The following is a 105,494-nucleotide window of genomic DNA, read 5'->3' as shown; positions in this document are numbered from 1 at the left end:
GAGGTGTGAGGATCACTTAAACTCAGGAGTTTGAGGCTGGGCTTGGTGGCTCACACCTGTAATTCCAGCACTTTGGGAGGCCAAGGCAGGAGGATCACCTGAGGTCAGGAGTTAGAGACTGGTTAACATAGTGAAACCCCACCTCTGCTAAAACTACAAAAAATAGCCGGGCGTAGTGGCAGGCGCCTGTAGTACCAGCTACTTGGGAGGCTGAGGGAGGACAATTGCTTGTTATCTACAGAATGAAAAAAACAAGACACATGCCCAGCCAGGCAGAGTGGCTCATTCCTGTAATCCCAGTACTTTGGGAAACTGAGGCAGGTGGCTCACCGGAGGTCAGGAGTTCGAGACCAGCCTGGCCAACATGGGGAAACCCTGTCTCTACTAAAGATACAAAAATTAGCCAGGCGTGGTGGCATGTGCCTGTAATCCCAGCTACTTGGGAGGTGGAGGTTACAGTGAGCTGAGATCGTGCCACTGCACTCCAGCCTTGGAGACAGAGACTCCATCTCAAAACAAAAACAAAAACAAAAAACTAATTAAAAAATAAAATAGGCCAGATGTGGCTCACAGGCTCACACCTGTAATCCAAGCACTTTGGGAGCCCAAGGCAGCAAGATCACTTGAACCCAGGAGTTCAAGACCAGCCTGGGCAACATGGTGAAACCCCGTTTCTACCAAAAATACAAAAATTAGCCGGATGTGGTGGCATGCACCTATATTCCCAGCTGCTTGGGAGGCTGAGGTGAGAGGATCACTTGAGTCTGGGAAGTTGAAGCTGCAGTGAGCCACGATCGTGCCACTGCACTGCTGCCTGAGCAACAGAGTGAGACCCTGTCTCCAAAAAAAAAATAAAATAGACATTCCCACTCTCACCCTGTGTCAGCCTCCGGTTCAGCTCGTTGCTGGTCTCCCTCTTAGAACCTATCAGAATTTCCATTGTCTGGAAGCCTTCCTTGACCACTCAGTCTAAAATAGAAAGGAAGGCTTATGGTTACATTATCCACATCCATCTCCCCTACTGCCCCAGGAGTTCTCAAGTCTGAGGTCGCCACATCTATGTCCTTGCCCACGACAGGCCTCTCCAGTGCCAAGTATAGAGAAGCTCTCTGCAAGGACACACCTTGAACACATATCTGCAAGCTCGTGGCTGTCTTTACCCACTTATTCAACATTTATTGAGCAACTGTGTGTGCTAGGACCCAATGAGGACCCTCAGTGGTGAACAGAACAAAGATCCCTGCTCTACTGGGGCTGATGTTCTAGGAGACAGTAAAAAAAAAAAAAAAAAAAAAAAAACTCAGAGGCAGGACGCGGTGCCTCATGCCTGTAATCCCAGCACTTTGGAAGGCTAAGGCAGGCGGATTGCCTGAACTCAGGAGTTTGAGACCAGCCTGGGCAACACGGTGAAACCCTGTCTCTACTAAAAAACAAAAAATCAGCCAGGTGTGGCGGCATGTGTCTGTAGTCCCAGCTACTCGGGAGGCTGAGGCAGGAGAATTGCTTGAACCTGGGAGGCAGAGGTTGCAAGGTTGCAGTGAGCTGAGAGCACACCACTGCATTCCATCCTGGGTGACAGAGAGAGACTCCCTCTCAAAAAAACAAACAAACAAAAAAAAACCTCAGGTATATGTCTAAGAGGATGTTAAGTTGTGAGCTGGGCTACAGAGAAAAAGTGTGCAAGGAAATAAAAGAGTTAAGGAGGTCGGGCGCGGTGGCTCATGCCTGTAATCCCAGCGCTTTGGGAGGCTGAGGTGGGCGAATCCCTTGAGGTCAGGAGTTTGAGACCAGCGTGGCCAAAATGGTGAAACCCCCTCTCTATTAAAAATACAAAAATTAGGCAGGTGTGGTGGCACGTGCCTATAATCTCACCTACTCAGGGGGCTAAGGTGGAAGAATCGCTTTAACCCAGGAGGCAGAGGTTGCAGTGAGATCTTGCCTTTGCACTCCAGCCTGGGTGACAAAGTGAGACTCTGTCTCAAAAAAAAAAAAAAAAGTCGGGCACCATGGCTCATGCCTGCCTGTAATCCCAGCACTTTGGGAAGCTGAGGTGGGTGGATCAGGAGTTCGAGACCAGCCTGGCAAACATGGTGAAACCCCATCTCTGCTAAAGATACAAAAATTAGCCAGGCATAGTGGTGGGTGCCTGTAATCCTATTGGGAGGCTGAGGCAGGAGAGAATCGCTTGAACCTGGGAGGCGGAGGCTGCAGTAAGCCAAGATTGCGCCACTGCACTCCAGCCTGGGTCACACAGTGGACTCCGTCTCAAAAAAAAAACAAAAACAAAAACAGAAAGAAAAAGTAATTGCAGTTTTTGCCATTACTTTTTTTTTTTTTCCCTCTGAGACAGTCTCATTCTGTGGCCCAGGCTGGAGTGCAGTGGTGTGATTTCAGCTCACTGCAGCCTCCGCTTCAGGGTTCAAGCAGTTCTCCTGCCTCAGCCTCCCAAGTAGCTGAGACTACAGGGGTGTGCCACCATGCCCAGCTAATTTTTTTTGTATTGTTAGTAGAGACAGGGTTTCACCATGTTAGCCAGGCTGGTCTTGAACTCCTGACCTCGTGATCTGCCCACCTCGGCCTCCCAAAGTGCTGGGATTACAGGCGTGAGCCACCATGCCCTGCCTGCCATTGCTTTCAATGGCAAAAACAGCAATTACTTTTGCACCAACCTACTAAAATAAATATCTCATCTGAAGGCTCTGAAAGAGACCTTGAGGTCAGTAGGAGTGGAGAGAGATCATTAAGTAGGGAGGGCACAGGCAGAAAAGGTGAGGTGCTGTTAGTGGCAGGGACTGCACCTGGCTGGTGCCTTTTTGGGTGTTATACCTGGCCCCTGGCTCCAGCACCGAGCACTGGCCTGCCCTCTTGTGCCATTTCCCTGTCTCATCTTTGCTCATTACATGTTTGCATGGGACTGGCTTCCTTCTCTAGGGCTCCGTGTTCCTGCTTTTGAGGGAGGAGGGGCAGAGGAGGAGGCTGTGGGGAGGAGGCCCAGCTGCTGTGCCTTATGCTGTTGGGGATGAGGGGGGAAGGTGCCGTGTAGTGGGGGTTGCAGCGGATACCCTGTGTGTGTCTGTTCTGAATCATGATGGGCTGAGTGGAAAGGCAGGGTGGGGGTAAACTGAAGCACTGTGGGTGGACACAGGACAAAGGAGGCATTGAGGGTGGGGCAGGGGTGCACCCTTTAACAGGGGGGACATGCTAAGGGCTGACACCCACAGCATCAGCCAGTGCCTGCCCAGGAAGGTCTCACTGAAGTCTCAGGGCAGAGGCACAATGGAGAGGGCCTCCACCCACCCTGGCAAGGCGGCCTCAGCTCTGCCGGTAACCAGGCCTGGGGGAAGCACCTAGCTCCCACCTCCAAGAGTGACCCGGATCAGAGGGCAGTGCTGGGTGGAAGAGATAAGTAGGAGGAAGGAGTGAGGTCCCCACCCCTGCCCAAGGGTGTGAAGAGAGGGGAAAACAGGCACTGAGAGAGGACGAGCTCTAGGTCACACTGAGAAAAGACAGCCAGCCGGGCCAGGCACAGTGGCTCAGGCTTGTAATTCCAGCACGTTGGGAGACCGAGGCAGGTGAATCACGAGGTCAGGAGCTCGAGACTAGCCTGACCAACATGGTGAAACCCTGTCTCTACTAAAAATACAAAAATTAGCCGGGTGCAGTGGTGGCGCGCGCCTGTAATCCCAGCTACTCAGGAGGCTGAGGCAGGAAAATCGCTTGAACGTGGGAGGCAGAGCTGGCAGTGAGCTGAGATTACACCACTGCACTCCAGCCTGGGCGACAGAGAGACTCCGTCTCAAAAAAAAAAAAAAGAAAAAGAAAAAGACAGCTTAGATTGTGCCTGACGCATAGTAGGTGTTCAAAAAAAGTTTTTGGATTTTTTCATTGTTTGTTTTTAGAGACAGGGTCTTGTTCTGTCACCTGGGCTGGAGCACAATGACGATATCATAGCTGGAAGTGGCTTTGACCTCCTAGGCTCAAAGGATCCTCCTGCCTCAGCCTCCCAAGTAGCTGGGACTACAGGCATGCACCACCATGTCTGGCTAATTTTTGAAAAATACGCCAGGCATGGTGGCTTACAGCTGTAATCCCAGCACTTTGGGAGACCGAGGCAGGTGGATCACCTTAGGTCAGGAGTTCGAGACCAGCCTGGCCAACATGGTGAAACCCTGTCTCTACTAAAAATACAAAAATTAGCTGGGTGTGGTGGTGCATGCCTATAGTCCCAGCTATTTGGGAAGCCAAGGCAGGGGAATTGCTTGAACCCAGGAGGCAGAGGTTGCAGTGAGCCAAGATCACACCACAGCACTCCAGCCTGGGTGACAGAGCAAGACTCCATCTCAAAAAAAAAAATTTTTTTTTTGAGGCCAGGCGCGGTGGCTCACGCCTGTAATCCCAGCACTTTGGGAGGCCGAGGCGGGTGGATCTCGAGGTCAGGAATAGAGACCATCCTGGCGAACACGGTGAAATCCCATCTCTACTAAAAATACAAAAAAAAATTAGCTGGGTGTGATGGCAGGCGCCTGTAATCCCAGCTACTTGGGAGGCTGAGGCAGGAGAATGGCATGAACCCGGGAGACGGAGCTTGCAGTGAGCAGAGATAGTGCCACTGCTGTCCAGCCTGGGCAACAGAGCGAGACTCCATCTCAAAAAAAAAAAATTTTTTTTTGAAACATGTTTTTTGTAGGGTCTCGCTATGTTGCCCAGGCTGGTCTGAAACTCGTGGGCGCAAGGGATTCTCCCACCGGGGCCTCCCAAAAGTCCTGGGATTACAGGCTTGAGCCACCATGCCCAGCCCCCTCAAAAAACACTTTTTTTTTTTTTTTTTTTTTGAGACAGAGTCTAGTTCTGTTGCCCAGGCTGGAGTGCAATGGCAAGATCTCTACCTCCCGGGTTCTAGCAATTCTCCTGCCTCAGCCTCACGAGTAGCTGGGATTACAGGGCGTGTGCCACTACAACCCAGCTAAATTTTTGTATTTTTTTGTTTTTGTTTTTGTTTTTTTTTTGAGACAGAGTCTTGCTCTGTTGCCCAGGCTGGAGTGCAGTGGTGCAATCTCGGCTCACTGCAACCTCTGCCTCCAGGGTTAAAGCGATTCTCCTGCCTCAGCCTCCTGAGTAGCTGGGACTACAGGCATGTGCCACCACGCCTGGCTAATTTTTTGTATTTTTAGTAGAGACGGGGTTTCACCATGTTAACCAGGACAGTCTTGATCTTCTGACCCCATGATCCGCCCGCCTCAGCCTCGCAAAGTGCTGGGATTACAGACGTGAGCCACTTCGCCCGGCCTTAATTTTTTGTATTTTTAGTAGAGAAGGTGTTTCACCACGTTGGCCAGGGTGGTCTCGAACTCCTGACCTCAAGTGACCCCCCCTCCCCCCGCCTTAGTTTCCCAAAGTTCTGGGATTCAAGCGAGAGCACTGTGCTCGGCCCTGGCTAATTTTTTTTTTTTTTTTTTGAGACAGAGTCTTGCTGTCTGCCAGGGTGGAGTGCAGTGGCACGATCTCGGCTCACTGCAAGCTCTGCCCCCCGGGTTCATGCCATTCTCCTGCCTCAGCCTCCTGAGTAGCTGGGACTACAGGCGCCTGCCACCACGCTCGGCTAATTTTTTTTTTTTTTTTTTTTTGTATTTTTAGTAGAGACGGGGTTTCACCGTGTTGGCGAGGATGGTCTCGATCTCCTGACCTCGTGATCCGCCCGCCTCGGCCTCCCAAAGTGCTGGGATTACAGGCGTGAGCCACCACGCCTGTTTTTTTTTTTTAAGACGGAATCTTGCTCTGTCGCCAGGCTGGAGTTCAGTGGCACGATCTCGGCTCACTGCAACCTCTGCCTCCGGGGTTAAAGCGATTCTCCTGCCTCAGCCTCCCGAATAGCTGGGACTACAGGCGCGCACCACCATGCCCAGCTAATTTTTGTATTTTTAGTAGAGACAGGGTTTCACCATATTGGCCAGGATGGTCTCGATCTCATGACCTCGACCTCGTGATCTGCCCGCCTCGGCCTTCCAAAGTCCTGGGATTACACGCGTGAGCCACCGCGACCGGCCTTGGCTAATTTTTGAAAAATATTCTTTGTAGGGTCTCCCTATGTTGCCCAGGCTGGTCTGAAACTCTTGGGTGCAAGGGATCCTCCCACCTGGGCCTCCCACAAGTCCTGGGATTACAGGCCTGAGCCACCACCCCCGGCCCTCTCAAAAATCGCTTTTTGAATGAATAACTTGGGAGGTCACGACTGGAACCCTGGGCTTGTTCCACCTTGCAGAAACAGAAGCGGAGACAGGGAGTTCCTTTATAAAAACTTTATTGAGGGGATGGGTAGAAAATGGGGGTGACGCCCTTGGAGTTGAATACATAAATAAATGAATAAGTAAATAAATAAAGCAATAAATAAGCCCCCGTGTGCGTCTGGGGGGCGTCCCCCGGCCCGCGGGGAGAGGGGAGCGGGCTCACGCCGATGTCAGCTGTATGGCGAAGACCTCGCCCTCCGCCGGCGACTCGGCCGCGCCCCCCGCCGCCTCGGGTCCGCCCTCCGCGCCTGCCGCCCCGCCAGCGCCGCCGCCCGCTCCGTTGAGACACACGGCCTCGCCTGAGCTCTCGGCCTCCTGCACGTTGTACTCGCCCTTCTTGCAGGCGGTGGACTGCACGTAGAAGGCCAGGCCGGCCCCCGCGGCCAGCAGCGCCGCGCCCCCCGCCGCGCCGCCCACGGCGACCCATAGCCACGGACCTGCGGGGTGGAGACCCTCGCGGAGGGTGGCCAAGCTCCGGGGGGCTTCTCCCACCGCCCCCCGCACTCCTACAGGCACGAAGTCAGTCCTCATGCCCCGGGGAGCTCACTGTCTGGCCTTGGGAGAAGGGAGACAACCCATGCAATAAGGCCACTCCCAGTGCCAGGGCGACCCGAGACCCGATTTATATCGCACTTCAGCCCATGGGGATATAAACCCGTGACCACACTTAGCCCCCTGGCGACAAGTCAACTCTCCCCATCCCCCAAAAAATGAGGATCGGCAGGACCAGGTCAGGTTCCCCCGACCCCAGAGAGAACCCAGCCCCAGGAGCTTCAGGAAGTGAGAGAAGGCGATCTTGACCCCTCTCTCCCTCCATCATCCAATGACTTTGGTCCCTCCCCAATCTTCCCCACAGTGGATTGTGAATTGGGTCAAGTATCCACCACGCAGAATCCATCCCAAGTTTTAAAGTCCTTTCCTGCAGCAGTGACGGCCCCGGAGGGTCCCTCCCCTTGAATTCAGTCCCCCTGCCACCTCCATCTCCCATCCCTCAAAGTGCGATCAACAGCCCCACCCGCTCAGGCACCTTTGACTTCTACTCTGTCCCACTTCCGTCTAGTCTACCGGGACCGAGACGGAGGCAGGCGGGGCCGGCCGCACCAAGACCCAGGTCACGCCCCCTCTCAGATACCTCGCCCCGCCTCTCCCCAGCTGCCACTTACCGGCCACGCGCACCGTGATGCGCCGCGCGTGGCGCCCGTGCGCGTTGGTGGCTGCGCACTCGTACTCGCCGCCGTGGCTTCCCATGGCGCCTGCCACGCTCAGGGTGCTGTTGTTGCTCGACAGGCCGATGTTGAGGGCCCCCGGGGGCGCGCGCCAGCTGATCTGGGCTGGAGGCCAGGCCTCCGCGCGGCAGGTCAACGTGAAGTTTCCGCCTGGGCGCACGCCTCCAGGGGGCGAGGCAGCAAGTTCCGCCACCACTGGCCGGTCTGAAGGGCACAGAAGGTGAAGTGGGGCTTAGCGCCGGCCCAGCCACTGATCAAATGCCCTGCTCCGGCCCACAACGATCGATGGGAGACCACCGCGCCTCTGATGGGCAGAAGAGGATCCTGCCTCCTATCAGAGCCTCCTTCCCCGACAATCAGGCTGCTGTTGCGGCTAAAATTCCTCGCCCTTCTTCACCGAATGGAAGGAGGTGAAGCCCAGGTCAGTGTTCTAATCCAGGATTTGAGGAGGGCCGTGCTCCTATTCCCTAGAATTTTCTTTTTTTTTTTTCCTAAGAAAGAGTCTCACTCTGTTGCCCAGGCTGGAGTGCAGTGGCGGGATCTCGGCTCCCTGCAACCTCTGCCTCCCAGGCTCAAGCGATTCTCCTGCCTCAGCCTCCCAAGTAGCTGGGACCACAGGCGCCCACCACCACGACCGGCTAATTTTTGTAGAGACGGGTTTTCGCCATGTTGGCCGGGCTGGTCTCGAACTCCTGGCCTCAAGTGATTCATCCGCCTCAACCTTCCAAAGTGTTGGGATTACAGACCTGAGCCACTGCGCCTGGCTAGAATTTTCATTACCCCCTGGTTTAGGCTGGAATTCCCTGTCCCCGAGAATGGGATTGGGAGAGGTGCCCTTGAATGCTCCCACCGCTGCGAGTCATTCTTCCGAGGACCGTGTCCCCTCCATCCGGTGCTGCCCCCACTCACATTCCACGCCCACAGTGACGGTCCGGGAGTCCGTGCCATGCGCATTGGTGGCCACACAGTGGTAAGTGCCCGCGTCCTCTCGGGACACGCGCTGCTGCTCAGGCCATGGGATGCCTTCCCGAGAGCAGCGCACTCCTGGGGAAGGGCGACCCCGGGCGGCGCAGGCCAGCGCGGAAGCCTCAGCCCCTTCCAGCCACGTCTGGTGACTTGGGCAGGTAGATTCATCCATCTCCGGTGGCGCTGCAAAGCAGCCATGGGGGATGTCAGGGAGTGCCTGGACCGTGGGGCACCCCTGCTCCCTACCCGCCTGGGCCTCGCTCACACTCCGCGCTCACGACGACTGTTTTGGCCACGGAGCCGTGGCGGTTGGTGGCGTTGCAGACGTAGATACCGGGTGCCAGGACTCTAGGGATTCTGGGAGCTCTGGGACTAGGGTCTGGGGGTGCCAGCGGCAGCAGCACCCCCTCAGTGGCGCCCCCGGAGCCCACGCACTTCACGCTTGGCTGTGGCTTCCCATCGACCTCACAGGAAAACAGGCGCCCAGATCCTTCCACCCATGTCCAATTGCTGGGGCAGCTCGGCTCCTCAAACCTGGGGCCATCTGGGAAACAGGATTGCAAGGGCTCACACGGGGGCCAGGAAGTCCAGCCGGGGTTGTCCCACAGATCCTGCCTAACTCCGCGGTGCCCCTACTCACATTCCACCGTGACGGCCACATTTTTGGCCGCAGAGCCCCGAGGGTTGGTGGCTTCGCAGCGGTAAGTGCCCGCATGCTCCCGGGCCACACGCAACAGCCCCTCGATGACGGCCCCGAGCTCTCCAGAGCGCACGCAGATCACATCAGGCGGCGGTACCCCGTGCGCCACACAGCTCAGCGAGGCTTCTGTTCCCTCCAGCCAAGTAATGCGTTCTGGGCAGCCCACGCTGTCCAGCGCTGGTGCGTCTGGAGGAGGGAGTGTATTGTTGGCTTTGGGGTTTGGGGGCAAATCTGACGTCCCTAGACCCTCCTTGGCGCGGCAAGGCTTCCACGAAGTGTTGTCCCTGCATAACCCTTGGACGCCGATCCAAGGAGGTGTCACGCTAGTCGAGCCATGCACTCTGTCTGGGAGCTTCCTGAGCCACCAGTGGCGCCTTTTTCGGTCTAAAAACTTAAACACTCCGGACTGCCCGCCTTTCCACGACTCCGCCCAAATACCACGCCCTAGGCTAGGGGCACGCCCACCCGGTCCCTTCCATCCTCCAAGATCTTTCTCCAACCCCACTAACCAGCCTCTTCCCTTTCCCAAAACCTCACCCAAAGGGACACCTCATACCCTACTCCTACTCTTCCCTGGAGGCTGGCCACCCTCCAGACCCTGAACCAGATAGAAATGCACCCTGCGCACCCCCACTCACACTCCACAGTTAGTGTTACGTCCTTGACTGCCTCGCCTTGATCATTGGCCGCCTTGCAGCGGTAAGTGCCTGACAGCGCCCGAGTGACTGGACCCAGCAGGCCCAGAGCCAGCACGGCCCCGCCGTCGGAGCGCGCACAGTGCACTGAGGGTTCTGGGTTCCCGCGGGCCTCGCAGCGCAGCGTCTGCTCTGGGCCCTCGGGCCACGTCCAACTCCTGGGGCAGTCCGAATCGTCTAGCCGGGGAGCGTCTGCGGGCAGGGCGTGGGGTTACAGAGGCTTAGACGTAAGAAATGGCTCCGCCTCCACGACACGGCGAGGGAGCAGGCGGGTCCTTGGAAGTCACCAGGAGGTGGGGGGCGAGGGGTTATCACCAACTCACATAGGACACGAAGCTCTGTGCTCCTGTTCTTGATCAGGGTCTCCCCGTCCACGTCGAGGGTGGCGTCGCAGAAGAAGCTGCGTCTGTCGTCGTTCTCGGTGGCATTTAGCTGAAGCTGGGCGGGCTGCCCCGGGACCGCGGCTGGAACTCCCTCCAGTGTGACCAGAGCTTGGGCCCCAGCTGAGCAGGTTACTGTCACCATCTGCCCCTCGGAGACGCTGGGTTCGCTCAGGGTCAGGAGTGGTGCCGGGAAGCCTGGGGGCAGAGCATTTGGTCGGAGTATACTGATCATACCCCTCCCTCCGGTCAAGGCCCGCCCTTTATCTGCCTGAATCCTCGGGGTGCTGAGACCGAACTAGGGTACCGCGCCCCGCCTCTCAGGCTGTACAGGCTCCTCCTCCCCAGCGATTACGTCTCCGCCCCCACCGGCCCCGCCCCCTCGGGACACTCGGGCCACGCCTGTTCCGGTACTGAGGTCCCGCCCACTCTTCGCCCCGCCTTCTCATTCCTCTGGTCCCACCTCGGAGCCGCGGAGACCCCGCCTCCTTCCTTACTGTAGATGGTCACGTTCTCCCGGGTCTCCCGGTTTTCGCCCCCCAGGGTGACGTTGCAGACCAGCTGCCTGGCACCCTCCTGCTCTGCGCTAGCTGTGGCTGTGGCAGTGGCCACGAATGCGTCCCCTTCGAGGGTGACATCAGGACTCAGATTCTGGTCCCCCAGTGCGAGGTAGACCCTGGCCTCTGAGGCTGGAAACAGTCCGTCCAGAGTGCAGCTCACGGGCCTTTCCGAGCCAACTTCCAAGAGCCGGGGAGCAGCGAGGCGCGGGGGATCCGGAGACAGGGCTAGGGGTCGAAGAACCAAGTTTGAACGAACTCCGAGCGCTCAATATGTCCTAAGCACTTGACATGCACTATCTTATCGTATTATCATCCTCAAGGCACGGAGGGGGAAACAGCTCAGCCGGCGAGGGTTGAAGTCGGGATCAGCATTCAGATGTATCTACCTCTAAACCTCCTAAACACCGACCGACCCCACTGGGTCCCCATCTCCTCCCCACACCCACTCACAGAAGGTTCGGAGCTCTCTGGGGGCCGAGCTGTTTTCAAACAGTCCCAGTCCGTGCGGCCGCAGGTCCAGCTCCGCGCGACACGAGAAATTGGCTCCATGGTCCTCCCTCCGAGCCAGTACCGTGGCTGTGAGCACCGCGCCCCGCGCTCGGGGTGGTTCACCGGCGAAGCTGCGGCGGATCAGCTCCTGGGCGCCCCGCAGCAGGGTCAGCGTGAGGCTCGCACGGGGCCCGGCGCCGGGGACCCTACAGCTCAGGGTGAAGTTCTCGCCCACCGGCTGCCAGGGAGGCAGCGGCATCAGCTCTACGCGATCTGGTCGCTCTGCAAGGGGGAAGAGTCCGCAGCTCTTTGAACGCCGGGACTTGGAACAGAAGGTGGGGCCTGAAGGGGAGGACCCTGGGACCCAGGGGGCGGGGCCTGGGAGGGAGGGAGAGTAGTGGAGTACGCGCGTGGCCACCCAGAACTCACGGAAAGTGCGAATGAGCCCACGCGCCTGTAGTGTGCGCCGCGCGCAGCGGAAGAAGCAGACGGGCTGAGTCTCCGGCTCGCGAATGTCCACCAGCTGCCGCGCCAACCAACGCAAACCCCTCTGGGTCCCGTTTCGGCGCAGCGAGGTCTCCAGGCCACCGCGCTCCGGCCGAGGGCAGTTGGTGCTGCAATTCAGCCACAGCGAGCCCCCGCGCTCCACGAACGCCACGCGAGGCTGCAGGTCCGCCCAGAAGGGCTCCTGCGAGACCGCTGCCCAGGGAAACGCGGGCTGAGCCTGGGGAGCCAACTCCCTGACATCTTAGCGCCCCTATGTCGAGTCAAGGGTTCTCAGAGGGCGGGGAGGAGGAGGAGAGGCTGCAGCCAGGGAAAGAACCCAGGCGTCCCGCGTCCTGCCCAGGCCTCCGGTTTAAAGGCGCGCTCCCAGAGTCTAAACCTCGAGGGTGTCTCTGGGACGTGGTAGCAGAGAGCCATGGTCTCCAAAGCGCCGATGGAGCGGCGGGAAAGCATGGGGGGAGGGCGTAGAGGAGAGGAAAGGTGGGTTCTTGGATGAACACAGCAAGGCTGAGAGAAGGGGACCCGGGATGGGGGATGGGGGATGAACCAGTTCTCAGGGTCCTGGCAGAATGCCGGGATACGAGGAGAGTGCGTTTGCGGCAAGGGCAAAGGAGAGACGAGGCTGGGTCAAGGATCAGGAAGGACCCTACACCCGGTGAAGAACACGGAGCCGGGACTCAAGGCTGGGCTCATGGAAGGAACCGCGGGAACAGCTGAGGGACCCGGTTGCCAGGGCTCTGGGTGGAGCGGGAACAGCGCCTCTGAGTCAGGGTAGTTGGAGAGATGGAGTCTTCGCGGACCGCGAGTGGGGAAGATGCCAGTCCGTGGACCATGGTGCACAGCAGAGCGTAAGGAGGTACCCGGGGAGCGGACAGGAGAGACACTGGGTCTCCAGGGCGAAGGGTTGGGTGCGGAAGAACACCTAGGATCTCGAAGCGGGTAGGGGCTATCGAGGAGTCAGGAAGCTGGGGCTCGGGTGTGTGTTGGGGAGGAGGGGGAAGGGGAGAAGACTCAGGCTCGAGGTGGGGGCAGAGGCGTGGGAGCGAGGCGAGGGCGGAGCTGGGAGGGACAGGAGGCCGTTTCTCAGGTCCAGGGACTCCGCCCCCGCCCTGTCCACCCCGAACCAGAGCGGGGCTCTTACCTGAGAGGCCGAAGAGCCCCAGGCCCAGAGCAGCCCAGAGGCCGAGTAGCGCCCGGCGCAGCCCTGGCGAAGGCCCTGGCATCGCCGCGGCGGGGAAAGCACAGGAGGCGAGGAGAGCGCGAGCCGAGGAGCTGGGCTAGAGGACGGCTCCGCGCGGCGCGGCGGGTGGGGTGTGGGGGAGGCAGAGTTGCGCTCGGGGATTGGTTTAACGTTGGTAACTTGGTTTCCAAGGAGGGGGCGGCGGCAGAGGCGGCGGGGGGGCGGGAGGCGAGCGTGCGCTAAGCTCCTGGCCTTGGTGAAGGCGAGCTGGCAGGAGTGAGCGACCCCTGGGGTCTACGTGGAGGCCGGCATGATGGCCCGGGGCCTTCTGGGGGCGACCACGCTCTCTCGCGTCATCCCCGGCCGCGACTCTGGGATCGGGGGATGCTGGGTTGCCCTTCCCAAACCCCTACCCCAGCCCTGGCTGAGATGCCATGATAATAAGCTGGACTCCGAGCTCCGCCCCCACATTTAGCTCCTCCCACCAGCGCCCCTTAGGGCGGGGATACGTTTGGGGACTAAGAGAGATTTGGGAGGCACTGGATGGGGAAAGGACAGTTCTAGGGGAGGGTGTGGGGATGCCGCTCTCACTGATCCTTCTCCTTTTGACCCCGCGGAGCCATACCTCTAAGCACCCCTCCGGGTCAGCTCCGGCACGCGACGGAGGGGGCGGGACGAAAGTGCCAGCGAGCCGAGGACACGTGTGCGTGCGCGCAGCGTTCGCGGGCGTCTAAATTAGAATCCGCTCGGCTCCGGGTCTGTATTTACCCAGGGTGCAGCGGGCACGTGTCTACTCAGCGTGTGTGAGCTCGAGCCACCCTGGAGCGCCCCTGAGTCCGCCTTCTGCTCGGTGGGCGGGGGCCCTGACATCCACGCGAGAACGAGGGACCGAGGGTGATGCTTTTGACTCCGCTTCCGGGCCCCAAGCTTTGACACCCCCCCACCCCCAACTCCATGCGCTCATCTGGCTGGGTGACTACCAGGACATCGTCAGAATTCGAGTTTGTGATATTCCCTGTGGACCATCTGATCACCCCTTCCCGGCTGCCACCACATGGATACCTCTTCTGCGTATCCATGTCCCTCAATATGTCCGTGGGACCCTCCCCTCCCCACCATTCGTGGTCTCACTCCAGCGTGGTAAGTTATTTTGGAGATGAGTTCTCGCTCCACAGTTGTTTGGCCTCCAGGAAAGCACAGGGTCTGAAGGTGGGGCTGGGATAGGAAACTTAACATCCAATCAGAGCTGCCGCGTGGTGGCGGCGGCGCCAATCAGGAAAGCTATACCATGAACCCCACCCCGCCCCTGCCCGTGGCTCTCCCCGGCCCGCGCTGATCCCACTCGATAAGGCCAGCAGAAGGAGAGGTTTCTGTGACACCCGCTGGGGATACACAGAGTCTGGGGCTTCGGGACCCCAGGTGGGCCCTGAGTGAGGAAACCTCAGGTGCCCTCAGGGAGACAAGGAACTTGGAGAAAGTGATCGCAAAAACAACAACAACAACAACAACAAAAACAAACCAGTTCCTCCGAAGAAGGGCAGTAATGGGGACCCTTAGGTCACAGGACAGAGGCTGGTTAAGGGAGCCTTTATTGATTCCAGAGGGTTCCCCCGCCAATATTTATTTTTATTTTATTTTTGGAGACAGGGTCGTGCTCTGTCCCCCAGGCTGGAGTGCAGTGGCACGATCAAGGCTCACTGCAACCTCGACTTTCAGGGCTCAAAGGATCCTCCCAACTCAGCCTCCCGGGTAGCTGGGACCACAGGTGCGGGCCACCACACCCGGCTCATTTTTGTATTTTTTGCATAGACGGGGTCTCACTATGTTGTCCAGGCTGGTCTCGAACTCCTGGGCTCAAGCGATTCTCCTGCCTCGGCCTCCCAAAGTGCTGGGATTACAGGCGTCAGCCACCATGTATGGCCATTTCCCCAGATTGTTTCATATTCCTCTTTTGTCTCGCTCAGCCGGCATAGAACATCCCCCTTTACGCCTGGGACTTCATAGCTAGGCACTTGCATAGGTACGCAGCGCCCACAGTGAGGAGGATCCCTACAAGGGCAGCGATGGAAACGGAGGCCAAAGCTGTGGGCGCGGAGCTCCAAGCTGGGAGCAGAAGGCGAGAATTAGGAATGGAACACAGGGAGGTCTGTCGACCCGCGTGGAGCTCACGCTTGGTCTGTGCGCCCTCTCGGGGTCATAACTCTCTCTGCCCCCTTCCTCCTAGTCCCCAGGGTTACAGGGGTGCCTCACCGAGCATCAGTGTAATGGGTGCCGAGCTGTTGCGGACCACCAGGCCGTCGAGATTGAGGCGCGCGTGGCAGATCACGGGCTGCCAGAAGTCGCGGGGTCCAGCAGCAAACTCGTAGGTCAAGGTCACGTTGGCCAGATCCAGGCCGGTGAAGCGCTCCAGGCTTTCGGAATAGATGACCCGGCTTCCATGCCTCAGGGTCACCACCAAGTAGCCCACCGGGAACACCTGCGTCACGTGGCAGCGCAAAGTGTATTTCCTGCCCTTTAAGACCGGAGGCTCCAAAATCACGCTGTGGGGCGGTTCTAAGGCAAGGGGGAGCCTCTGAGTGAGGTCTGCGGGCGCTCCCTATAGAGCGACTGTCAACTACCCTTCCCCCACCTCTTCCAGCCCCCTCCCCTCACCCCAGCCGGGACCGAGCCCCTGTCCCTCACTGTAGGCGGTGATCCTGGAGGTGGCCCAGCGTGTTTTTCCTGCGCAGGTCACGAAGCAGTGCGCGAGGGAGCTCCAGGCCCTCACGTCGAGCAGCTGGTAAGACACCCAACCCGGCCCTGTGAGCGTCTTGCCCTGCCGCAGCGGGGTGCGGAGGCTGGAATTCTGCGGCTGGGGACAGCTGTTGCTGCAATTGAGCTGCACTGACTTCCCCGGCTGCACAGCCACGAACTCCGGGCTCATGCGCACCCAGAAGGGCACTGAGGTCCCGGAGGGCGCGAGAGGGCTACCCTTGGGGCCTTGCGCCCGCTTAGTCCGGCGTCCCAGCGCGCTCCCAACTCCCGGGTAGGCGGCCGCCAAAAAAAACAGCAGCGACAGAGGGAACAGAGACCCCATGGCAAAAAGCCCGGACTAAGGGGCCCCGCGCCAGAGAGCCAGGGCCGGCTCTAGAGATAAGGAGGCCCGCAGCCCCGCCTCCTCGACTCCACCCTGGAGAGGAAGGGGAGGCCCCAACAGAGGGCCCGGGAGTACTGCAAAAAGGGATTCCGCTCCCCAGGTCAAGAATGAGATTCCAGGCCTCATTAGAAACCAAATGTTTTTTTCTGGAGAGGAGTCTTTAGTTTTCACTAGAGACCCAGAAGGTCATAGAAAGTCCCAGATTTGGACCAGAACCTCAGGGTATGGCCATCAACCCACAATGTTTTCTTGGGGGAGGAAGTGGGAGGATCAGGCTGTGGCTGCTTAGAAAGGACTCCAGCTGGATGTGACACCTCCCCTCAACTCACACAAGGCTGAGGCAGTTGAGAAAGCTTTATTAACACAAAGGAAGTCTGGGCAATGTTGCGAGACCCCGTCTCTCAAAAAAAAAAAAAAAAATCAAATTTGCCAGGTGTGGTGTTGTGAGCCTATGGTCCCAGCTACTCAGGAGGCTGATGTGGGAGGATCACTTGAGCCCAAAAGGTCAAGACTGCAGTGAACTATGATTGCACCACTGCACTCCAGCCTGGGTGACAGAGCAAGAGCTTGTCTACACATACACACACACACACGGATGAGGCTTCCAAAGCTGGGAGGGACTCCTCCAATACCTTGGCCCCCTTCCCCACTGCTTGCAGGACCCTGATCACTGCAGGAAACTGGAGCTGCATAGTGCAAGCTCCCAGTGAAATGCAAACAGGACAAGAGGACAAGGCATAGCTTGGGCATATTCCCTGGGCACTCATGTCCAGACATGACCGCTGAGTGTCATTGTGAACACTGGCAGAAATGTATGTGGGTGGGGAGGTGGCTAACAAAGGTGTCAGTTTTGGGGGGAAGGGAGGAATAAGGCCTCACTGGGTAATCTCTGAACCTGTAACCATTACTAGTCCATATAGTGCTTTTGTGCCGATAGAAAAATCACTCCTTCTGGGGAAAGGCAGGTTGGCCAATGAGAAGTCCCAGCCCCATTTGATCTTTTTGCCAGGCACTCTCCTGCAGTGTACAACCTGTACAACTGTACCTGGTGACCTTGAATGTGATTAGGTCTGGGAGCTCCGTGAGGCCAGAGACCTATGTTCATTTAGCCTACATAAAAGACACTCAATAAATAGCTGGTAAAATAACAAATGAATAAATACATATCATCAAGGGTTGGGGTCAGTAGACAGCAGTGCCCAAGCTGGCATCCGTCAGGAAGTGTGGGCCTTTGTGTTTTGATGCTACACATGTCTATGGAGGGCCACTTCTTCTGTAAGTCTGTGGGGCCTCAGCATACCCAATAGGCAGCAAGTTTCAGTATTTCCCAGTTGTATGTCCTCATGGTGGGGCTATGTCTCCCCCACCACTTCCCCTCTCGTCAGGCTAGACTTTAACATCCATCAATCATGTCTTGAGTCTTGCTCCTTCCTCTTGGCTTAGTCATGTGACTACACATCAGATGCGTGGCCTAGTGTTTTAGGTGTGCAGGTACCATGGCCCCAAATGCTGTTGTATCTGACTGAGGACAATGCCCTGTCCTCCGGTGTCCCAGGGCCGGTAGGTGTAGCTGCATGGCATATGTCTTCCATTCTGTTCAGTGTGGCACCACTGCCACCAATATGGGAAGGCCGAGGAAGAGGCCCTGTCCCGGGATAGGTTCAGGGAGGCGTGGCTTGTGTGTTCGGTTTCATGGGGGTCCCTTTTTGAGCCTGTTGTAGTCTGTATTTCCTGATCTTCCGCTGGCGGTTATAGAGGTACGTGCTGAGGCCTGCAGTGCCCATTATGACTGCGGCTGCTACCACAGTGATGATGACAATCTCATACCGGGGGGCTGTGGGGAGGATACAACAGGCGGTGAGGATTGCATTAGGTCCATGGCCCCTGCCCCCACCCAGCTCTGCCCGCCGGCTCACTCACAGAGCACATTCACGGTCACCTTGCGGGTGACCTCCCCTTGAGTGCTCCTGGCCCGACAGAGGTAGGTGCCCTCAAGATCTCGAGTGACAGTCACTGATTCCCCGACAGGCAGTGGGAAAGTGCCATCCTTTAGACACTTGAGCTCGGGCAATGGGTTCCCCGAAGCCTGGCACATTGGAGTCTGCTGGGAATTTTCTGGCCACGTCCAGTTTCCCGGACAATCCCTCTCGTCCAGTCGGGGGCCATCTGGAAAAACACGACGAGATGACATGGAGGTGGGTGGGGGCAGGACTTGGAGGCAAGACCTTATGGGACCTTCAGGGAGATTGGGCCTTGGGGGATAGGGGCCATTGACCAGCAGCCCCACTCACACAGGACACGAAGCTCCCGGGTCTGGTTCTTGTGTATAAGCTGGCCGGCCACCTCCAGGGTTGCAGAGCAGGAGAAGCTGCGCCCGTTGTCCTCTGGGGTGGCCTTCAGCAGGAGCTGGACCCTCGGGCCCACTGGCTGGGCTGGAACCCCATTCAGCGTCACCTTGGCTCTAGGGTGGGCCTCACACTTCACTGTCACCTCGGTCCCTTCTGAGACCTCTGGCTTCGTCAGAATCACGTTGGGCGCCGGAAAGCCTGGAATAGGCACACAGTGAGCCCCGCCCCGGGTTCAGGTCACATCCCCAAGAAGCCCCACTCCGCCCCTGCCCCTTCTTACTGTAGATGGTCACTGTCTGCAGTGTCTCCCGGCTCTGGTTCCCCAGTATTACTGCACACATCAGCCGCTGGGTGCCCTCGTCCTCTGCGGTCACACTGACTGAGGCCTTGGCCGAGAAGGAGTCATTGCCATAGGTGACTGTGGGGTTCAACCTCTGGTCCCCCAGTGCCAGGTGGACCTGGGCCTCCAAGACTGGGAACAGCCCATCCAGGGAACAGACCACGGTCCCCTGCGTGTCCACCTCTAGGACCCGGGGGCTGACAAGTTGTGGGGGAGTCGCTGGCAGGACTAGGGAGAGAGGAAAGGTGTGAGCAGACAGGGATGGACGTCCCGAAGCCCTTCTCTGGGGCATTTCATTCCCCCTCCTGCGAGATCCTCTTCCAGGGCCACTCAGCAGCCTAGGTCACATACGCCTAGAACACATGCGCCCCTTAGCCGGGGCCACACCCATCTCAAAAGATCCTGTGGCCACAGGCACCGCATTGCAGGATACCCCACCCCCACCGTCTCCCTGCTGGCTTCTTCAATCCTCACCAAAGGTTTGGAGCTGGTGGGGGGCCGAGGTGTTCTCAAACAGCTGCAGCCCTTGGGGCCGCAGGTCCAGTTCAGTGCGGCACGAGAAATTGGCTCCATGGTGATCTCTCTCCACCAGCACCGTGGTCGTGACCTCAGCGGGCTCCCCCACAGCTGGCTCCCGTTTCAGCTCCTTCTCCCCACGGAGCAGCACCACGGTGAGGTTGGCCCGGGGTGCCCCACCCTCCACCTGGCAGCGTAGGGTAAGGTCCTTGCCCACTGGCTGCCAAGAGGGGAGGGGTGCCAGTTCCACCCGTTCTGGAGTCCCTGCAGGAAAACAGAGGTGGGGGTGTTTGGTGAAGTGGACCTTGCTGCCTGCCTAACAGACGAACTGCACCTGCCTGGGAGCCCTACCTCTTCAGTATCTCCCCCAAACACACCCAGACACCTAAGCAGATAGGAATGTCAAGATCTTCAGTGAAAACTGGTAAGAGGGCCCCGAGTGTTTGTGAAGGGGATCAAAAAATTCCTTATTCATGACAGCAGCATCTTAGAGTGAAAAGTGGAAAAGAACTTCAAAGTCTATTGCTAGGTGTCTGGTCAAATAAATTCAGCAGCCCAGTGCACTAGACTGGGCAAACAGTGGCTCGATCTCGGCTCACTGCAACCTCTGCCTCTGGGATTCAGGGGATTCTCCTGCCTCAGCCTCCTGAGTAGCTTAGATTACAGGCACACACTACCACACCCGGTTAATTTTTGTATTTGTATTTTTAATTAATTAATTAAGTTTTTAGACTGAGTCTCCTTCTGTCGCCCAGGCTGGAGGGTGATGGCACGATCTTGGCTCACTGCAACCTCTGCCTCCTGGGTTCAAGCAATTCTCCTGCCTCAACCTCCTGAGTAGCTGGGATTACAGGCACGCGTCACCACACCCAGCTAATTTTTGTATTTTTAGTAGAAACGGGGTTTCAGCATGTTGCCCAAGCTGGTCTCGAATTCCTGACCTCAAGTGATCTGCCCACCCCGGCCTCCCAAAGTGCTGGGATTACAGGTGAAAGTAAATGAGCCTGGCCTAGACATTCTTTAAAAAAAAACAAAAAACAAAAAAACCTGTTGGCCAGGTGTCATGGCTCAGGCTGTAACCCTAGCACTTTGGGAGGCCAAGGCAAGAGGGTCACTTGAGGCCAGGAGTTCAAGACAAGCCTGGGCAACATAGGGAGACCCCTATCTCTAAGAAAAATAAAAAAAAGGTTGGCAGGGCGCGGTGTCTCACGCCTCTAATCCCAGCACTTTGGGAGGCCAAGGAGGGTGGATCACGAGGTCAGGAGTTCGAGATAAGCCTGACCAACAGAGTGAAACCCCGTCTCTATTAAAAATACAAAAATTAGTCCGGCATGGTGGTTCACACTTGTAGTCTCAGCTACTCTGGAGGCTGAGGCAGGAGCATCTCTTGAACCTGGGAGGTGGAGGTTGCAGTGAGCCAAGATCGTGCCACTGCGCTCCAGCCTAGGTGACAGAGCAAGACTCCATCTCAAAATAAATGAATGAATGAATGAATGAATGGTTAACTGGGTGTGGTGCTGCACACCTGTAGTCCCTGCTACTTGGGAGGCTGAGGCAGAAGGATCACTTGAGCCCAGGAGTTTAAGGCTATAGTGAGCTGTGATCATGCCACTGTACTTTAGCCTGGGAAAGAAAGACCCCGTTTCTATTAAAAAAAAAAAAAAAGTCAGTAATGACAGAGTCTAATAACAACAAAAAGCCTGCGTGTGGTGGCTCACGCCTGTAATCCCAACACTTTGGGAGGCTGAGGCAGGCGGATCACCTGAGGTCAGGAGTTCAAGACCAGCCTGGCCAACATGGTGAAACCCCGTCTCTACTAAAAATACAAAAATTAGCCAGGCGTGGTGTTGTGTGCCTGTAGTCCCAGCTACTTGAGAGGCTGAGGTTTACTTGAGAGGAAAGGATTACTTCAGCCCAGGAGGCAGAGATTGCAGTGAACTGAGATCGCGCCACTGTACTCTAGACTGAGTGACAGAGTGAGAGTCTCTCTCAGAGGAAAAAAAAAAAAAAAGCATCAGGACCTGGGGGGTCCTGCATTTGATACCCAGCCTTGCTTCTTTGCTGTGGGTAAGTGACTTTGTCTCTCTGAACCTCAGTTTCCTGAACTGTAAAATAGGGCTATTAAAGGTAGGAGAATTCACTTAAGAGGTAGACAGAGTCGCTGTATATAAGCAGGAGGTTTCTTTTTTAGAGTGATTGAAATATTTTAAAATTAGATTGTAGTCATGGTTGTTTGTACAAAAGTCATTGAATTATGTGCTTAAAAGGGATGAATTTTATGGTATTCTAAATCATATCTCAAGAAAGCAAGGCTGGGGCATGGTGGCTCACACCTGTAATCCCAGTACTTTGGGACGCCAAGGCGGGGTCATTTGAGGCCAGGAGTTCAAGGCTAGCTTGGGCAACATTGCAAGACCTCATTTCTAAAAAAAAAAAAAAAAAAAAATTAAAAACAAGCTGGGCTTCGGCACGGCATGGTGGCTGATGCCTGTAATCCCAGCACTTTGGGAGGCCAGAACAGATGGATCACCGGAAGTCGGGAGTTCAAGACCAGCCTGGCCAGGCCGGACACGGTGGCTCATGCCTGTAATCCCAGCACTTTGGGAGGCCGAGGCGGGCGGATCACGAGGTCAGGAGATCGAGACCATCCTGGCTAACACGGTGAAACCCCGTCTCTACTAAAAATACAAAAAATTAGCCGGGTGTGGTGGCGGGCGCCTGTAGTCCCAGCTACTCGGGAGGCTGAGGCAGGAGAATGGCGTGAACCCGGGAGGCGGAGCTTGCAGTGAGCCCAGATCGCACCACTGCACTCCTGCCTGGGCGACAGAGTGAGACTCTGTCTCAAAAAAAAAAAAAAGGCCGGGCACGGTGGCTCATGCCTGTAATCTCAGCACTTTGGGAGGCCGAGGCAGGTGGATCATCTGAGGTTGGGAGTTCGAGACCAGCCTGACCAACACGGAGAAACCCCGTCTTTACTAAAAATACAAAATTAGCCTTGTGTGGTGGAGCATGCCTGTAATCCCAGCTACTCAGGTGGCTGAGGCAAGAGAATAGCTTGATCCTGGGGGGGCGGAGGTTGTGGTGAGCTAAGATCGCGCCATTGCACTTCAGCCTGGGCAATAAGAGCGAAACTCCGTCTCAAACAAACAAACAAAAAACACCAAAAAAAAAAAACAAACAAAAAAAACCAGCTGGGCTTCCTGCTGGCTTACACCTGTAGTCCCTGCTACTCAGGAGGCTAAGGGTGGGAGGAGGATTTCTTGAGCCTGGGAGTTTGAGGCTGCAGTCAGCTATGATTGTACCACTGCACTCCAGCCTGGGTGACAAAGTGAGACCCTGAGACCCTATCTCTAAAAATAAAACAGAAAGCTGTTAAGCTGTTAAAAAAAAAAAAAAAAAATATATATATATATATATATAGTCAAGAAAACTCTGACCTCCAGCTCTTCTCTCTTACCACCTCCTACAGACTCTTGCAGAACTTGAGGTACCCTCAAACCTCAGCCCCTAGAGGAAACCCAGCTCAGCTGCCTGGTGCAGCGGGGAGGAAGTCTGTCCTGCTCTCACCTCTTCTTGACCCTGACCTGCAGTCCTTTACCAAATCCTGGTCACTGAAGTATTCAAATACTGGTCTGTCCTTCCCTTCTTGAATACGGTCACTGCCCACAACATGGGCCGCGTGGACAAGGACCATAGCCAACTGCTCATTGGCTTCCAGTAAATCCAGCCTTCAGCTATCTAATCCCTGGCCTGCTCACAAACCCTCCATGACTCCCTATCACCCCAAAAAGGAAAGTCCCAGCTCCTCCACCTGGCATTCAAGGCTCTGCCAACCTCACCCTTCCTCCCATCAATCAAATTTTTTTTTTTTTTTAGCGGCAGTGTCTCTGTCACCTGGGCTGGAATGCAGTGGTGCAATCATAGCTGACTGTAACCTCAAATTCCTGGGCTTGACCAGGCTCAGTGGCTCACACCTATAATCCCAGCACTTTGGGAAACTGAGGCAGGAGGATCTCTTGAGGTCAGGCGTTCAAGACCAGCTTGGCTAACATGGTAAACCCTATCTCTACTAAAAATACAAAAAAATTAGCTGGGCATGATGGTGGGCACCTTAATCCCAGCAACTCGGGAGGCTCAGGCAGCAGAATCACTTGAACCCAGGAGGCAGAGGAGGCTGCAGTGAGCCAAGATGGCACCACTGCACTCCAGCCTGGGCCACAGAGCGAGACTCCATCTCAAAAAAACAAAAACAAAAATTCCTGGGTTCAAGTGATCCTCCCACTTGAGCCTCCAGAGTAGTTGAGAATACAAGCATATGCCACTGTACCCTAATTTTTTTATTTTTTCTTAGAGACAGGGTCTCGCTATGTTGCCCAGGCTGGTCTCGAACTCCTGGGCTCAAACAATCCTCTTGCTTCGGCCTCCCAAAGCACTGGGATTACAGGTGTGAGCCACTGCACCTGGCCCACACCAACCTACCTCCTCCTCCTCCTGCCTCCATCAAGATTTCTCCCTGATCCCAACTTTTGCCCAGGCTGTTCCTCCTGCCCAGAATGCCTGTCCTTATGAACTCCTACACATCCTTCAAAGCCCAGCTAGTGGTCACCTCCTCTAGGAATTACACCTCTAACCTTTTTGGCGAAGATTGAGCCATCCAGGGAGGCTTCTTTATGTTTACACCAGGGGTGGGGCAAGACCAAGCTAGAGTCTCTCTCAGGTAACACCCTCCCACATAACTTTTACTCCTTTGCTACCTGTACCAGCCATCTGCTCCATTTCACAGAGGTAAAAACTAAGGCAAAGTGGGGCACCCACAGTCATAGAGGGAGAAAGGTGGCAGAGCCAGGTCTAAAACCTGGAGTTCTACGCTCTCAGCTATCAGGCAGAGCCGGGCGTGGTGGCTCAAGCCTGTAATCCCAGCACTTCGGGAGGCTGAGGCGGGTGGATCACCAGAGGTCTAGAGTTCGAGACCAGCCTGGCCAACTTGGCGAAACCCTGTCTCTACTAAAAATACAAAAATTAGCCAGGCGTGGTGCCAGGTGCCTGTAATCCCAGCTACTGGAGAGGATGAGGCAGGAGAACTGCTTGAACCCGGGAGATGGATGTTGCAGTGATCCAGCCTGGGTGACAGAGCAAGACTGTGTCTCAAAAAAAAAAAAAAAAAAAAAGACCTATCAGGCAGAGATGCAGAAAAGACCTTCAAAGAGGTTTCCCTGGGGTTTCCAGAAGCTGCTGGGAATGTTCGGGGACTTCCCTCACCTGGGAAGGTCAGCATCTGCTCACCCACCCTCCAAATCAGAAGCAAAGCTGATCATTTGATCGTTTACCCAGAGGCTTCCTTGCCCTGACACAATGATAGGAGAACATCCTTTGTCGCTCACCGTGTCATTTTCCCCATCAGAGGAGGTCTCACCTGATTGCAAAGTAAATGTAGAAGCCATGTCCCCCAAGCTATTAAAGGCCTTGCTGGGACTGGAACCCAAGGCTAATCCCAAAGCTACTAGGCCAGTTTTTATTTTTTAGAGCCAGGGTCTTTCTCTGTCACCCAGGCTGGAGTGCAGTGGTGTCATCACGGCTCACTGCAACCTGGACCTCCCAGGCTCAGGTGATCCTCCCACCTCAGCCTCCTGAGTAGCTGGGACTACTAGTATGCCACCATGCTTGGTTAGGTTTTTTATGTTTTGTAGATATGGGGTCTTGCTATGTTGCCCAGGCTGGTGTCCAACTCCTGGCCTCCAAGCGATCCTTCTACTTCGGCCTTCTAAATCACTGGGATTATAGGCATGAGCCACGTGCCTAGCCTGCCCAGTGCTCTTCTGCTTTTTCTTCTTTGATTTTGTTTTGTTTTCATTTGAATTCCTTATTTTGGCCTTGATAACTCTTTCCCACCATTCGAAGTCCCCAAAGTAGGAAGGACGCAAAGAGAAATTCTTGGCTGGGGGCAGTGGCTCACGCCTGTAATCCCAGCACTTTGGGAGGCCGAGGCGGGCAGATCACAAGGTCAGGAGATCAAGACCAGCCTGGCCAACATGATGAAATCCCGTCTCTACTAAAAATACAAAAATTAGCCGGGCGTGGTGCTGGGCGCCTGTAATTCCAGCTACTTGGGAGGCTGAGGCAGGAGAATCGCTTGAACCCGGGAGGGAGAGGTTGCAGTGAGCTGAGATTACACCATTGCACTCCAGGCTGGGGACACAGCAAAACTCCATCTCAAAAAGACAACAACAAAAAAAGAATTCTCAGCCAGGCAAAGTGGCTCACGTTGTAATCCCAGCACTTTGGGAGGCCGAGGCGGGCGGATCACCTGAGGTCAGAGTTCGAGACCAGCCTGACCAACATGGAGAAACCCTGTCTCTACTAAAAATACAAAATTTGCCAGGCGTAGTGGCCCATGCCTGTAATCCCAGCTAGTCGGGAGGCTGAGGCCGGAGAATCACTTAAACTCAGGAGGTGGAGGTTGCGGTGAGCTGAGATCGTGCCATTGCACTCCAGCCTGGGCAACAAGAGTGAAACTCTGTCTCAAAAAAAGGAAAAAAAAAAAAGAATTCTCCACACCCAAGCCCTCTCCCACAGCCTCCCAGCCTCTCTTCTCATAGCCAACTAATATTGTCATTTCTCCCACTTCCTTTTAGGGCTATTTTATACATAAATACAGCCTCCCCGAAACTGCCCTTCCCTAATGTGAGGGTGGCATACCACTCATATTCAACATACCTTCTTTCATTTCATTTCTTTTTTTTTTTTTTTGAGATGGAGTTTTGCTCTTGTTGCCCAAGCTGGAGTGCAGTGGCGCAATCTCAGCTCACCACAACCTCTGCCTCCCAGGTTCAAGAGATTCTCCTGCCTTGGCCTCCCGAGTAGCTGGGATTACAGGTATGCGCCACTATGCCTGGCTAGTTTTTTTTGTATTTTTAATAGAGACGGGGTTTCTCCATGGTGGTCAGGCTGGTCTCGAACTCCTGACCTCAAGTGATCCGCCTCCCTCAGCCTCCCAAAGTGCTGGGATTACAGGCGTGAGCCACCGTGCCCAGCCCATGACATTTTGAGAACTGATGCCCAATTTCCCGCCACAGGGTTGGGCTTATTTATGCTCCCAACAGCACTGTCCTAGGACCGCCTACGTTCCAATAGCCATGGCAGCACAGCTGTTATCAATTCTTTTTTTTTTTTTTTTTTTTTTTGAGATGCAGTCTTGCTCTGTCACCCAGGCTGGAGTGCAGTGGCACGATCTTGGCTCACTGCAAGCTCTGCCTCCTGGGTTCATGCCATTCTCCTGCCTCAGCCTCCTGAGTAGCTGGGACCACAGGCACCCGCCACCATGCCCGGCTAATTTTTTGTAGTTTTAGTAGAGACGGGGTTTCACCATGTTAGCCAGGATGGTCTCGATCTCCTGACCTTGTGATCCGCCCGCCTCGGCCTCCCAAAGTGCTGGGATTACAGGCGTGAGCCACCGCGCCCGGCCATCAATTCTTTTGTTTGTTACCAATATGTGAAAAATGCCATCCCAGGGCTAGTTTTAACTCATATCTTTTTTTTTAAATAAAAATGGGGTTTTCCTATGTTGCCTAGGATGGATTCGAACTCCTAGGATTCGAACCCCTGGGTTAAAGCAATCCTCCCATCACAGCCTCAGGAGCAGCTGGGATTACAGGTGCACATCACGATGCCCAGCTAAATTATTTACTTTTTTTTTTCCCAGTAGAAACAGGGTCTTGGATGGGCACAGTGGCTCACGCCTGTAATCCCAGCACTTTGGGAGGCCGAGGCGGGCGGATCACTAGGTCAGGAGATTGAGACCATCCTGGCTAACACGGTGAAACCCCGTCTCTACTAAAAATACAAAAAAATTAGCCGGGCATGGTGGCAGGCACCTGTAGTCCCAGCTACTCGGGAGGCTGAGGCAGGAGAATGGGGTGAACTCGGGAGGCGGAGCTTGCAGTGAGCCGAGATCACACCACTGCACTCCAGCCTGGGTGACAGAGTGAGACTCCGTCTCAAAAAAAAAAGAAAAAGAAAGAAACAGGGTCTCACTCTGTTGCCCAGGCTGGTCTCAAACTCCTGGGCTCAAACCATCCTTCTGCCTCAGCCTCTGGAGTAGTTGGGATTATAGGTACAAGCCACCACACTTGGCTTAATTTGCATCTTTTATTAAAGTGTCTGAAGCAGGACCTTGTCATATGTTCAAAGAGGGAGGCATAGAGAGATGGCATTCTCGAATGCTCGAATGTGCTGAATTCCTGTTGATACCTTTTTTTTTTTTTTCCTTGAGATGGAATCTTGCTCTGTTATCCAGACTGGAGTGCACTGGCGCAATCGTGGCTCACTGCAATCTCTGCCTCTCAGGTTCAAGCATTCTCCTGCCTCAGCCTTCCAAGTAGCTGGGATTACAGGCGCATGACACCACGCCTGGCTGATTTTTGTATTTTTAGTAGAGACAGGGTTTCGCCATCTTGGCGAAACTTAAACTCCTGATCTCAGGTGATCCGCCAGCCTCAGCCTCTCAAAGTGCTGGGATTACAGGCATGAGCCACTGCACCCAGCCTGTAAATACTTTAATTGTACCCAAAGAAATTCACAAAGGGACTTTCCAAGGGTGTCCCCACCTGCCCTGCAAGGAGCCCCTCCTTGACCCTACGAGCAAGTGGCAAAGATTCCCCCAGGCCTCTGCAGGTGCCCCTGCACGTCTCTCCCACCCGGTCTGCCTAGTCCAGCCCTCCGGGCTCAGTTACTCACAGTACACGGTGAGGAAGGTTTTAGCTGTTGACTGCCCATCAGGGCAGTTTGAATAGCACATTGGTTGGCTATCTTCTTGCACATTGCTCAGTTCATACACCTTCCAGTTGTTCCCACCCAGAAGCAACTCCTTTTTAGGCAACGGGGTCTCTATGCCCAACAAGTCGGGCTGGTCACAGGAGGTGCTGCATGTCACCTGCACGGAGCCTCCCCGGGGCAGGATGACTTTTGGGGGGGACACAGATGTCTGGGCATTGCCAGGTCCTAGAAGAAACGAGGGAAGAGGCGACAGGCATTACAAATCAGGTTCATCATGGGAATGTGCGCCCAGCCTGTGCTGGGTGCTGGAGGCACAGCCTTAACAAGACAATACTTTGCCTTCGATGTGGAAGTTAAAGAGAAAATTCATGAGCAGGCCGGGCGCGGTGGCTCACGCCTGTAATCCCAGCACTTTGGGAGGCCAAGGCGGGCAGATCACTTGAGGTCAGGAATTTGAGATCAGCCTGGCCAACATGACAAAACCCCATCTCCACTAAAAATACAAAAATTAGCTGGGCATGGTGGGACGTGCCTGTAGTCCTAGCTATTTGGGAGGCTGAGGCACAAGAATCACTTGAACCCGGGAGGTGGAGGTTACAGTGAGCCAAGATTGTGCCACTGTACTCCAGCCTGAGCAACAGAACGAGACTCTGTCTCCAAAAAAAAAAAAAAAAAATTATGAGCAAACAAGATAATTAATAACTGATGTTAATATGAGCTTTGACAAAAACAAAACAGGGTGATAGAATAGACAGTGCTTTGGTGACAGGGTAATGTTTCAGCAGAGATCTAAATGACGAGAAAGGGCTGGCTGTCCGGAGAAAAGGGAAATAAGTTCCAGGCAAGTACAGATGTCCCGGGGCAGGGTGGCTGGAGCTGAGTTAGCAAGGATGAAGAGGGGGAGATTAATTCAGGAAGATCCCGTGAGCACTGAAGGCCATGCTAAAGATGTGTTCTTTTATTTTTTTTTTTGAGATGGAGTCTCGCTTTGTCACTCAGACTGGAGTGCAGTGGCGCAATCTCAGCTCACTGCAACCTCCGCCTCCCGGGTTCAAGCGATTCTCCTGCCTCAGCCTCCAGAGTATCTGGGATTACAGGCAAGCACCACCACGCCCAGCTAATTTTTGTATTTTTAATAGAGACGGGGTTTCGCCACGTTGGCCAGCCTGCTCTCAAACTCCTGGCCTCAAGTGATCCGCCCGCCTCAGCCTCCCAAAGTGCTGGGATTACAGGCGTGAACCACCACGCCCAGCCACATGTGTTCTTTATACTGAGGGCAATAGGGAGCCATGGAAGGACTTTAGCCATCACTTTTTTTTTTTTTTAACAGGTCTCCCTCTGTTACCCAGGCTGGAATACAGTGGTACAATCATAGCTCACTGTAACCTTGAACTCCTGGGCTCAAGTGATCCTCCCATCTCAGCCTCCCAAGTAGCTGGGACTACAGGACACCACCATACCCGGCTAATATTTGAAAAACATTTTTTTTTTTTTTGAGACGGAGTTTAGCTCTTGTTGCCCAGGCTGGAGTGCAATGGCACAATCTCAGTTCACCGCAACCTCCGCCTCCCAGGTTCAAGCGATTCTCCTGCCTCAGCCTCCCGAGTAGCTGGGATTACAGGCATGTGCCACCACGCCTGGGAAATTCTGTACTTTTAGTAGAGACGGGGTTTCTCCATGTTGGTCAGGCTGGTCTCAAACTCCTGACCTCAGGTAATCCGCCCGCCTCAGCCTCCCAAAGTGCTGGGATTATAGGTGTGAGCCACTGCGCCTGGCCCTGAAAAACATTTTTGTAGAGATGGGGTCTCACTATGTTGCTAAGGCTGGTCTCAAACTCCTGGCCTCAAGTGATCCTCCCACCTAAGCCTCCCAAAATGCCAGGATTACAGGTGTGAGCCACTGTGTCCAACCAGATTTTAATGTGAAGTTGGTGCCCTCCTCCCTCCTAAGAAGTCAGGTGGAGAGAGCCCTCCAGGAATCAGACTGGCTCCTCACTCCCTGAGACACGTAGTTTCCCCCTCTTTGGGCCTCAATTTCCCCATCTGTAAGGTGGGTGAGTATAGCCACCCCATCCCTTGCTAATACAAGTAACTCAGCACAGGATGGGTAGCAACTGGCTACCTTGCAGGTAAGAAAGAAGGGGCTTACGGGGTGGGCACTGTGGCTCACGCATGTAATCCCAGCACTTTGGGAGGCAGGGTGGGCAGATCATGAGATCAGGAAATGGAGACCATCCTGGCTAACACAGTGATTAGCCGGGTGTGATGGCACATGCCTGTAGTCCCAGCTACTCAGGGAGGCTGAGGCAGGAGAATCGTTTGAACCTGGGAGGCAGAGGTTGCAGTGAGCCGAGATCACGCCACTGCACTCCAGCCTGGGCGACAGAGTGAGACTCCGTCTCAAAAAAAAAAAAAAAAAAAGAAAAGAAAAGAAAGAAAGAAGGGGCTTATTTGGATCAGGTCCCTCAGATTCTGCTGCCTCCGAAGGTGGGAAAAAATGTCTGAGCCCAGCACTGCCTCACTCAAAGATTCCTGTCTCAGATTTGTTCTATCTTGGATGGGGGTGTGAGGACACTGGCTCCATACATTCTCCAAGGGAGATTCTGGGACCATTCCCATTTCATAGAGAGAAATGGTTACTCAGCTAGAAAGCAGTGCGATCTGGGTCTGAGTCCGGATCAGAACGCTTTGTTTTTTGAGACAGAATCTCGCTATGTCTCCCAGGCTGGAGTGCAGTGGCACAATCTTGGTTCACTGCAACCTCAGCCTCGTGGGCTTAAGGGATTTTCCTCCCTCAGCCTCCTGAGCAGCTGGGATCACAGGCGCCCACCATCATGCCAGCTAATTTTTGTATTTTTAGTAGAGACGGGGTGTTGCCATGTTGGCCAGGCTGGTCTCAAACTCCTGACCTTAAGTGATTCGCCCGCCTGGGGCTCCTAAAGTGTTGGGATTACTGGCATGAACTACCGTGCTGGCCTGGATCTGAGGCTTTGTTGAGCTGTTAACCAAGCTGTCAATCTCCCACCCTCCTGGTTCCCCAAACTTACACCACCATGAAAGACCCTCTGACCCCTTCCCTCTTCCCTAGCTGGGCTGGAGCTGGGGGAGGGTGTGCTGGGGCGTCCCACTTCTCAGCTTTGGGCCACGGATAAGTCAGCTCTGGAATTCCCCCGAGTAGAAGCAGCCCTGGACTTCCCCAGGGGCAGAGAGGATGAGGAACAGAATATACATCTTGAGGGGGGTGGGGTCCCTTAAGCCTTGTTGGGTTGGCGCAGAGCCAAGTTCCCAAACCATCATGACATCATGATCGAGTCCTGGGGCCAGGTGCTGCGCTGGGCCAAGATACCCTGCCAGGTGGCCGCTATAACGTTTCCCGTTTTACAGCTGAGAAACTGAAGTTTAAGAGACCCAATCTAGCCAAGCAAGGCGGTGGTTCACACCTCTCATCCCAGCTACTCGGGAGGCTGAGGCAGGAGGTAAGGCTAGACCCCCGGAGTTCAAGACCGGCCTGGGCAACAAAACGAGGCCCGCCCCTCCCCTCCATCTCCAACCCCCTACCCTTTTTTAAAGCTGCAATCTATAGCCCGAGGCCACACGTGGAGGTATGCAGGGTCTGGATTCGAACCTACTGGCTGTTGCCTTTCAATCGCTGTCTCTAGCCCCGCCTTGCCATAAACAGCTACCTAAGCATGCATGACCTGACCCGGGAGCCGGTCCTCCCGGGGCTTCGGAGAACTGGCCCGACGGCAATCCCCACCCCGACTCACCTGGGAACAGAGCCCCGAGCAGGACCAGGAGTGCGGGCAGCGCGGGCCGGGGGCTGCTGGGAGCCATAGCGAGGCTGAGGTTGCAACTCTGAGGAGCAGAGGAGCTCAGCGTCGACTGGGGCGCAGTGGGGCGCGTGATCCTTTATAGCGCTAGCCACCTGGGGGCCAAGGGGCGGTGCTGCTTTCCCGGAAACCTCGCGCCTTCCCCTCCGGAACAAATGCTGCAGTTATTTCCGGACTGACAGGGTGCCCGGGCCGAGAGGGTCATCCTCCCTCGCTGGCCGCTTCAGCTCCGGAATTTCCAAGCTAAAGCAATCGGGCGGCGGTGGCAGGGCGATGACCCCGGGGGCTGCTCCCGGCCTCCACGCCTCCCGTTCCCGGCCAGGCTAAGCTTGAATCACGGTCTACACCGCGCTAAGCGGTTTATTAAGTACTGTTAAATACTGCCAACTTCCCCGGAGAGTGGAGACTGTTATTGTGTCCATTTCACAAAGCGGTAAACTGAGACTCCAGGCTGCGAGGGGGTCCGAACTCAAGTCCTCCCTCTCCAGCTTACGCAGGCCTCTTTAATCGAGTGGATGAGCCCCTTGCCTGGGTGGGGGCCCAGGAATCCTCCCCGGGCTCCCTCCACTGAGGGATGCCCCTCCCCCTAGGTCACGTCCACACCTAGCTGACACGGGCATTTCTCGAGAAGCGGCCAGAGCAGAGCCAGGCACCTCCCGGCGACCGCTAACCGTAGGAGTGACGAAGCGCGGTCTCACCACGTCCGGGGAAATCGGCGTCCTCTCTCTACACCCGAGGGCACTCACCCCCGCGGCCTCCTCGCTTCCCCTTTCGGCCTTGGCCGCGGAGGCGTCTTTACAGCTCCCAGAAAAAGGAAGGAAGCTGCGTGATCCCTACGCGCCGAGCCCCTCCGCTGGCGTCCCAGGCTCCGCGGGGAAACTGAGGCAGCTAGCTTGGATCTTGACGAGGGAGGGGAGGGGGACACTCGAAATCCCTGCCTGTCGCTGGGAAACTGAGGCAACAGCCCCCAGGCGCCGAGGCGAGGCAGGGAGAAGGGGCGCTCGAACCCCTGTCCTACGCGCGAGGCTCCGGCAACTCGAACCCAGGCTCGTGCACTAAATATGAGCGGGTGTTTGCTTGGCCACCGCCTGTGCGTGTGACCCCAAGACTCGACATCCACCACGTCGAGGCTGGGTACTCTTAAGTCTCCGAGCGCCAAGCCGCGCCGCCTAAGGCTTTCCTGTTGTGGGGCGCGCGCGGCGTCGCCATGGAGATCTCCGAGGGGCCAGGGAGGTCGCGCAGCAGAAGGGGAAGCGAAGGGTCCCCGGACGCGCAGGCCCTTCCTATCGGGGAAGGGGGCTGCGAGTCACTGGCCATCCAGAGACGCATATTTCCCCGGCCTCGGTCATTCCCAAGGAATTTCCACGGGGATATTTTTTTCTTGGGGGGCTGAGGGGTTCTGAATTCCCGCCCCGGAACGGCCTGAGCAAAGTCACAGGGTGGGACGGGGGACGCCCCTGGTCCTCAGAAGGCCTGGGAAAATCCTGCGCCACGGGTTCTTCCTCGGGCGGGTTCCACTGAGCTCTTGCCCCGGCCCGAGGTGCGCGAGCTCCCCCGCGCGGCCCAAGTCCCACTTGCAGCCACAATGGCGCCGTTCTTTTCTCAACATGTGGCTCAATGTTTATTAAGCGCCTACTGTGTGCTTGGCGTCCTTCCAGGTACTGGGGACACAGGAATGAACAGAGGCAGACAAAAATTCAGCTGGGCGTGGCTCCCACCTGTAATCCCAGCATTTTGGGAGGCCGAGATGGGAGGATCACTTGAGCCCAGGAGTTCAAGACCAGCCTGGGCAACATAGGGAGACCCCCATCTCTATACAAAATACAAAAATTAGCCGGGTGTGGTGGTGCACACCTGTAATTCCACCTACTTGGGAGGCTGATGCAGGAGAATCTCTTGAACCCGGCAGGCGGAGGTTGCAGTGAGCCAAGATAGAGGCACTGCACTCCAGCCTGGGTGAGAGTGAGACTCAAAAAAAAAAAAAAAAAAAGAAACAGCCAGGAGACCAGTGTGGCTGGAGCAGGCTTAGCAAAGGAGAGATTCGAGGAGAGGAGCGGGCAGGGAGATGACAGGGCAGATAGGTGCAAGTTCCTGTCACCTGAGGAGGACTTTGTTGTTTTGTTTGTTTGTTTCTGAACCCCAGTCTCGTTCTGTCACCCAGGCTGGAGCACAGTGGTGTGATCTCGGCTCACTGCAACCTCTGCCTCCCAGGTTCAAGCGATTCTCCCACCTCAGTCTACCGAGTAGCTGGTACTACAGGGGTGCGTCACCACGCCTAGCTAATTTTTGTATTTTTAGTAGAGACGGGGTTTCACCATGTTGGTCTCTAACTCCTGACCTCTAGTGATCCGCCCCCCTTGGCCTCCCAAAGTGCTGGGATAACAGATGTGAGCCACCGTGCCTGGCCAGGACTTTGGCTTTTATGCCCAGCGAGGTGGGAGCTATAGAGGGTTCTGAGCAGAGGAAGGACCTTGCCCTAACTCAAGTGTTCACAGGGGCCCAGTTGAGGCTTCAAGAGCTGCAGCCAGGAGATGGGAGAGGAGGTGACTGTTCTAGTCCAGATGAATGATAGTGGGGCCTGGACTGGGCAGTGTCCTTGGAGAAAGGGCTGAATTTGACATCCGTTTTGGAGGCTGGGCCAACTGGAGGTGCTGGGACAAGGGGGATGACTCCTTGATCAGGGTCCGAGCCTTTTGGAGGATGGCGGGTCACTTTCTGAGATGGGAGTGGGATGGCTATGGTAGGGGGCAGGCTGGCAGAGAGAGACGGCACCTCCCAGTCCTCCGTTCCCTTAAGCGTTTTTCAAGGAAAAGGGAAGCAGATATTTCCTAGACCTTTGTTTCTGTCTCCAGGAAGGGCAGGGCTTCCTCCCGGTTGCCAGACAGTCAGGCAGGCCAAAGAATGGCCTCAGACCAGAGGCTGCCCACCAAGGGCAGAAGCCATCCCATAGTGTCCCATACAAACGCCTTGCAGTTCCCTCAGCCTGGAATGCTCTTCCCTTCAACCCCAACAAGGCTGTCTCCTCCTGTCTTGTGGCCTGAGCTTTCTCCTAAATGAGTGTCCCCCCTACTCCATCCTGGGCCACATCCTGGGCGTTCCTTGTCACTCGCCTTAATATTCGAATTCCTTAACTCATTACTTGCTGAATTTCTTTTTTAATTTTTTGAGACAGAGTTTCGCTCTGTCACCCTGGCTAGAGTGCAGTGGCACGATCTCGGCTCACTGCAACCCCTGCCTCCCAGGTTTAAGTGATTCTCCTGCCTCAGCCTCCCGAGTAGCTGGGATTACAGACATATGCCACCAGACCCGGCTAATTTTTGTGTTTTTAGTAGAGACGGGGTTACACCATGTTGGCCAGCCTGGTCTCAAACTCCTGACCTCAAGTGATCCACCTGCCTTGGCCTCCCAAAGGGCTGGGATTATAGGCATGAGCCACTGCTCCCGGCCTATTTAGTTTTTTTTTTTTTTTTGAGACAAAGTCTCGCTCTGTTGTCCAGGCTGGAGTGCAGAGGTGTGATCTCGGCTCACTGCAACCTCCGTTTCCTAGGTTCAAGAAATTCTTCTGCCTTAGCCTCCCAAATAGCTGGGATTACAGGCGCCCACCAACACCCCTGGCTAACTTTTGTATTTTTTTTTTTTTTCAAGACGGAGTCTCACTCTGTGGCCCAGGCTGGAGTGCAGTGGCGCGATCTCGGCTCACTGCAACCTCCACCTCCCAGGTTCAAGTGATTCTCCTGCCTCAGCCTTCCAAATAGCTGGGACTACAGGTGCGTGTCACCACGCACAGCTAATTTTTTGTATTTTTAGTAGAGACAGGGTTTCACCGTGTTAGCCAGGATGGTCTCAATCTTCTTACCTCATTATCTGCCTGCCTCAGCCTCCCAAAGTGCTGGGATTACAGGCGTGAGCAAACGCACCCGGCCAACTTTTGTATTTTTATTTTACTTTTTATTTTATTTATGTAAATTTTTGTGAGGTCGTCTCACTCTGTCGCCCAGGCTGGAGTGCAGTGGTGCAATCTCGGCTCACTGCAACCTCCACTTCCCAGGTTCAAGCGATTCTCTTGCCTCAGCCTCCCAGGTAGCTGAGACTACAGGTACCCACCACCACATCTAGCTAATTTTTGTATTTTTAGTAGAGATGAGGTTTTACCATGTTGGCCTGGCAGGTCTAGAACTCCTGACCTCAGGTGATCCGCCCGCCTTGGCCTCCAAAAGGCGTGAGCCACTGTGCCCGGCAGAGCTTATCTTTGATTACAGATTTCTTCTGGGGAATAGCTTAGTTTGTGGTTTTGTTTTTCAAAACTCTGCTTCAGCAAAGATGTGGGGAAAAAAAAGGGGCTATGGAAACTCTTCTGATTCCAGTTATGGTGATGGAAGACAGCCACCAGGAAACCCTGCCGAAAGAATGGGTCAGATCAATAATCTGAGTGGTCCCAGTTCTCCTCCAATGGCTGATGGATGAGAAAGGTAAATATCAGTTCTAAGAAGCAGACAACTGGACATGCACATTCATAGCAGAAGGAAACCGTCAAAAAGTAGAGGGAAGGTGGGGTGCAGTGGCTCACCCCTGTAATCCCAGCCCTTTGAGAGACCGAGGTGGGAAGATCACTTGAGGTCAGGAGTTCAAGACCAGCCTGGGCAACACAGTGAGAACCTGTCTCTACAAAAAACAAAATAAGTAATCCCAGCACTTTGGGAGGCCGAGGCAGGCGGATCACAAGGTCAGGAAATCAAGACCATCCTGGCTAACAGAGTGAAACCCCATCTCTACTAAAAATACAAAAATTAGCCAGGAGTGGTGGTGGGCGCCTGTAGTCCCAGCTACTCGGGAGGCTGAGGCAGGAGAATGGCGTGAACCCAGGAGGTGGAGTGCAGTGAGCCGAGACCATGCCACTGCACTCCAGCCTGGGCAACAGAGTGAGACTCCGTCTCTAAATAAATAAATAAATAAATAAATAATAAATAAATAAAATTTAAGGCCGTGTGCAGTGGCTCACACCTGTAATCTCAGCACTTTGGGAGGCCAAGGCAGGAGAATCACCTGAGGTCAGGAGTTCGAGACCAGCCTGGCCAACATGGTGAAACCCTGTCTCTACTAAAAATACAAAAATTAGCTAGGTGTGGGGACGCGCGCCTGTAATCCCAGCTACTCGGGAAGCTGAGGCAGGAGAATTGCTTGAACCTGGGAAGTAGAGGTTGCAGTGAGCCAAAATCACGCCACTGGACTCCAACCTGGACAACAGAGTGAGACTCTGTCTCAAAAAAATAAATAAAATAAAATTTTAAAAGTGGAGGGCTGACCATGCTGGATGAGCAGATAAAATGTGTATGTCTAAACAACAGTTGCTAACCAGGCACCTGTCATCCCAGCACTTCGGGAGGCCGAGGTGGGTGGATCACTTGAGGTCAGGAGTTTGAGACCGGCCTGCCCAAACTGGTGAAACCTCATCTCTAGTAAAAATAAAAAAATTAGCTGGGCATGGAGGCACAAGCCTGTAATCTCAGCTACTCAGGAGGCTGAGGCATGAGAATCTCTTGAACCCAGAAGGTGGAGGTGGCAGAGGGCTGAGATCATGCCACTGCACTCCAGTCTGGGCAACAGAGTGAGATCCATCTTAAAAAAATAAAACACAAGGATTGCTCTGTCTTCACAAGCGAATGAGGTCACGCTGGGAATTCCCTCTGCAGGGACTGGACTGACCAACATGCAGTTTTCTAAATAAATGCATATTTATCTGATTATCATTTTTGTGTAGTTAAGCATTAACACAGTTTTTGTGTGTGTGTGTGTATTTTTTTTTTTTTTTTCGAGACGGATTCTCGCTCTGTCGCCCAGGCTGGAGTGCAATGGCGCGATCTCAGCTCACTACAACCTCTGCCTCCCCGGTTCCTGCCATTCTCCTGCTTCAGCCTCCTGAGTAGCTGGGACTACAGGCACCCACCACCGCGCCCGGCTAATTTTTTGTATTTTTTAGTAGAGACGGGGTTTCACCGTGTTAGCCAGGATGGTCTCAATCTCCTGACCTCGTGTTCCACCTGCCTCGGCCTCCCAAAGTGCTGGGATTACAGGCGTGAGCCACCGCACCCGGCCAGCATTAACATAGTTTTGATAAATACTTTTTGGGGCCGGGCTCGGTGGCTCACGCCTGTAATCCCAGCACTTTGGGAGGCCGAGGCAGGCAGATCACGAGGTCAGGAGTTTGAGATCAGCCTGACCAATATGGTGAAATCCCGTCTCTACTAAAAATACAAAAATTAGCCAGGCATGGGGATGCGCGCCTGTAATCCCAGCTACGCGGGAAGCTGAGGCAGGAGATTTGCTTGAACCGGGAGGCAGAGATTGCAGTGAGCCGAGATTGCACCACTGCACTCCAGCCTGGGTGACAGAGCGAGATTCTGTCTCAAAAAAAAACAAAAAAACAAAAAAACAAAAAACTGTGTATTCAGTACTCTCAGTGTCACCTTCTCCAAATTTTGAAATACAGCTCCTTATTTATTTATTTAGAGATGGAGTCTCGCTCTGTCCCCCAGGCTGGAGTGCAGTGGCGTGATATCGCCTCACTGCAACCTCCGCCTCCAGGGTTTAAGCGATTCTCCTACCTCAGCCTCCCATAGCTGAGATTACAGGCGCCCGGCACCACGCCCGGCTAATTCTTTTGTATTTTTAGTAGAGATGGGGTTCCACTATATTGGTCAGGCTGGTCTCGAACTCTTGACCTCAAGTGTTCCACCTGCCTTGGCCCTCCAAAATGCTGGGATTACAGGCATGAGCCACCACACCCAGCCTACGGCTCATTATTAATTCGTTCTCATTTATAAATAAATATCTCACTGTATTTATTTCAGTAGTTTTGCAAAAAACAAAAACAGAAAACTTTTTTTTTTTTTTTTTTAGATGTGCCGTGATGTGATCTCGGCTCACTACAACCTCCACCTCCTGGGTTCAAGTGATTCTCCTGCCTCAGCCTCCCAAGTAGTTGCGACTACAGGCTTCTGACACCATGCCTGGCTAAATTTTTTTTTTTTTTTTTTTTGAGATGGAGTCTCACTCTGTCACCCAGGCTGGAGTGCAGTGGCGCGATCTCGGCTCACTGCAAGCTCCGCCTCCCGGGTTCACGCCATTCTCCTGCCTCAGCCTCCCGAGTAGCTGGGACTACAGGCACCTGCCACCTCGCCCAGCTAATTTTTTTTTGTATTTTTAGTAGAGACGGGGTTTCACCGTATTAACCAGGATGGTCTCGATCTCCTGACCTCGTGATCCGCCCGCCTCGGCCTCCCAAAGTGCTGGGATTACAGGCGTGAGCCACCGCGCCCGGCCATGCCTGGCTAATTTTTATATTTTTAGTAGAGATGGGGCTTCACCATATTGGCCAGGCTGGTCTCGAGCTCCTGACCTTGTGATCCACCCGCCTCGGCCTCCCAAAGTGCTGGGATTACAGGTGTGAGCCACTGCTGCCGTCCACAAAATATATTTTAAAAATAAAAAGGAGAGGGCCAGGCTCAGTGGCTCGTGTCTGTAATCTCAGCACTTTGGGAGGCTGAGGTGGGTGGATCACCTGAGGTCGGGAGTTCGAGACCAGCCTGACCAACATGGTGAAACCCCATCTCTGCTAACAAAACAGAATTAGCCAGGCATTGTGGTGCATGCCTGTAATCCCAGCTACTTGGGAGGCTGAGGCAGGAGAATCGCCTGAACCCGGGAGGCTGAGGTTGAGATTAGCCGAGATTCCGCCTTTGCACTCTAGCCTGGACAAGAAGAGCAAAACTCTGTCTAAAAATAAATGAAAAAATAGGCCAGGTTCGGTGGCTCACGCTTGTAATCCCAGTACTTTGGGAGGCCAAAGCGGGTGGATCACCTGAGGTTACCAGCCTGGCCAATATGGCGAAACCCCTTCTCTACTAAAAACACAAAAATTAGCCAGGCATGGTGGTGGGCGCCTGTAATCCCAGCTACTTGGGAGGCTGAGGCAGGAGAATCGCTTGAACCCAGGAGGCAGAAGTTGCAGTGAGCCGAGATCGAGCCACTGCACTCCAGCCTGGGCAACAGAGCGCGACTCCGTCTAAAAAAAAAGATAAAGAAAAAAGAAAAAAATAAAAAGGAGAAATTTAGACACAGAAACAGACACATACCCACAGGGACATCATCATGTAAAGATGAAGGTGGAGACTGAAGCAGTGTGGCTACAAGCCAAGGAATGTCAAAGATAGTCAGCAAAGCAAACCACCAGATGCTAGGAGAGGGATCTGGAACAGACTTTCCCTTAGAAGGAGCTAACCCTGTTCTTCACCTTGGACTTCCAGCCTCCAGAAACAGGACAGAATAAATTTCTCTTGACTAACCCCCCCAACCCCTGCAGTTTGTGGCACTCCTACGGCAGCCCTAACAAACTCATATACCCCACCTATTTAATTAATGAATTAATTCATTCACTCATTATTTTTTTTTTTCGAGACCGAGTCTTGCTCTGTCACCCAGATTTGAGGGCAGTGTCATGACCTCGGCTCACTGCAACCTCTGCCTCCCAGGTTCAAGCGATTCTCCTGCCTCAGCCTCCCAAGTAGCTGGGATTATAGGCACCTGCCACCACATCCTGCCAATTTTTGTATTTTTAGTAGAGATGGGGTTTTACCATGTTGGCCAGGCTGGTCTTGAACTCCTGTCCTCTAGTGATCCGCCTGCCTTGGCCTCCCAAAGTGCTGGGATTACAGGCGTGAGCCACTGCTCCCCGCCTATTTTTTATAGAGATGAGGTCTTGCTGTGTTGCCCAGGCTGGTCTCAAACTCCTGGCCACAGCCTTCCAAGTAGGTGAGACTGCAGGTGCATGCCACCATGCCCAACTATGCCAATTATTTTAAAGCACATTCTAGTCAGTGTATCATATTTTTCTTTTCTTTTCTTTTTTTTTTTTTTTTGAGACAGGGTCTTGATCTGTTGCCCAGGCTGGATTGCAGTGGGGTGATCTCCGCTCACTGCAGCCTCTACCCCTAGGGCTCAAGTGATCCTCCCGCCTCAGCCTCCAGAGTAGCTGGGACCACAGCCACACCACCGTGCCTGGCTAATTGTTCTATTTTTAGTAGAGATAGGGTCTCACTGTGTTGCCCAGGCTGGTCTCAAACTCCTGTGCTCAAGCGATCCTCCCGCCTCAGCCTCCCAAAGTGCTGGGATTACAGGCATGAGCCACCAGGCCTGCCTGTATCATTTTTTTCTGATGCCTGTTTTTATCCTCAATCTGGCTGAGGGATTCCAGTGTGGGGGAATACGTTCTGACCCATTTCTTTTGAAAATCTGTCTGGGCAGCAGTTGGTCTCACCATGTTTCCTGACAGGTATGACGCAGACTGAACCACATTTATACTTCTGGCTGCAACTCTCCAGGCTGGGCCAGGCACTGTCAGGCCAACAGCTGGGTGTTACTCTAGGCCTTGGTGCCCCCACAAGACTGGCAAGAGGAAGAGTGATGAGGCGGCATTTTCTGCTGAGCTTTGGCACGCCTGTCTTTTTTTTTTGAGACAGTCTAGCTCTGTTGCCAGGCTGGAGTGGAGTGCAGTGGCGCGATCTCGGCTCACTGCAAGCTCCACCTCCCGGGTTCACACCATTCTCCTGCCTCAGTCTCCTGAGTAGCTGGGACTACAGGCGCCCGCCACCACGCCCGGCTAATTTTTTGTATTTTTGGTAGAGATGGGGTTTCACTGTGTTAGCCAGGATAGTCTCCATCTCCTGACCTCGTGATCCGCCCGCCTCGGCCTCCCAAAGTGCTGGGATTACACGCGTGAGCCACCGCGCCCAGCCAACTGGTTTTAATAGCTTTTTCTTTTTTACTTAGTCAAATCTACTGCTTCAAGGATCAAAGTCTATGTCCACTGAGGGTGTTTGGAGAATGTGTTGCAATCTCTGAAGGCAATCCCAAGAGAGGCATTCCACAGAGGTTTTCAGCCAGGGGTGGCCCAGCAGGTAGGGAGGGTTGTGTGGCTGCTTAGCCTGGCCAGGCCCACACAGGCAGAAGGCAGTCCTGATTGACTTTATTTATTTATTTATTTATAGATGGAGTCTTGCTCTGTCACCCAGGCTGGAGCGCAGTGGCACTATCTTGGCTCACTGCAACCTCTGCCTCCTGGGTTCAAGCGATTCTCCCACCTCAGCCTCCTAAGTAGCTGGGATTACAGGTGCCCGCCACCACTCCCGGCTTGGCCAGGCTGGTCTCGAACTCCTGACTTCCGGTGATCCACCTGGCTCAGCCTCCTAAAGTTCTGGGATTATAGGCGTGAGCCGCCGCGCCCAGCTGGTTGACTTTAAATAAATCGATCACATTGTCTATATTATAGTCTGTTATGGCTGTTAAGAAAAATTAACTTGGCTGGCAAACAACCTCAGCAAACTCAAAAATTGGGATATTGGGGTTTTAAGACAGTGTCTCACTCTGTCACCCAGGCTGGTGTGTGGTGGCTCAGTCTCAGCTCACTGCAACCTCTGCTTCCTGGGCTCAGGTGATCCTCCCACCTCAGCCTCCCAAGTAGCTGGGACCACAGGTGGACGCCAACACGCCCACTTAGTTTTTATATTTTTTGCCGAGATGGGGTTTCACCATGTTGCCCAGGCTGGTCTGGAAGCTCTGGGCTCAAACGATCCTTCCACCTTGACCTCCCAAAGTGCTAGGGTTACAGGTGCGAGTCACCACACCCAGCTGGTGTTTTTAAGCATATGCTTATCTGCTCACTTACAGACATTTACTTTTCTGACTGTGCTTACAGGAAGTCACTCTAAAAACTCAGGTTTACACAACATCTACTTGTACAATCAAGCACACACTCTCAGGCTGCATGAAGCACTGTCGCAGACAGGACTGCAAACCCTCTCAGGGGTGAGAATGGCTGGCAGCAGTGCTCAGGAGAGGGATGTGGCAGGAGTCAGCTCCTAGGAAGTGCCAGCGCCCACGCACCTGTGAGCTCCTGGAGTCTGACTCACCGGGTAAGTGAATTCTTGTAATTTCCCCAAACAGCCCTGGGGTTCCCCTAAACCAGACCGTGAGCCTCTTGAGACGGCGGATCCCCAGCAGTGCCCAGAACCTGGGAAGGAGCTCATCGTTCTCAATGCAATTATTAAAAATGACACTGAGAAGTTATCTTTATCCTCCTTGATTCAAAAATACAATTTATTTTAAAAACAAAAAGAGGGAATGGATGCAGAAGCCCGTCTGAGCTCTCCGTGGAGTCGCCCCTTCCCAATGGCGATGGCCGCTGCCTGTGGCCTCAGCTTCCTCCGTGGAATGAAGGGGTCCAGGTGACACCTTCCTCGAAGGGTGGGCGCGGGCCTGAGGCTCCCAAGTCGGCCAGGGGCTCGGCCTGGCTCAGAAGAGCTGCTTCACATCAACAGTGGTACGGGGTGGCCGCCGGGCCCTGGGTAGCGTGGGGTGGGGGTCGGGGGAAGTCGCTGTAGGGCAGGCTGAAGGGGTAGAGGGGTCTGTAACGTGAGTCCTGCCAGAGCAGCTTGTCCTCCAGGAAGGCGACGGTGGGCAGCGTCAGGACCAGCGTCTGGTGCTTGAGCATGCTGTGCACATTTAGGCCTGGGGGCGGGGTGGGGGCGGGGCAGGGGACCGGTCAGGCCGGGGCTGCCTCTCTCCTCACCCCACCCACATCGGAGTCCCTTTGTGCTTACAGAGATCGTCACTGTGGTCTAGTGTGACTTTGTGAGCCCAGCAGCCCGGGGCCAGACCCTGCCTGGCCGCTTGTTGCCTGTAAGCCTCTGGCCAAGGAGCTGCTCCCAGCTCATCACCTGCTGACTGAGAGCCAGGCTCGGTCCCGTGCCTGGCTGGGACTCCTGGCTCCCATTCTGGTGGGGGAGACCCAGGGCAAATGACGGGAGGGCAGGGAGGTGACGGGGCACATCGTGCAGGGCCTGACGTGCCACCCTGATGACTTGGGCTTTCATCCTGAGAGAGGTGGGGAAGCCAGCGAGGGGAGTGGGTTGAGGGACAGGACTTGACTTAGGCTCATGTCGCCATCTTGTGGCTGTGGAAGGAACAGACTGTGGCTTTGACAGAGGTGACTTTGGAGCTTTTTCTTTTTTTTTGAGACAAGAGTCTAGCTCTCTCTCCAGGTTTGGGTGCAGTGGTGCGATCATGACTCACTGCAGCCTTGGCCCCCTGAGCTCAAGCTATCCGCCTGGCTCAGCCCCCGAGTAGCTGGGACTACAGGTGCACATCGCCACGCCTAACTTTTTTATTTTTAGTACAGATGGGAGCCTCACTATATTGCCCAGACTGCCTTGGCCTCCCAAAGTACTGGGATTACAAGCGTGAGCCACCATCCCCAGCCAAGCACTTCTTTAGGAAAGATTATTGCTTTGGGCAAGCTGAAGGTTGGGTCCGGGAGCGTGGTCACTGCCTGAGGCCACTCAGCGACCAGATGCCGGATTTGAACCGCTGTGATTCTAACAGCGGAGCCTGCACATGCGCACTCTAGGGGCCTGGGCCCTTTGCTCACCAACAGCCGGGATCAAGTTGAAGGTCTTGAGCCTAGAGGTGGCCTCCACGATGCTCTGTGGCATCTCCTCGTGTGTTCTGTAAGAGAGGCCAGGGAGTGGGGGTTGAACCCTCAGAGTACGGAGCTCAGGGCCCCCTGCCCCTGCTCTGCCCTGTGCCCTCACAAGTCCACGAGGAGTACGGAGTCCCCCCAGCGGCGGTAGTGCGCCAGCTCTGTCAGGTACTGTGGGTCTCCGGTGGGCAGCTCTAGGGAGTCCATGATGTGCAGGTCGTCCTGGTGGAAGGAAAGGATGGTTTGAACCCTGGGTCCAGAGCAGCCCCACCTCTAGCAGCTGTCTGGGCCCCCCCATGGCTGTACCTGGGCCAGCTTGACGGTCAGTGCCACTTTGAGACCCAGCGCCCGCACCTTCATGGGCAGCATGTAGTAGTAACTTGTGGGGCCCCGGGGGCCATGGGCAACACCTCCTGCGGGGACAGAGGCATGTGAGCAGGTAGGGGCCACTGCAGAGCCTGGAGGTCAGCAGTCTGCTGCAGTGGCTGGCATGGGGTGACGAGAGAGGGGGCGCTGCCAGGAACAAGGCAGAGAGGGTGGGGCCTCAGGGGAGGCTGGATCAGGGACAACATGGGACCAGTGACTTTGCTTCACTGGGCTTCAGTTTTCCCAGCTGTCACACTCTGAGACAGGGCTGGCGAAGGTGGCTCACACCAGCATTTTGGGAGGCTGAGGACGGAGGATCACTTGAGCCCAGGAGCTCAAGGCTGCAGTGAGCTATGATTGCACCACTGCACTACAGCCTGGGCAACAGAGCGAGATCTTGTCTCAAAAGCAAACAATAAAAAAACCAAACCACCTTGAGATCGGACAGTTCCTGCCCCATAGGACACCATGAGTTATGGTGTGGATTCCATAGAGTGGCTAGAGTGTGAACTTAACTCAAGCACACTGTTAATGCTGAAGTTATCAGGAGGTTCGAACTTTCAGGTCGAGCGGGAGAGGAAGGCATCAGGCACATGCTCTGGTGGAGCAAGCAGTATGATCTGGGAGCAACAACAGTCAAGGAGACCCCCGCAAGCACCATGTGTTGGTGTCTGCCCTCGCCTGGGCCTTGGAAATGCAGCAGAGAAGACAACAGACATGGTCCCTGCCCTCATGCCATTCACATTCCGGCAGGGCAGAAAAGAGGCTCAGCTGTAGAAGAAATCAGGGTAGCTCCGGGGGATGTGGAAGGAAAGGAGATCAAGGGGGGCTTCCTGGAGGAGGTGTGGCCCAGAACCCTGAAAGGTGAGGAGAGCTGGCCAGGTAAACAGGTGACGGGGTGGCTGGCACCACCCTGAGTCATCTCGTTAGCATTCAAGAAAATAAAAAGTTAAAAACCAACAACTACAACCGAAAAAAAAAGAGAGAGTCATCTCTGCCCGGTCAGAGAGGGAAAGGAGGGGATGAGGGGGAAAGGTGTGCAGCCACCAGGGCCCACAATGACAAGGTCAGGAGTTCAGGTTCCACGCAAAGGCCGAGGTCCGGAGTTCAGGTTCCACGATTTAGAAGAGCTCTCTGGGTGCTGTGGGAAGTGTGGGTCAGGAGAGGGTGACAGGAGGTGGGGTCAAGAGGGGCTGTGGCCACAGGCTGGAGAGACAGGGCATGCGAGAGGGAGGAGTGGATGGCTCCCAGATCTCTGTCCCCTTATATGGGTAGTGAGGTCCAAGGGCCTCAGTTCCGATGTCACCAGCCCAGGTGGTTCCATGAGGTGGAGGGAACAGGGCTGACATAATACCATGCCAGATGTGCGCAGCTGTGTGTGAGTAAACACCCAGGCCCTTCCCTGGCCCCCCCACCCCTCCCCGCCCCCTCCACCCTGTCCCGTTACCTCCTCGCCAGAGCGGAGAGCGGATGCTGCCATGCCGGGCCCGCCCAGTGCCTTTCTGCGGCCAAGGCTTCCGGCCACCGCCCCGCACCTCGGCTCTCGTCTTGGTCTTGGCATAGCTCTGGAGGCACAAAGAGGAGGGGGGTCAGGTCCACGAGGCAGGTGTCAGGGAGCCGGGCAGATCAGTCCTGCCACGGGGAAGTCAGACAGGAGGCACCACGATGACGGGCTCTCTCTGGCCAAGCACAGAGTACTTGGGGAGCGAGGAGGAGGGTAAAGAAGTCACAGCTCCTGCCCCACGCCAGCCTCACAAAGGCAGGGGCCCTGCCACCGGGCACGCAGGGGGTGCTCGGTATTTTCTGAACTATTCATTTTTTTTTTTGAGACAGTCTCACTCTGTCACCCAGGCTGTGGAGTGCAAGTGGTGTGACCTTGGCTCACTGCAACCTCTGATTCCTAGATTCAAGTGATTCTCCTGCCTCAGCCTCCCTAGTAGCTGAGATTACGGGTGCCTGTCACCATGCCCGGCTAATTTTTTTTTTTGAGATGGAGTCTCGCTCTGTCGCCCACGCTGGAGTGCAGTGGCGCGATCTCGGCTCACTGCAACCTCCGCCTCCCAGGTTCAAGCAATTCTCCTGTCTCAGCCTCCAGAGTAGCTGGGACTACAGGCGCCCGCTACCATGCCCAACTAATATTTGTATTTTTAGTAGAGATGGGGTTTCACCATATTGGTCAGGCTGGTCTCGACCTCCCGACCTCGTGATCCATCCGCCTCGGCCTCCCAAAGTACTGGGATTACAGGTGTGAGCCACCGCACCTGGCCCCAGCTAATTTTTTGTATTTTCAGTAGAGATGGGGTTTTGCCACGTTGACTAGGCTGGTCTGGAACTCCTGGCCTCAAGTGATCCACCTGCCTTGGCCTCCCAAAGTGCTGGGATTACAGGTGTGAGCCACTGTGCCGGCCTATTTTTTGAACAATTTTAATGTGGTTGTAGCCGCAAGGAGGGAGGGCCATGGGAAATGACACAGACAGGGAGAATCAGGAAAGAGGAGCAGGGCAAGGAAATCAGGAAGAACTCAGAATAACAGACTGATGACTTTATTCCTAGGGTGATGGGGAGCCAGGGAAGGTGTGAGCAGGGGGAGGATTGGCCGGACCTCTGGGGTGGATGGATAAGACCCTGACTGGTAATGGATTCTTCAATGTTCTTGGCATAAAACCCAGACTCCTCCCCACTGCTCCCACTGGCCTCTGTGGCAACACTGGCTTCCTTGTGGTCCCTGCCACGGGGCCTTTGCACACCCTGTTCCTGTTATCTCCACACTAGCCCCACTGCCTCCTTGATCTGGTTAGCTTCTACAGTAGACCCAAGGTTGAACGTCCCATTCTCTGGGACATGCTCATAATTACACATTACGTATGACCATCTGACTCACCTTCACTTCTCCTCCCATGACACTGTGACCTTCATTAGAATAGGGACTTTGCCCATCTTTTTCTTGGGGTTGTGGGGGAAGGGGTAGAGACTGGGTCTTGCTGTTTCCCAGGCTGGTCTTTCCTGGCCCCAAGCAACCCACCCACCTCAGCTTCCAGTGCTGGGATTACAGGCCTGAGCCACTTGCACCCAGCCGGACCTTGCCTGTTTTGTCCTCGTGGTCCCTGCTATATCCTCTCACCCACCACAATGCCCACATCAGTGAGTGATCAGAAAACAACTGAAAATGAGCTGGGCACAGTGGCTCACGCCTGTAATCCCAGCACTTTGGGAGGCCAAGGCAGGTAGGTTCCTTGAGGTCAGGAGTTTGAGACCAGCCTGACCAACATGGTGAAACTCCATCTCTACTAAAAATACAAAAATTAGCCTGCATGGTGGTGCACACCTGTAATCCCAGCTACTCAGGAGGCAGAGGCAGGAGAATCGCTTGAACCCAGGAAGCGGAGGTTGCAGTGAACCAAGATTGCGCCACTGCACTCCAGCCTGGGTGACAGAGTGAGACTCCATCTCCATCTCAAAAACAAACAAAAAAAAAGAGAACCAAAAATGGACCCATCGGTGAATAGTTCAGGAGACAGATGAGGCCCCAGCCGAGCAGTCCAGAGAAAACCCAGCGATGGGCTTCCTCTGGGTCCTATCCCCAACCTCCCCAGGAAGCTCCTTCCCGCCACCTTGCTCCATTTAGGCACTCACAATTCTCTTGAAGTTCTTCTGCCACATAGCAACCTGGTGCAGTATGTCCAGCCTGCAGGGAGGAAGGACACATGAGAAGCCCAACTCTGCTTCAAACGCTCCCACCCCACTATAGGAAAACCCAGGATTCTCCCTTCTGCCTCCAGGGCCCTGTGCGATTTGCCTCTGCCCCTCACTGACCCCATCTTGAAATTCTGCCTCAGGGCCTTGGCACTTGCTGTTCCCTCTGCCTGAAACACTCTTCTCCTGGATGGTTCTTTCTCAGCCTACAGGTATCAGCTCCAATAACTGCTGAAAGGTACCTTCTAAAGAAAGAGCCACCTTGACCAGGTGCAGTGGCTCATGCCTGGAATCCTGGCACTTTGGGAGGCCAAGGCAGGTGGATCACTTGAGGCAAGGAGTAAGACCAGCCTGGGCAACATGGCAAAGTGATGTCTCTCCAAAATATACAAAGATTAGCTGGGCACGGTGGTACATGTCTGTCATTCTGGCTACTCGGGAGGCTGAGGCATGAGAATTAGTAGAACCCAGGAGGCGGAGGTTGAAGTGAGCTGAGAGCGTGCCATTGCACTCCAGCCTGGGCGACAAGAGCGAAACTTCATCTCAAAAAAAAAAAAAAAAAAGCCACCCCTTCTTCCTTGTTTTTCCTACCATTACTTTTTTCCTGCTATTACACTTCACTTATTGCCACCTTCTTCAGGGACTGGTTTTCCTCTCTAGTTCTATACCATTCCATACAGTCACATACTCAACATCTGAAACATGGCCAGTGCCCCATGCTACAATGTGATTTCGACATAGTTTTAAATACAGGTTAAATACATTATTGAAATCAATTTCACCTGTTTTTTTTTTTTTTTTGAGATGGAGTCTGTCTCTGTCGCCCAGGCTGGAGTGCAGTAGTATAATCACGGCTCACTGCAACCTCCATCTCCCCAGGTGCAAGCGATTCTCATGCCTCAGCCTCCTGAGTAGCTGGGACTACAGGCTTGCACTAAGACGTCCAGCTAATTTTTGTATTTTTAGTAGAGACGGGGTTTCACCATGTTGGCCAGGCTGGTCTGCAACTCCTGGTTTCAAGTGATCCGCCCACCTCGGCCTCCCAATGTGCTGGGATTACAGATGTGAGCCACAGTAACTGGCCCCTACATTTTCTTTTCTTTCTTTCTTTTTTTTTTTGAGACAGAGTGTTGCCCAGGATGGAGTGCAGTGGCGCGATCTCGGCTCACTGCAAGCTCCGCCTCCCGGGTTCACGCCATTCTCTTGACTCAGCCTCCAGAGTACCTGGGACTACAGACGCCCGCCACCACGCCCGGCTAATTTTTTTTTGTATTTTTAGTAGAGACGGGGTTTCACCATGTTAGCCAGGATGGTCTCGATCTCCTGACCTCGTGATCCGCCCGCCTTGGCCTCCCAAAGTGCTGGGATTACAGGCGTGAGCCACTGCGCCCAGGGTGGCCCCTACATTTTCTTAGAGATGTTATGAACAGCAGGGTAACTAAAATGCAAACAGCCTCTTCCAGGCACCGAGGAATGGTTTAGTCTTTTTAGTGCTCTTATTTGCAAAAACCAGTTAACAAAGATTATCAACATTTCTATAGAACTTATTATGTGCCAGAATTAAGTCATTTATTCATCACAGCAACCTCCCGACCGCTGACAAAATAGGGACACTGAGGGACAAGAGGGGAAGGCAGGATTTGAACCTAATCAGTCGGGCTCCAGAATTCTGTCTCCCTAACCCTTAGATGATGTCACCTCTCAGGCTTCAATCTCACACAGCGCTACAGTTTTGTCATCGTTCCCCTTTGACAGGTGGAGAAACGGAGGCTGTAGAATTCAGCACTTTCCCAAGGGTACAAGCCCAAAGTCATCGTGACTCCTGAAATCCCGCTCTTCATCCCTCTGCCACTCAGTTCATCATTACAGCCCTCGCTCACCTGGGCGCGGTGGCGAAAACATCGGGGTGCAGGTCGGCCAGGCCCACGCGCTCCTGCTCGAAGCCCCGCAAGGACTCGACCCAGGCCTGCACTGGGCGTCGATGAGTGGGTACCGGGAGCTCGACTTTGCGCAGCACGGGCTCCGGGAGACCTGGAGCGATTGCGGGGGTCAGAGGTTAGGGTCAAGGGTCAGACCTCTCTGTCGCCGCCCTTCCTGGAGCCACCCCGGTTGCCTTACCCTCGCTCGCCACCTGCTCCGGGTTCTCGGTCGCACGCGCTGCCTCTTCCGCCAGGGAACTCAGGCCCTGCAAGGGTTGGGCGAAAGTGAGAGACGACCCCTGGACACCCCCAAATTTCATCCTTCGACCACGCCTCCAGCCCCTGGCCTCACCTGGCAGCCGGTAGGCCGAAGCCAGGCCCGCGCCCCGGCCCGGACCAACTGCAGCATCGCCGCGCAGCCTCCCACGCCGCGGGAGGTCAAGGCCACTGGAGCCTCGCGAGGCGCCGCTGGATGACGTCACGCACGCGACGACGCCCTACCCGCCGCGACTCCGCGCTGGAAAGCGGGGTGTGCAAAACCGAAGATGGAGGGGGTCCGACCCGGCGTGCCCAGACCTCCACCCCAGGACTAACCCCCAGATCCAATTTTCACTCCTGCCTCAAGGACCCTCCGTAACACTGGGGAACGCGACCTCACAGCAAGAAGACCCAGCTTCCGTAGGCCTAGCATACTTTGGGTCCCGCCTCCGACGAGCCGGTGCAGGAATTCAGCCAATGAGACCTCTCTGGCCCAATTCAGCCAATGACTGTTAAGCCTGAAGGAGCGACCCCCGCCCATAAGTGGGCAGTTCTGGAGCGAGCAACTAAGGAATACAGCCAATAACGCTTAAACTTTTGCTGTTGGTCACGCCCACCGGGCCACGCCTTCATCCCTCCTCCAAGGCTGTCGGAGATGGTTTTTTCTTTATCCAGTTATGTGGTTTTGTTTTTTTATTTGTTTTTTTGTTGTTGTTGTTGTTTTTTGAGACGGAGTCTTGCTCTGTTGCCCAGGCTGGAGTGCAGTGGCGCGATCTCGGCTCACTGCAAGCTCCGCCTCCTAGGTTCACGCCATTCTCATGCCTCAGCCTCCCGAGTAGCTGGGACTGCAGGCGCCCGCCACCACGCCTGGCTAATTTTTTGTATTTTTAGTAGAGACGGGTATCACCGCGTTAGCCAGGATGGTCTCGATCTCCTGACCTCGTGATCCGCCCGCCTCAGCCTTCCAAAGTGCTGGGATTACAGGCGTGAGCCACCGTGCCTGGCGTTTTTTCATTTGTTTAAAGGCAGGGCCTTATTGCCCTCAGAAAGCCTTCAGGATTGGGCCTGCCAGACCATGCCTCCCAGTTTAGATTCCCCAGGGCAGGGCCATGTCCCCCCGAAACCCCTCAGATTAGGTATTTGTGTCCCTTACCCCCTAGACCAGGGTCCTCTCCCCTACCCCCTTAAACCAGGTCCCGTCCCCTCTCAGACCTTCCAGGGCTCTCCAAGGACAGAACAAAGTGGGGAGTCCACAGATCCTGGACTGCCTCCCTTGTCGCCCCCTAACAAATCCGAATGCTTATTTTTAGTTTCTTTGTTTTGGTTTTTAGAGACAAGGTCTTCCTCTGTCGCCCAGGCTGGAGTGCAATGGGCAAGATCATGGCTTACTGCAGCCTCGACCTCCAGAGCTCAAGGGATTCTCCTGCCTCTGTCTCCTGAGTAGCTGGTCTACAGGTGCGCAAGCCTGGCTCATTTTTGTATTGTATTTTTTTATTTTGTATTTGTATTTTGAGATGGAGTATCGCTCTGTCGCCCAGGCCGGAGTGCAGTGGTGCGAGATCGCACATCTCGGCCTCCCGGGTTCAAGCGATTCCCTGCCTCAGCTTACCGAGTAGCTGGGACTACAGGCGCCCGCCACCACGCCCGGCTAACTTTTTGTATTTTTAGTAGAGAGGGGGTTTCACCGTGTTAGCCAGGATGGTCTCAATCTCCTGACCTCGTGATCCGCCCGCCTCGGCTTCCCAAAGTGCTGGGATTACAGGCGTGAGCCACCGAGCCCGGCCCTAATTTTCGTGTTTTTATTAGAGACAGTGTGGCACCACGTTGGCCAGGCTGGTCTTGAACTCCTGACCTCAGGTGATCCACCCACCTCGGCCTCCCAAAGTGCTGGGATTATAGGCCTGAGCCACCGCGCCCGGCCTAATTTTTTTTTTTTTTTTTTTTTGTAGAGATGGCGGGGGGTGGGTCTCCCAATGTTGCCCAGGCTGGTCTTGAACTCCTGGGCTCAAGCAATTCTCCCGCATTGGTCCCCCAAAGTGCTGGGATTACAGGCATGAGCTACTGTGGCCCACCCATTTTTAGGTTCTTTACCATGTTCCCGATAGACCTCCAGGGGGCGCCACCGGATCATAGCCGGCTTCCCTACCAGTCCAGGGCTGTCTACTTGGAGGCCAGTGCGTTCTGGACAGAGCACAGCTGACAACGTGGTCTGTGAACCAACCTCATTTTCCTCTGCTGGAAAAGGAGGTTATGAGATTTCAGTGACGTAATGGAGGCAAAGCTTCCCATGCCTGGTACAAGGTGAAAAGTCAATAAATAGCATTATTATTCTTTTTTTTTTGAGACAGAATCTCACTCTGTTGCCCAGGCTGGAGTGCAGTAGCGCGATCTTGGTTCACTGCAACCTCCGCCTCCCGGGTTCAAGCGATTCTCCTGCCTCAGCCTCCCGAGTAGCTGGGATTACAGGCGCCCGCCACTATGCCCAGCTAATTTTTATTTTTATTTTTATTTTTTATTTTTAGTAGAGACAGGGTTTCACCATTTTGGCCAGGCTGGTCTCGAACTCCCGACCTCAGGTGATCCACCCGACTCGGCCTCCCAAAGTGCTGGGATTACAGGCGTGAGCCACCGCGCCTGGCCTCTACCAAAAATTTAAAAATTAGCTAGGTGTGATGGTATATGCCTGTGGTCCCAGCTAATGGGGAGGCTAAGGCAGAAGGATCACCTGAACCGAAGAGATTGAGGCTGCAGTGAGCCATGTTCATGCCACTGTACTCCAGCCTGGGTGACAGACTAAGATCCTGTCTCAAAAAAAAAAAAAAAAAAAAATGTGGCCGGGTGCAGTGGCTCACGCCTGTAATCCCAGCACTTTGGGAGGCCAAGGTGGGCGAAACACGAGTCAGGAGTTCGAGACCAGCCTGGCCAATATGGTGAAACCTTATCTCTACTAAAAATACAAAAAAATTAGCTGGGCGTAGTGGCGGGCACCTGTAATCCCAGCTACTCGGGAGGCTGACGCAGGAGAATCGCTTCAACCCGGGAGGCAGAGGTTGCAGTGAGCCGAGATCCCGCACCGCACTCCAGCCCATGCAACGAGTGAGACTCTGTCTCAAAAAAAAAAAAAAAAAAGAAAGAAAGAAAGAAAAAAAAAGTATAGTGTATTTCATTGTGTATTTTATCCCTGCAAGAATAACTGAATGCGGCTGGGCGTGGTGGCTCATGCCTATAATCCCAGCACTTTGGGAGTCCGAGGCAGGTGGATCACCTGAGGTCAGGGGTTCGAAACCATCCTGGCCAATATGCCAAAACCCCATCTTTACTAAAAATACAAAATTAGCCGAGCATGGTGGCGCATGCCTGTAATTCCAGCTACTTGGAAGGCTGAGGCAGGAGAATTGCTTTAACTTGGGAGGCGGAGGTTGCAGTGAGCTGATACCGCACCATTGCACTCCAGCCTGGGCAACAAGAGTGAAACTCCGTTTCTAAATAAATAAATAAATAACTGTGGATGCATGTTTAAGACTCTATGTATTTTGCAACTTTAAAAGGTCTTTTAATCGTTTATTTTGTTGCTGTTGTTTTTGAGACAGGATCTCACCCTGTTACCAGTCTGTAGTGCAGTGTAAGGATTATAGTTCACTGTAGTCTTGAATTCCTGGCCTCAGATGATCCTCTGCTGCAGCCACCTAAGTAGCTGAGGCCACAGGCATGTTCCATCATGCCCAGCAATTTTTTTTTTTTTGTAGAGGCAGAGGTCTTGCTTTGTTGTCCAGGCTGGTCTTGAACTCCTGTTCTCAAGTGATGCTCCCTACCTGGCTAATGTTTGTATTTTTCGTAGAGACAAGGTTTCACCATGTTGGTCAGGCTGGCCTCGGACTCCTGACCTCATGTGATCCACCCGCCTCAGCCTCCCAAAGTGCTGGGATTATAGGCGTGAGCCACTGCACCTGGCCTATTGTATATTTTCATTGGTCATTCATACACCTGGTAGAGAGAATTTCAAAAATTACAAAGATTACTAGAGTGAAAATTCTGTCTACTCTTATCTGTGCCCCCTACCCCCAGTTCTTCTCCCAGAAGCCACCACTACAATCAACCTCCTGTGTGTCTACTCCAAAATCCGGTGTATGATTTTACAGGCAGATTTGCAAGTCTGTTCCACACCAGAGAGTTTAGATTTTATGTGGCAAATGATGGAACAGTATTTCGTTTCTTTCTTTTTTCTTGTTTCATAGAGACAGGGTCTCGCCATGTTGCCCAGGCAGATCTCAAACTTCTGGGCTCAAGTGATCTGCCCGCCTTGGCCTCCCAAAGTGCTGCGATTATGGGTGTGAGTCACCTCGCCTGGCTTTTTTTTTTTTTTTTTTTTTTTTTTGAGACGGAGTCTCGCTCTGTCGCCCAGGCTGGAGTGCAGTGGCGTGATCTTGGCTCACTGCAAGCTCCGCCTCCCAGGTTCACACCATTCTCCCGCCTCAGCCTCCCGAGTAGCTGGGACTACAGGTGCCCGCCACCACGCCTGGCTAATTTTTGTATTTTTAGTAGAGACGGTTTCACCATGTTAACCAGGATGGTCTCAAACTCCTGACCTTGTGATTCCACCCCTCATCCCCCACAACAGATCTGTACCATCCATCCATGCCCTGTGCCTTTTTTTTTTTTTTTTTTTTTTTTGAGACACAGTCTCATTCTGTCACCCAGGCTAGAATGCAGTGGTGCGATCCCGGCTCACTGTAACCTCCTCCACCTCCCGGGTTCAAGCAATTCTCCTGCCTCAACCTCCTGAGTAGCTGGGATTACAGGCAGACGCCACCACGCCCAGCTAATTTTTGTATTTTTAGTAGAGACGGGGTTCTGCCATGTTGGCCAGGCTGGTCTCGAACTCCTGACCTCAAGTGATCCGCCTGCCTCAGCCTCCCAAAGTGCTGGGATTACAGGCATGAGCCACCACACTAGGCCGCCTGGCTTAGTTTCTTAGTGATTTATTAGGCACCTACTGTGCACCACTGGTACACCAGTAAATCCAGCAAACACTTTTGAAATATTCACAGTCCAATGCAGAGGCCTGAAGGATCAGAGTTCAGGAGGGGAGTCTACAGGGTCTGTGGGCGTCCACAGGAGGAATTCCCAACCACGGGGGCAGGGTCTTGGGGTGGTCTTATGAAGCTGTAGCCTGAGAGCTAAGGCTTGAGGACTTTGTCCAGAGGAGAAAGTCTGTTTCAGGTTGAGAGAACAGCAGTCGCAGAGGCCAGGAGTGAGGAAAGACTGACAGGGGGCAGAGGTGGCTGAACATTTCTGACTACCCACTGCATGCTTCCTTTGTTTTTGTTGTTGTTGTTTGAGACAGGGTCTCACTCTGTCACCCAGGCTGGAGTGCAGTGGTGTGATTTCAGCTCACTGAAACCTCTGTGCTGGTGTGCGACTGTAGTCCCAGCTTCTCAGGAGGCTAAGATGGGAGGATCACTTGAACCCGGGAGGCGGAGGTTGCAGTGAGCTGAGATTGCGCCACTGCACTCCAGCCCAGGTGACAGATCGAGACTTTGTCTCAAAAAAATAAAAAAGCAAATCTTCACCCCTGACCCTTCTGACCCTCTTCTCTTGCCCTATATTAATATTTATCTTCTTTTTTTTGAGACAGTGTTCCACTCTGCCACCCAGGCTGGAGTGCAATGTCGAGATCTTGGTTCACTGCAACCTCTGTCTCCGGGGCTCAAGTGATCCTCCCACCTTGGTCTTTTGAGTAGCTGGGACTACACGTGTGTGCTACCACACCTGGCTATTTAAAAATATATATATATTTGTAGACACGAGGTCTCACCACATTGCCCAGGCTAGTCTTAGACTCCTCGGCTCCAGCAGTCCTCCTGCCTTAGCCTCCCAAAGTGCTGGGATTACAGATGTGAGCCACCACATCTGGCCTAATGGTTATCTTCTTCTTCTTCTTTTTTTTTTTTTTGAGACAGAGTTTTGCTCTTGTTGCCCAGGCTAGAGTGCAATGGCACAGTCTCAGCTTACTGCAACCTCCATCTCCCAGGTTCAAGCGATTCTCCTGCCTTAGCCTCCCAAGTAGCTGGGATTACAGGCGCCTGCCACCACACTCGGCTAATTTTTTTGTATTTTGAATAGAGATGGGGTTTCACCATGTTGGCCAGGCTGGTCTCAAACTCCTGACCTTGTGATCTGCCCACCTCGGCCTCCCAAAGTGCTGGGATTACAGGCGTGAGCCACTGCACCTGGCTAAAAATGCTTTTTGTCTGCCTCTCCCATTAGAATGTAAACTCACCCAAGGCTGGAATTTTCCTCTATCCTATTACCTGCTGTAGCTTCAGCACTCAGCATAGTGTCTGGACCACAGTACATGCTCAATAAATGTTTCTTTAGTTCTTTTGTTTTTCTTTTTAGAGACAGAGTCTCACTCTGTCACTTAGGCTGGAGTGCAGTGGCATGATCATAGTTCACTGCAGCCTGCAGCTCCCGGGCTCAAGTAATCCTCCTGCCTCAGCCTCCCGAGTAGCTGGGACCACAGGCATGCACCACCACACCCAGCTAATAAATGTTTCCTGAGTGAATTCCTTTGTTCATCCTGTTGCAGGGGTATTGCTAACAACAGAGGACTTTCTCCCTGTGTCCCTGGGTCTCAAATCTCTGTCCACCTGAGGTCACCGGGCACGTAAGGTGCCCATACATGATTATTCATTCAGTAACACTGGTTTGAATCCAGGCACTGCCACTAATTGGCTGGACGGCCTTGGGCAAGTGGGAGCTGTGGCCTCCTAATCTGTAAGTGAAATACACACAAACCCTCCCCTACGGGGCTGTGTTGAGAATGAATTCTTCCTTCCACCCTCACTCCTCATCATCTGTTACCCATCCCCTAGAGGTAGGCTGTAAACATCTGAGTCAGGTCACTTCCCTCTTCTGCTTAGAACCCTCAGTGCCTTCATTTCACTTAGCACTAAAACCAAAGTCCTCATGCAACCCTCAAGTCCCCGCAGGACCTGCCCTCACCTTCCATTCTCCTGTTCCCCTTCCTCCATGGCTTTAGCCGCCCTGGCCTCCTCACCAGAACCCAGAACCCACCAATCACATTCCATTTCCCCGTTAATATCTATTTTTGTTTCTTTTATTATTTTATTCTTTTAAAAAACATGCTGAGGGCCAGGCGTGGTGGCTCACACCTGTAATCCCAGCACTTAGAGAGGCCGAGGTGGGCAGATGACTTGAGGTCAGGAGTTCGAGGCCAGCCTGGCCAACGTGGTGAAACCTTGTCTCTCTAAAAATACAAAAATTAGCCAGGTGTGGTGGCAGGCGCCTGTAATCCCAGCTACTTGGGAGGCTGAGGCAGGAGAATTGTTTGAACCTGGGAGGCGGAGGTTGTAGTGAGCTGTGATTATGCCACTGCATTCCAGCCTGGGTGATAGTGAGACACTGTCTCAAATAAAACAAAACAAAAAACAAAACAAAACATGATGGAGTCTCACTATGCTGCCCAGGCTGGTCTCCAACTCCTGGCCTCTAGTGATTCACCACTTTAGCCTCTCAAAATTCTGGGATTACAAGCTTCAGACACCATGCCCAGCCTCCCCTGAATATCTGTATGTCTCACTCTTTCATCTCCTTTGGCTCTTTACTGAAATGCCACCTTCTTAGGTGACAATGCATCTAAACTTATCCTTCCCTTCCTACTGCAGCTTTTATTTTTTATCTTTTAGAGGCAGAGTCTCCGTCTGTCGCCCAGGCTGGAGTGCAGTGGCAGGATCATAGGTCATGGCAACCTCTACCTCCTGGGCTCAAGCCATCCTCACACTCAGCCTCCTGAGTAGCTGGGACTACAGGCACATGCCACCACACTGGGCTGACTTGTTTTATTTTTGGTAGAGACAGAGACCCACTGTGCTGGCCAGGCTGGTCTCAAATTCCTGGCCTCAAGCTGTCCTCCAGCCTCGGCTTCCCAAAGTGCTGGAATTACAGGCATGAGCCACTGCACCTGGTCCCTACCCCAGTTTACACAGCATTCCCCAACTGGCATATTGATTATGAGTCTTTTTTTTTTTTTTTGAGACGGAGTTTCACTCTTGTTGTCCAGGCTGGAGTGCAATGGCATGATCTCTGCTCACTGCAACCTCCGCCTCCTGGGTTCAAGTGATTCTCCTACCTCAGTCTCCTGAGCAGCTGGGACTACAGACACACGCCACCACACCCAGCTAATTTTCGTATTTTTAGTAGAGACGGGGTTTCACCATGTTGGCCAGGATGGTATCGATCTCTTGACCTCGTGATCCGCCTGCCTCAGCCTCCCAAAGTGCTGGGATTACAGGCGTGAGCCACCGCACCCGGCCTTTTTGTATTTTTAGTAGAGACACGGTTTCACTATGTTGTCCAGGCTGGTCTCAAACACCTGGCCTCAAGTGATCTGCCCGCCTTGGCCTCCCAAAGTGCTGGGATTACAAGTGTGAGCCACCACGTCCGGCCCCCAGTTATGAGTCTTAATAAAAGGGCAGTAACGACCAGGGGACCTTCACACCAAAAGGCTCAAAGTTTGACCATTTTGATCCAAGCCTGGGGAGAGGTCAAAGGTCAGTGCAATCAGCCCTCTCCTGTGGCTCAAAGGCTCAATTGCAGGTGACCTCTGTCCTTGGTAGTGTGGGACCAGCATCAACCCTGTAATCCAGAGAGGGTCTTTGCTGGCTGTGGGTATCACACCAATTTAGGGGGCACATATCAGATGCGGGAAGGCCCCTCCACATCTGGCCTCAGCTTTTCCTCCATTACTGAACAAGGGTTCTCACAAAGGCCAGGGGTCAGGGCTGCAATACTGGGGGGCAGCCCCCCAAAAAGAAGGTACAGAGCATGAGGTCGGTGGCTAAAGTGATCCGCCCAACTCAGCCTCCCAAAATGTAGGGATTACAGGCTTGAGCCACCTCACCCAGTCAATTTTCTTCATCTTTAAAATGGGATTGGCTGGGTGTAATGGCTCACGCCTGTAATCAGCACTTTGGGAAGCCGAGGAGGGTGGATCATTTAAGGTCAGGAGTTTGAGACCAACCTGACCAACATGATGAAACCCCGTCTCTACTAAAAATACAAAAATTAGCCCGGCATGGTGGCAGGCGCCTGTAATTCCAGCTACTCAGGAGGCTGAGTGACGAGAATTGCTTGAGCCCGGGAGGCAGAGGTTGCAGTGAGCCAAGATTGCGCCACTGCACTTCAGCCTGGGTGACAGAGCAAGACTCCATCTCAAAAAAAAAAAAAAAAAAAAAAAGTACAGGGCATGGATGGATGACACAGATCTGTTGGTGGGGGGTGAGGGGTGGTCTCCCACACTAGGGAGAGGGGCCTAAAGCGCCCCTCCCCCACCAACTGTCCAAACATCTGCTGTTTGTTTTCAGCTCAGCTTGTGTGTAACTGCCAAGCTCCGTCAGGGGGCAAAGCCTCCCACGGAGGGCCTCCCCGCAGTGGGGCTGATTTGCATGGATATTTTCATTCCCTACAGTTCCCTGAGCAACCAGGACAGGCGTGAAGGGTAGAAAAAAAGCCACAGAACTAGCCCTCCAGGCAGGTGTTGGCGAGAACCAGAGAGTCCAACCTCCTTGAGGGCCTGAGACCCTGGGCATGTCACATTGGCTCTCCAGGCCTCAGTTTCCTCCTCTGTAAAATGGGGGTATAGTTGCCCCTACCCACATGGTTCTTGCAGGGCTTAAGCCTGCGAGCCCTGGCATCATCTAGTCCCTGTGCTGTTCTCCCTGCATGGCTCGGGGCTGAGCTCTGCACGGGACATCTCCCCTGCCAACTGGCTTCTGGCCACATTTAGCCAATGGGAGGCACTGGGGGCAGATTTTCCGAGAGGAAGGTAGGAGAAGCCAAGATATTTCTTTTCTCTTCTTTTCTTTTTTGAGACGGAGTTTCGCTCTTGTCGCCCAGGCTGGAGTGCAATGGCACGATCTCAGCTCACTGCAGCCTCCACCTCCTGGGTTCAAGTGATTCTCCCGCCTCAGCCTCCCAAGTAGCTGGGATTACAGGCACGCACCACCATGCCCGGCTAATTTGGCATTTTTAGTAGAGATGGGGTTTCACCATGTTGGTCAGACTGGTCTTGAACTCCTGACCTCAGGTGATTCACCTGCCTCAGCCGCCCAAAGTGCTGGCATTACAAGCGTGAGTCACCACACCCGGCCTCTTTTTGCTTTTTTTCTAGGGATAGGGTCTTACTCTGTCACCCAGGCTGTAGTGCAGTGGCACAATCATAGCTCACTGCAGCCTCGACCTCCTGGGCTGACGTGATCCTTCTGCCTCAACCTCCTGAGTAGCTGGAACCACAGGTGCGTGCAACCATACATGGATTTTTTTTTTTTTTAAGATTTTTAAAATAGAGATGGGGGTCTCCTATATTACCCAGGCTGGTCTCAAACCCCTGGCTTCAAGTGATCCTCCCACCTTGGCCTCTCAAAGTGCTGGGATTACAGTCGTGAACCACTGCACCCAGCCCAAGATATTTCTCCCCATATGCCTCTGGTAGCACCTCCCATTAGATATCATCTTCCTATATGGTAATTTCTATTTAAATTTTTTACATGGTCTGCCATATCCTTTATTTTTATTATATTTTTTAAGAGATGAGGTTTGGCTATGTTGCCCAGGCCGGAGTCCAACTCCTGGGCTCAAGCGATCCTCCTGCCTCAGCCTCCCGAGTGGCTGGGACTACAGGCCTACACCACCATGCTTGGTTTATGCTAATTTTTTTTTTTTTTTTTTTTTTGAGATGGAGTTTCGCTCTTGTTGCCCAGGCTGGAGTGCAATGGTGCGATCTCGGCTCACCGCAACCTCCGCCTCCTGGGTTCAAGCGATTCTCCTGCCTCAGCCTCCCTAGTAGCTGGGATCACAGGCATGTGCCAGCATGCCCGGCTACTTTTTTTTTTTTTTTTTGAGACGGAGTCTCACTCTGTCGCCCAGGCTGGAGTGCAGTGGCGTGATCTCGGCTCACTGCAAGCTCCGCCTCCCGGGTTCACGCCATTCTCCTGCCTCAGCCTTCCGAGTAGCTGGGACTACAGGTGCCTGCCACCACGCCCGGCTAATTCTTTGTATTTTTAGTAGAGACGGATTTCACCGTGTTAGCCAGGATGGTCTCGATCTCCTGACCTCATGATCCACCTGCCTTGGCCTCCCAGAGTGCTGGGATTACAGGCATGAGCCACTGCGCCCAGCCACACCCGGCTAATTTTGTATTTTTAGTAGAGACACGGTTTCTCCATGTTGGTCAGCCTGGTCTCGAATTCCCGACCTCAGGTGATCCGCCCGCCTCGGCCTTCCAAAGTGCTGGGATTACAGGCATGAGCCACTGTGCCCGGCCTATGCTAATTTTAAAATAATCTCTGCATCCGTTTTGTTTTGTTTTGTTTTGTTTTAGACAAAGTCTTACTCTTTCACCCAGGCTGGAGTTCAGTGGTGCAATCTCAGCTCACTGCAACCTCCGCCTCCCGGGTTCAAGCGATTCTCCTGCCTCAGCCTCCCAAGTAGCTGGGATTACAGGCTCCTGCCACTATGCCCGGCTAATTTTTTGTATTTTTAGTAGAGACCGGGTTTCACCATGTTGGCCAGGCTGGTCTCGAACTCCTGACCTCGTGATTTGTCCGCCTTAGCCTCCCAAAGTGCTGGGATTACAGGCATGAGACACCGCGCCTGGCCATCGTTTGATTTTTTATCTACGTATTAAATTGACCCATATATTAAATCCCCTCTATTGGAGATACTTCTGTTTTCCTGATTAGACCCTCACTGATGTAAAGCTACTGTCAGGAGGCCAGGCAGAGTGGTTCACTCTTGTAATCTCAGTGCCCTTGGGAGACCAAGGTGGGAGGATCGCTTGAGCCCAGGAGTTCAAGTCCAGCCTGGGCAACATAGTGAGACCAACCTAACCCTCTACAAAAAATGTAAAAGTTAGCTGGGCTTGGTGTCTTGGGCCTGTAGTCCCAGCTACTGGGTAGGCTGAAGTAGGCAGATTGCTTGAACTCACGAGCTTGAGACTACAGTGAGCTATGATTGCGCCACTGCACTCCAGCCTGGGTGACAGAGCAAGACCTTATCTCTAAAAAGATAAAAACTAGGCCGGGCGCGGTGGCTCACGCCTGTAATCCCAGCACTTTGGGAGGCTGAGGCGGGTGGATCACGAGGTCAGGAGATCAAGACCATCCTGGCTAACACGGTGAAACCCCGTCTCTACTAAAAATACAAAAAATTAGCCCGGCGTACTGGCGGGTGCCTGTAGTCCCAGCTACTCGGGAGGCTGAGGCAGGAGAATGGCGTGAACCTGGGAGGCGGAGCTTGCAGTGAGCCGAGATTGCGCCACTGCACTCCAGCCTGGGCGACAGAGCCAGATTCCGTCTCGAAAAAAAAAAAAAAAGATAAAAAATAAAAATAAATAAATCGCTTCTCGGCCTTTTGGCTAAGATCAAGAAAACAAATAAACACACAAATAATAAGGCTGCTGTGAGAATTTTTTAAACAAAAGTATTGCTCTTTTTGCACAATTTAGATACAATAAAAATCTTCCTGGCCAGGCATGGTGGCTCACGCCTGTAATCCCAGCACTTTAGGAGGCCGAGGCGGGTGGATCACAAGGTCAGGAGTTTGAGACCAGCCTGGCCAAGATGGTAACACCCCATCTCTACTAAAAATACAAAAATTAGCCAGGCGTGGTGGTGGACACCTGTAAGGTGAGGCAGGAGAATCGCTTGAACACAGGAGGCAGAGGTTGCAGCAGATCGCGCCACTGCACACTAGCCTGGGCGACAGAGCAAGACTCTGTCTCAAAAGAAAAAAAAAAAAAGAAAGAAAATCTTCCCTTTTTTGCATACAGTTGTTCACATTTCAACAAACATATATAGTCACGTAACCAAAACCACAATCAAGATGCAGAATGGTTCCATCGCCAAAAAAAAAAAATTCCCCCCATGCCCCCCAACTTTTTTTTTTTTTTTTAAGACATGGTCTTACTCTGTTGCTCAGGCTGGAGTGCAGTGGTGCGATCATAGGTGACAGTGGTGTCAAACTGCTGGGCTCAGGCAATCCTCCTGCCTCAGCCTCCGGAATAGCTAGTACAGGCACGTGCCACTGTACCTGACTCAATTTTTTTTTTTTTTTTTTTTTTTGTAGAGACTGGGTCTCGCTCTGTCGCTCAGGATGGTGTCGAACTCCTGGGTTCCAGCAATTCTCTCACCTCAGCCTCTGAAAGTGCTGGGATTACAGGGGTGAGCCACTGCACCCGGTCCCACCGTGCCCTTTTGCAGTCAGCCTCTCCTGTCCCAATATTTCACCGTCCCTGTAGTTTTTCTTCTCCTAGAACATTATAGAAATAGAGTCATACAGTATGCAACCTTTGCGTTGAACTTCTTTCCCTCATCCTAATGCATTTGAGAGTTCTCCATGTGGCTAGGTATCACCAGTTCCTTCTTTTTGATTTTTTTTTTTTTTTGAGATGGAGTTTCATTTGTTCTTGTCACCTAGTCTGGAGTGCAATGGCACAATCTCGGCTCACTGCAACCTCCACCTCCTGGGTTCAAGCAATTCTCCTGCCTCAGCCGCCTGAGTAGCTGGGATTACAGGTGCGTACCACCAAACTCAGCTAATTTTTTCGTTTTTAGTAGAGATGGGGTTTCGCTATGTTGTCCAGGCTAGTCTCGAACTCCTGACCTCAGGTGATCCGCCCGCCTCAGCCTCCCAAAGTGCTGAGATTACAGGCATGGTCTTCCATTGTGAGGATGGACTGCAGTTTATCTCTCCTTTCTCTAGTTGAGGGAGCTGCTGTGAGCTATTGAGAGTGAGTCAATATTTGTAAAACACTTAGGGCAGTAACTGGCACGTTATACACATGTCAGCTGTCATGAGCAGGCTGGGGTGGGAGGGGCTTGCTGAGAAGTTAGCCTTTTTGAGGTTCCCCTTTCCCCTAATTGTTCATCCTGCTTTCGGCGGGAAGAGAGCCCACCCCTTCCCCAGCTCGAAGGGCCAAGACTGCTTCTGGTGCAGATGTGGCAGAGGCTGGCCTCCAGTGGGAGCCTCCCCACCCCATCACTGAAGCTGAAAGTGGGCCCTGAGCCCATGGAGGAGATGAGGCTGCCGCAGTTCCCTGATGCCTGCCAAGATCAGCATCTGGGAAGCTTCTCTGTAGCCTGGGGCCCCTTCCCCCAGCGCTGGGGCGATGATGAGAAAGTTGGGATCCATCTCAGACACTTCCCAGGCAGTTCCTCCTGCCAGAGACGAGAGCCAGGGGGGTGGCGGGCAGTGGAGGCCCAGGGAGGATGGAGAACAGGCCTGCGACTCATGGATTTCAGGGCCATGGTGGGCAACCACAGGATCTGGTTTGAAGGGCCTGGGCCTCCTGGATTTGGGGGAGTTCACAATATCTGGGGTGAAGGTAGGAATGGGGGTCAGAGGGCGTCCCTTCTCCTGGATTATGGAGAACATTCCACATCTCACTGTTGACCAATGTAGTCCTGGCTGGTAACCACTGCCTGTCTGTTCCTACCTGCTGGGGCAGAGATGGGGGTGGTGGCACAGGAATGGGGTGGAGACTCTGAATAAATAAGAAGACAGACAGCCAGGGCTGCTGGATTGAGAGGAGCCGGATGGCTCTAGTTCGAATCTCACCTCTCCTGTATGCCTCAATTTTCCTCCTTTTCTTTTTTTTGAGATAGAGTCTCGCTCTCTCACCCAGGCTGGAGTGCAATGGCATGATCTTGGCTCACTGCAACCTCCGCCTCCCGGGTTCAAGCAATTCTTGTGCCTCAGCCTCTCGAGTAGCTGGGGTTACAGGCGCGCATCACCATACCTGGCTAATTTTTATCTTTTTAGTAGAGATGGGGTTTCGCCATGTCAGCCAGACTGGTCTCTAACTCCTGATCTCAGGTGATCCGCCTACCTTCGTCTCCCAAAGTGCTGGGATTACAGGCGTGAGCCACCACGCCTGGTCAATTTTCCTCTTCTTTAAAATGGGATTGGCCGGGCACAGTGGCTCACACCTGTAAGAGTGTGAGCCACTTTGGGAGGCCAAGACCAAGGGACATGGAATAGATTACTTCAGGTCAGGAGTTTGAGATCAGCCTGGCCAACATGGTGAAGCCCTGTCTCCACTAAAAATATAAAGATTAGCCAGGCATGGTGGCGTGGGCCTATAATCCCAGCTACTTGGGAGGCTGAGGCAGGAGAATCGCTTGAATCCAGGAGGCGGAGGTTGCAGTGAGCCAAGATCATGCCACTGCCACTCCAGCCTGGGAGACAGAACGAGACTCCATCTCAAAAAAAAAAAAAAGGCCAGGCACGGTGGCTCACGCCTGTAATCCCAGCACTTTGGGAGGCCGAGGTGGGCAGATCAGCTTAGGTCAGGAGTTCTAGATCAGCCTGGCTAACACAGTGAAACCCCGTTTCTACTAAAAATACAAAAAATTACCCAGGTGTGGCGGCGGGTGCCTGTAATCCCAGCTACTCGGGAGGCTGAGGCAGGGGAATCCCTTGAACCTGGAAGGCGGAGGTTGCAGTGAGCTGAGATCGCGCCACTGCCCTCCAGCCTGAGTGACAGAGCGAGACTCCATCTCAAAAAAAAAAAAAAAAAGATGATGATTATCGTAATACCCACTTCCTCGGGTTGTGGGGACTCACAGCGCCACATCTAGCACACAGTCGGTGGCTGTGAGTGTTAGCCATTATTGTCACTGACCCTATAATTAGTGGAAGCTAGTTCAAGCCTCTTCCTTCTCCTCTATTTCCCCTGCTGGGAGTTCTCCAAGAAAAGGGCCCTGTTTCCTTCCTCCTGCACTGTTCTCTCACTCAGCCCCCTGCCCCCCGCCACCGGGGTCGGCCAAGCTCTCCTCCTGACCCCCACCAAGACCATCAGGAAGTCCAGGCCTCTAGCGTTTTCCAGTCCTCCATAGCGCTCCCTTGGCTGACCTGGCAAAGACATTGTGTTGCCTCAGAAGTGGGAGGGAGGCGGAAGTTGCATGTCGGTGTGTCTGTGTGTCCCCGGGGACATCACCTTTGTCTGGGAGCCACGGTTCCCCTGGCAGACGGCCACATATGTCTGCAGCCTTGACATCACCCCTCTGCCCCAACCCCCCAGGTCCCAGGAGAGACTGCAAATTGCTGAGCCAGCCCAGGCATATGAGGGCGGTCACTTCCTCCCCAGCCTTCAGGTCCCCACACAAGACTGAGATTTCCGCTCTGATAGCTCTCAGACGAGGAGAAAACCTAATTTTCTTCGTGCTTCCTCCTCTGCGGATTAAACACCTGGTTTCTAGAGTGTCCAGGCAACACTTCTCACTTGGTAGAGGAGGCAGTGAGGTTTTGCCAAGGTCCAAGTGCGCCCCAAGATCTGGCCCAGAACCCAGCAGACCCTGAAATCAAGCTCAGGAAAAGGGGCAAAGTCTAGAATCGACTAGTCACTTTCTGACTTTCTTCGTATCCCCCCTTCAAAGCCCCATCACCCTGTGTTAGAATTGTCTGGTTTCGGCCGGGCACGGTGGCTCACGCCTGTAATCCCAGCACTTTGGGAGGCCGAGGCAGGTGGATCGCCTGAAGTCAGGAGTTCAAGACCAGCCTGGCCAACATGGTGAAACCCCATCTCTACTGAAAATACAAAAATTAGCCGGGTGTGGTGGTGTGTGCCTGTAATCCCAGATACTTGGGAGGCTGAGGCAGGAGAATTGCTTGAACTTGGGAGGTGGAGGTTGCAGCGAGCCGAGATCTTGCCAGTGCACTCCAGCCTGGGCAACAGAGCGAGACTCTGTCTCAAAATAAATAAATAAATAAATAAAAATAATTCTCTGGTTTCTTCTCTGTCTCCTCCATCAGACTGTCAGCTTTGGATGGCAGCAACCAATTAGGCATCACCAGGCTTAGCACAGAGCATTACATGTTGTGTTACATACACACATATATTGCATGCCTATATGTAGGATTAACGTGTTGATTTTTTTTTTTTTTTTTTTGAGATGGGCTCTTACTATATTGCCTGGGCTGGTCTCAAATTCCTGGCCTCAAGCAAGCCTCCCGCCTCTGCCTCCCGACGTGCTAGGATTACAGTTGTGAGTTATCGTGCTTGGCCTGTTGATTTTTTTTTTTTCCAGACAGTGTCTTGCTCTGTCAACTAGGCTGGAGTGCAGCAGTGTGATTTCAGCTAACTTCAACCTCCACCTCTCAGGCTCAAGTGATCCTCCCACCCCAGCCTCATGAGTAGCTGGAACTACAGGCACACACAACCATGCTTGGCTAATGTTTAATTTTTTGTTTTTTCTTTTGTAGAGATGAAGTCTCACTATATTGCGCAGGCTGATCTCAAGCTCCTGGGCACAACTGGTCTTCCCACCTTGGCCTCTCAAAGTGTTGGGATTACAGACATGAGCCACTATCCATGACCGATTTTTAAAAATTTTTAATATATTTTTTGAGATAGAGTTTCACTCTGTCGCCTAGGCTGGAGTGCAGTGGCACGATCTTGGCTCACTGCAATCTCCACCTCTCGGGTTCAAGCAGTTCTCCTGCCCCAGCCTCCAGAGTGGCTGTGACTACAGGCACCTGCTACCACGCCTGGCTAGTTTTTTGTTGGTTTTTTTTGTTTGTTTGTTTGTTTTTTTGAGACGCAGTCTCACCGTGTTGCCCAGGCTGGAATGCAGTGGCGGGATCTCGGCTCACTGCAACCTCTGCCTCCTGGGTTCAAGTGATTCTACTGCCTCAGTAGAATTCTACTGCCCAAGTAGTTGGGACTACAGGTGTGCACCACTGTGCCCAGCTAATTTTTGTATTTTTAATAGACACCGGGTTTCACCATGTTGGCCAGACTGGTCTTGAACTCCTGACCTCGTGATCCGCCTGCCTCAGCCTTGTATTTTTAATAGAGATGGGGTTTCACCATATTGGTCAGGCTGGTCTCGAACTGCTGAATTCAGGTGATTCCCTTGCCTCGACCTCTTCGTACATTTTTTTGAATTGGTAATAGAAGCTAAAGATTTCAAACAGCAGGCTGGGCGCAGTGGCTTATGCCTGTAATCCCAGCACTTTGGGAGGCTGAGGCAGGCGGATCACCTGAGGTCAGGAATTCGAGACCAGCCTGGCCAATATGGAGATACCTCATCTCAAAAAAAAAAAAAAGATTTCAAACAGCCCTCCAGGGTATACCATGAAAAGCTGTTTCTTCTTACCTTGTTTCCCTGCCCCCTGGTTCCTCTCCCTAAGAGTAACTGTTGTGACTAGGGTCTGGTGCCTTCTCCCAGAGACAGACTGTGTGTCACAGGCAAATGTGTGTGTATTTATATAGTTCTTATAAATACACCCAGAAATGCAATGCATACTGGTCTACACTGTACTTTTTCAACTTAATATGTTGAAGACCATTTCCCATCAGTACACACAAGACTACTCCATTTATTTATTTAGTTTTATTTATTTATTTATTTAAAATGGAGTATTGCTCTGTCGCCGAGGCTGGAGTGCAATGGCATGATCTCGGCTCACTGGAACCTCTACCTCCAGGGTTCAAGCAATTCTCCTGCCTTAGCCTCCCGAGTAGCTGGGACTCCAGGTACACACTACCATTCCCGGCTAATTTTTGTACTTTTAGTACAGATGGGGTTCGCCATGTTGGCCAGCCTCGTCTTGAACTCCTGACCTCAGGTGATCCACCTGCCTTTGCCTCCCAAAGTGCTGGGGTTACAGGTGTGAGCCATTGCACCCAGCCTCTTTATTTTTATTTTATTTTATTTTTTGAGACGGAGTCTTGCTCTGTTGCCCAGGCTGAAGTCCAATAGCACCATCTTGGCTCACTGCAACCCCCGCCTCCCCGGGTTCAAGCTATTCTCCTAATTCAGCCTCCCGAGTAGCTGGGATTACAGGCGCCCGCCACCACGCCCGGCTAATTTTTTGTATTTTTAGTAAAGAAAGGGTTTTGCCATATTGGCCAGACTGGTCTCGAACTCCTGACCTCAAGTGATCCACCCACCTTGGAGTCCTAGAGTGCTGGGATTACAGGCGTGAGCCACCATGCCCAGCCAATTTTTATATTTTTTGTAGAGATGGGGTTACACCATGTTGCCCAGGCTAATCTAGAACTCCTAGGGTCAAGCAATCCACCCACCTTGGCTTCCCAAACTGTTGGGATTACAGTCGTGAGCCACCGTGCCTGGCCAGATTATGTTTATAACATATAATGTCTACATTTTCACAAATGGTACCCTCATAAAAAGCCATATTTCCCACCTGAACATAAGATCCACTGGGTTGGCCGGGCACGGTTGTTCATGCCTGTAATCCCAGCACTTTGGGAGGCCGAGGCGGGCAGATCATGAGGTCAGGAGATCGAAACCATCCTGGCCAACATGGTGAAACCTCCATCTCTACTAAAACTACAAAAATTAGCTGGGCATGGTGGCGCATGCCTGTAATCCCAGCTACTCAGGAGGCTGAGGCAGAAGAATCGCTTGAACCCGGGAGGCAGAGGTTGCAGTGAGCCGAGATAGTGCCACTACATTCCAGCCTGGCGACAGAGCTAGACTCTGTCTCAAAAAAAAAAAAAAAAAAATCCATCTGGTCAAGGAGTTTTTCCTTTTTGTTGTTGTTGTTGTTGTTCACTGCTGTGCCCAGTAGGTGCATAAAAAATATTTGTTGCCAGGTGCTGTGGTTTACATTTGTAATCCCAGCACTTGGGGAGGCCGAGGCAGGCGGATCACTTGAGGTCACGAGTTCGAGACCAGCCTGGCCAATATGGTGAAACCCTGTCTTTACTAAAAATACAAAAAAATCAGCCAGGTGTGGTGGCACGCGCCTGTATTTCCAGCTACTTGCGAAGCTGAGGCACAGGAATAGCTTGAACCTGGGAGGCAGAGGTTGCAGTGAGCTGAAATGGCACCACTGCACCCCAGCCTGGGAGATAAAGGAAGACTCTGTCTCAAACAAAAAAATTTTGTTGATGGAATGAGGGGCTTTCCTATCCTGTTGTCGAACTGCTGGTTACACACACACACACACACACACACACACACACCATTCGATGAAGGTGTAGTGTCCATCATTTCCGCAGGCAGGCACACAGAAATGCCCAGGAATTAGTGAAAATTGGAAATCTGGATAGAAGACTGGGCCCGACGCTGGAAGGCAGGCACAAACTGGGCCTTGCTGGTCCCCCCACCAGAGGGGACAGTGATCTACAGAGGCAGGAAAGAGTGTGGAGTGTCCCCAGTCCCCCAAGGGAGACAGGGCAGCACCTGAATTCTGGAGTCCTATCAAGGGAGAGACTGGTCAGGCACAGTGGCTCACGCCTGTCATTCCAGCACTTTGGGAGGCTGAGGCAGTAGGATTGCTTGAATGCAGCAGTTCAAGACCAGCCTGGGCAACACAGCGAGACCCCATCTCTACAAAAAACTGCAAAAAATTAGCCAGGCATGATGGCGCACCTGTAGTCCCAGCTACTCTGGAGGCTGAGGCAGGAGGTTGAGGCTCCCGTGAGCTATGATTGAGCCACCACACTCTGGCCTGGATGACAGAGCGAGACCATGTCTCAAAAAAAGAAAAAAAAAAAAAAAGAGAGAGATCAATTTTGTCTTTGGGACAGGGCATCGCACTTAGTAGGAATTTCATTATTTGTTGGGTGGACACACAGTAGGCACTTAATGCCTATTTGCTGCGTTGACACCTAGTAGGTACTTCCAAGGCTCTTTGTTGAGTCAATAAATGTGATCTCGTGTTTTCTTCCAAGTCCAGGGTCCCAGGGGTAAGCCCAGAGGTAACCTGGGGTTGAAGACAGTTTTCAGGTTGAGGCCACCTGGCCAGGAGTACTGTGACGTCACCAGGCTGCGTGACGTTTCGCGCCGGCCGGTTCTCACGGGTGGGGGCTGGGAGGGGCAGAGTGAGAGGTCGGGGGGGCGGACAAAGGGCCCTCCGTGCAGCTCCTGTCGGCCCCCGCGTGCGCCCCGGCCAGCCGGCCGGTCACATCTGGAATTCATTGCAGCCGCCGCCGGAAAGGGGAGGAGAGGAGGGCGGGGCGAGCGGGGGGCAGAGGCGGCGGCTCTCCCCGCCCCCCTCTGTCCCTCGTCCCAGCCCCGGGACGTAGCCGAGCCCGGCTGGCAACCCCAGCCCCAGCCGCGGCCGCCCCGGGGACGCAGACGCCAAGGCCCCTCCGGCCAGGGCCGGGAGCCGGGCCGGCCTAGCCAGGTGAGCGCGCGTGGCGACAAGGAGGCAGAAAAGGCGGGCCTGGTCCCCTGAGGTCTCGGGATCCGAGCTGAGGGGCCCCAATCGGGGGGCTGGGGCGCGCACGCGCCGCCTGGGTTCCTGCTGCACGGAGCGGGTGGTCACAGTGCGCCCTCTCCAAGACTCCGGGCGGCCCCCACTGCCTCGGCCGCGAACCCCGAGACTGTGCTCCCCGCCTTTCTCAGCAGCAGGAAGTTGGCGCCGGGGAGAAGGCGGAATCCGAGCGCTTTCGACTGGAGTCTTTGGGAGGCAGGACGCCGTGCTCGGGGACCGGGGTCTTGGGGAGTGTGTTTGGGGGAGGGGTGCAGCACCCCTCCTGGCTGACTCCGGCTGAGCGAGGGCAAAAGGATGTGCGCGCCGTGGAGCCTCCAAGCCAAGGGGCGGCACCCACGGGGAGGGCGGTCGGACGTCGGGCTTTCTGCCTCGGTTTCCCCAAGTTGTTTGCCTCCTCCGGTCCCCCGGCGGGGGGCGTGGCTTTGTTTTGTAAGGAAAGAGAAAGTGACTGCGTGGCTCAGACGCCTCCTCTTTCAACTCCGGCTCAGGGATGGGTCGTGGGTGAAGGCGCGCGTGGCGCGGACCTCTCGTGGCCCCGAGCCGGGCGGAGCGTCGGAACTCGCCCCCTTCTCAGGCACGGGTTGACTCACCCGGGGATTTCCACCCCCTCCTCTGTCTCTGTCCTTGTCAGATGCTCCGGGCGCCACGCGCTGAGCCCACGGTCCCCCTCGTGGGGCGACACGGCCAGGCGCGGAACTCGCGGTGCAGCTGCTGCTGCGATCTGGTCCCCCACCCCCAGTCTTCCCAGAATCTCGAGGCGGGACCCCTGGCGGGACGGAGAGGAATCCTTCCAGTGCCGCTTGGAGACGTGGGGGCCCCGCGCGCGTGGCGGTCTCGGGGGCGGGGGGGAGAGGAGGCGTGGCTCCCGCGCGAGCGAGCGTGGATACCGCGCATTCCTAAGCCAGATAAGGAGGCCGAGAGTGCGGGCCAGCACGGGGGCGGGTCCTGCTGCCATCTCCATGGAGACACGCTGGGCTTTGCCTGGTTGATGGTGGGCGATGGGGGCGCTGCCCGCGGACCAGAGGTGTCTCCAGGCTCCTTTGTTGCTGTTTGGGTCTGGGCTGAACTTAGGAGTTTCCACCCTTGGGAACCCACTAGGGTCTCCTTTGTTCATTGGTTCATTCATTCATTCATTTGCCCATTCCACACGTTTTCTGAGTGTTTTATTTGTGCCAGGCATCCCTGTAGGGGCTGATAACTGACTTGCTCCCTGGCCTTACGCATTGACTGTCTAGGTGGAAGCCAGACAGAAAAGGAAAGATATGATAGTTTCCCATAGAGGCAAGCGCTGTGCAGATAATAAAACAAGATTCTGTGATTAGAAAAGGCTTGGAGATGGCTGCTATTGTAGACTGGGGGTCAGGGGAGTCCCCTCTGAGGAAGTGACCTTCAAATAGAAAGGTCACTTTCTATAAGGTAGGGTGGCTACCACGGGCTCCATGGGTGACCAGGGGAAACTGTAACCACAGGGCCTGCCTTTCTGAAAGATGGGGAGACAGCCATTCAAAGATTTGAGGAAAGGCCAGGCGTGGTGGCTCACGCCTGTAATCCTAGCACTTTCCTAGGCTTAGGCAGGTGAATCACCTGAAGTCAGGAGTTCCAGACCAGCCTGGCCAACATGGTGAAACCCCGTCTCTACTAAAAATACAAAAATTAGCCAGGTGTGGTGGTAGGCACCTATAATCCCAGCTACTCAGGAGGCTGAGGCAGGAGAATCACTTGAACTCAGGAGGCAGAGGTTGTGGTGAGCCGAGATCACACCACTGCACTCTAGCCTGGGCAACAGAGTGAGACTCTGTCTCAAAAAAAAAAAAATTGAGAAAAAGAGTGTGCCCCAAGAAGAACAGCAGGGATAAAGGCTTGGAGGTAGGGGTAGGGGTAGCATGGAGGACGTTTAGTGTGGTTGGAGTGGAATGGCCCTGGGGGAAGAGTGGGAGGAGGCTTCATCGGCAGGGGCCATGCTACTTGGGCTATAGGGAGCCATGGAAGAATTTGGAGTTGGGGAGTGACATGGAGTTACAAGTTTAAAAGCTCCCCCTGGCTGCTTGGTAGAGAATGGCAGGGTAGGGGGTCCTGACAACCATAGGGAAACCAAAAGGTAGGGTGGCTACCACGGGCTCCATGGGTGACCAGGGGGAACTGTAACCACAGGGCCTGCCTTTCTGGAACTGGGAGTGGGTGGAGAGGACCTTGGAAGCCACTGAGGCTTCCTCCATCCTTCCCCTCTCCTAATCTCCAGACAAACAGTCGTCTGAGTCTATCTCTCTTCCCTTCCTTCCAAACCCCATCACTTGTCCCTCCTGTTCCATTTCAGGCCTGGACATTCTATGTGAGCCCAGTGGCCTCTTTCTGAGCTTCTGAGAGGGAGTCAGGGCAGACTTGGTGAAGGTGACCGGGAGACAGGCTCTGTGTCCTTCTCAAAACCTGGTAACCTTACACAGGGAGGGGACATGGGCTAGGCCACGCCATCCACCTAGGGGGTGACTCTTCTGCCAGCTCCAACCTCAGTGCCCTGCTTCCTCTTTCTGGGAGGCGTCAACCGCCCAAGTGCTTGCCTCAGTAAAGTCCGAGTGGTTAAGATGAGGCTTGGATAGAATGTGGGCCTCAGTTTCCCCTTCTCTAGGAGAGCTGCTTCTCCCTCTGTGAATGCCTTAGCCTCCCCGGGCTGCAGAAGGTGAGAGTGCAGCACCCCCAGTCTTCCTCTCAGGGAAAAAGACAGACTGCTTGGTTAGTCCCTGGGGTGCAAGGGCTGAACACATTTCATTTCGTTTTGTTTTGTTTTGTTTTGTTTTGAGACAGAGTCTCGCTCTGTCACCCAGGCTGGAGTGCAATGGCTGCGATCTTGGCTCACTGCAACCTCTGCCTCCCGGGTTCAAGCGATTCTCCTGCTTCAGTCTCCCAAGTAGCTGGGATCACAGGCACACACCACCATGCCCGGCTAATTTTTTTTGTATTTTGAGTAGAGAGGGGGGGGTTTACCATGTTGGCCAGGCTGGTCTTGAACTCATGACCTCAGGTGATAGGCCCGCCTCGGCTTCCCAGAGTGCTGGGATTACAGGCATGAGCCACTGCGCCCGGCCTAAACACATTTCTTATTTCTCCAGGAAGCCACAGCAAATCTCTTGGTGAGCAGCAGAGGGGGCGGCTGCACTGCACAGCGTGCTTCCCAGGCCTGGAAAGGGACCTTGATTCTCACTTATGAACCCCAGGAGGGGCCCAGCAGGCCAGGGCAGCCTGGGGGTGTCTGGTCGGGGTGACCCAGAGGTCAGGCTGCGGTTCAAACTCCCCCTAGGGACGTCCACATAGCATTAACTCTATCCTTAGAAAGCCTGAGCTCCCGTCGCCTATAAAGGACCCCATCAGTAGGGCTGGCCGTAGAGCGCCCCCAACTGGACCAATCAGAGGCAGAAGATGGAAAGCCCGGGCCAATAGGCAAATTGCTCAGTGCCCTTGGATTGAAAATGAGCCAATCAGGGCGTGGGCTGTTTCCGGCCCATCAGCTGTGTCTGATCCAGCCGCAGCCTGGGCCCAAGCCTGCCTGGGACTGGCTGCAGCGTGCAGAGGGCATCAAGATGCCCGGGGCTCCGTCCAGCAAGGGAACAAGGGGCCTCTGTGTGGCTATCTGGGAGGGGCAGCAGTCCCCGGGGACGTGCACAAGCCCTTGTCTGTTCCCAAACTAGGACGGATGTCCCTCCGCCCTGGGGGAGCAGCTGCCTCTATCCAGCCAGGGGCCAGGATGCCCCTTGGAGGGGGCGGCCAGGGACTGAGATGGCTGGGTGACTCCGGAAGCCTCCATCACTCCTGGGCTCAGGAGAACTGGCCTAACCAGACTTTTCTGGAACGGTGCACACAGTCCTTGCCAGACGTGTTTCTAGGGACCTGGGGAGGACTCCCCCTACTCTCCCCCCTCCCTCCCATTTAGCTACGGGCTGGAACTTCCTCTCCCTTCATGAAAGGCATACACTGCACTGGCGCCTCTGACACCCCCCAACCCTACCCCCAAGCTGGGGGAAGGCCATGGTGTCTGCCTCTCATCCTCTCTGCCGAGGAGCGCCTCTCCCCGCCCCCTCCCACCACGGCTCAGTTTTCCTTGGTGGGTGGCGATGGGGGGGGATGGGAGGGGGTTGGGGGGTGACTCAGGCTTTCATGGAACAAATGCCTTACCCCCTCCCGGGCTGCACACCCCTTCACGGCTCACATGACTTCAGCAAAGCTGCCCCATCCTCCCAGCCAGGACCTCCCAGATGGGGTCTCTCCCATCCTGACTCCCCCTACATCCCGCCTTCCTCACACCGGATGTGACTGCAGAGTGAGGACTCCACCCTGTTTGTTCCAGGGGCCTCACATCTGGATTTCATCCTGGCTGGGGAGGGGGTGCCAGCGCCCTGCCCATCCCGGCAGGACCTTCTGTCCCAGGGCAGAGCTAGATGGTGCTGATGAGAACAGGCTGTTGGAGATCTCGTCTGGTTGGCTTACATCCCTTCCCTTCCCAAAGGACTGGAGGAAAGAGGGGAGCTAATAACATTTGGCAGTATTTGTTGAGTGCTTACTATGAGCTAAACGTGCCTCATGCGTCATTTAAAAGGATTTTCCCATCACCCCCATGAAGTGGGCTTTCTTCTCTCCATTGCACAGATAAGGAGGTTCAGGCTGAGACAGCGTCTAGGGACTTGCCCAGTGTTTCAGAGGTGGAATGGGAGCAAATTCTGGATTGCCTTCAAGGTCTGTGTCCTTGAAGATGGTGTGACCTCTGGGATGTTTGAATCTCAGGGCCGCCCTGGTGTCTCCCCAAGACCTTATCTTGGGAGCACCCGTGGCCTCAAGGCTTAGACCCAGCCTGAAATCCAGCATTAGTGGGTGGTAATGAATGAGCAGGGCACGGAGCTATCAGTGGTGAGACTCTCCCTGACCCAGGTCAGCATGAGGGCGCAGGCGCCTGTGTGTTCCAGAAAAGAGACAAACCCTCCAGGACCTGCCTAGGGCTTGCTCTCTGGGTAGGTGGGCAAGGTTTCTGGAAGTATTATATTTTTCATGCCATTTGGGGGAGCTTCTTTCCCTTTGAAAGCGTGTAGCTACTCAGGAGACTGATTCAGTAGGATCACTCGAACCCAGGAGTAGAGACAACTGTGAGCTATGATCATGCCACTGCACTCCAGCCTGGGTGACAGAGCAAGACCCTATCTCTAGAAAATAATAATGAAAATTAAAAGAGGCAAGATGTCATGGTTCATACCTGTAATCTCATTGCTTTGAGAGGCCGAGGAGAATTGCTTGAAGCCAGGAGTTCAGGACCAGCCTGGACAACACAGTGAGACCCAATCTCTAAAAAACAAAAAAACTAGCCAGGCGGCTGGGCCCGGTGGCTCACACTGGTAATCCCAGCGCTTTGAGAGGCCGAGGCAGGCGGATCATGAGGTCAGAAGTTCGAGACCATGCTGGCCAACATGGTGAAACCCCGTCTCTACTAAAAATAAAAAAAAAATTAGCTGGGCCTGGTGGCAGGTACCCGTAATCCCAGCTACTCAGGAAGCTGAGGCAGGAGAATCACTTGAACCCAGGAGGAGGAGGTTGCAGTGAGCCAAGACCGTGCCGCAGCACTCCAGCCTGGGCAACAGAGGGAGACTCCATCTCAAAAAAAAAAAAAAAAAAAAAAAAAATTAGCCAGGCGTGGTGGCATGTGCTTGTAGCTGAAGCTGAGGTGGGAGGCTGAGGTGGGAGGATCACTTGAGCCCAGGAGTTCAAGGCTGCAGGGAGCTATGATTGCGCCACTGCACTCCAGCCTGAATGACAGAGCAAGACCTTGTCTTTAAAATATAGATAAATAAAATAAATAAGAAAGAGCGTAGCCTAGGGCTTATAGAGGCCGCAGAGCCAGTCTCTCTGGCCCTGCCGCTGGTTAAATTTGAGACTTTAGGAAAGTGAATTAATCTCTCTGGGTTTCCTGTCTGTAAGTGGGGATGATGATGATTCTGAATTCATGTGGCCCTTCCTTGAAGAGTAACAGAGCAGGAAATTGAATCTCAGCCCATCCGAGGCCAGAGCCCAGGTAGCAGCCACAGCTCTGACCTATTGTCTGTCTGTCTGTCTGTCTTCTCTGCAGTTCTGAGAGCCCCATGGCCCCAGCAGGCCTCTGAGCCCCACCATGGGCAGCTTGTACTCGGAGTACCTGAACCCCAACAAGGTCCAGGAACACTATAATTATACCAAGGAGACGCTGGAAACGCAGGAGACGACCTCCCGCCAGGTGGCCTCGGCCTTCATCGTCATCCTCTGTTGCGCCATTGTGGTGGAAAACCTTCTGGTGCTCATTGCGGTGGCCCGAAACAGCAAGTTCCACTCGGCAATGTACCTGTTTCTGGGCAACCTGGCCGCCTCCGATCTACTGGCAGGCGTGGCCTTCGTAGCCAATACCTTGCTCTCTGGCTCTGTCACGCTGAGGCTGACGCCTGTGCAGTGGTTTGCCCGGGAGGGCTCTGCCTTCATCACGCTCTCGGCCTCTGTCTTCAGCCTCCTGGCCATCGCCATTGAGCGCCACGTGGCCATTGCCAAGGTCAAGCTGTATGGCAGCGACAAGAGCTGCCGCATGCTCCTGCTCATCGGGGCCTCGTGGCTCATCTCGTTGGTCCTCGGTGGCCTGCCCATCCTTGGCTGGAACTGCCTGGGCCACCTCGAAGCCTGCTCCACTGTCCTGCCTCTCTACGCCAAGCATTATGTGCTGTGCGTGGTGACCATCTTCTCCATCATCCTGTTGGCCATCGTGGCCCTGTACGTGCGCATCTACTGCGTGGTCCGCTCAAGCCACGCTGACGTGGCCGCCCCGCAGACGCTAGCCCTGCTCAAGACGGTCACCATCGTGCTAGGCGTCTTTATCGTCTGCTGGCTGCCCGCTTTCAGCATCCTCCTTCTGGACTATGCCTGTCCCGTCCACTCCTGCCCGATCCTCTACAAAGCCCACTACTTTTTCGCCTTCTCCACCCTGAATTCCCTGCTCAACCCCGTCATCTACACGTGGCGCAGCCGGGACCTGCGGCGGGAGGTGCTTCGGCCGCTGCAGTGCTGTCGGCCGGGGGTGGGGGTGCAAGGACGGAGGCGGGGCGGGACCCCGGGCCACCACCTCCTGCCACTCCGCAGCTCCAGCTCCCTGGAGAGGGGCATGCACATGCCCACGTCACCCACGTTTCTGGAGGGCAACACGGTGGTCTGAGGGTGGGGGTGGACCAACAACCAGGCCAGGGCAGAGGGGTTCATGGAGAGGCCACTGGGTGACCCCAGACAGAGACGTGGGGCTACTGAGCCAGATGCCCCCGCCCCACAGACCTGGGTGATGTTGCAAATATTTCACACCTGGAAAGGCCAGATAAGGCACTGACTAGTCACATAGCAGTGTTGCAGTGCGGTCCTGAGGGCCAGTCCAGTGGCTAGTGTGACCCCTTTAGAACTGGATCCTGGGGAGGCCAGGGCAGGGGATCTGTGAAGAGCCAGGGTGAGGGCAGGCAGCATTTAAGGGGAGCTCAGGTCAGGAGCACTTTACCACCTGGTACAAAGGATTTCTTTTGTTTTTTTTTTTTGAGACGGAATCTTGCACTGCTGCCCAGGCTGGAGTGCAGTGGCGCGATCTCGGCTCACCGCAAGCCCCGCCTCCTGGGTTCATGTCGTTCTCCTGCCTCAGCCTCCCAAGTAGCTGGGACTATAGGCGCCTGCCACCACACCTGGCTAATTTTTTGTACCTTTAGTAGAGATGGGGTTTCACCGTGTTAGCCAGGATGGTCCTGATCTCCTGACCTCGTGATCCGCCCGCCTCGGCCTCCCAAAGTGCTGGGATTACAGGCGTGAGCCACCGTGCCCGGCCTTTTTTTTTTTTTTTTTTTTTTTTTTTGAGATGAAGTCTCGCTCTGTTGCCCAGGCTGGAGAGTGCAGTGGTACGGTCTCAGCTCACTGCAACCTCCGCCTCCCAGGTTCAAGCGATTCTCCAGCCTGAGCCTCCTGAGTAGCTGGGATTACAGGTGCCTACCACCACGCCCAGGTAATTTTTTTTTTTTTTTTTTTTTTTTTGTATTTTTAGTAGAGACGGGGTTTCACCATGTTGGCCAGGCTGGTCTCGAACTCCTGACCTCATGATCTGCCCGTGTTGGCCTCCCAAAGTGTGGGATTACAGGCGTAAGCCACCTCACCTGGCGGTACAAAGAATTTCTGCATTTTCTTCCCTGGCCCCTAGTCCTGCACCGATTTCTCCTTTTCGAATGTATTCCTCCTGCCACCTTCTCTGGGCAACTTCGTGCGACTACAGAACCACTGTCCTGAGGAGCTAGAGGCCTCCTCTCTGACCATCCAGAGCCCAAATCCACAGCTTCCCCAAATTTCATCAGCTGCCACTTGACGACTTCTCCCCGTCTCTCTGAGGCCCGGAAACCACGGCTGGAGGTGGGGAGGGGATGGCGGCTGAGGTCCATTCCTCATTCTCAGACCTCATTGCTCAGTTGCACTATTTGGGGCACAGAATAATCACCAAAAGTGAGAAAAACGAGTTTGGGTGGCTGGGGAGGACTTTGGGACTCTTGATGCAAGGCGCAACTTGAGAAAATTCTGGGTGTGATATTTGCACAGACACCCTCCTTTCAAAAACAGCCACCCCCCAAGCTATTCTCAGCTCCACACCTGCAGCCCCAGCTAAGGTACCAGGTCTCCTGAGCAAGGCAGAGAGAAGCCTTGAGCCTTCTCTGTGCCTTCTTTCAAGAACCCCGCTGTGTCTTCTTTCAAGATTTTTTTTTTGAGACAGTTTCAAGATTTTTGTTTTGTTTTTGAGATGGAGTCTCACTGTGTCACCCAGGCTGAGGTGGCAGTGGTTCAATCTCCGTTCACTGCCACCTCCACCTCCCGGGTTCAAGCGATTCTCCTCCTTCAGCCTCTCGAGTAGCTGGGACTACAGGCACCTGCCACCATGTCTGGCTAATTTTTGTATTTTTAGTAGAGACAGGGTTTCACTACGTTGGCCAGGCTGGTCTCAAACTCCTGACCTCAAGTGATCCGCCCGCCTCGGCCTCCCCAATTGCTGGGATTACAGGCGTGAGCCACTGTGCCCGGCCTTCTTCTTTCAAGTTATATAGAATGGAGCATGGGGGTGGCAGTGGCTAGGGACATTTCCTGGGGACACTCTCCCCTAACACCCCAGAAGGACTTCACAAAAACCTGTGGATAATGGAAGGGATGTTACGGTACAAACGTATATTTATGTGTGTGTGTGTGTGTATGTGTGTGCGCGCGCGCGTGTGCACATAGGCGTGATGTCTGTGACCCTCCTCTCCTGGTCACATTTCCCCCAGAATGAATGCTGTCCTGTCTGCTCATGTTTGTGTTGAAGCTGCCAAAGTCGGGGAGCTCTGGTCCTGCCCAGACCCCTTTGGAATTGCTGGCCCATCCTCCCACTGGAGAGCTGGGGTGCAGCTCACCTTGGGGAAGGAAACCTCATGCCTCAGAGTAATTTGTTGTGAATGCAAAGCCTGGGGGAGCGGGTCTTTGGGGGGCAAGGAGCCAGTCAGGGGCTTGTTTCCCCTCATAGAGCTCCCCAGACGTGCCTCCGCAATGCCTGAAACCCAGACCTAGGCTAATAAACGGTTCAATTTCTGTTTCCTGTGGTTGGTGTGTCTTTTCAGGGAGCAATTTCCCCCAGGAGCGCCCCATGGCTGGGCTGGATGGAACAGGAGGGGGGCTGCTGCCTGAGTAACTCATCCTTTGCCAACCTTCCCATTCTGTGCTCCTGACACCCTTAACCCGGCCTGAGCCAGGAGAAAACAGAGGTCAACCGGGATCTTTCCCAGGGGCAACTCTCCTGCACCTCCCAGGGATTAACTCGGCCTGGGATCTCCCTGCTTTCTCTGAAAGAGACAGCCTGGCAGGTGGTGGGAGGCTCCTACATCCTCCCAATTGTATGTGCCTCCCGGGGAGCTGGAGAGATGGTTTGAGGGTGCTACAAAGAACCCAGATACCCACCCTTAGACACGGTGTTCCCAAAAGTAATGGCTGATCTTCACCGAGCACTTTCCAGGCATAAAGACTTGACTGCTCAGGAGGTGGAAGTTACTATAAACTCTTATGGAGGTGTGAGTTCAGAGAGATCAAGCAAACTGCTCAGAGTCACACAGCGCTAGTCGGGGTAGCGCCTGTCTGGATTTGAACCCAAGCAGGCTGACTCCAGACCATACTGGATCCACCACTGGGCTAGAGAGAGGCCACTCAGCTGAGTGCAGTGGCTCACTCCTATAATTCCAGCACTTTGGGAGGTTGAGGTGGGTGGGTCACTTGAGATCAGGAGTTCGAGACCAGCCTGCCAACATAGGGAAACCCCGTCTCTGCAAAAAATACAAAAATTAGCTGGGTGTGGTGGCGGGTGCCTGTAGTCCCAGCTACTCAGGAAGCTGAGGCAAGAGAATTGCTTGAATCCGGGAGGTGGAGGATGCAGTGAGCCGAGATCACGGCACTGCACTCCAGCCTGGGCGACAGAGCAGAGCAAAAAAAAAAAAAGACAGAGAGAGGCCACTCAGCTCCCTCTTTGCCGTGGAAGGAGGAGCCACGAAGTTCATCAAGAACCAGGAGAAGCCAAGACAGGATGCAGCCTCGGGTGGGTCCCTCGGTGGGTTCCCTGGTGATACTCTTCTCTTTTGTCTGCAGGCAGCCGGCTCAGTGGCTCCTTTGAAGAAAAGTCTAGAGTTTTTTTGTTTGTTTGTTTGTTTGTTTTTTGAGACAGGGTCTTGCTCTGTTGCCTAGGCTGTAGTGCAGTTGGTGCCATCATGGTTCACTTCAGCCTCCCAAGTAGCTGGGACCACAGACATGCATCACCATGCCTGGCTAATTTTTTTTTTTTTTTGTAGAGATGGGGGGTCTCCCTATGTTGCCCAGGCTGGTCTCGAACTCCTGGGCTCAAGCGATCCTCCTGCCTCCACCTTGGCCTCCCAAAGTGCTGGGATTTCAGGCATGAACCCTTTGATGGGGGACCCTAGGCACCCAAGCTGGAGCCCCATACAGCAACACCAGCTCAAAGACTAGGACAGCCAGTGGGAGAGAAGGCAGACCGCAGAGGCTGAGGGCCTGCAACCCCCATCGGAATTCCCCTTCTCTAGCAGTTGAGACAACAACCTCTGTTTGGAAACCTGAGCCCTAGATGGGATGGGGGGTGGGGTGGGGGAAAAAGGCACAGGCCAGGCTGGAGTCAATAGATTTTCCCCAAGTACCCACAGGGTTCTCTATCTCCCCCTTCAGGACTCTGCTCAAATGCCACCTCCTCAGAAAGGAGTCACTTGCTTATTACCTGGCAGTATATATTATTAAGTTGGTGCAAAAGTCATTGCGGTTTTTGCCATTACCTTTAATAGCAAAAATTGCAATGACTTTTGCTATTTCTTTTAATGGCAAAACCCACAATGACTTTTTTTTTTTTTTTTGAGATGGAGTCTCGCTCTGTCACCCAGGCTAGAGTGTATGGCCCGATCTCGGCTCACTGCAAACTCCGCCTCCTGGGTTCACACCATTCTCCTGCCTCAGCCTCCTGAGTAGCTGGGACTATGAGTGCCCGCCACCATGCCAGGCTAATTTTTTGTATTTTTTTTAGTAGAGACAGGGTTTCACCGTGTTAGCCAGGATGGTCTCAACCTCCTGACCTTGTGATCCACCCACCTCGGCCCCCCAAAGTGCTGGGATTACAGGCGTGAGCCACCGTGCCCGGCCTACAATGACTTTTAATGGCAAAAACCGCAATGACTTTAGCACCAACCTAATATGTATCAATTTATCTGTCTCTACCCCCATTAAAATACAAGCACTGTGAATATAGGACTGCACCTGCCTTATTTACTAATGTATCTCCTGTGTTGTTTTTTTGTTTTTTTTTGAGACAAGGTCTTACTCTGTTACCCAGGCTCCAGTGCAGTGGTGCAATCACAGCTCACTACAGCCTCAACCTCCTGGGCTCATGGGCTCAGGTGATACTTCCACCTCAGGCTTCCTAGTAACTGGGATTATAAGCCTGCTAATTTTCTTTTTTTGTAGAGACATGATTCTGCCATGTTGCCCAGGCTGGTCTTGAACTCCTAGGCTTAAGAGATCTGCCTGCCTCAACCTCCCAAAGTGCTGAGATTACAGGTGTGAGCCAACTTGCCTGGCTATTTATGGCTCTCTAGCATTTTTTTTTTTTTTTTTTTTTTTGATACAGGGTCTGACTCTGTCACCCAGGCTGGAGTGCAGTGACGTAATCACAGCTCACCACAGCCTTGACCTCCTGGGCTCAAGCCATCCTCCCACCTCAATCTCCCAAGTAGGTGGAACTACAGGTATGTGCCAACACACTGGCCTGCTTTTTTGTATTGTTTGTAGAGACAGGGTTTCACCGTGTTGCCCAGGCTGCTCTCAAACTCCTGGGCTCAGTGCTCCTCCCACCTCAGCCTCCCAAAGTGCTGGGATTACAGGCATGAGCCACCATGCCTGGCTATCTCTAACATCTTAAACACTACTTGGCATGTTCCCACACCAGGGCCTTTGCACCTGCTGTTCCCTCTGCCTGGAATGCCTACACACAGTAGGTCCTTAATAAATACTTGTTGAATAAATAAAACAAAAGCAAATGGTGGTCATTTCAGTGAGTGTTAAGTGCTAGGAAGAAAATAAAATAGGGCCCGGCCAACGGTGGCTCATGCCTGTAATCCCACCACTTTGGGAGGCCGAGGCGGGCGGATCACCTGAGGTCAGGAGTTTTTTTGTTTTGTTTTGTTTTGTTTTTGAGACAGAGTCTTGTTCTGATGCCCAAGCTGGAGTGCAATGATGTGATCTCGACTCACTACAACCTCCACCTCCTGAGTTCAAGCGATTCTCCTGCCTCAGCCTCCCGAGTAGCTGGCATTACAGGCATGTGCCACCAAGCCTGGCTAATTGTTGTATTTATAGTAGAGACGGGGGTTTCACCATGTTGGTCAGGCTGGTGTCGAACTCCTGGCCTCAAGTGATCTGCTCGCCTTGGCCTCCCAAAGTGCTGGGATTACAGGCGTGAGCCACTGTGCCCAGCCAAGGTCAAGAGTTTGAAACCAGCCTGGCCAGCATGGTGAAACCCTATCTCTACTAAAAATACAAAATTAGGCCATGTGCCTAATTTTGGGATTACACCTGGGATCATGCCTGCAATCCCAGCACTTTGGGAGGCCAAGGCGGGTGGATCATGAAGTCAGGAGTTCAAGACCAGCCTGGCTAACATGGTGAAACCCTGTCTCTACTAAAAATACAAAAGCTAGCTGGGCGTGGTGGCACGCACCTGTAGTCGCAGCTACTCGGGAGGCTGAGGCAGGAGAATTCTTGAACCTGGGGGATGGAGGTTGCAGTGAGCCGAGATCGCGCCACTGCACTCCAGCCTGGGCAACAGAGTGAGACTCTGTCTCAAAAAAAAAATTAGCCGGGCGTGGTGGCTAGCGCCTGTAATCACAGCTACTGGGGAGGCTGAGGCTGGAGAATTGCTTGAACCCAGGAGGCAGAGGTTGCAGTGAGCCAAGATCGCGCCTTTGCACTCCAGCCTGGGCAACAGGAGCGAAACTGCATCTCAAAAAAAAAAAAAAAAAAAAAAGGGGGGGGGCATTTGTCCCTGCGACAGAACTGCTGCCACCATCGCCGTCTCTAATATCTAATATAATAATATCTAATATCTAATATAATAAGGTCTCACCACAGCCACCAGGCCTTGGGGAAGCCACAGCGTGGCCGACTGGCCAGTCAGACCCCCACCCGTGCTGCCTCCCAGCCCCTACAGATGGGGCCCTGCGCCTACAAGATCAGGCAGTTCCTGGACTGTTCGACCACTGAGAGTGACCTGTCCCTGTGTGAGGGCTTCAATGAGGCCCCAAAGCAGTGCAAGTACAACCATGGTCTGAGCTCCCTGCCTTGAAGACGTCGGTGCAGACTCGAGGGCCAGCCCTGCACCCACCTGTACCCCTTGCCCACAGCCAGACCACAACACCAGATTGTACCTGGATAGCTGGGATTGGAAGTGAGGAAGAGGTTTCTCACCCCACAGATAACCCAAGACACAAATGTGCAATTAAAAAATTTATTTTAGACCACCAAAACAAACAAAACAAAACAGAAACAAAGAAAAAAAAGAAAAGAAAATAGTGCCAGGGTGGGAGCTCACTCCTGTAATCCCAGCACTTTGGAATGCTGAGGCGAGTGGATCGCCTGAGGTCAGGAGTTTGAAACCAGCCTGGCCAGCATGGTGAAACCCCATCTCTACTAAAAATACAAAATTAGCCAGGCGTGGTGGTGGGCACCTGTAATCCCAGCTACTTGGGAGGCTGAGGCAGGAGAATTGCTTGAATGTGGGAGGTGGAGGTTGCAGTGAGCCGAGATCACGCCATTGCACTCCAGCCTGGGCAACAAGAGCGAAACTCCATCTCAAAAAAAAAAAAGAAAAGAAATGAAAAGAAGGCCGGGCGTGGTGGCTCACGCCTGTAATCCCAGCACTTGGGGAAGCTGAGATGGGAGGATCACAAGGTCAGGAGATCGAGACCATCCTGGCTAACACGGTGAAACCCCGTCTCTACTAAAAATACAAAAAATTAGCCGGGCGTGGTGGTGGGCACCTGTAGTCCCAGGCACTCGGGAGGCTGAGGCAGGAGAATGGCGTGAACCTGGGAGGCGGAGCTTGCAGTGAGCCGAGATCGCGCCACCGCACTCCAGCCTGGGTGACGGAGCAAGACTCTGTCTCAAAAAAAAAAAAAAAAAAAGAAAGAAAAGAAAAGAAAATAGGGCCAGGCATGGTGGCTCATGCCTGTAATCCCAGCCCTTTGGGAGACCAATGCAGGAGGATCACTTGGGGCCAGGAGTTTGAGATGAGCCTGGGCAACATAGTGAGACCTCATCTGTAAAAATAAGTAAATAAATACATATATACCCTGGTGTGGTGGAACGTGTCTATAGTCCTGGCCACTCTGGAGGCTGAGGTGGGAGGATTCTTTGAGCCTAGGTGACCGAGGCTGCAATGAACTGTGGTCATGCCACTGCATTCCAGCCTGGGCAACAGAGTGAGATCCTGTCTCAAAAAATAAAAAGTCTAATGTGTGCTTGTGTGCTGGGCACTGTGAGAATCATTTGACATCTGCAAACCTCTGGAGTCCTCACAATAATCCTATAGAGTAGGTGCTATTATTGGCTTTTTGACAGATAAAGAAACCGAGGCACAGAGAGGTTAAGTAATTCACCCAAGGTCAAGTAGCATGGGAGTCAAGGGGCCAGGATTGGAACCCAGTGAATCACTGAAGACCACAGTCATATCTTTTTAAAATGTTTTTCAGCCAGGCGCGGTGGCTCACGCCTGTAATCCCAGCACTTTGGGAGGCTGAGGCGGGCGGATCACCTGAGGTTGGGAGTTCAAGACCATCCTGACCAACATAGAGAAATCCTGTCTTTACTAAAAATGCAAAATTAGCCGGGTGTGGTGGCACATGCCTGTAATCCCAGCTACTCGGGAGGCTGAGGCAGGAGAATTGCCTGAACCCAGGAGGCAGAGGTTGTGGTAAGCCGGAGATCGCACCATTGCACTCCAGCCTTGGCAAGAAGAGCGAAACCCCGTCTCAAAAAAATTATTATTTATTTATTTTTGGAGATAGAGTCTCACTCTGTCGCCCAGGCTGGAGTGCAGTGGCACAGTCTCGGCTCACTGCAACCTCCACCTCCCAGGTTCGAGAGTTTCTTCTGCCTCAGCTTCTCTAGTAGCGGTGATTACAGGCACGCACCACCACGCCTAGCTAATTTTTTTTTTTTTTTGAGACAGAATTTCTCTCTTGTCACCCAGGCTGGAGTGCAATGGCGCAGTCTTGGCTCACTGCAACCTCTGCCTCCCAGGTTCAAGCGCTTCTCCCGCCTCAGCCTTCCGAGTAGCTGGGATTACAGGCGTGCACCATCATACCCAGCTAATTTTTTTGAGATGGAGTCTTGCACTGTCGCCCAGGCTGTAGTGCAATGGTGCGATCTCGGCTCACTGCAACCTCCGCCTCCCAGGTTCAAGAGATTCTCCTTGCCTCAGCCTCCCAAGTAGCTGGGATGACAGGTGCCCGCCACCATGCCTGGCTAATTTTTTTGTATTTTTAGTAGAGACAGGGTTTCACCATGTTAGCCAGGCTGGTCTCGAACTCCTGACCTCATGATTCACCCACCTTGGCCTCCCAAAGTGCTGGGATTACAGGCATGAGCCACTGCGCTGGGCCCACAATCATATCTGATCCTCCTCAATATCTGGATCTGAAGATCCCATTCGTTGATAGCTCTCAAATCTTGGAGCCCAAATTAAAGTGGTCCTTCCAGCAGGAAACACAAGATGACTTTCACCTCCTTTTTCCCCTAGGGAGGCTGTTGCCTAATAGGGACCAACAAAGGAATGACCTGGAAGAACCTGCTTAAATGCAAATTCTCAAGCTCTATGGTCAGAGATTCTGACTAAACAGGTCTGGAATGAACCTAGAAATGTGTGTTTCTTACCAGGAACCCCTAGTAATTTAAAAATATGTAGTCCTTGGCCGGAGAACAGTGGCTCACGCCTGTAATCCCAGCACTTTGGGAAGCTGAGGTGGGTGGACCACCTGAGGTCAGGAGTTTGAGACCAGCTTGACCAACATGGAGAAACCCTGTCTCTACTAAAAATACAGAATTAGCTGGGCATGGTGGCGCATGCCTGTAATCCCAGCTACTTGGGAGGCTGAGGCAGGAGAATCGCTTGAACCCTGGAGGCAGAGGTTGCGGTGAGTCAAGGCTGCACCATTGCACTCCAGCCTGGGCAACAAGAGCGAAACTCTGTCTCAAAAAAAAAAAAAAAATATATATATATATATATATAGTCTTTGCACTATATTCTGTTTTGTTGTTGTTTTGGAGACAGGGTCTCACTCTGTCACCCAGGCTGGAGTGCAGTGGTGCCAATTCGGCTCACTGCAGCCTCAACCTCCCAGGCTCAAGTGATTCTGTTGCCTCAGCCTCCCGAGAAGCTGGGACTGTAGGCGCTTGCCACCAAGCCTGGCTACTTTTTAAATTTTTTATTTGTAGAGATGGGCTTTTGCCATGTTCCCTAAGCTGGCCTCAAACTCCTGGGCTCAAGTGATCCTCCCATCTCGGCTTCCGAAGATACTGGGATTACAGGTGTGAGCCACTGTGCCTGGCCCTTGCACCATATTCTAAGAAGCATTCTCGGCTCCATAATTCAGAGCAGCACTGTCATGAGCATTACAAATACGACTAATGTGAGGCAGGCAGGGGCTGAATTTTACATATTATTGAATTTTAATTAACAGAAATCATTAGCTACAATATTGGGCAGTGCAATTCTAGATTTCATATTTCTAGTTTCTGCAGCCTCTGAGTAACTGAGCTCTTTTGATTACTATCTCAACAATTTTTCTTTTCTTTTTTTTTTTTTTTTTTTGAGACAGAGTCTCACACTGTCGCCTGGGCTGGAGTGCAATGGCGGCTCTCGGCTCACTGCAACCTCTGCCTCCCAGGTTCAAGTGATTCTCCTGCCTCAGCCTCCCGAGTAGCTGGGATTACAGGTGCCCACCACGCCTGGCTAAATTTTTTTTTTTTTTTTGTATTTTTTTGTAGAGACAGGGTTTCACTATGTTGGCCAGACTGGTCTCAAACTCCTGACCTTGTGATCCGCCCGTCTCGGCCTCCCAAAGTGCTGGGATTACAGGCATGAGCCACCGTGCCTGGCCCATCTCAACAATTTTTTTTTTTTTTTTTGAGACAGCGTTTTGCTCTTGTTGCCCAGGCTGGAGTGCAATGGTGCAGCCTTGGCTCACTGCAGCCTCCACCTCCCAGGTTCAAGTGATTCTCCTGCCTCAGCCTCCCAAGTAGCTGGGATTATAGGTGCATGCCACCACGCCCGGCTAATTTTTGTATTTCTAGTAGAGACAGGGTTTCACCATGTTGGCTAGACTGGTCTCAAACTCCTGACCTCAGGTGATCCGCCTGCCTCAGCCTCCCAAAGTGCTAGAATTACAGGCGTGAGCCACCGCACCTGGCCAGAACAAGGCATTCTCTAACATAACCTCAGTAAAATGATCAAAAGCAGAAAATCTGCAAACCTAATTAGATTTCACCCATTGTCACATCACTGACCTTTATAGCAAAAGAAAATCCCAGATCAGTTGTTGTTTCCAGTTGTCTTTTTAGTTTCTTTCACTGAGATCAATTTCTGAGCCTTTTTGTGTTTTGTGACCTTGACGTTTTAACAAAATGTAGGTTAGTTATTAGGCAGAATGTCTTTCAACTTGGGTTTGTCTGCTGTTTCCTTATGATTAGATTCAGGTTGTGCCTTTTTGGCAGGAAGACCCCAGCGTGTCTCTGCTATAAAGTTACTGCTTTCCGGTTTGTAATTATTAAGTTTCTTGTGGGGAGGTATGTGGAGACTCTATAAATATCCTATTATTCATCAGACTTTCACTCTTTCAGCATTCATTCTTGCCTGAATCAATTATTATTCAAAGGATTTTTTTTTTTTTTGAGACAGCGTCTCACTCTGTCGCCCAGGCTGGAGTGCAATGGTGTGATCACAACTCACTACAGCCTCGACCTCCCAGGCCCAAGCGATCCTCCTGCCTCAGCCTCTCAAGTAGCTGGGGCTACAGGTGCAAGCCACCATGTCTGGCTAATTTTTGTAAAGAAGGGTTTCGCTATGTTGCCTAGGCTGGTCTCCAACTCTTGGGCTCAAGCAATCTACCCACCTTGGCCTCCCCAAATTATGGGATTACAGGTGTCAGCCACCACACCCAGCCAGCCTCACTGGATATTTTGAAGCAAATCTGAGGCCTCAAATAATTTCATTTGTAAATACTCCATTTTTTTATCTCTAAAAGGTAGCAACACTTAAAAAAATGCTACAATACCTTTTTCGGGCAGGGTGTGGTGGCTGACTCCTGTAATCCCAGCACTTTGGGTGGCTGAGGTGGGAAAATAGCTTGAGCACAGAGGTTGGAGGCCATCCTGGGCAACATGGTGAAACCCTGTGTCTACAAAAAAAAAAAAAAGCTGGGCATGGTGGCATGCACCTGTAGTCCCAGCTACTCGGGAGGCTGAGCGGGGAGGATTGCTTGAGCCCAGGAGGCAGAGGCTGCAGTGAGCAGAGATTGCCCACCTGCATTCCAGCCTGGGTGACAGAGTGAGACCCCCCCATCTCAAAAGCAAAACAAAACAAAAACCGAAAAACCTTTCTGTAGAACCAAGGTCTCACTGCGTTGCCCAGGCTGGTCTGGAACTCCTGGGCTCAAGCGATCCTTCTGCCTCAGCCTCCCAAAGTGCTAGGATTACAGGCATGAGCCACTGTGCCTGGCCTTTCTTTCCACTTTTCACTGATAACTAAGAATGATCCAGGGATTCGGATGCCATCCGCCTGACCCTGCCTTTGTAAATTCCCCACTTGGCGTTTCCCTAAAGGTTTGATCATCCATGGATAACCATTGCCTGGAACTGTTGTTTCATTAGCAGTCTTCAAAGGGTTTCTGGCTGGGCGTGGTGTGGCCCACGTCTGTAATTCCAGTGCTCTAGGAGGCTCAGGCGGGAAGATTGCTTGAGGCCAGGAATTCGAGACTAGCCTGGGCAACACAGTGAGACACCCCCAGCTCTACAAAAAATCTTAAAAATTAGTTGGGCATGGTAGCATGAACCTATAGTCCCAGCTACTCAGGAGGGCAAAGCAGGAGGATCACTTGAACCCAGGAGTTGGAGGATGCAGTGAGCTATGATGGCACCACTGCACTCCAGCCTGGGCAGTAAAGTGAGACTGCCTCTCTAAAAACAAACAAACAAACAAACAAACAAACAAACAAACAGAAAACCTGCAAACGATTTCTGAACCGTCTCTCCATCCTCATATCTAGCCATTTTTTCCCATTTGTCTACAAAGCTGACATACTTGCCCAAAATTCAGACACCCAATACCACCACCTTCCCCCTTTTTTTGGACAGATTTAACTATTCTCGGATAAGAAATTCAAAGAAAGCAATACCACCACCCTTCATTGAATGTCTTATCCAAGAATAGACAAATCTGTCCAAAAAACGGGAAATGAAGTGGGTCGGATGTGATTCATTGTTGTCGGCAATTGTGGTGGCATAACTGTTAAAAGTGCATACTATCAAGTTAGGAAAAGCAGATTTGAATCTCACATCCCACACTCAACAATCCAAGTAGCCTTTGGGGATGGCACATGACAACTGTCAGCTGGCCTCATCTATAAAATGAGTATGTTACTTTATTTTTTCTGAGATGGAGTCTCACTCTGTCTCCCAGGCTGGAGTGCAGTGGCGCGATCTTGGCTCACTGCAACCTCCGCCTCCCAGGTTCAAGCGATTCTCCTGCCTCAGCCTCCCCAGGAGCTGCGATTACAGGTGCCCACCACCACGTCCAGCTAATTTTTGTATTTTTAGTAGAGACGGGGTTTCATCATGTAGCCAGGCTGGTCTCAAACTCCTGGCTTCAAGTGATCTACCTGCTTCGTGATCCACCCGCCTCAGCCTCCCAAAGTGCTGAGATTACAGGCATGAGCCACTGCACCCAGCTCATTACTTTTAATAGCAAAGATCGCAATTACCTTTGCACCAACTAATGATCCCCAACTTGCAGATTGCTTTTGGAGAATCAGCTGTGGTTAATTGGTGGTCTTCTTCCAGGAAGGAGTCTCCTCACGTGACATCCCTCTGGCTTAATTTAAGGCCAGGGCAGGCCTAGCTTTTATTCCTGCTCACCGCGGTGTAGACAGGGAAACTTTCTTTGCAGTTCAGGAGCAGACGCTGTGTATTTTCACGTCATTCTCCAGGAGGTGGGCAAGTCTCTGGCCTGTAACTGGCATTTTTTCTCTAGGGCTTGTGGCTTTCATGGACAATGGCCATGTCATGGACCCTGGCAGGCTGAAGGAGGCTGGGAAGAGTTGAGGGAGGAAGGCAGGGTGTAAGTGGCCTGGAAAGAAAGAAGCCTAAGTTTGGAGTGGGTGAGAAAAATGAAGATAAGTGCCTTGGTAATTTCTATAATCAGAATTACACAGTATGTACCCTCTTATGACTGGTTTCTTTCATACAGTGTAACGTTTTTGAAATTCACCTTTTTTTGTTTGTCTGTTTTTTCTAAGATAGGGTCTTGCTCTGTTGCCCAGGCTGGAGTACAGTGGCATAATCATAGCTCACTGCAGCCTTTATCTCCAGGGCTCAAGCGATCCTCCCACCTCAGCTTCCCGAGTAGCTGAGACCACAGGCATGTGCCACCATGCCCAGCTAATTTAAATTTTGATTTTTTTTATTTTTTGCTGGGCGCAGTGGCTCATGTCTGTAATCTCAACTCTTTGGGATTACAAAAAAAGAAAAAAAATTAGCTGGGTGTGGTGGTGCATGCCTGTAGTCTCAGCTACTACTTGGGAGCCTGAGGCAGGGGGACTGCTTGAGCCTGGGAGGTTGAGGCTGCAGTGAGCTATGATCACATCACTACACACCAGCCTGGGTGACACAGCAAGACCCTGCCTCTAAAAAAGAAAGTTTATGACCCTTGTGTATAATATTCCATGTGAATAAGTAACTATTTATCTGTTCTATTATTGTTCATGTTGTCTTCAGCTTTTGGCTATTGTGAGTAAACTATTATGAACATTCCTTGTTCATGTCAATTGGTAGATATATACACTCATTTCAGGCATGGGATTGGTGGGTCCTGGGCAGCAGTAGACTTGGCTTTAGCAAATGTTGCCAAATCATTTTCCAAAGGGGCTATACCATTTGAGACTTCCTCCAGCAGCATAGAAGAGTTCTGGTTTTGCCAACACTTGAAAAAAAATTTTTTTTCATTTGTGTGTGTGCGTGTGAGGGTGATACTGTATTGCGGATTGAGTTTGCATTTCCCTGATGACTAATGAAGTTGAGCAGCTTCCCACGTTAGCCTGGGCCATCTGGGCATCCTCTTTTGTGAAGTGCCTATTTAGCTCTTTTAGCCACTTGGTAAAAAAGTGATTGTCATTAAGTTGAAGGAGTTCTATATGTATTATAGGTATGGGTCTTTTGTCAGACGTATGTCTGTGGCTTTTCTTTTTTTGTTTGAGATGGAGTCTTGCTCTCTCACCCAGGCTGGAGTGCAGTGGCGCGATCTCGGCTCACTGCAACCTCCGCCTCCTGGGTTAAGCAATTCTGCCTCAGCCTCCCAAGTAGCTGGGATTACTGGTGCCCGCTACTGCGCCTGGCTAACTTTTGTATTTTTAGTAGAGGCAGGGTTTCACCATGTTGGCCAGGATGGTCTCAAACTCTTGACATCATGATCCACCCGCCTCGGCCTCCCAAAGTGCTGTGATTACAGGCGTGAGCCACCGTGCCCGGCTGTCTGTGGCTTCCTTTTTAATGGCATCTTTTGATGAACCAAAACTCATTTTCAGCTGGGCGTGGTGGCTCACACTTGTTATCCCAGCACTTTGGAAGGCCAAGGTGGAAGGGTCACTTGAGGCCAGGAGGTCAAGACCTGCCTGGGCAACATAGTAAGACCCTGTGTCGACCAAAAAAAAAAAAAATTAGCCAGGTGTGGTGGTGCATACCTATAGCCCCAGCTACTAGCTACTCTGGAGGCTGAGGTGAGAGGATCACTTGAGCCCAGGAGTCCAACATTGCAGTAAGCTGTGATTGCACCACTACACTCCAACCTGGGAGACAGTGAGACCCTGTCTCAAAAAAAAAAAAAAACAAAAAAAACCCCAAAAACTCATTTTCATAGAGTCCAGCATATTTTCTTTTATTAATGTGCTTTGTGTCCTGCCGAAGAAACACTTGCTTGTCCACAAGTCACATAGATGTTCTGTGTTTTATTTCAAAAGCTTTCCTGACTTTGCTTTCGTATTTAGATATGTGATGTGTCTGAGTTGTCTTTTTTTTTTGGAGACAGGGTCTTACTCTGTCACCCAGGTGGGAGCACAGTGGTGTGATCATGGCTCATTGCAGCCTCAACCTCTTTGGGCTCAGGTGATCCTTCCACCTCAGCCTCCAGAGTAGCTGGGACTACAGGTGCCTGCCACCATGTCCAACTAATTTTTTTTTGAGAGGGAGTTTTGCTTTTGTTGCCCAGGCTGGAGTGCAATGGCGTGATCTCAGCTCACTGCAACCTCTGCCTCCCAGGTTCAAGCAATTCTCTTACCTCAGCCTCCCAAGTAGCTGGGATTACAGGCATGTGCCACCATGCCTGGCTGATTTTGTATTTTTAGTAGAGAAGGGGTTTCACCATGTTGGTCAGGCTGGTCTTGAACTCCTGACGTCAGGTGATCCACCCAGCCTAAATTTTGTATTTTTTTTTTGCAGAGATGAGTCTTGTCATGTTGCTCAGGCTGGTCTTGAATTCCTATACTCAAGCAAATCCACCTGCCTCGGCCTCCCAGATTGCTGGGATTACAGGTGTGAGCCACTGCCCAGCCTGTTGGTAATTTTGATGGATATTTGTAAACTGAGCATTTAATGTGGGAAGAACAGGCTTTGTACCCTCTCTCATCTGTGTAGGGCTCCATAATACTTTATTGGGTGCTAACTACATCCTGCGTGCTTTGCTACGCACTGGGCATCGGTGGGGTTATGGCTGATGTAAATCTCAAAATATATGATCAACAGCTGGGGTAAAGGCTCCGAAAGAAAGGGCTTGACTTCTAAAAGACCATGGAACAAAGACCTGAAAGGGCTAGGGGAGGTCAGGAAAGGCTCCTTGAAGGAGGTCATGGTTGAGCCACAATAGGGAGAATAATTGTAGATTATCCAAGCAGGAGAACTGGGTGTGTAGAATAGGACTTTCCAAGCTAAGGAAACAGCACGTGCAGAAGCCTTGCAATACATATCTATGGCTGCATTAACAACAAGCCTCAAACCCCAGTAGCTCAGAACAACACCCATGCATTATATCCTGTGGTTTCTGTGGGCTGGGAATTTGGGTGCAGCTCTGTTAGGGGTCTCTCATGAGGTTACAGTCAGATATCATCTGTGGTTCCACCCATCTGCAGGTCTGATGGGGGCTGGAGTGCAGCTACTTCCAATGTGGCTCACTCACCTGGCTGATAAATTGGTTTCTCTTCCTATGGGCCTCCCTGCAGGGCTGTTTGAGCATCCTTACAATATGGCGGCTGGTTTCCTGGGGAACACAAGGTGGTGCTGCAATGCCTTTTATGATCTAGCCTTGGAAGTCCCTCACCTTCTCTTGGCCACATAAACTGGCCCTGACTATGGAAGAAGGCTTGGCAGGGCATGAATACCAAGAGGCAAGAGACATTGAGGGCCTTCTTGGAGGCTGGCCACCACAGGTCTTAGGCAGAAAGAGGCTGGAACTGTCCATGATGTGGCTCAAGTGGAGTGGGTTAATAGGTGGGCAGCAGGAGCTGAAAGGACAAGACAGGGCTGGGCACTGAGTCCTTGTGGGCTGCAGTGGAGAAGGTAGGGTTGGGTTTACCCTAAGAGCCCTGAGAAGCCATTCAGGGTCATTCGGTGAGGTGGGGAGGAGCTAACATGATCAGATTTGGGTTCTGATGAACTTCTTCTGTGGTGAATGGATGGTGAGGGGGCCAAGTAGCAGCCCAGGAATGAGGCTGGGCAGGCATCCAGCAGAAAGGTGAGGGTGACCTGGGCCAGGGGCCCAGGAGGGGCAGATCAGCTGACTCAAGGGCTCTTTGAAGGAAAAACCCACAGGGCTTGGCAGCAAGCCTCTTGTGATCCCCAACAGGGAGCTGTCTGCCTGCTCAAAGGCCCCACGAGGAGTAGGCGGCTCTACCCAGCACATGCTATGGGACTTGGGTTTCTGCAGATCTGATTCCTAGCTTAGGTAAGTCGAGCCTGGAGAGAGTGCTTCTGAGGCCCTTCCAGGGTAAGGGTGGTAAAGTGTCCCCATTGTTACTGAGTGCTGCTGTTCCTGCCCAGGGCCTCTGATGGGCCTGGCACTGAGCACGGTGTCTGGGATGACTCACCTTCAGCCTTCTGACTGACCGTAGCTCAGGACACGTGGCCAGCTCTCCACCAGCCCTCGTGCTCTGGGCTGCCTGGACCTCGGTTAGACTGGTCTCTGGGCCTCTCCTGGCCTCCCTGGAATGTGGCCTGGGAAGCAAGGAGCTATGGCCTGGCAGATCTTTCCTTTTCATTTACATTTTTTCTTTTTGGTGGGGACAGAGTCTTGTTCTGTCACCCAGGGTGGAGTGCAGTGGCATGATCTTGGCTCACTGCAACCTCCACCTCCCAGGTTCAAGTGATTCTTGTGCCTCAGCCTCCCGAGTAGCTGGAATTACAGGCGCCTGCTACCATGCCCAGCTAATTTTTGTATTTTTAGTAGAGATGAGGTTTCGCCATGGTGGCCAGTCTCGGACACCTGACCTCAAGTGATTCACTTGCCTTGGCCTCCCAGTGTGCTGGGATTACAGGCATGAGCCACCGTGCCCGGCCTAAATTTATTTTTTGTTTTTTAGAGATGTGGACTTACTCTGTTGCCCAGGCTAGAGTGCAGTAGCATGATTATAGCTCACTGCAGCCTCAAATTCCTGTCCTTAAGCAATCCTGCCCCAGCTTCCCAAAGCGCTGGGATCACAGGCATGAACCACCATGCCTGGCCTGGCAAGTCTGTCTTGTGGCATATTAGGAAATGTGACTTTGGAGGCTGAGAGGTGGAGGCAGAGTGAATGCCCATGAAATCTGTACCTGTTTTCTTTTAGAGGCTCCACTTCCTTCTCTCAGGTAAGGCATGAGCCACTGTACTCGACCTTTGTTTGGTCTTTCTTTTCTCCTTTCTTTTTTTTTTTTTTTTTTTTGAGACTGAGTCTCACACTTTCACCCAGGCTGGAGTGCAATGGCGCAATCTCGGCTCACTGCAAGCTTGCCTCCCGGGTTCACGCCATTCTCCCGCCTCAGCCTCCCGAGTAGCTGGGATTACAGGTGCCCACCACCATGCCCAGCTAATTTTTTTTTATTTTTAGTAGAGACGGGGTTTCACCGTGTTAGCCAGGATAGTCTCAATCTCCTGACCTCGTGATCCGCCCGCCTTGGCCTCCCAAAGTGCTGGGATTACAGGCGTGAGCCACCGTGCCAGGCCTTCTCCTTTCTTTTCTTTTCTCTTTCCTTTCTCTCTCTCTTTCTCTCTCTCTCTTCCTCTCTTTCTCTCTCTTCCTCTTTCTCTCTCTCTTTCTCTCTCTTTTTCTCTTTCTCTCTCTTTCTGTCTCTTTCTCTCTCTCTCTTTCTCTCTTTGTCTCTCTCTTTCTCTCTCTCTCTTTCTCTTGCTTTCTCTCTCTCTGTGTGTCTTTCTCTCTCTCTCTTTCTTGATGGAGTCTCACTCTGTTGCCCAGGCTGGAGTGCAGTGGCACAATCTCAGCTCACTACAACCTCAAACTCCCGGGTTCAAGCGATTCTCCTGCCTCAGCCTCCCAAGTAGCTGGGATTATAGGTGTGAGCCACCGCACCCAGCTAATTTTCATATTTTTAGCAGAGATGAGGTTTAACCATTTTGGCCAGGCTGGTCTCAAATTCTTGACCTCAAGCGATCCACCTGCCTCGGCCTCCCAAAGTGCTGGGATTACAGGCGTGAGTCACTGTGCCTGGCCCTTTGTTTGAAATTTCTAGTGGTCAAGTGAACAAAGCAAATGACCCAGGAACTGGAGACAAAACTAGGTTTGTAACCTGATCTGGTTTGGGTTTCTGTTTGTGAAATGGAAATGACACTGTTGTTGGGGGAAAAACAACTTTACTTTTATTTATTTTGAGACAGGGTCTCGCTCTGTCGCCCAGGTTGGAGTGCAGTGTTGTGATCTTGGCTCACTGCAACCTCCGCCTCCCGGGTTCAAGCAATTCTCCTGTCTCAGCCTCCTGAGTAGCTGGAACTACAGGTGCACGACACCACACACGGCTAATTTTTGAGGGTTTTTTTTGAGACAGAGTCTTGTTCTGTTGCCCAGGCTTGAGTGCAATGGCACGATCTTGGCTCACTGCAACCTCCGCCTCCTGGGTTCAAGCAATTCTCCTGCCTCAGCCTTCTGGGTAGCTGGGACTACAGGTGCATGCCACCATGCCCAACTAATTTTTGTATTTTTAGTAGAGACAGGGTTTCACCATGTTGGCCAGGCTGGTCTCAACTCCTGACCTCAGGTGATCTGCCTGCCTCGGCCTCCCAAAGTGCTGGGATTACAGGTGTGAACCATCGTGTCTGGCCCAATTTTTGTGTTTTTAGTAGAGATGGAGTTTCACAATGTTAGCCAGGCTGGCCTCGAACTCCTGACCTCAGGTGATCTACCTGACTTGGCCTCGCAAAGTGCTGGGATTACAGGTGTGAGCTACCATGCCTGGCCTCATGTCCTATATGTTAATTCAACCTATATTTGCATTCCTCTGGAGCTTGTAGTCTGTGGAGGAGTCAGCACACTAAGGCCTGAAGGCCAAATCTGGCTGGCCATCTGTTTTTATAAATAAAGTTTTACTGGAACACAGTCATACCTACTCATTTACATATTGGTGATGGCTATTTCTGCACTTTGATGATGGCAGGGTTGAGTAGTTGGGGCATAGAATGTGTGGCTCATGAAACCTGAAATATTTATCTGGTTCTTTAGAGAAAATGTGTGCCAACCCCTGCTTTGTTCTTGTGGGACAGACAGATTATGATAGATAGTAAATAAGAAAATCTCAGGCTGGGCGCAGTGGCTTACACCTGTAATCCCAGCACTTTGGGAGGCGGAGGCAGGCAGATCACCTGAGGTCAGGAGTTCAAGACCAGCCTGGCCAACATGGTGAAACCCCGTCTCTACTAAAAAAATACAAAAAATTAGCCAGGTGTGGTGGTGGGTGCCTGGAATCCCAGCCACTCAGGAAGCTGAGGCAGGATAATTGCCTGAACCTGGAAGATAGAGGTTGCAGTGAGCTGAGATTGCACCACTGCACTCCAGCCTGGGTGACAGAGCAAGACTCTAAGAAAGAAAAAAAAAAAAAAGAATCTTTGACAGTGGTAAATGCTACGAAAAAACAGTAATAGTAAAGCATGACTAGGTGGGTAAAGGGTTGCTTCCCAGTGGTCTGGGGAAGCCTCTGTTTTGAGGCAACGTTGAGCTGTGTGAATCTTCCAGAAGGCTGATTTGGGCAGAAGTGGCAGCAAAAACAAAGGCTTTGGGGCACTTAAGAACTTGAGAGGCCAGGGGCAGTGGCTCATACTTGTAATCCCAGCACTTTGGGAGGCTGAGGCAGGAGAATCGCTTGAGCCCAGGAGTTCAAGACCAGCCTGGGCAACATAGCAAGACCCTGTCTCTACCAAAACAAAACAAAACTAGTCAGACGTGGTGATGTGTACCTGTAGTCCCAGCTACTTGGGAGGCTGAGGCAGGGTGATTGCTTGAGCCCAGGAGTTGGAGGCTGCAGTGAGCTGTGACTGCACCACTACACTCCAGCCTGGGCGACAGAGTGAGACCCTGTCTCAAAAATACAAAATGTAAATAAAGCTAGGCCAGGTGCAGTGGCTCATGCCTGTAATCCTAGTACTTTGGGAGGCTGAGGTGGGCAGATCACTTGAGGTCAGGAGTTCGAGACTAGCCTGGCTAACATGGTGAAACTCTGTCTCCACTAAAAATACAAAAATTAACCGGGCGTGGTGGTGCGTGCCTATAATCCCAGCTACTCGGGAGGCTGAGGCAGGAGAATTACTGGAACCCAGGAGGCAGAGGCTGCAGTGAGCTGAGATGACACCACTGCATTCCAGCTTGGGGAACAAGAGTGAAACTCCGTCTCAAAAAAAAAAAAAAAAAAAACACCCCAAAACTGGTGCTCAGTGAAGGGAGGAATAAGACTCACCCAAACAGGACCCTGTAAAAATAGTAAAATGCTTAGATTTTATTTCAAGAACAATGGGAAGTTCTGGAAGGTTTTAGTGGCGAAGAAGGGGATGGCATGTTCCAATTTATTTTTGTAAACATTTCTCAGGGCCAGGTGCAGTGGCTCATGCCTGTAATCCCAGTGCTTTGGGAGGCTAAGGTAGGAGGATTGTTTGAGCCCAGGAGTTTGAGGCTGTAGTGAGCTATGGTCATGTCACTGTACTCCAGCCTGTGGTGACAGTGAGACCCCAGCTGGGTTGCTGTTGTTGTTGTTTAAAAAAAGGCCGGACACGTAGCTCACACCTGTAATCCCAGTACTTTGGGAGGCTGAGGCGAGTGGATCACTTGAGGTCAGGTGTTTGAGACCAGCCTGGCCAACATGGTGAAACCCCATCTCTACTAAAAATACAAAAAATTAGCTGGACATGGTGGCTCGTTCCTGTAGTCCCAGCTACTTGGAAGGCTGAGGCAAGAGAATTGCTTGAACCTGGGAGATGGAGGTAGCAGTGAGCCAAGATCACACCATTGCACTCCAGCCTGGGCATCAGAGTGAGACTCTATCTCAAAAAAAAAAAAAAAAAAAAAAAAAAAAAAAAAGGCCTGGTGCGGTGGCTTACACCTGTGATCCCAGCACTTTGAGGGGCCGAGGTGGGTGTATCACAGGTCAGGAGTTGGCCTGGCTAACATGGTGAAGCCTTGTATTTACTAAAAATACAAAAATTAGCCGGGCATGGTGGCGAGTGCCTGTAATTCCAGCTACTTGGGAGGCTGAGGCAGGTGAACTGCTTGAATCCGGGAGGCAGAGGTTGCAGTGGGCTGAGATTGTGCCACTGCACTCCAGCCTGGGTGACAGAGTAAGACTCTGTCTCTAAATAAATAAATAAAATAAAGCTTTCTAGCCGAAGCGTTTGGAAGGGACTCTCCAGGGCAGCTGGGAGGTCAGGGAGGAGGCTTCTAGAATGAAGTCCAGGTGAGTGATGATGGCGGTTTGGGCTGGGGTAGCAGGAGCGTGGATAAGTAGAAAGACTTGGCTTGTATTTTAGAGGAAGAACCAGCAGAGCTTGCTCATGTTTTGCATCTGAGGCAAGGAGAGGCATGAAAGGAGATGCCTGGATTTTTTGCCCAGACAACTTGGAAGCAAATTCCAACTTGCAGGGTACCCTTAAGGCAAATCGTTTCCATATCTGAGTTTTTTCCCCATATCTGGAAGATGGGTCAAGCTATCTCCTCCTGACAAGGTTGACAATGCTGTTACAAAGGAAATCTAGCTTAGAGGAAGTCTCCAATAAATGCAGCTGGTCTCCTTGCGTTGAAGTCCTCAGTAGGAGGTCTGTTCATCTGTCCCCTCTTCCTATTTCCTCCCCCGGCTCTAAGGTGGGTTAGGGGCCCTGATCATGGGTTCTGACAGGTTTATGGGCCTAAGGTTCACTCTGGTGAGACTGTCTTCTGTCATTCCCTTTCTGTTCCTACCCTAGTCCAGCTTCCTTCAAGTGCTATCCCTTTGGTCTCCCATGGCCTGGACAACTGGCCATCCCTGGGGCCACTGTTTTGCCCTCAGGTTCTGGATGAAAGACAGCTGGATTCATGGTCCGTACTGCTGAGTGAGTCTATGATCTTGGGTAAGTGGCCTCTGAGAGTCCTATGTGATGAATATTTCAGGCCATGGCAAACAGGGTCCTGCTACCTACCTTTTATGGTTAAGGATTAAATTAAATAATTCCCAGGCTGGGCAACATGGGACACCCTGTCTCTACAAAAATATATAAAAAATTAGTCAAGCCTGGTGGTGTGTGCCTGTGGGTCCCAGCTACTTGGGAGGCTGAGATGGGAGGATTGCTTGAGCCTGGGAGGCTGAGGTTACAGTGAATGGTGATCGTGCCACTGCATTCCAGCCTGGGTGACAGAGTGAGACCCTGTCTCAAAATAGAAGAAGGCTGGGCACAGTAGCTCAGGCCTGTAATTATAGCACTTTGGGAGGCTGAGGCAGGAGGATCACTTGAGTTCAGGAGTTTGAGACCAGCCTGGGCAACACGGCAAAACCTTGTCTCTACAAAAATTAACCAGGCATGCTGGCGCATGCCTGTATTCCTAGCTACTCGGGAGGCCGAGGCAAGATAATTGCTTGAGCCTGGAAGGTGGAGGTTGCAGTGAGCCGAGATTGCACACCATTCCATTCCAGCCTGAGAGACGGGAGTGCAACCCTGTCTCAAAAAACAAAACAAAACAAAACAGCCGGGCGCGGTGGCTCACGCCTGTAATCCCAGCAATTTGGGAGGCCGAGGCAGGCAGATCACGAGGTCAGGAGTTAGAGGCCAGTCTGGCCAACATAGTGAAACCTCGTCTCTACTAAAAATAAACAAAAAATTAGCTGGGCTTGGTGGTGGGCGCCTGTAATCCCAGCTACTCAGGAGACTGAGGCAGGAGAATTGCATGAACCCGGGAGGCGGAGCTTGCAGTGAGCCGAGATCGCACCACTGCACTCCAGCCTGGGCTACAGAGCGAGACTCAGTCTCAAAAACAAAAAACAAAAAACAAAAACAAAAAGCCCCAGGCACAGTGGTTCACGCCTGTAATTGCTTGAGCTCAAGAGTTCAAGACCAGCCTGGGCAACATAGTAAGACCCTGTCTCTATTAAAAAAAAAAATTGAAAAAGAAAAAGTTATCTAAAGAGCCTGGTAGACTACGTAAGTGCTGATTCAATATTAATCGCTGGGAATTTTAGTCTTATTATTTAGTCTTCCTGGGTCCTGCCAAGTGTGAGCAATTCATAGCAAATGGAGGGTCTGTGTGAAGGTTCACTTCTGGCCAGGATGACCCTTCCCTACCAGCTGTTGGGGGAACTGTGTGTGCATGTATATGTACATGCATATAAACACATTCACTTGTGAATTTTATAATACAAATATTTTGCAATACAAAAATGTAAAAGTATGCCCTAATTTTAAACTCCTTTCTGGTGCTTCTTGTTGTTGAAGGTAAAGTACTTTTTAGGGCTAGGTGCCGTGGCTCATGCCTGTAATCCCAGCCCTTTGGGAGGCCGAGGTGGGCGGATCACTTGAGGTCAGGAGTTCAAGACAAGCCTGGCCAACATGGCAAAACACTGTCTCTGCTAAAAATACAAAAATTAGCTGGGCGTAGTGGCGCGTGCCTGTAATCCCAGCTACTCGGGAGGCTGAGGGAGGAGAATTGCTGGAACCCAGGAGGCAGACGTTACAGCGAACCGAGATCGTGCCACTGCACTCCAGCTTGGGCAACAGAGTGAGACTCTGTCAAAAAAAAAAAAAAAAAAGAAAAAAACTTAGCCCCATTTACTAATGGTATTTTATTTACCATCTTATCAATTTTTCAGTGTACAGTTCAGTATATACACATTGTTGTGCAACAGATCTCTGGAATCATTTTGTAAAACTGAAACTCTTGAACAATAACTCCTTTTCCTCCTTCCCCCCCGGCCTTGGTAACCACTATTCTACTTTCTGTTTCTAAGATTTTGATTACTTTAGATACTTCATAAGTGGAATTGTATGGTATCTGTCTTTGTGTGATTAGGTTCTCTCACTGCGCGTAATGTCCTCAAGGTTCATCCATGTTGTAGCATATAATAAGATATTTTTTCTTTTCTTTTGTTTTTTGGAGATGGAGTTTCACTCTTGTCACCCAGGCTGGAGTGCAATGGTGTGATCTCAGCTCACTGCAACCTCCACCTCTCGGGTTCAAGCAGTATTCTTGCCTTAACCTCCTAAGTAGCTGGGATTACAGGTGCATGCCACCATACCCAGCTAATTTTGTATTTTTACTTTTATATTATTTATTTATTTATTTATTTATTTTGAGATGGAGTTTCCCTCTTGTTGCCCAGGCTGGAGTACAATGGTGTAATCTCGGCTCACCTCAACCTCCACCTCCAGGGTTCAAGCAATTCTCCTGCCTCAGCCTCCGGAGTAGCTGGGGTTATAGGCATGAGCCACTATGTCCGGCTAATTTTGTATTTTTAGTAGAGATGGGGTTTCTCCATGTTGGCCAGGCTGGTCTCGAACTCCTGACCTCAGGTGATCCACCCGCCTTGGCTTCCCAAAGTGTTGGGATTACAGGTGTGAGCCACTGCACCTGGCCATTTTTTTCTTTTTTAAAGACTGAATTAGGCTGGGTGCAGTGGCTTACACCTGTAATCCCAGCGCTTTGGGAGGCCAAGGCCGGCAGATCTCTTGAGCTCAGGAGTTTGAGACCAGCCTGGGCAACATGGAGAAATCCTGTCTCTACTAAAAATATAAAAAATTAGCCCATTGTGGTGGCACATACCTGTAGTCCCAGCTACTTAAGAAGCTGAGGTGGGAGTATGCCTTGAGCCCAGGAGTTTGAGACCTGCCTGGGCAACACAGCAAGACCCCATCTCTTAGCAGCAATATGATCTTTTTTTTTTTTTTCTGTCTCTTGGCTGTTGTGACTAATGCTGCAATGAAGACGGGTATGCAAATATCTCTTTAAGATCCTCTTTTCAATTCTTTTCAATTTATATCCAGAAATGGGATTGCTGGATCATATGATAATTCTATTTTTAATTTTTTTGAGGAACTTCCATGCTGTTTCTCATAGCAGCTCCACCATTTTATTCGACTCTCAACCGTGCACAAGGGTTCCAGTTTCTCCACATCTTCACCAACACTTATTATTTGACAGTGGCCATTCT

General features: G+C 52.8%; 5 protein-coding genes and 1 long non-coding RNA gene across 7 annotated transcripts; 2 read left to right on the top strand and 4 right to left on the bottom strand.

Annotated features, from left to right (window-relative positions):
- Positions 1 to 6,281: 6,281 nt before the first annotated feature.
- Positions 6,282 to 13,655, bottom strand: ICAM5 (intercellular adhesion molecule 5). Its single transcript, XM_034946172.3, has 11 exons — positions 12,946 to 13,655; positions 11,730 to 11,999; positions 11,262 to 11,582; positions 10,749 to 11,036; positions 10,195 to 10,449; positions 9,815 to 10,063; positions 9,117 to 9,362; positions 8,742 to 9,020; positions 8,420 to 8,659; positions 7,448 to 7,714; positions 6,282 to 6,721 (listed from the first exon to the last, which is right to left on the bottom strand). Exons 1-11 carry the CDS (start codon positions 13,025 to 13,027, stop codon positions 6,444 to 6,446), a joined length of 2,775 nt encoding a protein of 924 aa, XP_034802063.2. The 5' UTR covers positions 13,028 to 13,655; the 3' UTR covers positions 6,282 to 6,443.
- Positions 13,656 to 14,471: 816 nt separating this feature from the next.
- Positions 14,472 to 16,243, bottom strand: ICAM4 (intercellular adhesion molecule 4 (Landsteiner-Wiener blood group)). Its single transcript, XM_003809594.7, has 3 exons — positions 15,667 to 16,243; positions 15,235 to 15,537; positions 14,472 to 15,087 (listed from the first exon to the last, which is right to left on the bottom strand). Exons 1-3 carry the CDS (start codon positions 16,058 to 16,060, stop codon positions 14,969 to 14,971), a joined length of 816 nt encoding a protein of 271 aa, XP_003809642.2. The 5' UTR covers positions 16,061 to 16,243; the 3' UTR covers positions 14,472 to 14,968.
- A 216-nt stretch (positions 16,244 to 16,459) lies between these two features.
- Positions 16,460 to 35,126, bottom strand: ICAM1 (intercellular adhesion molecule 1). The gene is made up of 7 exons (XM_003809591.6): positions 31,863 to 35,126; positions 28,058 to 28,321; positions 19,283 to 19,588; positions 18,749 to 19,036; positions 18,412 to 18,666; positions 18,041 to 18,286; positions 16,460 to 17,954 (listed from the first exon to the last, which is right to left on the bottom strand). Exons 1-7 carry the CDS (start codon positions 31,927 to 31,929, stop codon positions 17,782 to 17,784), a joined length of 1,599 nt encoding a protein of 532 aa, XP_003809639.1. The 5' UTR covers positions 31,930 to 35,126; the 3' UTR covers positions 16,460 to 17,781.
- Positions 35,127 to 35,218: 92 nt separating this feature from the next.
- On the top strand, positions 35,219 to 43,000 carry LOC117977069 (uncharacterized). Its single transcript, XR_004667970.3, has 3 exons — positions 35,219 to 36,394; positions 42,676 to 42,785; positions 42,924 to 43,000. It is a non-coding gene; the product is annotated as an uncharacterized LOC117977069 (long non-coding RNA).
- A 43-nt stretch (positions 43,001 to 43,043) lies between these two features.
- Positions 43,044 to 51,188, bottom strand: MRPL4 (mitochondrial ribosomal protein L4). Of its 2 annotated transcripts, none has more exons than XM_063600775.1 (9): positions 50,788 to 51,188; positions 50,635 to 50,701; positions 50,397 to 50,547; positions 48,457 to 48,508; positions 46,271 to 46,388; positions 44,764 to 44,870; positions 44,570 to 44,679; positions 44,407 to 44,483; positions 43,044 to 43,487 (listed from the first exon to the last, which is right to left on the bottom strand). In XM_063600775.1, the coding sequence occupies exons 1-9, from the start codon at positions 50,842 to 50,844 to the stop codon at positions 43,291 to 43,293; spliced, it is 936 nt and encodes a 311-aa protein (XP_063456845.1). In that variant the 5' UTR covers positions 50,845 to 51,188; the 3' UTR covers positions 43,044 to 43,290. The 2 variants fall into 2 exon arrangements, with proteins under 2 accessions (XP_063456845.1, XP_054959420.1); XM_055103445.2 differs by lacking the exon at positions 43,044 to 43,487 and adding an exon at positions 43,528 to 43,932 and having other exon boundaries at positions 50,788 to 51,142.
- Positions 51,189 to 71,665: 20,477 nt separating this feature from the next.
- On the top strand, positions 71,666 to 81,591 carry S1PR2 (sphingosine-1-phosphate receptor 2). The gene is made up of 2 exons (XM_003809598.6): positions 71,666 to 71,876; positions 78,067 to 81,591. The coding sequence occupies exon 2, from the start codon at positions 78,109 to 78,111 to the stop codon at positions 79,168 to 79,170; it is 1,062 nt and encodes a 353-aa protein (XP_003809646.2). The 5' UTR covers positions 71,666 to 71,876; positions 78,067 to 78,108; the 3' UTR covers positions 79,171 to 81,591.
- The last annotated feature ends 23,903 nt before the right edge of the window (positions 81,592 to 105,494 follow it).

The sequence above is a fragment of the Pan paniscus genome, chromosome 20 (genome assembly GCF_029289425.2).
Source record: "Pan paniscus chromosome 20, NHGRI_mPanPan1-v2.0_pri, whole genome shotgun sequence".
Classification (NCBI taxonomy): domain Eukaryota; kingdom Metazoa; phylum Chordata; class Mammalia; order Primates; family Hominidae; genus Pan; species Pan paniscus.
The sequence above is the reverse complement of the archived record's forward strand: the minus strand, read 5'-3'. Positions and strand labels throughout refer to the sequence as shown.

Bases quoted from the DNA above. Each gene is read 5' to 3' on its own strand.
- ICAM5 (XM_034946172.3), bottom strand. From the start codon at position 13,027: ATGCCAGGGCCTTCGCCAGGGCTGCGCCGGGCGCTACTCGGCCTCTGG. The intron at 10,064-10,194 runs GTGAGTTGGTGA...CCCTGCCCGCAG, and splicing joins CACAGAGCTTCGTGTCCTAT to ACGCTCCCCGGCTAGACGAT. The intron at 6,722-7,447 runs GTAAGTGGCAGC...TCCACCCCGCAG, and splicing joins CATCACGGTGCGCGTGGCCG to GTCCGTGGCTATGGGTCGCC.
- ICAM4 (XM_003809594.7), bottom strand. From the start codon at position 16,060: ATGGGGTCTCTGTTCCCTCTGTCGCTGCTGTTTTTTTTGGCGGCCGCC. The intron at 15,538-15,666 runs GTGAGGGACAGG...CCCTTGCCTTAG, and splicing joins CTCCAGGATCACCGCCTACA to AACCGCCCCACAGCGTGATT. The intron at 15,088-15,234 runs GTGAGGCACCCC...TTCTGCTCCCAG, and splicing joins ACCCATTACACTGATGCTCG to CTTGGAGCTCCGCGCCCACA.
- ICAM1 (XM_003809591.6), bottom strand. From the start codon at position 31,929: ATGGCTCCCAGCAGCCCCCGGCCCGCGCTGCCCGCACTCCTGGTCCTG. The intron at 28,322-31,862 runs GTGAGTCGGGGT...CGTTTCTTCTAG, and splicing joins GCTCGGGGCTCTGTTCCCAG to GACCTGGCAATGCCCAGACA. The intron at 17,955-18,040 runs GTGAGTGAGCCG...TCCTCCCCACAG, and splicing joins GGTGACCGTGAATGTGCTCT to CCCCCCGGTATGAGATTGTC.
- S1PR2 (XM_003809598.6), top strand. From the start codon at position 78,109: ATGGGCAGCTTGTACTCGGAGTACCTGAACCCCAACAAGGTCCAGGAA.
- MRPL4 (XM_055103445.2), bottom strand. From the start codon at position 50,844: ATGCTGCAGTTGGTCCGGGCCGGGGCGCGGGCCTGGCTTCGGCCTACC. The intron at 50,548-50,634 runs GTAAGGCAACCG...CAATCGCTCCAG, and splicing joins GGAGCAGGTGGCGAGCGAGG to GTCTCCCGGAGCCCGTGCTG. The intron at 44,484-44,569 runs GTGAGGGCACAG...CCTCTCTTACAG, and splicing joins TCCGTACTCCTCGTGGACTT to AACACACGAGGAGATGCCAC.